This window comes from Oncorhynchus kisutch, linkage group LG22, assembly GCF_002021735.2.
Source record: "Oncorhynchus kisutch isolate 150728-3 linkage group LG22, Okis_V2, whole genome shotgun sequence".
Taxonomy (NCBI): domain Eukaryota; kingdom Metazoa; phylum Chordata; class Actinopteri; order Salmoniformes; family Salmonidae; genus Oncorhynchus; species Oncorhynchus kisutch.
The window spans coordinates 11,366,317-11,510,495 of NC_034195.2; the positions used below are offsets into that span (position 1 = coordinate 11,366,317).

The 144,179-nt window shown below is 41.1% G+C and overlaps 5 protein-coding genes and 1 long non-coding RNA gene across 21 annotated transcripts; 3 read left to right on the plus strand and 3 right to left on the minus strand.

The window, feature by feature from the left end:
- The first annotated feature begins 9,369 nt into the window (after positions 1–9,369).
- Positions 9,370–14,435, plus strand: LOC109867706 (pituitary homeobox 1-like). The gene is made up of 3 exons (XM_031801879.1): positions 9,370–9,695; positions 10,649–10,851; positions 12,884–14,435. Exons 1-3 carry the CDS (start codon positions 9,551–9,553, stop codon positions 13,433–13,435), a joined length of 900 nt encoding a protein of 299 aa, XP_031657739.1. The 5' UTR covers positions 9,370–9,550; the 3' UTR covers positions 13,436–14,435.
- Positions 14,436–45,386: 30,951 nt separating this feature from the next.
- On the minus strand, positions 45,387–56,340 carry LOC109867260 (calcium signal-modulating cyclophilin ligand-like). The gene is made up of 4 exons (XM_020456317.2): positions 56,019–56,340; positions 50,466–50,929; positions 50,240–50,305; positions 45,387–46,744 (listed from the first exon to the last, which is right to left on the minus strand). Exons 1-4 carry the CDS (start codon positions 56,179–56,181, stop codon positions 46,547–46,549), a joined length of 891 nt encoding a protein of 296 aa, XP_020311906.1. The 5' UTR covers positions 56,182–56,340; the 3' UTR covers positions 45,387–46,546.
- Positions 56,341–67,746: 11,406 nt separating this feature from the next.
- On the minus strand, positions 67,747–83,755 carry LOC109867244 (G protein pathway suppressor 2). 14 transcript variants are annotated; one of them, XM_031801780.1, is made up of 13 exons: positions 83,610–83,755; positions 81,880–81,997; positions 81,539–81,648; positions 81,333–81,445; positions 80,965–81,044; positions 80,750–80,829; positions 80,281–80,458; positions 79,902–79,985; positions 79,627–79,703; positions 79,312–79,407; positions 78,954–79,037; positions 75,144–75,214; positions 67,747–68,096 (listed from the first exon to the last, which is right to left on the minus strand). In XM_031801780.1, the coding sequence occupies exons 2-12, from the start codon at positions 81,971–81,973 to the stop codon at positions 75,185–75,187; spliced, it is 1,026 nt and encodes a 341-aa protein (XP_031657640.1). In that variant the 5' UTR covers positions 81,974–81,997; positions 83,610–83,755; the 3' UTR covers positions 67,747–68,096; positions 75,144–75,184. The 14 variants fall into 14 exon arrangements, with proteins under 14 accessions (XP_031657640.1, XP_031657639.1, XP_020311887.1 ...); XM_031801779.1 differs by having other exon boundaries at positions 80,750–80,826; positions 83,556–83,753; XM_020456298.2 differs by having other exon boundaries at positions 78,954–79,003; positions 83,556–83,753.
- Positions 83,756–105,654: 21,899 nt separating this feature from the next.
- Positions 105,655–114,512, minus strand: LOC109867483 (CTD nuclear envelope phosphatase 1A-like). Its single transcript, XM_020456664.2, has 8 exons — positions 113,627–114,512; positions 111,465–111,531; positions 110,372–110,490; positions 110,120–110,191; positions 109,497–109,613; positions 108,815–108,926; positions 106,582–106,666; positions 105,655–106,465 (listed from the first exon to the last, which is right to left on the minus strand). The coding sequence occupies exons 1-8, from the start codon at positions 113,729–113,731 to the stop codon at positions 106,405–106,407; spliced, it is 738 nt and encodes a 245-aa protein (XP_020312253.1). The 5' UTR covers positions 113,732–114,512; the 3' UTR covers positions 105,655–106,404.
- Positions 114,513–124,938: 10,426 nt separating this feature from the next.
- LOC109867484 (uncharacterized) lies at positions 124,939–126,644 on the plus strand. The gene is made up of 3 exons (XR_004204877.1): positions 124,939–124,976; positions 125,463–125,537; positions 125,657–126,644. It is a non-coding gene; the product is annotated as an uncharacterized LOC109867484 (long non-coding RNA).
- Positions 126,645–129,327: 2,683 nt separating this feature from the next.
- On the plus strand, positions 129,328–135,701 carry plscr3a (phospholipid scramblase 3a). Of its 3 annotated transcripts, none has more exons than XM_031802195.1 (8): positions 129,328–129,470; positions 129,698–130,433; positions 130,872–130,951; positions 131,117–131,159; positions 131,261–131,481; positions 133,692–133,853; positions 134,083–134,244; positions 135,189–135,701. In XM_031802195.1, exons 3-8 carry the CDS (start codon positions 130,895–130,897, stop codon positions 135,246–135,248), a joined length of 705 nt encoding a protein of 234 aa, XP_031658055.1. In that variant the 5' UTR covers positions 129,328–129,470; positions 129,698–130,433; positions 130,872–130,894; the 3' UTR covers positions 135,249–135,701. The 3 variants fall into 3 exon arrangements, with proteins under 3 accessions (XP_031658055.1, XP_031658054.1, XP_031658056.1); XM_031802194.1 differs by having other exon boundaries at positions 129,340–129,470; positions 130,298–130,433; XM_031802196.1 differs by lacking the exon at positions 129,328–129,470 and adding an exon at positions 129,492–129,605 and having other exon boundaries at positions 130,298–130,433.
- The last annotated feature ends 8,478 nt before the right edge of the window (positions 135,702–144,179 follow it).

The window sequence follows — 144,179 nt, forward strand, 5'->3', positions numbered from 1 at the left end:
ACAGCTGAAACGAAGCAGATGGAATGGCATCAAACACATGGAAACCATATGTTTGAAATATTTGATACCAGTCCACTGATTCCGCTCCAGCTATTACCATGAGCCCGTCCTCCCCAATTAAGGTTCCACCAACCTCCTGTGTTTTGAGTATTACGCATGGGCATGCATTGACTTTTGTAGGAGAAGATTACACACCTTGCCAGGGAATATAGCTGGGGTGTTGGAGTATTGCGATAAAATGTTGAATTGAGTAATGTTTTTCTGAATGAGTGCATGGAGGACAATAGGCTCCGACTAGAAGACGTTTGAGAATTAACAATATTACATGAGAGGTGAGTTGTCAGAAGAAATACAACCTCGTATCATAAGAGGATGTAATAAAAATACCTCTTAATGAGTGAATGTACTATTATGTTACTAATCTGACTGTGTGTGTGTGTGTGTGTGTGTGTGTGTGTGTGTGTGTGTGTGTGTGTGTGTGTGTGTGTGTGTGTGTGTGTGTGTGTGTGTGTGTGTGTGTGTGTGTGTGTGTGTGTGTGTGTGTGTGTGTGTGTGTGTGTGTGTGTGTGTGTGTGTGTGTGTGTGTGTGTGTGTGTGCAGATATAAGAGGTTATGTGTTGACATCACGATAAAGATCAAGTTTTGCAACGGCAACTCTGAATCTTTTAAAACTAAAGGTCAGCATTATTCCAATTGATGAATAAGTGTAGCCAAAAAGGACTCTATTACTGAGCGTTTTTCACAAGTTGTGCACGAATTTGTGTCGTTATATTTTCATTTCTACTAAGCAAAAGGAAACGTGCGTAAACGCTAATCAGTGGAGCCAATGCTATAGGCCAATATTATCCCTGATTAAAATGGATTTGTCATTAGGCTATAGATTAGAAGGTTACAATGACCACCCTGTATAAATAATATGATGGTGAATGTACATTGTTATTTTGTTTTTCAGGCATCTAAATGGAATTTATTTTGTCGAAGAATGTAATTCCTTGCGGAAAGACAGGTATTACGGCATGCTTGACCGTTACTTCTTTTAGACTTTTGTAGCATTTTACTGGTTATTATGCATTCATAAAGTCTGGACAAATACTATAATATATGCTACCACAACGCATTGTCAGTTAACAAGCAGCTTATAAACGAACATGGTGTTGAGAAAAAAAAATGGTGCTCCATTGACAGCCTATGAATGCATAATAAAGCCTTCATCATACCCATAGGCTAATATTCTCGGGCTATATGCATCTGGCATCTGGAATTCTTCAAGGTTAATGCTTCGTTATGAGGGATTTGTTTCATGACAGACATATTTTGTCTGTATGCTACCTTACTGCGGCAAAAGGGGCTACTTCAATGGTTTGACTAGGCTACATCCATTCAATTATAAAATAACTAGTTGATTGCGTAAATGTAAATTACACTGGTAATTAAATATCAGGGCAAGGGTGGCCTTGTAGATAGAATATAGCCCTTATGCGCAAACATTAGCGAAGATACCCGTTCAATTTATTATTGTGGTTTGAATAGCCTACAGATTTCTGGTAGGTATTTGCCAAGAATATATGAAATAAATCAGGTCTAGACGATTAGTTAAAACCATTTGTTTGCATACACTTTTATTCTGCCTAATAACGCAGTATCACAGAAATAAATGTGGACGGAAATCATTGATGGATCATAGAGCTCTATAAGTTATTGTCGTGTTTTCGCATGTTTTCCCATTCAATTTAAGCAATAGACATACGCCGTGGCGACCAGTAATCTAGGGCAGCTTGTTTTCAGTCCGACATTTTTAGGTAAAATAAATAAATAATATTTTTTTTATTTTTTATATATATATATATATAATTTGTTTTTACCTAAAAGTGTGGGGCTATATATATATGTTTTGGCAAATCGGTTAGGACATCTACTTTGTGTAATTTTTCCAACAATTGTTTACAGACAGATTATTTCACTTATAATTCACTGCATCACATTTCCAGTGGGTCAGACGTTTACATACACTAAGTTGATAGTGCCTTTAAACAGCTTGGAAAATACCAGAAAATGATGGCATGGCTTTAGAAGCTTCTGATAGGCTAATTGACATCATTTGAGTCAATTGGAGGTGTACCTGTGGATGTATTTCAAGGCCTACCTTCAAACTCAGTGCCTCTTTGCTTGACATCATGGGAGAACCAAAAGAAATCAGCCAAGACCTCAGAAAAAAAATTGTAGACCGCCACATGTCTGGTTCAGCCTTAGGAGCAATTTCCAAACACCTGAAGGTACCATGTTCATCTGTAGTATGCGAGTATAAACACCAAGGGACCACGCAGCCGTCATACCACTCAGGAAGGAGTGTCTCCTAGAGATGAACGTACTTTGGTACGAAAAGTGCAAATCAATCCCAGAATAGCAAAGGAACTTGTGAAGATGCTGGAAGAAACAGGTACAAAACTATCTGTATCCACAGTAAAATGAGTCCTATATCGACATAACCTGAAAGGCTGCTCAGCAAGGCTACGGTTTGCAACTGCACATGGGGACAAAGATTGTACTTTTTGGAGAAACATCGTCTGGTCTGATGAAATAGAACTGTTTGGCCATAATGACCATTGTTATGTTTGGTGGAAAAAGGGGAGGCTTGCAAGCCGAAGAACACCATCCCAACCGTGAAGCACGGGGTGGCAGCATCATGTTCTGGGGGTGCTTTGCTGCAGGAGGGACTGGTGTACTTATAGATGGCATCATGAGGCACGAAAATTATGTGGATATATTGAAGCAACATCTCAATGCATCAGTCGGGAAGTTAAAGCTTGGTCGATAAATGGGTCTTCCAAATGGACAATGACCCCAAGCACACTTCCAAAGTTGTGGCAAAATGGCTCAAGGACAACAAAGTTAAGGTATTGGAGGGGCCATCACAAAGCCCTGACCTAAATCACCTAGGAAATGTATGGGCAGAACTGAAAAAGCGTATGCGGGCAATGAGGCCTACAAACCTCACTCAGTTACACCAGCTCTGTTAGGAGGAATGGGCCTATATTCACCCAACTTATTGTGGGAAGCTTGTGGAAGGCTACCCGAAATGTTTTACCCAAGTCAGGCAATGCTACCACATAATAATTGAGTGCATGTAAACCTCTGACCCACTGGGAATGTGATAAAATAAATAAAATATTAAATAAACCATTTTCTCTACTATTATTATGACATATCACATTATTAAAATAAAGTGGTGATCCTAATTGACCTAAGACAGGGTATTTTTACTAGGATTATATGTCAGGAATTGTGAAATACTGAGTTTAAATATGTTTGGCTAAGGTGTATGTAAACTTCCGACTTCAACTGTATCTATTGCATATATATTTATTGGGGATGCTTGCCTGTTTTGCATGTTATTTTGGCATTAATACGTGTCACATATCAGTTTGCAAACAATGTAAAAACTAATAATAATAATAATAGAGTTAATAAAGCTGCATACAAACATCAACTCTGTTTTGCTTTCAGCTCCAAAATGCAGGTGTTTCAGCCTAACTCAGTGCTTTCTGTGGTGGTGGGGCAGCCAGCGTAGGGGATTGGTAATGTTCTCTAGTTGTGCCATGATTGTCTCAGTGTTCTGTCACTCATGGGGACACTACATCACAGCCAAGTCTAAGGGTAGAGCTAGAAAATGTGAGGCCCTTGGGTGCTGCCATAGAGTTACATTAGAAGTGCCCATCCAAGAAGGCTCAAGGCCACAGATAAAATGACGCCAAATCACGTTATATCTATAGTAGCTTTGATTAGACTGACATCATACTTTCAAGTCGACATTCCACTGGCAAATCCTTTTTAATCGTTGTCATATGAATAGAAATAATGAAGAGAAATTATAGATAAAACATATCGGCGCTCATCGGCCATTGGACATAAACATTACACAACAAGTTGAAAATCGCAAATTCGACAATGAGTATTTTGGAAGTAATTAGTGGCTAACTGCATGCATTGCAAAGCAATCACTAGCATGCTATTCAGATGAGTGCCTGTGTGGTCCCAAATCTGCGATTAAGGGTCTCTTTTCCAAGCTTAAAATGATAAACATTCAACATTCAACATCAATGAAGCATGATTGGTGCCACACTCAAAACAACTGTTAACTTGGAACTGGGAAATCTGATTTCAGTGACTTCAGGACAACTAGGAGCTTGAAAAAAAAACACCACCTTCATGTGATCACAGCACAAGAAGCTGAGTCCAAAAATGTATTGTGTGCTGCTGCATAAATGCGTAGCTAAGAAAGTAATACTAAGTGTATGTTGTGTAGCAAGATGTTAGTAACCCATGTGCCTAATTTTGTGTATTTTCCCCACTTAATTTCGCCTACCGTTCTGACTTGGTTGTGCACATGTAGCCTATAACCTGTGTTAGAGAAATGTAATCATCAAATATTGTAAGAGCTTTCATTGTCTGATTATATGTCCCCTTTATTTATCCTATGGTTCTACTTGGTGTAGAGGGAGAACACTGTAAGAACGGCCCGGCCCATGTTCTGAATTATGTGGTTGTACATTTCAAAAGGGCTGAACAAATAGTTATATTGACTACATCTGTCCTAGCTCGCTCATTAATGTCTTAATCGAAATGACATATTTCCTCGTATCCACTTTTGTCCCCTTATAGTTTGTACATCTCAATTGTCAGTAGAAACCACATGTGTTTTAAGCAATTCAGCCATATCAGCTATTTTTTTAAAGGCAGTAAATTAGGCTGGATGAACTGTTTCGCTGCCAGACAAGGCTTCACTGATAGCAGTGGTAAGATGTTAGGACTGCTGTTGAGACAGCTTTTAAGTAGGCCCTAACAGTTTGTGGGCACCGTTTGTCACCGTCATATTGCAATTTATGTATTGTTTAGTGTTTTGTTGTGGCTTTGCTGGCATGCATCCCACTTTCTTTTTTTTTTTGCCCCACCAAGATTTACATGCTAAAATCGCCACTCAGCATACGTAAAATATTGACGAGGACGTAACATAACGTTTTATTGCATGGCCTATAGGCTATTGAAGAGAACACGAGGCAAGAGTGATATAACGTCAATGAATCTAAAGCAGACTGAAGCAATAAAGGTACAAAGTAATACCCATTCATTCGTGAGTGGGATGATGGAGCCATTTCGAATGAAACATTTGTTCAAATGTCAGGGTGGTTATCGGGAATGGGTCACACAGCACACAGCCTTGGACCAAGTATCCACTCAAGATTGCGGAGATGTAAAGATCGCTAAGTCAATAATGTCATTAAATCCATAGCCTTTACCAGTTACGCACGGTGTCCGATTATATTCGAGCCCCAGTGTTTTCGTAGCCCCTTCAGTGTTTTTTTGTGTGTGACTATGACATAAAGGACACGATAAAAAAAAAACGTTTTGGTTTGGCTTGTGATTAATGACGATCGTTGCGTACATTTTCAGTCCTCCGAAAAAAAGATGACTGTTTATCTTGCTACTGCCCTTTAACCTGTCTTGGTGGATGAAAAGGGTTTTTGTAAACCCTCCCAAGTGCCAAACAATTGAAAATGCATTATCAGACGAGCCAACAATACGCGCATGAAGGCCAATAAGAACGTTCAGCACCAATGTATATGCAAGAATATCAACAGGTTAGGCCTATGATATAGATTGTCAATAAAATAACACTAACAGTCCTGCCTCTAATGTGGGCTAGGAGCCAAAGCCCAAAAGGATGCCGACTACATCTCTGTTGGTAATTATTTATGATGGGCATCTCTAACACACAGAGGCAAACATTAATTTGATTGTGCATAACCTTTTACCTTGTCAGCTCGGGGATTCGACTTGCAACCTTTCGGTTACGAGTCCAACGCTGTAGCCACTAGGCTACCTACCCTCTCTTCAAATCACGTCACCGCGAGCACCCCTACTGAGACGTTTGAGGCGCCCTCGAACATGTTAGATTTAACTTCAACTCACATTTGACTTGTTTTTAACGGTTAGAGATTGGTTTCTGAATAGTTTAGACCTCTTAATTCGCTGAGATGTTTGTGTTACATGGATGTTCCTCTTGGTTTTATGTTGCTGGCTCAGTTCTTCCCTATACCAGGGTTGAATACTTACCATTAACATTTCAATCAATTTGACAGTTGAAAGGCAATAGCTACATTCATTGAAAATGTTTTGTTTCCAGATTATGTGAACATTAACTTCAATTGACCCCAATTCACAGCCTTGAGAGTGGACGCACCAATAAGGCCCTATACTTGGTTGATGTATATGATTCCGTTTTTTTATTGATAAGGTATGAGCGTAGACCGACTTCCGGATGAAAGCATGGCGTGCATTCAATGCTCAAGAAAAATCGTTTTCCAAAGAGGTTCAATAGCCTACAGAAAAACAATATTGCATTAAGCATGGCGAGGAACCTGAACAAATTAATGAAAAGTAAGTGATTGTTGAACAATTGCACAATTGCATTTTGAAAGACCCTTAAGGGATTCTTTCCAGTTCGACAGGGTCTCATGACAAAAGTAAATGTCATGAACTGAATCGGAACGTCAAAGGTTCACGCTGCTGCCCAGTCACTATGGAAGGGGAACGGAAAGGTCATGGCTAGATGGGATCCAGTTTTTGCCAAATTAACGTCAGATTTGAATTTTAGTAGCTGGTTATGAGAACTTATTTAGCAGGTTAGGATAATTAACGTGGCAGGTTAGGATAATTGGGTTAAGATTAGGAAAGGTGTTTGGGTTTGGGTTAAGGTTAGCTAAAAATGCAACATAAAATGCAAAAGCTGGAAATCTTCTAGCCATGACCCTATGGGTGGGGGAAGCTCTAGTCTAGAAGGCACATTCCATTTTGCTTAGGAGGATATTAAAACTCTCTCCATATAGTCAAAAGTAGATGTCATTGATGTAAAAACTGTGAGCGTGCTTCATTTACTATCATTCTAAATGATAATACTGATTTGTTTTGTCATGTTTACGCCAATTTCCCCAATGAGGACAGTTTGTGTTACTACATTACACACGATCGCAATTTCACCACATACACTTGAGTGGGATTTCACATCCTTTTTACTTCAGATTGGTGATGTTAATATACAAGTTTACAATCATCACGATTACATTACATCGATTGCTTTAAGCAGATTAATAATTGAATAATAATAATAATTTTAATGAACTATATTTGGTTTGGGCCCGTTGACTGTGTTAAACATGACTCTCCATTGTAGGATTTTGAACGCCGTTATAATGTTTAAACTAAATTGCACAGAACATTCGGGGAGCTATTTTTATAACAGTCGATGGCAGCACACCAATAGGCCTACACTGGTTTGAGAGTCAAACTATCACTTAAAACAGCCAAACCTTGTCAGGGGTCGTGATTCGATTAAGTTCGATGAAGTTAAAGCAACTGTTTTGTTTCTGTCCCGTTTCGGCAGCCTCCTCGAATCTCCATCTGACATGTCTTCAACAAATTCTCTCCTAACCGGTCATGTGAAAAGTATTCTCAGATTCCATGTGGCATTTGAATAAGTGTTAATTTAACAGCGCATACATCCCAAACGTTGCCCCCTGTTCCATTTATTTCAAGATGATATCGATGCAAGTGACTAACAAAAATAAACGTGTACACACTGCGTTGGTGACCCATTTGAATCCAAATGCAACAATTTAAAAAGTAGCTAGGTATCTTTCCACGTTGTACTCTATCCTCGAATGTTAACATTATTCCTCTATTTTTGGTGCGTGTGCAGTTTATACGGTGCTCATTAAACAAACAAACAAAAAAGTTATCTGACACGTGATAACAGTGTTTTGAAATTGGACTATTTATCAGCGACAGCCTCATCCTCATTTTCAACCAACATTTCAGGAATATGCCTATAAATTTAGATTTCAACATTCATTTCCAATGGAATTGTATTTAATCAGGTAAAAATGGCAGAATAATTCCAAAAACGTGCTGTGATTTATTTATTTTGATGCCTACAATCATCTAAAACGCGAAGCACTTGGCTTGCAGCAATACTTGGAGATCGTGCGCAATAGAAGCTGCCTAAAACAAAATACCTGGCCAATGTAATTGTAATACTGCATGTTATTGAGACCATAAAATCATCCAAAACCAAATAATAGTTGCAGATATGTTTATGCAAATCCAGGATTTTGACACTGTGCGCGCCTTCTTCGTTGTCATTCACATGGTTATCAACTTAAAACGAGTTTGCATTGTGTTTGCATATAGTTTTTATTGTTTAAATTGTATTTTTTATTTATTTATTTAGTTCACCTTTATTTAACCAGGTAGGCAAGTGATTGATAATAAGTGATTGATAATGGTGTTGATTTCCTAGCATGGTTTACTATTTTCCATTTATTTTAAAACTATAATGAGTGACAGACATTTCACTTAAATTACGGGAAAATATGCTACTGTCAATAGGTCTAGAATATAATATAGAGCCTTTCTCCTTTAAAACAAAACAAGGCCAACATAGGGAACATTGAGGTCGAAATGTAATATTTAAATATATTTAAATGAATCACAAAAAATCTGTGAATTTAATGTTCAAGATTGGATTCAAGTGGCCGGGTTCATAACTATGTGATGTGACTTCTTATCTCAGTCTCAGTCCATCTCTGACCAACCAGCAGGCGCCACTTATTTCACACACACACACACACACACACACACACACACACACACACACACACACACACACACACACACACACACACACACACACACACACACACACACACACACACACACACACACGCGCGCGCGGCGGCGGCGCACGCACGCGCACACACACCACTTCCTTCTTTTGAGACAAGGTCTGCCTCACCTTTTTTTAGGTGAATGTTTAGAAGGCCTGAAAATATACCTAATCAAATCGTCCCCACACATGAACTGATAGACTAGAGCTACGGCAGATTTTGTGGCAGTGTCATTGTTTCATGTACATAGGCTACTAAATTATAAATTAGGTAGCCTACTTTCCATATATGTTTGACCTTGAAAATAACAAGGCAGGCCTATATACAAATGTTTATTGAGCTCAGTTCATATACGAGATATAAATTACGTGTGCGTGTGTAGGCTCTAAGTTAACTAAGGGCACTCAGCTGCAGGGCCGTTCCATTGCGCTTGAGCATATTTCAAACATGCCAAAATAAAGGGCCCATTTTCTTCCTAACTTTCTAAGACAACGCAGCTTGCGCTGGCCTCATGCGCTCGGCTGGGATACCCCCCCCCCCCCCATCCACGCCCCAATACCCCCCCCCCCCCCCCCCGCCCCCTTGACCCCCCCACACCGGTCATATCCCCACCAGCGGAATCTGAAAGCATTAGGCTGTCCCTGCTGCTAGGAAAAGAGTCTGTTTATCTGGAGAACAAATTCATGAAAAGCTTTTTTGTATTTATTCTTGCAATGGCAAGTGTTTGGCTACAGATGGAAACCTAAACACTCTTGTTGAAGTTTGAGAAAGCTCGTATATACAGGATTTCATACATATATTTAATACGGCATCATTATTTTCAAGGTGGAATGAATTTGGACAGAATCGCAGAGACGGTGAGACCCCCACCGACGCGCGACATGGCCTCTACGTTTCACTTGCCGAGAACTGCAAACAACACTCGAGAAACGTTGGAGAACTCAAGCAGCGAGTCATCAGATACTGAAATAACAGGTACATTAACGGTGTAATGACATTGTATTACATACTCTCATAATTGCTAGGTAAGCTATACAACAGACTTTTTTTTTGTGTGTTAAACATTAAAGGCTAAAAAGCTACGTATGTGTAAAAGGTATTCGATATTAAGAGAAACTCATACGTAGCTTACAACTTTGTTCATAACATTGAGCACTAACAAATACATTCGAAAACACAAAGCACCTTCTGTGAATGAAATAAATAACTTCAATTGTCGTGTTTCAGTAAGGCCTACTTTGATAACAATAACCTTACAGTTTGATCAAATCGAATATTTTCTGCATATTTAAGTAGTTATAATAATTGTTTTAAGTTATATTTTGTGCTCCTGCGGAATGTTAGCTCTTTTATATTCCACTCCTTCTCATCAGTTATACGATATCAATATATACACCTAATACTAAAGAGATAATAAAACGTAAAACGTACGAAGAATAGGGCTAGCCAATGCATTCAAGCAGCTACAATATGGCTAGTTTGTTTTAAACGGATCTTTAATTGAAAAAAATATATTGCCCTTCTTTACGTCTAGGTATGAAATGAAGGCGTTCTTGTAAAGACAAGATAATGGACTCTAGATAAGACTGGACAAACGTTGCAACAAAAGCAACGTTCTAAATTTACGCCGATGATTTCCTCGCAGAGCGTCTAAAATAATCAATTTTGAACCCGGAGCAAATCTGTTCATGTTTTGACGACCGTGATAGCCTACTGGTTGGTGGTCTTTGTAGGCCTTACAGACTTTTGAAAGTTGACATTTACTTTAGTGATTTACGGACACTTCAAACAAGGTCAGGATCACCCTGCCAGGTATATTATGTTTTTCTGCTGCAGAACTAAAATCAAAGTAGTGTAAAAATCAAAGAAGTCTGACTCAGTATAAGCTACAGTACAATAACCAGAATGTATATGTTTGTTTTTCACAGAAAAGGAGAGGAGTGTAGAACACAGAAGTGACGATGGAAACGCGGATGACCCCAAAAAGAAGAAAGCGAGGCGGCAGAGGACTCATTTCACCAGCCAGCAGCTGCAGGAGCTCGAGGCCACCTTTCAGCGGAACCGCTACCCCGACATGAGCACGAGAGAGGAAATAGCTGTGTGGACCAACCTCACCGAGGCCAGAGTCAGGGTAAGTGAGTCGAGATGCGTTTTGGCCCGTGCTTAAAATGTGTGTATATTCAAAGGAAAACCGTAAAGACGTGAATGAATGACAGTAAAACTCTTTCCATTTAAACTTGTTCTGGGTGTATTGCTTGACTTTAAGCCAACACCGGCATACCACTTGGATGAAATTGTTGCAATAATTAACGACGATCACAAACTTTATGAGGTAGATCTTACGCTATAATTTCCCTCCATCATTGGGGGGAGGGGGGGGGGGTGCATTACACAGCTGTATCTATCGACTTTTGATGACATTGTATTAACTATGTTTTTATATATACTGACAGTATCTGCGCCAATTCATTTAGAATATTTAGTTCGGCAACAGTTAATTTTACATAGGTCTTATTATTGCTATAATGGGTATTGTTCACTACACATCCACTGTAACGTGTTCCTCTAGAAACATTTTACAGCAAAAATGTTTAGTGTAGTGCAATTAGTAATATCATATTACCATGCATACACATGTTCTTGCGAGTAATTGCACATTAGGCCTATGGAAAACCCTTTTTGAAAAATTCAACCTAAACCACCTAAACAAATCGGGTGTTTTAATTACAACATAGGCAAGAAACAACATAAGCTTGAGTTTTTTTGTGTGTCCTGGGCCTGCAATTAACGTATGTCCCATGTGTAAAATACCAATACGTTTAAGCCTACATATCAAAACAACAATGCACTAGTCAGTTGGCAAGAAGTCGACAATAAGGCCAATAAGCCCTAATATAATTTTAATTCATATTTTTTGATGGCTAATATATTATGATTATCCATACATCTATAGAATACTTCCAACATTTCGAAGAGGATCACACACTCTTAAAATAGATGTCCAAGCAGGAGGACATCATAACATTTACCTTATATTATGCAACAGAAGTGAATTACACACACTCTTAAAATAGACGCCCAAGCAGGAGGACATCATAACATTTACCTTATATTATCCAACAGAAGTGAATTACACACACTCTTAAAATAGACGCCCAAGCAGGAGGACATCATAACATTTACCTTATATTATCCAACAGAAGTGAATTACACTCACTCTTAAAATAGATGCCCAAGCAGGAGGACATCATAACATTTACCTTATATTATCCAACAGAAGTGAATTACACACACTCTTAAAATAGACGCCCAAGCAAGAGGACATCATAACATTTACCTTATATTATCCAACAGAAGTGAATTACACTCACTCTTAAAATAGATGCCCAAGCAGGAGGACATCATAACATTTACCTTATATTATGCAACAGAAGTGAATTACACACACTCTTAAAATAGACGCCCAAGCAGGAGGACATCATAACATTTACCTTATATTATGCAACAGAAGTGAATTACACTCACTCTTAAAATAGACCCCAAGAGGAATACCTTTTTATCTGGAACATTTTGTTCAGCGGTCTTGCAAGGGGCCGTGCAAACACTTCACAGTTATTGATAATACAACTATTGCTAATCATTTTGATGAATTTGATAGTCCATAGTGCCTATGCAGACATGAGAGCGGCGAGATATAGGCCACAGCTAAAACACAATGATGAGGAGGCTTTTCTAGCTAAATATAACCCACCACTGTGCAGCTCTAAGCTTATGGTGTCACATCGTTCATGTCTTTGTGGACAATTGATCTTTAGGCCACAACCGTGTGCCCCGGAAGACTATACATAGCCCCACTTCCAATTATATACCCTAAGACTCCCGATTTGTTTCCATTATAAAGTACAAACAAAGTGTTCTTTTAATAAAAACATAAGAGAGACAATTTTGTGAAGTTGTGACAAAAATATATTCTAGGTTTTTTTATCATTCATAGGCCTTGTTAGGCCTAGCCTAGGCTATATGTTCTCTAGTTGACTGTTATGAATTGTATTATAAATGTTGCAAGTAATAACATAACACAACTACTGTTCTTCTTATTACATTATATTACTGTTATAGATCGCATGTTGAATACATGTATTCTTTGTGTCTCTGATCTTAAGGTGTGGTTCAAAAATCGCAGGGCCAAATGGAGGAAGCGTGAACGCAACCAGCAAATGGACCTGTGCAAGAACAGCTACCTGCCCCAGTTCAGTGGCCTCATGCAGCCCTATGACGAGATGTATCCCACCTACACCTACAACAACTGGACGAACAAAGGACTGACCCCGGCTAATCTGTCCACAAAGAACTTCACTTTTTTCAACTCAATGAGCCCACTCACATCCCAGTCAATGTTCTCAGCTCCTAACTCCATCTCCTCTATGACTATGGCCGGAAGTATGGGCGGGCACTCGGCTGTACCGGGGATGCCAACTGCGGGCCTGAACAACATCAGCAATTTTAACGGCATCGGCACCGCTACAATCAACTCAGCCATGTCCTCGTCGTCCTGTCCGTATGGGCCTCCTGGTTCCCCTTACAGCGTATACAGAGACACATGTAACTCTAGCCTGGCGACCCTGAGACTGAAATCGAAACAGCACCCAACCTTTGGATACAGCGGGTTGCAAAGTCCCGGGTCTAGCCTTAACGCCTGCCAATACAACAGCTGACGTATCAGCCGTGATGAAAATAATTTGCGGACAGCTCTAAACCTAGTAGCCTAGCCTACCTGCGAATGGAGCGAAAGACAACTAAACTGGATTAGTTGCAATCATTTATTTTTCAAATGAATTATGCGGGTTGTAGCCTATGTGTTTACCAATGAACTTGTAGGCTACAACAATTTTAATGTCCATGTTTTTTGGATTTAAAAGTGATGATGAAGATGTGTTACATTGCAACGTTGTACATTAGCCTACATAAGAAACAGACAAAGGATCTCCTATGCATGTTCGCTTACTTGCTTTGAGGGCTCAAACCCATTTGAATTGACTTGTATTGGTCTAAGCCAGCGTTTCTCAAACTCGGTCCTGGGGACCCCAAGGAGTGCGCGTTTTGTTTTTTTGCCCTAGCACTACATAGCTGATTCAAATATTCAACCAAAACCCCCCTGGGGTCCCGAGGACCGAGTTTGGTAAACGCTGGCTTAGGCCCTGTACTCTTGGTCTTGGATTAGAAACAGTTTGGTAAACTTGGATTAGAAACCAAGAAGTGGAACACATATAACTAGACATATCCGGACTCTGTAGAAGAACAATTGTATTGTACATAGCTCAGACTTTTATGTTGCTCATGTGTTTTACCGTTTATGCAGGGGGTGCCACTGGCCCACCCAATTGTGTCCTGTTTCTGTAGCATGACTTTACCTTTAAATGCTCTGTCTGGAGTATTTTCGTTTTATTTGTTTGCTAAAAATAGAATTTCTGCATTTTTAACATGGGTGCAAAGTGTTTTGTACGAGTTGATAATAACGTAAGATAAAGCAAAATCCATTATACTGTATTCAAAAGGTGATTGAAAAGTAACTTCATGTGTTTTTGGTAATATGTTTGAATAAACTACAGCAGAAAGAAGTGCATTTCAGATATTAAATGACAGAAAAGGTATACATGACAAAACATAATATGTTCCAAGTTTATGGAATAAAAGATAGTAGTGCAAAGTAAACAGCCTATAATTAATTATTTCAGTGATGACAACTCAAACCAATCTTCACCTGCACACATTTAAACCCCCCGAGAGCACGGCTTCCCAAACCTGACCATGTAAAAAAAAAAAAAAAAATGATATAATTACAAATTATAGGGCTATGAAACTTTTTTAATTAGGGCTATGAAAGTCTTTTACAAATCAGTCTGACAGGACCTTTGACAGTATTTCAGTCTGAAGTATGGTGATTTGAAGTGACTGAAATCAGAATCAGAAAGGTATTGGCAATCATTTTGTATGATATTCTGTGTAGAAAATAACATCCCCTCTGGGCACAGACATCAGTTCAACGTCTAGTTTTTGATTTACATTTGGTTGAGTTGTCAACTAACGTGAATTCAACGTGAAATTAACCAAACATTTCACCATGTCATTGAATTTATGCTAAAGGTTGGGTAAAACAAATACGAAATTCCCTTAGTTGATGGCTTTTTGAAAATCCAATCAGTTTTTCCAGGTTGATTGAACATCATTACATATATTTTTTGGTTGAAATGACGTGGAAACAATGCTGATTCAACCCGTTTTTGCCTAGTGGTCGGTCATCTTTAACCAGGTATCCATGCAAAGTAGGCTACATGTCAGATAAAAAAACGTCACAGCATATTTGTCGATAAACTTTCCATATGTTGACAAAACTAAATAAACCTACCTTTAACAAGATGGGACCTTTTTGTGTAGTTAAAATTATTTGTGTGAGAAATTGCGGTGGTAAGCCTTTATGCAGAAATATTGATATAATAACCATCATATCAAAGTAGACTTGGAGTCAGGAGATGATGTGTAATGTGATTCTCCCACTATGACTCGGGAAAGCATGCAGTTTATTAGGCTACATATTAAATAAATGATAATACATTTCACAGGATGGTGAAAGTGCACGGTGATGAGCTTGTGGCACTTTTCCAATAAATATTGAGGTTTTTATTTTGGTGACATGATGGTAGATGGTTGCGTGTTTGTCATGTACAAATAATCTCACTCTTTTGTCCATAATAATCTCATAATGTGCTATAATATATTTGCGCAATGTATCGACGAGCGTGCACATTCGCTTTAAAACTAATTTTACCAGTAGAGTTGAAAAAGCAATGGAAACCCATTTCAATTGTATTTTTTATTCGGTATATTTGAATTTAACCGCAAATGTTATTTTTATGTCCACAAATTCAGCACACACAGCCTTTTATCCACAACAAGTCGTTTTGATAGAAACACATCTCTAGTGAATACATGCGCATATTGTTTCCATATAAAATGAACCCAAATATGTATATTTTCATTTAAAATTATATTTATCCATGAAATAAATAACAACAGCACATCCAATAATGTTATTGTAGACTAGGCTACTCCCATATCATATAAACAGAGTAATTAATAGAAGGCGACTTTACCGTTAGGCTACTAACACAGTAAAAGAAGAACCGTTATCGACACGAGGCTAAGTATGAAATGTTTTCAAACAAACCAAATAGCCAATGCGTATCACACAGTAAATGTTCCCAAATAATATCACAATCATAAACTAGCCATACTTACGAATCCTCCACAATGACTTCCATCCAGCTCATCATAATAAGAAAACGGTCTGGACCAGATCATCTCCTTCATCCTCACTGCTCTTCAATGTGGCGTCTAACCCATGTGTCGTGGTAAAGCATGTAGTTTCCATATTTCTTTATGCACAAAACGAACAAATAAACAATATTTCTGCCTCACGGACGCAGTGGCGGTTCTAGCTTGTATGGCTCCCTGGGTGAACCCCTCCCTTCAGCCCCCCCCCCCCCCAATAACATTTAAAACTATATAAATATTTAAAAAAAATATATAATATATATATATATATATACAACAACAAATATCAAAAAGAAGTAACAAAGACAAATAGAACCAAATTTGTGTTGATTTGGCACTCCAGCATCGATAAATTACCCATCCCCCAACACTGCCAACCAAGAGTCAAGACTAAACCAATTCACCTTGGTGGTGTGCAGACTGGTTTTATATTATTCTTAACCGATTTCGCACAAACCAGAAAAAAATAAAACAATATGTCTGTGAACTATATTTTCACAGTATTATGAATGAATTGTGGTTTATTTAGTAGCATTTTGTAGTGTGACTGATTTTACTAATTGCAAAGTACTGTACAAAGGTGCGCTATTTGATAGATTCCCCCGCTCCCCCTACCTCGGGCTTCCAGTGAGGAGACCTGAGGTCAACCTACCCCCGCCCCCCTCCCCATCTCCTACTTCTGAGTGGGAGACCTTCCCAGGCAGTAGCCCGCCTAGCTCACAAACTAGAGTCAGGGAGCCCACTCCGACAAGGTTGATTGACCCACAGTCCCACGCGGTGACATGATATCATTGACGTTACGTGCAAATGAGCGATAGAAAACCGATCGCGCTAATGTCACCATTCCAAATGTTTTTGTGCGGGCGCCTTGTAGATGTAGTCAATATAACAATTTGTTCAGCACTTTTGAAATGTAAAGCTACAGAACAGATAATCCGTGCTTTGGTATACAAATGAACAGTGCCGATTTTGGCATGTTCTTACAGTATTCTCCTTGTATACCAAGTCAGAACTGTAGAATAAACCGTAGAATAAATAAAGTGGGTATATGAGAAGACAATGAAAACTCTTACAATATTCAATTATTACATTTCTCTAAAACAAGCAATAGGCTACATGTGCACCACCAAGTCAGAACAGTAGGCTAAATTAGGAGGGGGAAATGGACCAAATTATTAGGGTGAGGCACATGGGCCACTAACAGCTTACTACACAACATACACTTAGTATTGCTTTCTTAGCTATAGTATGGCATATTACATCATTTATGCAGTAGCATACAATACATTTATGGACTCAACTTGTTGTGCTGTGCTCACTTGAACAAGAAGGTGGCGCGGTAGTCCTTCATGGGCAAATTTTATCATCAAACTTTGCCATCAAAGTCTGGCATTCTCTGGATTTATGGTGCTTTCAAGACAACTGGGAATGCGGAAATTAACAAGGTTGAATCATGAGGACATCAGTGATCTTCAGGTCGTAGCTCCAGAAAGAGGCCCGAGTTCGTGACTTGCAATTCCGAGTTGGATGACCATTCATAACGTATTTTCCCAGTCGGAGCTCATTATTTTCTAAGTTCCCAGTGGTCCTGAACTCACCGAAGTCTGACATTTCCCAGTTCTGAGTTATCAGTTGTTTTGAGCGTGGCAGAAGTCATGCTGGATGGAGAGCAAGGCCAACGTTGAATGTTTATCCTTTTAAGTGTAGAAAATACACCCTTAAACCCAGAATTGAACCACACACTCCACTGAATAGCAGGCTAGTGATTGCTTTGCAATACCTGCAGTTAGTCACTGATTCCTTCCAAACCACTCATTGCTGAATTTGCGATTTCCAATATGTTGTGTAATGTTTGTGTCCAATGGCCGATGAGCGCCGATATGTTTTGTCTATAATATCTCTTCATTATTTTGCTTCATATGACAAGGATTGAAAAGGATTTGCCAGTGGATTGTCAACTTGATTCATGATGATGACTGATAGCTTCTTAACAAAAATTTTGAAAGTATGATGTTGACATAATCAGTCCAATCAAAGATACTGTAGATGTTTTATATTGATTTATTTTTAATTTCACCTTTATTTAACCATTTAGGCTAGTTGAGAACAAGTTCTCACTTACAACTGCGACCTGGCCAAGATAATGCAAAGCAGAGTGACAAAAACAACAACACAGAGTTACACATAAACAAACATACAGTCAATAACACAATAGAAAAATCTATGTACAGTGTGTGCAAATGTAGAAGAGTAGGGAGATAAGGCAATAAATAGGCCATAGAGGTGAAACAATGACAATTTAGCATTAACACTGGAGTGATAGATGTGCAGATGATGATGTGCAAGTAGAGATACTGGGGTGCAAAAGAGAAAGAGGATAAATAACAATATGGGGATGAGGTAGTTGGGTGTGCTATTTACAGATTGGCTGTGTACAGGTACAGTGATCGGTAAGCTGCTCTGACAGCTGATGCTTAAAGTTAGAGAGGGAGATATAAGACTCCAGCTTCAGTGATTTTTGCTATTTGTTCCAGTCATTGGCAGCAGAGAACAGGAAGGAAAGGCGGCCAAAGGAAGTGTTGGCGTTGGGGGTGACCAGTGAAATATACCTGCTGGAGCGCATGCTACATTAGGGTGTTGCTATGGTGACCAGTGAGCTGAGATAAGGCGGGGATTTAGCTAGCAAAGACTTATAGATGACCTGGAGCCAGTGGGTTTGGCGACGAATATGTAGCGAGGATCAGCCAACGAGAGCATACAGGTTGCAGTGGTGGGTAGTATATGGGGCTTTGGTGACAGTACACAATGCAATGCAGGTTCACCTTTCGACAATGCAAAAACAATTGAAAAAGTAGTAACTAAGTGAATAATGGAAATTGACTTTTTCTACACTACCGGTCAAAAGTTTGGGGTCACTTAGAAATGTTATTGTTATTTGAAAGATATATTTTTTTTGTCCATTAAAATTAAATAAAATTGATCAGAAATTCAGTGTAGACATTGTTAATGTTGTAAATGACTATTGTAGGTGGAAATGGCTGATTTAAAAAAAAAATGAATATCTACGCAGGCGTACAGAGGCCCGTTATCAGCAACCATAACTCCTGTGTTCCAATGGCATGTTGTGTTAGCTAATCCAAGTTCATAATTTTAAAAGGCTAATTGATCATTAGAAAACATTTTGAAATTATGTTAGCGCAGCTGAAAACTGTTGTTCTGATGAAAGAAGCAATAAAACTGGCCTTCTTCAGACTAGTTGAGTATCTGGAGCATCAGCATTTGTGGGTTCAATTACAGGCTCAAAATGTCCAGAAACAAATAACTTTCTTCTGAAACTCGTAAATCTATTCTTGTTCTGAGAAATTAAGGCTATTCCTTGCGTGAAGAAACTGAAGATCTGGTACAACGCTGTATACTACTCCCTTCACAGAACAGCGTAAACTGTTTCTAACTAGAATAGAAAGAGGAGTGGGAGCACAACTGAGCAAGAGGACGAGTACATTAGAGTGTCTAGTTTGAATAACAGAAGCCTCACAAGTCCTCAACTGGCAGCTTCATTAAATAGTGTCTGCAAAACACCAGTCTCAACATCAACAGTGAAGAGGCATCTCCGGGATGCTGGCCTTTCTAAATGGAAATAACATATGCCAATCATGTTGACCTGTAGAATGGAATAGGTTATAAGACCTCTATGATACATTTCACTTTGTTAGTTCTACTACCTCAACATTGCCCATTTTAAACAGGGAGCCAGTAGCTAACAAAATGGCTAGCCAGTCAATCCTAGCTAAAGCAAATAACAAAACCACTTGCTGAAAATAAAACACTTTTCCTAATATCATTACTTATATCAACATCCTTAGCTTTCCCATTCACTAAATATACTGTTAAATAACTAAATATACTGTTAAAAAAAACAATAATTTATGGATGCTGAGCACCAATGCTAGCTTATTAGCTTATTAGCATTAGCTAACCCTTAGTCTCCCTCAGCATATCTACATATCTACTGTAGCAGGTTAGCTACCACCAACCCTGCACAAACCTGTGGCTAACCTGTGGCTAACTCTGCTGTTGCTGCTGCACTTTTACTTTCTGGATGCTTTTTTAGTCTCTCTTTCAGAAGAAGTTCAGAATATCCATATTTGCTCTGTGCAATGCTGCAGACTCTGACCGATTGACAGGCGTTTTGCTGAGTAGTGACTTGACATCTAACCGGTGCTGTAGTAGTGGGGTCAAGCCGACGTGAGCGGTTCACTGCATTGTGAAATCTCGACCGATCACCGCAGGCACAGGCGCGTCACTCCAGGGGCTTCTTGCTGTGCCTGCTACTGTATAGCGCAAATGATCCTCGGTTATATAAACATTTTGGGGCTTAGGCCCCAGAAGCCCAGGCCTAATGATGCCACATATTGTTTTGACGAAAGCAATGTCCCCCCCAAAAACATTGCAATATAAATTGCAGCCATAGTGGCAGCTAAAGATCGGCAACATTTGTATTCGTTCGACAGGGGTGAACTTTTCTTTTTACTGGGAAGAATTATGATGGAAACTATTATCAGCTAGCATCTCTCTCATGTCTCGTCATTGAGCAGCCCAAATGGGGCAGTTTCTATGGATACTCACAGATGCAGAGGAGCACATGGGCCACCAAAGGGAGCAAGGGACAGACAGAGAGGGATCAGATAGAGATGGATCGTCTATGGATATTAATGGAGGAAGTTACTGTATTTCTCATTTTGGGTTGAGTAATCAGGCCCGGGGAGAGTAGGGCTTGGACGTCACCGGCATAGCTTTTCTGGTTGTCTGAATGCAATTCACCATCCAATTATCTCAGATCTAGGCTACGGAAGTGCAAGTTTTACCATCCAATTATCTCAGATTTAGGCTACAGTAGTGCAAGTTTCTCCATCCAATTATCTCAGATCTAAGCTATAGGAGTGCAAGTTTCTACATCCAATTATCTCAGATCTAAGCTATGGGAGTGCAAGTTTCTCCATCCAATTATCTCAGATCTAGGCTACAGGAGTGCAAGTTTCTCCATCCAATTATCTCAGATCTAGGCTACATGAGTGCAAGTTTCACCATCCAATTATCTCAGATCTAGGCTACAGGAGTGCAAGTTTCTCCATCCAATTATCTCAGATCTAGGCTACAGGAGTGCAAGTTTCACCATCCAATTATCTCAGATCGAGGCTACAGGAGTGCAAGTTTCTCCATTGCACGGACAGTGGTGATGGGTTGGCACATGAGAACTAGATGGTCATTTTCTTTTAAATAACTTGCTCTTTAAAATTATTTTTGTGAGAGTTGAAAAAGTTTCAAGAAAAATGTTTTACTTCAGTGAAAAGCAGTGAAAAATAATCAAAGTAAAAAGTATTTCAAATTGATTTGATAGACTACTATATCAGCCTTATTACTTTGGTGTGTGGGGAAGATAGATCACATACACTCAGACGAAGACACTTTTATACCACAGTATTTGCAAACTGTTATAATAGAGGACAGAAGACAAAGAGACAAAGTTTAAAATCAAATACAAACGTTTATTTTATCACAACAGTCTAGATGGACAATAAAATATATGACCTACGTGGAAGATTAAACTACCAACGGGACATTCAAAACTGTAATATCTTATGCTTCACGGGGACGTGATTGAGTGACTACACTATCACCATACTGCTGGTTACACGCTGCACTGGAAGGATAGAACCTACCTAGAGAGTTTTCATCTGTATTTTTCGTAGCTGTTTTACATACCACCACAGTCAGAGGCTGGCACCGAGACAGAATTGAATGGCTGTATTCCGCCATAAGCAAACAAGAAAACGCTCACCCAGAGGTGGTGCTCCGAGCCGGGGACTTTAATGCAGGGAAACTTAAATCCATTTCACCAAATTTCTATCAGCATGTTAAATGTGCAACCAGAGAGAAAGAAAACTCTGGACGCAAAGCTCTCCCTCGCCCTCCATTTGGCAAATCTGACCATAATTCTATCCTCCTGATTCCTGCTTACAAGCAAAATTTAAAGCATGAAGCACCAGTGACTAGATCAATAAAAAAAGTGGTCAAATGAAGCAGATGCAAAACTACAGGACTGTTTTGCTAGCACAGACTGGAATATGTTCAGGGATTCCTCCCATGGCATTGAGGGGTACACCACATCAGTCGTTGGCTTCATCAATAAGTGCATCGATGACGTCGTACCCAGTCACCGTACATACATACCCCAACCAGAAGCCATGGATTACAGGCAACATCCGTACTGAGCGAAAGGCTAGAACTGTCACTATCAAGGAGCGGGACTCTAACCAGCAAGCTTCTAAGAAATCCCGCTATGCCCTCCGACGAACCATCAAACAGGCAAAGTGTCAATACAGGACTAAGATCGAATTGTACTACACTGGCTCTGACGCTCGTCGGATTTGGCAAGGCTTGCCAACCATTGCAGACTAAAAAGGGCAGCAGAGCCAAGAGCTGTCCAGTTGCATGAGCCTACCAGACGAGCTAAACTACTTCTATGCTCGCTTCTAGGTAAATAACACTGAAACATGCATGAGAGCACCAGCTGTTCTGGAAGACTGTGATCATGCTCTCCGCAGCCGACGTGAGTAAGACCTTTCAACAGGTCAACATTCATAAGGCCGCAGGGCCAGACAGATTACCAGGACTTGTACTGAAAGCATGCGCTGACCAACTGGCAGGTTTCTTCACTGACATTTTCAACGTCTTTCTGTTAGAGTCTGTAATACCAACATGTTTTAAGCAGACCACCATAGTGCCTGTGCCCAAGGACACTAAGGTAACCTGCCTAAATGACTACCGACACGTAGCACTCACGTCTGTAGCCATGAAGTGCTTCGAAAGGATGGTCATGGCTCACATCAACACCATTATCCCAGAAACCCTAGACCCACTCCAATTTGCATACCGCCCCAACAGACCCACAGATTATGCAATCTCTATTGCACTCCACACTGCTCTTTCCCACCTGGACAAAAGGAACACCTATGGGAGAATGCTATTCATTGACTACCGCTCAGCGTTCAACACCATAGTGCCCTCAAAACTCATCAATAAGCTAAGGGCCCTGGGACTAAACACCTTCATCTGCAACTGGATCCTAGACTACCTGACGGGCCACCCCCAGGTGGTAAGGGCAGGTGATCAACACATCTGCCACGCTGATCCTCAACACATGGTCCTTCAGGGGTGTGTGCTCAGTCCCCTCCTGTACTCCCTGTTCACTCATGACTGCACGGCCAGGCACGACTCCTACACCATCATTACGTTTGCCGATGACACAACAGTGGTAGCCTGATCACCGACAACGACAAGACAGCCTATAAGGAGGAGGTCAGAGACCTGGCCGTGTAGTGCCAGGGCAACAACCTCTCCCTCAATGTGATCAAAACAAAGGAGGTGATTGTGGACTACAGGAAAAAGAAGACGAGCACACCCCTATCCTCATCAACAGGGCTGCAGTGGAGCAGGTTGAGAGCTTCAAGTTCCTTGGTGTCCACATCATCAACAAACTAACATGGTCCAAGCACATCAAGACAGTTGTGAAGAGGGCATGATTAAACCTATTCCCAGTCAGGAGACTGAAAAGATTTGGCATAAGTCCTCAGATCCTCAAAAGTTTCTACAGTTGCACCATCGAGAGCATTCTGACTGGTCACATCACTGCCTGGTATGGCAACTGCTCGGCCTCCGACTGCAATGAACTACAGAGGGGAGTGCGAATGGCCAGGTGCATCACTGGGGCCAAGCTTCTTGCCATACAGGACCTCTATACCAGGCGGTGTCAGATGAAGGCCCTAACATTTTTCTGACTCAGCCACCCAGTCATAGACTGTTCTTTCTACCACCGCACGGCAAGAGGTATTGGAGTGCCAAATCTAGGTCTAAGAGGCTTCTAAACAGCTTCTACCCCCAAGCCATAAGACTCCTGAACACCTAATCAAATGGCTATCCAGACTATTTGCATTGCCCCCCCCCCCCTCTTTTACACCACTGCTACTCTCTGTTGTTAACATCTATGCATAGTCACTTTAATAACTCTACCTACATGTACATATTACCTCAACTAACCGGTGCCCCTGCACATTGACTCTGTACCAGTACCCCCTTGTATATAGTCTCGCTATTGTTATTTTACTGCGGCTCTTTAATTACTTGTTACTTTTATTTCTTATTCTTATCCATATTTTTTTTAACTGCATTGTTGGTCAGGGGTTCATAAGTAAGCATTTCACTCCAAGGCCTGTTGTATTCGGCGCATGTGACTAATAACATTTGATTTGATTTGATATGCCAGTGGGCTGTTCATAAAGTCCTCTCTGAGCCGGAGGGTGAACATGGGAAGAGGGACCCACTGGCCAGAGAAGGGGAAACACAAGTCAACAAGAGTCAACAGAGCATAGCATACATTTGAGTTCCAATATTTAAAATGCTAATTATATATATTTGTTTTACCATCATGTAGACTGGCAATTCTATTATTTAAAAAAAATCGTGCCTGGACTTTTTTACACTAACATAAAGAGGACGTTGAACTAATGCAAGCATTGAAATTTCATAAAATGTTAGGGTCAAGATTCATACCTGAGATCTGAAGTAAAAATGCATAGCTGTAGTAGGTCTGAATGCAGGCAACTTTGAGGTCGAGGAATTAACACTGAATCCAGCAGGGTATTATTTTCTGTGGTACCAGCTTGTATCAACTGCACATACCCTCTTTGGTGATACAACATCAAGATGGATTTAACTGGACAGCAGATCCTTTTTATTTTTAAAAATTTAACTAGGCACGTCAGTTAAGAACACATTCTTATTTTCAATGATGGCCTAGAACAACAGATTTTTACCTTGTCAGCTCGGGGATTCAATCTTGCAACCTTTCGGTTACTAGTCCAACACTCTAACCACCAGGCTACCTGTTGAAGTTGCCACAGATGATGATCGGTTCAGTGCCTTTAAACTATGGACTTGGAATGAGTGTGTGTGTGTGTGTACTGGTTTAAATTGGTTTGTGACTTCTGACCTGTAGAAAACTACAATTGTGGCACTTCAAACAGACTGTGTTAACATGGCTATTAATGCATATTTTGCTATGGTAACCAGGGAAGTGTCACCAGCAAAGTTAGTTTAATGAAAGCAGTTGATGGGGTTACTAAATCAGCTCTACTTTTTCATTGGTAGAAGCCATTCCTGTTATGATTTCAGATTTGAGAAGCAGTTGGTGTCCAGGTGTCGCAGGAAGGCCAAGAAGATCATTAAGGAATTTAGTCACACGAGCCACTACCTTCTCTCCCCACTTCCATCACTCAGATGCCGGCAATATGGAAGAATCATGGCAAAAACTGTCACACTGGCTCAAAGCATCCTTTCAAAAACCATTAGGCTGCAAAATATCCACTAGGCATTTTCCTGCTCCTGCTGTCCACCTCATGCCCCCCAGACATTCTACCCCTCCCCCTTGCTGCTCGCTCTATGGATATTCCTACAAATACAATTTGTATTTGTATTTATTACGGACAACTTGGAATTTTCCAAGCTGTTTAAAGGCACAGTCAACTCAGTGTATGTAAATGTCTGACCCACTGGAATTGTCATACAGTGAATTGTAAGTGAAATAATCTATCTGTAAACAATTGTTGATAAAATGACTTGTATCATGCACAAAGTATATGGCCTAACTGACTTGCCAAATCTATAGTTTGTTAACAAGAAATTTGTGGAGTGGTTGAAAAACAAGTTTGACTCCAACCTAAGTGTGTGTAACCTTCCGACTTCAACTGTATCTACAGTACAAAATCCACATGTTATCGTGTGTTTGTATGCATGTGTCTGTGCCTGTTTGTGTTGCTTCACAGTCCCCGCTGTGTATTATTATCTGTTTCTTAAAACAAATGTTATTGATTGCTTCAGTTACTTCATGTGGAATGGAGTTCCATGTTGTCAAGGCTGTATGTAGTACTGTGCGCCTCCCATAGTCTGTTCTGGACTTGGGGACTGTGAAGAGACCTCTGGTGGCATGTCTTGTGGGGTATAATCGATTTCCATGATGTGTCGGTTCTCAATATATGTAGTCAGTATCCTATAATGATTTTTATCATCAGCGCTGTTTGGCGCGTTGGCAACACATTTACCTTTAGATTAGAGGACCCGAGTTCCAATCGCAGACAGTATCATGATTCATTAAATCTCATTCTAACCAATAATGGGGGGGGGTGCTCATTATAAATACATTGTGATTTAGTTTGGGTATCAAACTAACTTTTCCTATGATTTGGTTTGCAGAGCACACAGGCTGGCAGCTTATCGCCAGTTCACCCTGTGGTCACAAGGGAGAATTAGACAAGGTGTACATCGTCTCATCCTTGCGTGTGCCGTCTCGTCCCTAATGCGCCCATAGCCAGAAGCAAAGGCATTGAATAAAAGTCTGAATAAAACTTAAAATTTCTTTAAATCTAGCCTAGCCTAAGACATAGACCTAATGCCTGCGCCTTATGTAAAAAATAGTTTTAGCTTGTCCACTATAACAACAGGTTCAAGCGCAACCAGATTAAATTGCTTTGAAGATAAAACTACTTTCAACGCCCACTAATCCTGCGTGCCTGTTGCTAGAGTAGTGACTTCAACTAGCTTTGGCTGCCATCTATTGGAAAGGAATGGTAACTACACTGGGCAGCTAGTTTGCCGAGTCAAAGTCGACTTTAATAATACATGCCATTTAGCAGATGCCTTTATCCAATGCGAACTGGGTACATGGTAGTGGAAACAGATCACAGAAACAGGATTATAGTTTTGATACCATGGATGGTCAGTCCTTGCATCTATAGCTCTGTCTATGAATTTGAGAGTGGTTACATTTCTCCAGCACCATCGCTCAGCTTTTTACCAAAAGAAGAACAGGGAGTCACTGTGTTATTGTTTCTGCTGCTGATTGGCACTTTAAATTAAGAAGTTAAGATGCAGATTAAATACACACCAGAATATGTTAGATAGATACTATAAAATGTCCCATCACTCAGACAGTTAGTGAATACACAGCATCCAGCACAGCAAACAATCAATCAATCAAATATATTTTTACAAAAGCCCTTTTTATATCAAAATTAATAACCACAGTGGTTATAGAGGGTGCAACAGTTCAACACCTCAGTAGCAAATGTCAGTTGGTTTTTCATAGCTGAGCATTAATAGGTTGAGAGAGAGAGTCGAAACAGCAGAACCGGGACAAGGAAGCACATCCATTGAAAAGGGTAAAAAAAAAATCTACAGTAACTAACGTTACCTAATAACAGGGGTAATGTATGCTAACCCCATTCCGTACAAATGTGCACAACCGCGACATTCAAACTAGGCTGCAAAGAAACTAATGGGACTGTAGCGACTGTGGGGTGTGAACTACGTTTCTGTTCAAGAATTGATTGACATGGTAATGGCTCTATAGTATTGGAGAAAAGTTGAAAGAACTGACTGAACTGTTTTATTTACATTTTAGAGGCGGTAAGGTGATAAGTTGGACAGATCGAGTGAAAAACGCCATTTCCCCACACGACATCTCTCACTATCACGCAATAGGTTTAGCTTCCCCACACGCGATTTTTAAAAAGACCCGACGGAGCTCATTGCCTTCTTGAATCATGCAGAAACGGGCAGCGTGAAGGTCTCGTCATTGATTTTGTTGGAAAGGGAAGAAATTGTGCTTTACATTGGTATTGATATTACAGTTGATCTGGAAGTATTACGTTTTTTGGGTGCTAAAATAAGGTCAATTGTACGGACCAGCGCGATGTACGAAAGTGAGTTAGTTCACCTTACGCAGATAAACTGTGTTGCAATTGTAGTTGCAGTTGAGTTGCTTGCTAATGTTATTTGCTGGAGGGTGTTACACAAAACACTTCAGACGCAATTAGCTAGTTACCTTCAACTTGTCCAGTGTCTAACGCTGGACTAGTCAACAACAGTCATGACTGGTTAACGTTACCTCAGGCTCCATTGCATGACTCGCGTCATCTCCTCCGTTCAGTTGTTTTTGCTTGACTCCAAAGTCAGCGATGTTGATGATGGTCAGTCAGTAACTCCTACACCATAACCCTCGAAATGTCAAATTGAGGCGCAAGCAGAGGGCTTCAACATAGGCCTATGAATCCTTTCCATTTGGAAACTCCCGGTTGCCGCATGGAAGTGCCCTTCATCACGAAGTCTGCCTCTGCAAAATGGTGTCTGCAGATCCTGCTAGCTTGAGCTGGCACGTCCTTCAAAAGTTGGAGGACCTTGGGCAGCCGATGGTAGTTTACCAAGGGATGTTTTGGAGCCAATTCATACAGCCTGGCACTATACAGTTCGTGTTTGAATTGAATTACTACTTGCTGTTTCCATCTTCGTTGACCTCACTCTCTGCGATTCACTCTCCGCACGAAAACTCAATACCACAGACAATTTGCTGATTCCTGCCAGTGACACACTGGCGTCAGTCATTACTATGGCAACTTAAAATGGCGCTGACAAGAGCTAAAATAAACCTTATCGGTGATCAAAATACTAAATATATAAATGTTTTTACGTTAAATGCACGTTTAGTATTAGTGGATTGAATACATCTCTTTGCTTAGATTTACTTCCTAAAGTGTTTCCATCCCCTTTAAGGAGTGTGAAACTGAGAAGATAACCCTGTATAAACAAGCAGTAACTGACCTAGGGTTTGGTGTTCAGGAGTCTTATGGCTTGGGGCTAGAAGCTGTTTAGAAGCCTCTTGGACCTAGACTTGGCACTCTGGTATCGCTTGCCATGCGGTAGCAGAGAGAACAGTCTATGACTAGGGTGGCTGGAGTCTTTGACAATTTTTAGGGCTTTCCTCTGACACTGCCTGGTACAGAGGTCCTGGATGGCAGGGAGCTTGGCCCCAGTGATGTACTGGGCCATTCGCCCTACCCTCTGCAGTGCCTTGTGGTCAGAAGCCTTGCAGTTGCTATGCCAGGCAGTGATGTAACCAGGATGCTCTCGATGGGGCAGCTGTAGAACCTTCTGAGGATCTGAGGACCCATGCCGAATCTCTTCAGTCTCCTGAGAGGGAATAGGTTTTGTTGTGCCTTTTCACGACTGTCTTGCTGTGTTTGGACCATGTTAGCTTGTTGGTGATGTGGACACCAAGGAACTTGAAGCTCTCAACCTGCTCCTCTGCAGCCCTGCCATTGATGAGAATGGTGCTCGGTCCTCTTTTTCCTGTAGTCCACAATCATCTCCTTTGTCTTGATCTCATTGAGGGAGAGGTTGTTGTCCTGGCACTACACGTCCAGGTCTCTGACCTCCTCCCTATAGGCTGTCTCGTCGTTGTCGGTGATCAGGCCTTCCACTGTTGTGTCATCAGCAAACTTAATGATGGTGTTGGAGTTGTGCCTGGCCGTGCAGTCATGAGTGAACAAGGAGTACAGGAGCGGACTGAGCACGCACTCCTGACGGGCCCCTGTGTTGAGGATAAGCGTTGCGGATGGGTTGTTACCTACCCTTACCACCTGGGGGCAGCCCGTCAGGAAGTCAAGGATCCTGTTGCAGAGTGAGGTGTTTAGTCCCAGGGTCCTTAGCTTATTGATGAGCTTTGAGGGAACTATGGTGTTGAAGGCTGAGCTGTAGTCAAAGAATAGAATTCTCACATAGGTGTTCCTTTTGTCCATGTGGGAAAGGTCAGTGTAGAGCACAATAGAGATTGCATCATCTGTGGATTTTTTGGGGCGGTATGCAAATTGGGGTGAATCTACGGTTTCTGGGATAATGGTGTTGATGTGAGCCATGACCAGCGAAGCACTTCGAAGCACTTCATGGCTACAGACGTGAGTGCTATGGGTCGGTAGTCATTTAGGCAGATTACATTAGTGTTCTTGGGCACAAGCGCTATGGTAGTCTACTTAAAACATGTTGGTATTACAGACTCGGACAGAGAGAGGTTAAAAATGTTAGTGAAGACACTTGCCAGTTGGTCAGCGCATACTCACAGCACAAGTTCTGGTAATCCGTCTTGCCCTGCGGCCTTGTGAATGTTGACCTGTTTAAAGGTCTTATTCACATCGGCTGCGGAGAGCGTGATCACACTGTCTTCCAGAATAGCTGGTGCTCTCATGCATGTTTCAGTGTTATTTCCCTTGAAGCGAGCATAGAAGTAGTTTAGATCGTCTGGTAGCCTCGTGTCACTGGGCAACTCTCGGCGGTGCTGCCCTTTGTAGTCTGTAATGTTTTAAAAGCCCTGCCAAATCCGACGAGCGTCAGAGCCAGTGTAGTACAATTCGCTCAGTACAGATGTTGCCTGTAATCCATGGCTTCTGGTTGGGGTATGTATGTACGGTCACTGTGGGTATGACGTCATTGATGCACTTATTGATGAAGCCAATGACTGATACTCCTCAATGCCATATTCCAGTCTGTGCTAGCAAAACAGTCCTGTAGCTTAAGCATCTGCTTCATCTGACCACTTCTTTATTGATCTAGTCACTGGTGCTTCCTGCTTTAATCTTTGCTTGTAAGCAGGAATCAGGAGGATAGAATTATGGTCACATTCGCCTAATTGAGGGCGAGAGAGAGATTTGTATGTGTCTCTGAGTGTGGATAAAGGTGGTCCAGAGTTTTTTCCCCTCTAGTTACACATTTAAGATGCTGATCGAAATGCTGATTGAAATTTGGTCAAATGGATTTAAGTTTCCCTGCATTAACCTTTCTAGGGCAGGCGTTCCGCTAGCGGAACCCTTCGACAACATTCGCTGAAAAGGCAGTGCGCGAAATTCAAAAATATTATTTAGAAATATGTAACTTTCACACATTAACAAGTCCAATACAGCAGATGAAAGATGAACATCTTGTTAATCTACCCATCATGTCCGATTTGAAAAATGCTTTATAGCTAAAGCACAAGATATGATTATGTTAGGTCAGAGCCAAGTCACAAAAACACACAGCCATTTTTCCAGCCGAAGGTAAGAGTCACAAAAAAAGCAAAAATATAGATAAAATTAATCACCAACCTTTGATGATCTTCATCAGATGACACTCATAGGACATCATGTTACACAATTGTTCGATAATGTTCATATTTATATCCAGAAATCTCAGTTTACATTGGCGCGTTACGTGCAGTAATGTTTTGATTCCAAAACATCTGGTGATTTTGCGGAAATACTCATAATAAACATTGATAAAAGATACAACTGTTATTCACAGAATTAAAGATAGACTTCTCCTTAATGTAACCGCTGTGTCAGATTTTTTTTTTAATTTACGGAAAAAGCATCATCTGAGAACGGCGCTCAGACCCCAAAACAGCCAGAGGAATATCCGCCATTTTGGAGTCAACAGAATCTGGAAATAACAACATAAATATTCACTTACCTTTGATGATCTTCATCAGAAGGCACTCCCAGGAATCCCAGTTTGACAATAAATGACTGATTTGTTCCATAAAGTTCCATAAAGTCCATGATTTATGTCCAAATAGCCACTTGTTGTTAGCGTGTTCAGCCCAGTAATCCATCTTCATGAGGCGCAGGAACTTCGTCCAGACAAAAACTCACAAAGTTCTGTTACAGTCCTTTAGAAACATGTCAAACGAGGTATGGAATCAATCTTTAGGATGTTTTTAACATAAAACATCAATAATGTTCCAACCGGAGAATTCCTATGTCAGAAGAAAAGCACTGGAACGAGAGGTAACTCTGTCCGGAGCGCGCGTCATGAGACCAATGCACTCTGCCAGACCACTGACTCAAAGAGCTCTCATGAGCCCCTCCTTTATAGTAGAATCCTCAAACCAGTGTCTAAAGACGGTTGACATCTAGTGGAAGCCGTAGGAAGTGCAACTTTATCCATATCTCAATGTGTATTCGGTAGGCCAAGCTTTAAAAAACTACAAACCTCAGAAGACCCACTTCCTGGTGGATTTTTCTCAGGTTTTCGCCTGCCATATGAGTTCTGTTATACTCACAGACATCATTCAAACCGTTTTAGAAACTTCAGAGTGTTTTCTATCCAATACTAATAATGCATATATTAGCATCTGGGACAGAGTAGGAGGCAGTTCACTCTGGGCACGCTATTCATCCAAAAGTGAAAATGCTGCCCCCTATCCCCAAAAAGTTTTAAAGTCCCCGGCTACTAGGAGTGCCGCCTCTGGATGAACATTTTCTTTTTTGCTTATGGCGAAATACAGCTCATTCAATGCTGCCTTAGTTCCAGCCTCTGATTGTGGTGGTATGTAAACAGCTATGAAAAATACAGATGGAAACTCTTTAGGTAGGTAGTGTGGTCTACAGTTTATCATGAGATACTCTACCTCAGGCGAGCAATAGCTTGAGATTTCCTTAGATATCGTACACCAGCTGTTATTTACAAAAATACATTGTCTGCCGCCCCTTGTCTTACCAGACGCCACTGTTCTATCCTGCCAGTACAGCGTATAACAAGCCAGCTGTATGTTGATAGTGTCGTTGTTCAGCCACGTCTCCGTGAAGCATAAGATATTACAGTTTTGAATGTCCCATTGGTAGTTTAATCTTTACCTTAGGTAATCAATTTTATTGTCCAAAGATTTCACATTTGCTAGCAGAATGGAAGGTAGTGGGGGGTTATTCGATCGCCTACGAATTTTCAGAAGGCAGCCTGCCCCCTTTTTCTCCGCTTTCTCTTCACTCAAATCACAGGGATCTGGGCCTATTCCCGAGAAAGCAGTATGTCGTTCGTGTCGGCCTCATCACACCCGTTAAAGGAAAAAAAGGATTCTGCCAGTCCGTGGTGAGCAATCGCAGTCCTGATATCCAGAAGTTATTTTCAGTCATAAAAGACGATAGCGGCAACATTATGACAAAATAAGTTTAAAAATAAGTTACAAACAACGCAAATAAACAAACCAAAAAACACAATCGGTTGGGGGTACCAGGTAAAACGTCTGCATTCTTCTCCGGCGCCATCTTAGCAGTTGAATTAAAAACACTACATCTTGATCTATATCAGAATTTCTGAAATAAACCATTACAGTTGAAGTCGGAAGTTTACATACACTTAGGTTGGAGTCAAGCTTGTTTTTCAACCACTCCTCAAATCTCTTGTTAACAAACTATAGATTTGGCAAGTCAGTTAGGACATCTACTTTGTGCATGACACAAGTAATTTTTTCCAACAATTGTTTACAGAAAGGTTATTTCACTTATCACAATTCCAGTGGGTCAGAAGTTTACATACACTAAGGTGACTGTGCATTTTAACAGCTTGGAAAATGCAAAAAATTTATGTCATGGCTTTAGAAGCTTCTGATAGGATAATTGACATCATTTGAGTCAATTGGAGGTGTACCTGTGGATGTATTTCAAGGCCTACCTTCAAACTCAGTGCCTATTTGCTTGACATCATGGGAAAATCAAAAGAAATCAGACCTCAGAAAGAAAATTGTAGACCTCCACAAGTCTGATTCATCCTTGGGAGCAATTTCCAAACGCCTGAAGGTACCACGTTCATCTGTACAAACAATAGTACGCAAGTATAAACACCATGGGACCATGCAGCCGTCATACCGGGGCGGCAGCGTAGCCTAGTGGTTAGAGCGTTGGACTAGTAACCGGAAGGTTGCGAGTTCAAACCCCCGAGCTGAGAAGGTACAAATCTGTCGTTCTGCCCCTGAACAGGCAGTTAACCCACTGTTCCCAGGCTGTCATTGAAAATAAGAATGTGTTCTTAACTGACTTGCCTGGTTAAATAAAGGTAAAATTTAAATACCGCTCAGGAATGTCTCCTAGAGATTAATGTACTTTGGTGCGAAAAGTGCAAATCATTCCCAGAACAACAGCAAAGGACCTTGTGAAGATGCTGGAGGAAACAGGTACAAAAGTACCTATATCCACAGTAAAACGAGTCCTATATCGACATCACCTGAAAGGCCCCTCAGCAAGGAAGAAGCCACTGCTCCAAAACCGCCATAAAAAAGCCAGACTACGGTTTGCAACTGCACATGGGGTCAAAGATTGTACTTTTTGGAGAAATGTCCTCTGGTCTGATCAAATGTATTTATATAGCCCTTCGTATATCAGCTGATGTCTCAATGTGCTGTACAGAAACACAGCCTAAAACCCCAAACCTCAAGCAATGCAGGTGTAGAAGCACGATGGCTAGGAAAAACTCCCTAGAAAGGCCAGAACCTAGGAAGAAACCTAGAGAGGAACCAGGCTATGAGGGGTGGCCAGTCCTCTTTTGGCTGTGGCCGGTGGAGATTATAACAGAAGATGTTCATAAATGACCAGCATGGTCAAATAATAATAATCACAGTAGTTGTCGAGGGTGGGGCAAGTCAGCACCTCAGGAGTAAATGTCAGTTGGCTTTTCATAGCTGGTCATTAAGAGTATCTCTACCACTCCTGCTGTCCCTAGAGAGTTGAAAACAGCAGGTCTGGGACAGGTAGCACGTCCGGTGTACAGGTCAGGATTCCATAGCCACAGGCAGAACAGTTGAAACTGGAGCAGCAGCACGGCCAGGTGGACTGGGGACAGCAAGTAGTCATCATGCCAGGTAGTCCTGAGGCATGGTCCTGGGGCTCAGGTCCTCAGAGAGAAAAAGAGAATTAGAGAGAGCATACTGAAATTCACACAGGACACCGGATAAGACAGTTGAAGTACTCCAGATATAACAAACTGACCCTAGCCCCCAGACACATAAACTACTGCAGCATAAATACTGGAGGCTGAGACAGGAGGGGTCAGGAGACACTGTGGCCCCATCCGATGATACCCCCGGACAGGGCCAAACAGGAAGGATATAATATAACCCCACCCATTTTGCCAAAGCAGAGCCCCCACACCACTAGAGGGATATCTTCAACCACCATCTTACCATCCTGAGACAAGGCCGAGTATAGCCCACAAAGATCTCCGCCACGGCACAACCCAAGGGGGGGCGTCAACCCAGACAGGAAGATCACGTCAGTGACTCAACCCACTCAAGTGACGCACCCCTCCTAGGGACGGCATGGAAGAGCACCAGTAAGCCAGTGTTTCAGTCCCTGTAATAGGGTTAGAGGCAGAGAATCCCAGTGGAGAGAGGGGAACCGGCCAGGCAGAGACAGCAAGGGCGGTTCATTGCTCCAGAGCCTTTCCGTTCACCTCCACACTCCTGGGCCAGACTACACTCAATCATAGGACCCACTGAAGAGATGAGTCTTCAGTAAAGACTTAAAGTTTGAGACTGAGTCTGTGTCTCTCACATGGGTAGGCAGACCATTCCATAAAAATTGAGATCTATAGGAGAAAGCCTTGCCTCCAGCTGTTTGCTTAGAAATTCTTGGGACAATTAGGAGACCTGCGTCTTGTGACCGTAGCGTACGTGTAGGTATGTACGGCAGGACCAAATCAGAAAGATAGGTAGGAGCAAGCCCATGTAATGCTTTGTAGGTTAGATGTCAGGAATTGTGAACAACTGAGTTTAAATGTATTTGGCTAAGGTGTATGTAAACTTCCGACTTCAACTGTATATCAAAACCATTACATTGTACACCCAGTCCTGTTTCTTTGTAACAAAGTTCTGTATGTCAATTAAAACATTCTGCTATAAATAAGGAAATGATACTGTAAATACAGGTAAAAAAAACAAATGCTAAATGGTCTCCTTCTACATTCCACAGAAATCACAGTTATATTCAATATTCAGCTTGAATCTTTCCAAAATATGTTTCACAGGATAAATTCTATGTAACATTTTAAATGAAACGACATTTACCTCGTTACTGATGCAATATTTGTTAGCAATTGTCCGTGCCTTCCCCCATTGTAAATCACCATAGATATTTGACCAAAAAAACCATCACCATAGATATTCGACCATCTTGCTGATTGAAATGTAGTATCACAAACAATATTCCTAATCTGTTCATTACTACATTTACCTTGGAGGATGTTAATATATTTAATCTAAATATATGTTACTTACATAAACCACAGAATAAAAAATAAAAATACAACCTCCCTTGGAATCGCATCAAAAACAATTGCATATTCTTTCTGTGTTATTGGAATTCTTAACTTAACAAGAAATTCCCCATATGAGAGTAAATATACATCTTCATTCAGTAACTGACCAACCAAAATAATTATATTCTCAAACCAGTTACGAAAAAAAGAGACTTTTTAAAAATCGTATATCTTTGTTGTTCCATAGAAATTATCTGTGAGGGGAAAATTCCTGTTTATGGAATTTGGCCAATTTTACTGGGATTTTTATCAACATCAAAATTACACAGAAGCAGAAATTCTAAGCCACCAACAGAGTCAAATAAATACTTAGGGAAAAGACATTCCAAATACTGTTCTGGTTCTTATCATACTTCAGGACCCAAATTATTAAAAAATTTTAGAGTATTGAAATCTAAAACATTAAGACCTCCTTGTTCTTGGGTATTACTGAGAACATCTTTCCGTAGATAGTGAGGCTTGTTCCTCCAAATAAAATGATAAAGAATCTTATCTAAGTCCTTTACAATTTTAGGGGCAAGTCAAGTGATGATGATAGATAAACCGATCTGGATAACCCTTCAGCTTTGGACAATAAAACCCGACCATATAATGAAATATCTCTCAGTAACCAGAGGTTCAATTTCGTCTTTGTTTTCTCAATAAGGGGGTTAAAGTTTAATTCACTCCTTTGTTTTTCGTCCTTGCATATACCAATTCCAAGATAAGTTACCTTCTCTTTAATTGGGATACCATATACTTCCTATAAAACACAGACCTGAAACTAAGGAAAGGTCTTCAATACAGGAAACTGCTTTAGAAACCTCATTCCTGTCTCTCAACAAATATGGTGGTATCATCAGCCAGTTGACATAGTTTAAATTCCTTGCCAAGTGCTGAAACACCTTGAAAATTCCCTTTCTTGAAATGATGAGCCATAATGTGAGTAACCAATAAAAATATAAATGGACTAATTGGGCAGCCCTGGCTAATGCCACGCCCAATATCAAATCTTTGGGATGTCCCATGAGCTAATTTCACAGAGCTAGTACAACCACTATATAAAGTTTGGACCGCTTTCAAAGAAAGTCACCAAACCCAAAAACTGTATTGCTTTGAATATAAATTCATGTTCTACAGTGTCAAAAGCTTTATAAAAATCAAGAAACATAAGAATATATATATATCTAAGATCAACCTGATGTCATTACTAATGTGTCGACCATGCACAAAACCAGATTGTTCTTCATCAATTATATGATGTAATCCTTGTTTCAAACTCTATTCAACAGGCTAATGGGCCTCCAGTTGTCTATATAAAGACTATCCTTATTAGGTATGGGAATCAAAGTAATTACACCTTGCTTTAAGGAAGTGGTAACTACCCTTTTTCTATTGATTCTTGGAACATAGCAAGAATGAAAGGAATCAAATGATCATTGAATGTTTTATAGAACTCGCTTATTAAACCATCATTTCCAGGGGACCTATTGTCCTTAAGGATTTTAATACAATATTTTATCTCAATTTCGGGTTAACTCATCACAAAAATCCTGAAATCATTATCTATCTTCTTAGCAATGTTTGCTACATTGTCTAAGAATGGATCCATATTGGAAGTTGCATTTGCAGTGATGATAGCTCCAGTAATTCCTGATTAGTTAGATCTTTTTTTTTGTATAATCCATTATTCCATTTATGATGTCATATTCTTTCTCTCTCTTGGCACAAGAAATTTCTTTCCCCATTGAAAAAGACAAAAGCCTTATATCAAATTTCAGTAGCTCCCAGTAACTTCCAGACGTATTCATAACACAGGCACGATTCCAATATTTATCAATAATTCCTGCTACTTCCTTCTTAAATACTTAATTCTCTAGTAAAGTTCCAGTAACCTTAACTAACTTTTTTGTTGACAAACCATGCATATTTATCTTTATTGAAATCCCTTTGTGGTCTGTTAAAAATCGATGGTTCAATTGAGACTGTATCAACCTTGTCAGCCAAATCTTCAGATATCAGCCAGCAATCAATATGGGATTGTATAGATACATCTTTGGTACTCGATGTAAACATCATCTTATCTGGGTTCTTATGTCTCCAAATATCCAGAACACCTAACCTTAGACATATATTCCTTATCTCACAAACAGAATTACTATCCTTAGGAGGCCATCTAGATTATTATGTAATACTGTATTAAATCTCCACCCCATATTACTTTGGCCAATGGAAAATTAAGACATAATTTTACTTATTTTCCCCTCAATGTCTCTAAATAAAATACAGTTACTTGACTTGTTATCGGTAGCATAAGTATTCACAACAATGAATTGATTGTGGTTGACATCTACCAATAGTATAATCCATCTCCCTGTATTATCTGCTTCATCACTCAATATGTGACCCTTAAAGTTGCCTTTTAAAATAGCGACACCTGCTGACCGATTAGTACCAAATATCATTCCCCCATTGACACTCCCAAAACGCTGTATCTGTGGAACAGGCATTCTTGAAGTAAATAAAAGTCAGCACTCTTACCCTTCCAATACAAAAATAAAGATTTCCTTCTCAAAATATTACAGATTCCCCTGGCATTTATAGAAAAAACTGAAATTGACATTTACAAATAAAAATCAGTCCAGCACCACTCACTTGGGAAATCCAGTAGTCATCAAGCTAGGCGTCAGCGCAAATTTCTCTTCCATTAACAAAAGCCTTGGCTCCCCCAAAGTATGCACTTCTCCCTCTCCTTCTTTGCTCTCTCAATCATCGGCCACAGATGATTCAGATCTTCTTTATCAAATGCTGTCATGTCCTCCTTGAACCTCAGGTGGTTGTTCTTTAAATAGTCATTTTTCTTTGCACTTTTCCATGTCAGATTATTCTCTGTCCTGGAGATGAATCTCATGATCACTGGTCGAGGTGGCTGGTTGTTCTCCCCATCTCTCAGCCTACCCTGGCGGTGCACTACATCCAGAGAACCTGCAACAACATTTCGCTCCTCCTCCGGGACTATTGCCCTGCAAATGTCGTTCACTCTGTTCACTTTGATGTTCTCGTCAGATCTTTCCATAAATTTGAAGATTCCATCTCCGACAATACCGGTCATTCTCATTTACCTTTGACTCCATTTCAGTGAGTTTCTTCTCCTGCTTTGCAACCTGAATGTTCAATGTTGCGTTCTGCTGCTTCAGAGTTTTTACTTCCTCAGCAATGAAATCAATCGATTTCTTCAGGTTAACGATACTGATAGTGTGCTTTTTCAACAAAACCATGATGTCATCTGCGCTCTCTTTGATTTTGGCCGTGAGGATGCGGACAATGTTGTCCTGTAGCTGGCTCAGTGATGGTTCACTTCTCAGCTTCTTTGGATGTTGCTCCTTGGTTGGGGTATTTGGGTATGAATCACATTCACCCCCCTTTTTTACACTGCAAGCCGATGAGTGAGTTTCAGTAATGCCACTTTTCTCCTTGGAAGTTTCAATATCCATGAACTCAGCAACAGTTTGGTCATGTCCTGACTCTATGCTGCTAGCTATGAAGATGTTAGCTAGCTAATTTTAGCTAAACACGCTGAAACTTTTCGATAGCTAGCTTGGAAATCATCCACGAAAATATTTAAATGACTAATCAATTACAAAATTATTCAAAATAGATTGTATGGCTCAATATCATCTTGTTGTTTAATTTTTTTAAAACTGCAGCCTTAAATTATAAACATTTGTGAGAAAACCCTAAAATTGTTCCACAGCTAGAAATGTTATGTCCTCTCATGCCACCATCTTGAGCGCCCCCCTTGAGATTGCTAAGTTAACTTGTTACCCAGGGAAATATTAAGTGTTATTACATACAGCCGGGAAGAACTATTGGATATAAGAGCAACGTCAACTTACCAACATTACGACCAGGAATACGACTTTCCCGAAGCAGATCCTCTCTTCGGTCCACCACCCAGGACAATGGATCTAATCCCAGCAGCTGACCGTGGTAACAACCTCAGGAGGGTGAAGAAATTTGGCTTGTCACCCAAAGTCCTGACAAACTTTTACAGATGCACAATCGAGAGCATCCTGTCAGGCTGTATCACCGCATGGTATGGCAACTGCACCGCCCTCAACCGCAAGGCTCTCCAGAGGGTGGTGCGGTCTGCACAACACATCACCGGGGGCAAACAACCTGCCCTTCAGGACACCTACAGCACCCGATGTCAAAAAAAGGCCAAACAGATCATCAAGGAGAACAACCACCGAGCCACTGCCTGTTCACCCCGCTATCATCCAGAAGGCAAGGTCAGGACAGGTGCATCAAAGCTGGGACCGAGAGATTGCGAAACAGCTTCTATCTCAAGGCCATCAGACTGCTAAACAGCAATCACTAACTCAGAGAGGCTGTTGCCTACATTGAGACCCAATCACTGGACACTTTAATAAATGGATCACTAGAAACTTTAAACAATGGCACTTTAAATAATGGCACTTTAATAATGTTTATATATCTTACATTACTCATATCACATGTATATACTGTATTTTATACCACCTACTGCACCTTGCCTATGCCACTTGGCCATCACTCATCCATATACTTATATGTACATATTCTCATTCACCCCTTTAGATTTGTGTGTATTAGTTAGTTGTTGGGGATTGTTAGATGACTTGTTAGATATTACTGCACTGTCGGAACTAGAAGCACAAGCATTTCACTACACCCGCATTAACATCTGCTAAACATGTGTATGTGATCAATAACATTTGATTTGATTTGTCGATCCACATTGCTGACGTAGCTGAAAACGGAGCAGGGAGGGGGATATGAGTGTGTGTATGTGGGTGTGTTAGCTTACCAAATGCTGCCCCGGCCAGGAACGGAATTCTCCATCACAAAGTTTTTGAGCAATAATGTATCAATATCTATCATTAACAAATTAGCTATGACATAGGCAATGAATATACAGCAATTTTTTTTTATTTCATCCCCATCTCTATATCAAATGGTTTTGACCGCTTGGATGTTTTAGTGAGCTTCTTTTTTCCTCCCGCTTTAGTCACGCAGTGCTTTTCATAAATGTTATTCTTCGTTAAGAAATTATCAACTTTACCCAGTATATCTAAACATGACTATATGTAACCAATGTGAAATGGGTAGCTAGTTAGCTTTGGTGCGCGCTAACAGCGTTGTGTTGTGGGGCGATGGGTAACGGTGTCTGTTTGTTATTTGTGCGGAGGGTCTCTGGTTCGAGCCTGGGTAGGGGCGAAGGGACGGACTAAAGTTAAACTGTTACATTGATGCTGTTGACCTGGATCACTGGTTGCTGCGGAAGGGGGGTGAGTGTAACGGATGTGAAATGCCTAGCTAGTTAGCGGGGCGCGCGCTAATAGTGTTTCAATCGGTGACGTCACTCGCTCTGAGACCTTGAAGTAGTTGTTCCCGTGGCTTTTGTGGCGCGATGGGTAATGATGCTTCGTGGGTGTCAGTTGTTTATGTGTGCAGAGGGTACCTGATTCGGGTGAGGGAACGGACGAAAGTTAAACTGTTAAACTTTAAACTGATTGTTTAAAGCAAAACTACCAAAACGATTGCTGATGGTGAACCTGAACAATTAAAAATAAAATCTATTGTAAACCCCACTCAACAGTTATAGCTAGATGTGTTGCGTCTCCGGTAGCTTAATTTTATTCCGGTAAAACACCATTTTCAACAGCACATAGATAACAATAACCTAGCAAATTACATAGGTTGTCACTAAACTAATATAGCCTAATATCATGCAAGCCATATCAGGAACATAGTGTGGGTCAATGCGTGAAGCTGGGCACAGTGGGCAGTTTGACAAGGCTACGGATATTCCCTAGTGTTGTTCAGAATGCAAAATTACTTGTAGATCAATGACTGTCAACACAGTTACATGCTTAGTTCCACACTGAAGGAGAGAACGCATCAGTTGTCACAAAAGATGACTGTTTTTCTGAAGGTAGAAAGTAATATTTGCAAATTGTTTTGGTGAATTTGTGATTCTAAATGTTTGAATCGATTTTATGAACAATGCTACATTTGGATTGGTTTGGGGTCTGCAGACCTATGCGGTCTATTTTACACATTATAATTTTGGATTGATGTGTATTGTCGTTGTTGCATCCCTAAGGACATAGGAAGTCCATACCTCCTGAACATCGTTGACTACAACCTACCTGTCACTCACAGGCTGCAGATTAGTTCTGGTTAGCACAGGGTGGGAAATGTTTAGATAACAGGTGAAATGGCAGCAGGCCTAATTTAATAATCTCTATTATTGCCAAGGAGAGTTGAGAAAAAGCAGACTGACTGCAAACCCAAATTGGTGCCAAGGGTTCAAGTTTCAGGAATATGCCAATTACTTAAATTGATTATGACATGATTTCCTTGATAACCAACTTGATCAAGTTCGCCGATTGTGTTACATCATGCGAGGGAGAAAAAGTAGGTCTCCAAATTGGTTACAACACACTAAAGGCTAAACGCAATTTCCTCTCCTGAGTAATTCTGTTTCGTCCGGTCTGTCTCAAATGGTACCCTATTCCCTATAGTCCACTACTTTTGGCCAGGGCCCATAGGGTTCTGGTCAAATGTAGTGCACTATGTAGGGAATCTGGTGCCATTTGGGGGATACATCATGTCAGAAGGTGGATATAGCTGCAGCCAATAAATAATGGCATTTCATTTGATTTAATTAGCTGAGGAGGAAGTATTTATGGGCTTAATTGAGATTGCAGTGGGCAATTGCTCTGAAATAGCTGTTCCTGTTTTTTTTCACAGTGGGCTCCGGGGCGGAGCGAGGAATTTCACTCTTCTTTTTAGATAATTAGAATAACCATAATCACTCCCTGGATGCCTAGACTCTAATTTGAGTGCACACATGCCACCAGAAATATGGTGAGAGAAAGAGGGAGAGAGTGTGTGTGTGCTTGCGTGTCAGGTGGCAGTGTTACATACACTCAATTAGTAACAAATACTAATTGAGTGTATGTACACTACTGACCCACTGGGAATGTGATGAAAGAAATAAAATATGAAATATATCATTCTCTCTACTATTATTCTGACATTTCACATTCTTAAAATAAAGTGGTGATCCTAACTGACCTAAAATAGGGACTTTTTACTAGGATTAAATGTCAGGAATTGTGAAAAACAAAGTTTAAATGTATTTGGCTAAGGTGTATGTAAACTTCAGACTTCAACTGTATGTACTTTATTTTAAGAATGTGAAAGGTTCATTCTGACATCACGTGCATAAAACAACTCACGCTGGGACGACCGTTAATTGGAACTCGTGTGAAAAGTTTAAGTATGCAGAATAGCAAGAGTGTTCTTGCTTTCAGCAAGCACACTCGTGCAAGACAGCACACTTATTTTAATACATCTATGAGATAACCTAATTTCCTTTCTGCATAAATGCAGCTCAGCCAATCAGGCAGTCTACACAGACAGAACAGTTCTGCCAAAATTGAATCATGAATAAATGCGTTTGCGTACCTAGGCCAGGCCCTTTTGTGATGTGAAATTACACATTCATGACTAGCTGAGTTCATGTCGCATACACAGAGTCACATTTGCCTAATTTGAAAAAACCAAAATACTCAGGAAGACTTTCTTAATCCCCGTCTGAGGAATGATTTAACCGCTAGTAAGGTTTTAGAGACACAGCTGTAGAGTCTAACTTGTAGCTATCATCATCTTAATTACTATCATTGTATGTGAAAGTTCTCTGTCCCTTACTTTAAAATAAAACTTTAAAGATGCCTTTAAACAATGCAAATAAACCTACCAACAGAAGAGGCAGGAGTTGGTCCTAGGGAGAGAGTCTGACCCCCTTGTCCTACATTCAGGCTAATGTCAGCCAACAGATGATTGGTTACAGTCATCATCAGTGACTGTCTGTGATATAAGCCACCTCGTCTTCTTTAATGACAAATTGGGTTGACTTGACAGCAATTATGTGGGCAAAAACTAAGACAGATATGGAAACAGACTGGCTCCAGGTCAGGTATAAGTCTATGCTAGGTAAAGCTCTGCCTTACCTCAGCTCACTGGTCACGATAACAACACCCACCCGTAGCACGTGCTCCAGCAGGTATATCTCACTGATCAGATGGCTACAGCGTCTGCTATACAGATATAGACAGAGGCTAATTCATACATTTTCGATCAGTATATTTTGTATAATGAGAAGCATTATGTTGGTAGATTATAGGAGTAACTTCTGGTAGGCCTGAAACAAACATCCTCACCTCAACTGATGGAGAGAGTTGGAGTGCCGGGATGCAATGCCTTCATATCATAGGCCTGCAGTAGCTAAAGCTTAATAATAGACACCATACCAAACCTTCACAAACTATTCTAAACTTTATTAGGGTAATATCAAAAGTCAAGCCAAGCCATTGTTTATAAGGAAAATAAGAGCAAAAGAAAACAGAGCAAATGTAAACCAGGGGAAAAACGACACTACCCTCCCGTGCCCAATAAAAAAACACCCAATCCTCCACAAAGCAAAAAACATTGTTTCGGACCACCTCCACCCGGTAAATATCGATCTGTCCCTTAAACAGTGCTAGCTACGCAACTAGAGATCCTGGTTTGAGTCCAGGCTCTGTCGCAACCGGGAGACCCATGGGGCGGCGCAAAATGGGTTAGGGGGAGGGTTTGGCCGGCAGGTATGTTCTTGTCCCATCGCGCTCTAGCGACTCCTGTGGAGGGCTGGGCACAATGCACACTGACACGGTCGCCAGGCGTATGGTGTTTCCTCTGACACATTGGTGCGGCTGGGTTAAGCGGGCGTTGTGTCAAGAAGCAGTGTTTCTGAGGACGCATGGCTCTCGACCTTCGCCTCTCCCAAGTCCGTACGGGAGTTGCAGTGATGAGACAAGACTGTAAATACCAATTGGATACTATGAAATTGGGGATAAAAAAAGGATTCAAAAAAAGAATTAAATGCAATGAATAAAATTACATGCAGTGAATGCCGAAATGATTCAGCAATCATGATTTATTTGAAAAACACTGTTTCCATCGTAATTTGTCACAATAAAGGAAGTTCTACATATGAAAAATCCACCCGTCTAACAGATAAAAACTTATAAAAAATGTCTCCTATATTTGCTGTTTCAATACACGTCGCAATTTGTTATTGCATCATTGCTTTTGTCAAATAAACCTGGGTCAAGGGAAACCTGCCTACTGATATCAACCCAAATGAACAAGGTCACATATGTACACTTAGCCTACATCTCAGGTCGAATGAAGCAGCACCATTGAGATAGGAGTTTGATGACTGACTGATCTAAAAATCAACCAGAGACAATTGTGAAATGCTCCAAGGTTTTATTGGTTTAATACAACATATTAATTCCAGTATGTTATTACCAGAAGCAACATTAGCTTCTCTATATCTTTGTGTTGATATCGATTTCAATATTTCACATGAAATAAATTATGAATACAGCATTTACACAAAAGTATAAATAATTGCAAAACATTATGTAAAGCAAGCAAGTAAATCTGACAAACAAGATATCACACTAATGAAGTTACATAGAAAACCTGTCTCAAACTGAATACATTAATTTGGGTGCAATGAGGGATTAACAGATGATGTAACATGCCACAGAGAGTTTGAGTGAGGCTGGGATAGCAATACATGACATTTCCACAATCAGAGTTATCCAGCACAGATATACAAGCTTATAAGATCCCACTGCTCCCACATTGAATAGCAGTGACAACACACACTTTCCAAAAAGACACTCCTAAACCATCCTTTTAATTTTTAAATGTAACCTTTATTTAACTAGGCAAGTCAGTTAAGAACAAATTCTTATTCACAATGACGACCTACCCCGGCTAAACCCTAACCCGGACGACGCTGGGCCAATTGTGCGCCGCCCTTTGAGACTCCCAATCACAATCACGGCCGGTTGTGATACAGCCCAGGATCGAACCAGGGTTTGTAGTGACGCCTCTAGCACTGAGATGCAGTGCCTTAGACTGCTGAGCCACTCGGGAGCCCTATCCTTTTCCTAGCCCAGATTAAAAGGTAAATGTAATAAGAGTTTAGACTCTAAGCATACAAGGGTGAAAAAAATCATAGGCAATATTCAGAAAACCCTGAATGACAAATGCATCTCCTGTCTTCCAAATGAGATAAATCAATTCACCAGAAACAAAACAAAAATTGCAAAGTAACTGGACCCCTTATATAAACACTGTAGAAAGCAAAATAAAAGGGAACTTAAAGCAGCTCCTATCGACAAGATGTCGTAGAGGGTCAGAACCCAAATTAATGTTATGTTCCCTGTCTTCCCTTATCTACCTGCGGACATTGCACCTCGACCCTCTCTCCCCTATGGGATCTACTGACTCAGGAAGGGAAATGGTATAGAGAAGGAGGTAGGGTAAAGGATCAGTATCAGGGGTCAGCATAATGTCCACCTCTGTGACACCGCCATAGCACAGGGACTTCCTGTCCATCACGGAGTCTCAGCCTCTGGACCAACCAACAGCAGGATCTCGTGACTGAGGATGAATGTAAAGAAGTAGACACAGAGGTCAGCGAAGACGTCGCCCATCTTCTTGTAGGTGTCCATGGAGCGGTTGATGACCTCAGCAGGGATACCAGACAACAGGAGCGCGGCAGTCAGCACTGTAGTTTGCATCTTCTTCTCAACCTGGTGGATGACGGAAAGTTTACACGTGTATGTATGCACAATACACAGGTTATGACCATATATGCCTAACCCATTTGGTATACACTATATATACAAAAGTATGTAAAAACCCCTTTCAAAATGTGTGAATTCTGCTATTTCAGCACACCCGTTGCTGACAGGTGTATAAATCGAGCACACAGCAATAGAATCTCCAAAGACAAACATTGGCAGTAGAATGGCCTTACTGAGGAGCTCAGTGACTTTCTATGTGGCACCGCCATAGGATGCCACCTTTCCAACAAAGCAGTTCGTCAAATTTCTGCCCTGCAAAAGCTGCCCCGGCTAACTATAAGTGCTGTTATTGTGAAGTGGAAACGCCTAGGAGCAACAATGGCTCAGCCGCGAAGTGGTAGGCCACACAAGCTCACAGAAAGGAACTGCTGAGTGCTGAAGCTCGTAAGAATCGTCTGTCCTGGGTTGCAAAACTTACTACTGAGTTCCAAACTGCCTCTGGAAGCAACGTCAGCACACTAACTGTTCGTTGGGAGCGTCATGAGATGTGTTTCCATGGCCGAGCAGCCTACAAGCCTAAAATCACCATGCGCAATGCCAAGTGGTGTAAAGCTTGCTGCCATTGGATTGATGAATCACGTTTCACCATCTGCCAGTCCAACAGATGAATCTGGGTTTGGCGGAGAACGCTACCTGCCCCAATGCATAGTCACAACTGTAAAGTTTGGTGGAGGAGGAATAATGGTTTGGGGCTGTTTTTCATGGTTCGGACTAGGGAAGGCCTTTTCCTGTTCAGCATGACAATGCCCCCATGCACGAAGCGAGGTCCACTGTCAAGATCGGTGTGGAAGAACTTGACCGGCCTGCACAGAGGTGCGGGATGAATTTGGACCCGGATTGTGAGCAAGGCCTAATCGCCCAACATTAGTGCCGACCTCACTAATGCTCATGGCTGAATGGAAGCAAGTCCTTGCAGCAATGTCCCAACTAGAGGTTGACCGATTAATAGGTATGGCCGAGTAATTAGGGACGACTTCAAGTTTTCATAACAAATCGGTATTCAGCATTTTTGGACGCCATTTATGGCCGATTACATTGCAATCCACGAGGAGACTGCGTGGCAGGCTGACTACCTGTTTTGCGAGTTCAGCAAGGAGCCAAGGTAAGTTGCTAGCTAGCATTAAACTTATCTTATAAAAAAACAATGAATCTTAACATAATCACAAGTTAACTACACATGGTTGATGATATTACTAGGCTAACTAGCTTGTCCTGCGTTGCATATAATCAATGCAGTGCCTGTTAATTTATCGAATCACAGCCTACTTCGCCAAACGGGTGATGATTTAACAAAAGCACATTTGCGTCAGGGTATTCGCAGCAGTTTGGGCTGCCTGGCTCGTTGCGAACTGTATGAAGACCATTTCTTCCTAACAAAGACCGTCATTCATTTGCAAGAATTTTACATCATTATGACATGACATTGAAGGTTGTGCAATGTAACAGCAACATTTAGACTTAGGGTTGCTACCCGTTCGATAAAATATGAAGCGGTTCCGTATTTCACTGAAAGAATAAACGTTTTGTTTTCGAAATTATAGTTTCCGTATTTGACCATATTAATGACCTAAGGCTCATATTTCTGTGTGTTTATTACATTACAATTAAGTCTATGATTTGATATTTGATAGAGCAGTCTGACTGAGCGATGGTAGGCAGCAGCAGGCTCGTAAGCATTCATTCAAACAGCACTTTCCTGCATTTGCCAGCAGCTCTTCGCAATGCCTGAAGCACAGCGCTGTTTATGACTTCAAGCCTACCAACTCCCAAGATTAGGCTGGCAATCATATAGTGCCTATAAGAACATCCAATAGTCAAAGGTATATGAAATACAAATGGTAGAGAGAGAAATAGTCCTATAATTACTATAATAACTACAACCTAAAACTTCTAACTGGGAAATTGAAGACTCACGTTAAAAGGAACCACCAGCTTTCATATGTTCTCATGTTCTGAGCAAGGAACTTAAACTTTAGCTTTCTTACATGGCACATATTGCACTTTTACTTTCTTCTCCAACACTTAGTTTTTGCATTATTTAAACCAAATAGAACATGTTTCATTATTTATTCGAGACTAAATAGATTTTATTTATGTTTTATATTAAGTTAAAATAAAAGTGTTCATTCAGTATTTTTGTAATTGTCATTATTACAAATATATACATATAAAAATTATCGGCTTTTCTTGGCCGTCCAATAATCGGTATCGGTGTTGAAAAATCATAATCGGTCGACCTCTAGTCCCAATGTAGTGGAAAGCCTTCCCAGAAGAGTGCAGGATATTATAGCAGGAAAGGGAGGACCAACTCCATATTAATGCCCATGATATTGGAATTAGATGTTAGAAGAGCACATCAATGCGAGCTGTGGCAAGAAGGTTTGCCGTGTCTGTCAGCGGTGTCCAGAGCATGGAGGTGCTACCAGGAGACAGGCCAGTACATCAGGAGACGTGGAGGAGGCCGTAGGAGGGCAACAACCCAGCAGCAGGACTGCTACCTCCGCCTTTGTGCAAGGAGGAGCAGGAGGAGCACTGCCAGAGCCCTGCAAAATGACCTCCAGCAGGCCACAAATGTGCATGTGTCTGCTCAAACGGTCAGAAACAGACTCCATGGGGGTGGTATGAGGGCCCGATGTCCACAGGTGGGGGTTGTGCTTACAGCCCAACACCGTACAGGACATTTGGCATTTGTCAGAGAACACCAAGATTGGCGAATTCGCCACTGGCGCCCTGTGCTCTTCACAGATGAAAGCAGGTTCACACTGAGCACATGTGACAGACGTGACAGAGTCTGGAGACGCCGTGGAGAACATTCTGCTGCCTGCAACATCCTCCAGCATGACCGGTTTGGCGGTGGGTCAGTCATGGTGTGGGGTGGCATTTCTTTGGGGGGCCGCACAGCCCTCCATGTGCTCGCCAGAGGTAGCCTGACTGCCATTAGGTACCGAGATGAGATCCTCAGACCCCTTGTGAGACCATATGCTGGTGCGGTTGGCCCTGGGTTCCTCCTAATGCAAGACAATGCTAGACCTCAAGTGGCTGGAGTGTGTCAGCAGTTCCTGCAAGAGGAAGGCATTGATGCTATGGACTGGCCCGCCCGTTCCCCAGACCTGAATCCAATTGAGCACATCTGGGACATCATGTCTCGCTCCATCCACCAACGCCACGTTACACCACAGACTGTCCAGGGGTTGGCGGATGCTTTAGTCCAGGTCTGGGAGGAGATCCCTCAGTAGACCATCCGCCACCTCATCAGGAGCATGCCCAGGCGTTGTAGGGAGGTCATACAGACACGTGGAGGCCACACACACTACTGAGCCTCATTTTGACTTGTTTTAAGGACAAATTGGATCAGCCTGTAGTGTGGTTTTCCAATTTAATTTTGAGTGTGACTTTTTTGAGCAGTGTATTAATGCCAAAAGGTGAAGCGGTATCTCTTACCTTTGGAAAATATTTGTACAACCCCATGTATGCCAGTTCGAGGGTGAGGAATGGTGCGAATATGGACTGCAAAAGGGAAGAGTAGCCTAGTTAATGAACTGCTTCAACAAATCCTTACTCTCATATTACCATACATATTGCATAATCTAAAACAGAGTAAGTCAGTGGTATTAAACTAAATCAAAGCTCTCAAGGGAAGAGACAACACTTTTCTGATCAGACTCACCAGATACTTGCAGACAAAAACCCTGACAAAGATAGCAAGGAGGACACTGCCAACAAGCCTGAAGAGCCTGAAGGAGTCCAACTCATCTGGGTCAGAGCTAGCTGCCTCCTGGGCTTGTTTCTCATTGGCCAGTTGGCCTCTGAGCTTCATGGCATCATCAAAGCGGGACAGGTACTTCTGCAACCCTCTGCGTGGGGAGCCGGAGTGGCTGGGCTCATCAGCTGCCAGCTGGGCCTCTCCGCGTGGCCTCTGACGGACGCCCGGTGTCACATCCTTGTCCACACCGCCACCCAGCACCTCGCTGGTGTCTGGCAGGGGATACCCTGGGAGATCACTGTGGGGGTGGCTGCTGCCTACTGCCTCTGGGAGGAATGGAGACAGTCTGGGGGAGGGGTATGTTGACCACGAGTCGCTCCTGTCCAAGTCCAGATGGAACACGGGTGCCGTAACACTTCTGGATGATCCTGTTGGGACAAGGTCGGATTAGGCTAACATGATTCATCTGTGATATCCATATATAGAATCTCTATGGTCATATATTGAATGCAAATCGGTAAGCTAGTTAGATAATAAAGAAGAGCGCTGAATTGTCATGACTACATGACTGCAGCACATTTCACACTGATGTTTATTTTCTAGCGCACTGCATCATGGTCCAATAGCGGTGTGTGGGTAAAATCAACGGGGAAGCCAAGCCAGGAAAAAAGCCTTAATACAACCTGGTTTGTGATAATTGCTCTAGAACAATAAGAAGAAAGTGGCAGAATAAATTTAACCATAGCTTCATTTAAATCTCAAAACCAGAGAGCAACACTGCCCTATAAAAAGGCAGTAACTGCTCATAGCGTGGAATTGAGAAAAATTGCTTTTATTTACCTTGGTTTCATAGTAACCTTATGCAGTTACTGCTAACATGACCCCCATTTTCTCCAAAACACAATAGAGGCAGAATACTTGTCCACATGATTAAGCATGTATTCAATGTAGCAAAAATGACATTAACTCATTTTTGACCAAATGAGCAGTTACTGCCTTTTTGCTTGGTAGGGCAGAACATGTTTCTGGTGAAGTCCACAAAACATATTGCTTGTAACAAACAGTTACATTACCTACAGCATGGTCAAGCAAGCTTGGAGTTTTTGTTGTCCTAGGTTATCTTGCTAAAATGCTTGCTTGCTAGCCTAACTTCTTTTCATGGACAACGATGAGCCAGGCGAGCTAGTTAACATTAGCCTATTAAACCTAGCTACATATTGAACTTCCATCCTCTCAGGCCAGGGGCACAACATTGTATGAATTTATGGTTTGATCAGAATCTCCGTTATAACCATTGGCCAGTATGGAGAACTAAGTAAAACCCCAAGTCCAAATCTACATCATGGCTAATTTAGGAAAAATACAATAAAAGCTAGCTACCCACTGGAGGACAATGACACAACGAGACGCAACAATTCACATTTTCTGTCAATGAGGTTTGGCTTCTGATGTGATGTGATTGGTGTGAATCCAAATCCAAACTGGCTTCCCTTGACACGTGTTTTTGGTGCACCAGGAACATTCACAGTTGAGCTCATTGATTGGCTACTATTTTACACTTTTTTTTTATCAAGGGAGGCCAAATGCTTGCTGGCTTCCCTTGCATTCCATGCTATGGGCAGGAACAATGTCATACTCTTTTTGACCAGACAGCATCAGATAGCTGGGCTACACATACAGAACCAGTCAAAAGTTTGGACATACCTTCCCATTCAATGTTTTTATTTAATTTAATTTAAATTTGTACTATTTCTACTTTGTTTTGATGTCTTCACTATTATTCTACTATGAAATAACACATATGGAATCATGTAGTAACCAAAAAAAGTGTTCAACAAATCAAAATATTATACATTTGAGATTCTTCAAAGTAGCCACCGTTTGCCTTGATGACAGCTTTGCACACTCTTTGCATTCTCCACCGTCTTCATGAGGTAGTCACCTGGAATGCATTTCAATTAACAGGTGTGCCTTGTTTAAAAGTTAATTTGTGAAATGTCTTAATGAATTTGAGCCAATAAGTTGTGACAAGGTAGAGGTTGTATACAGAAGATAGCCCTCTTTGGTAAAAGACCAAGTCCATAGTTTGGCAAGAACAGCTCAGATAAGCAAAGAGAAGCGACAGTCCATCATTTCTTTAAGGCATGAAGGTTAGTCAATACAGAAAATTGCAAGAACTGTAAAAGTTTAAAAGTACAACTGATTGGCACAAATGCAATAAATTCCACAAATTAACTTTTAACAAGGCACACCTGTTAATTGAAATGCATTCCAAGTGACTACCTTATGAAGCTGGTTGAGAGAATGCCAAGAGTGTGCAAAGCTGTCATCAAGGCAAAGCGTGGCTACTTTGAAGAATCTCAAATATAAAATATATTTTGATTTGTTTAACACTTTTTTGGTTACTACATGATTCCATGTGTTATTTCATAGTTTTGATGTCTTCACTATTGTTCTACAATGTAGAAAATAGTAAAAATAAAGAAAAACCCTTGAATGAGTAGGTGTGTCCAAACTTTTGACTGGTACTGTTCTGAGACGAGAGAGGTGCCGTTTCGTTCGCTCGGATGCTTTCTATGGTGAGATACATTCAGCCTCTTGTGAATTGAGAGACAATTAACATTGGAAGCCTGGCTTCCCTTGGCATCCATGAATACATGCCACTGGTTCATAGTAGCTAGTAGACTGTAGAAGGGTAATGTGAATTTTTGACCAACCTTCTCAATGAGAGAAGATTTGAAATTGTCAAGATGGCGGTGTAAACATTGTTTGATTACTTCATGGAGCAAAACATTTTAATTTAATAACAGAGCATTTTCTAATTTTTTTCTTTTTACCAAAAGAGGAGGTATTGAGAACGCAGGTCCGGGTGCCTTGTAAGGATCTGTTGCCAAAAGAGGGTAATCTACCTTTACCATCGGCCCTATTAGCCAACGTACAATCAATCGATAATAAAATAGCCAAACTACAATCACGTATATCCTACCAACGGGACATTAAACTGTAATATCTTATGTTTCACCGAGTAGTGGCTGAACGACGACACGAAAAACATACAGCTGGTGGGTTTTAAAGCTTTTCAGCAGGATAGAACAGCAGCCTCTGGTAAGACAAGGGGTGGCGGTCTATGTATATTTGAAAACAACAGCTGGTGCACGAAATCTAAGGAAGTCTCGAGGTTTTGCTCGCCTGAGGTAAAGTATCTCATGACAAGCTGTAGACCACACTATTTATCAAGAAAGTTCTGTATTTTTTGTAGTTGTCTAAATACCACCACAAAGCGGTGCTGGCACTAAGACTGCACTCAATGAGCTGTATACGGCCATAAGCAAACAGGAAAACAGTTAGCCTGTGACGGCGCTCCTAGTGGCCGGGGACTTTAATGCAGGGAAACTCTAAATCCGTTTCACCTCATTTCTACCAGCATGTTAAATGTGCAACCAGAGGGAAAAATAAAACTCTAGACCTCACCCTCTTCTATACCAGGCGGTGTCAGAGGAAGGCCCTAAGACTCCAGCCACCCTAGACGTGGACTGTCCCCAAGCCATACGACTCTTGAACAGCTTACCGGAACAGGTTACCCAGACCACTCTTTTATGCTGCTGCTACTCTCTGTTAATTATCTATGCATAGTCACTTGAATAACTCTACCTACATGTACATATTACCTCAATTGCCTCGACTAACCGGTGCCCCCACACTTTGACTCTGTACTGTATTTTTTTAACTTAACTTCTTAAAGTATTGTTGGTTAAGGGCTTGTAAGCATTTCACTGTAAGGTCTACACCTGTTGTATTCGGAGCAAGTGACAAATAAAATGTGATTTATTCGTCAGTTACTGCATTCTATCCATGCTGGCTTTGGCAGGCTACCAGAGACATGAAACAGAGAGGTGGGAGGGCTGTCGCCAATTTACCTATATTGGTAATGGAAGCACTTCAACCACTACATTTTTATTAGACAATATATTACAAAAAAAATGTAAAGGTGTGACTTCATTACATCCAGGTGTTTTTATAGACACAAGATAGGGTGCATATCCATTTTAACTATATATTTTCTATGCAAACTTTATAAATGGTCCAACTCAATGAGTTATTAAAACATTTAAATGCACCCCCCTCCCCAATGTAAAAAATATTTTCACACAAGCCTCAACTTGTATTGTAAAATAAATTAAATTAACAATACCTGCTGTAGTGACCCTGTGTTAATAAACATGCCACTCCAGCATGCTTTTGTGGCACAGTCGAAGCCACGCAGGGCTACAGGCAAGAAGGTTGAGGTTTCGCCCACCAACACGGACAAGGTCACTCTCCTGTTTCATTACACTACAATCAGAGCTGGCTGCAGACAATGATCAGCTTGGAGGAAATCAGATCTCGACAAACAGAAAACACATCCCTCCCTACCTTGTAGGCTTGCCCAGTATCGAAGGCTTGGTTTGACAATCTCCGAATGTCATTAAACGTTTTGGTGTTTTGTCTCTTTCCATTCATCAATTGGCCACTGCACAGTTCAGATTGATTTTATTTGTCAGCTTAAAAAATATACATATATTCACAAAGATTTTTTCAAGTGAACGGGATTGCACAATACAAATCGGGGGTCTAATTTGTGTTCCCCATTTTTTTACGTAAATATATATACAATTACATAGATACAGACACATTGCAGACATAGACAAAAAAATGCCCAACCTCCAGATGAGTATGGGGGGGGGGGGGGGGGGGGGGGGGTGTTCAAGTACAATTCTTACAAGCTTGTTTGGCTGGTAGCGTATTCTTTAAATGTTTGGGGCTGCTGGTGAACCATGATGTGCAGACATAAGCAACGTGACACTGGCCTATAGGCTTAGGTGTCCACTGTATGATATGAATAGTTAATACATATACTGCCTATATAAAAGGAATAGAAGTTTAGGCCTAACCCCAGATATATAGAGATATGTAAAGGAAGAGACGTTTAGGCCTAACCCCAGAGATAGAGATATGTAAAGGAAGAGAAAAGGAAACAGAAATGGAATAGAAGTTTAGGCCTAACCCCAGAGATAGAGATATGTAAAGGAAGAGAAAAGGAAACAGAAATGGAATAGAAGTTTAGGCCTAACCCCAGATATATAGAGATATGTAAAGGAAGAGACGTTTAGGCCTAACCCCAGAGATATAGAGATATGCTGGTGGCATGTTACGACACTCACGGTAAATTTCGATCTGTCCCTTAGGTTTCTGGCTTTCAAGGGGGGGTTCTAAGCCACTGTGTTTCTGCATTGCTTGTTCTTTTGGGTTTTAGGATGTGTTACTGTATAAGCACTTTGTGACAACTACCAATGTAAAAAAGGCTTTATAAAAAAACGTTGATTGATCGATCTAAAAACGCCTATCAGCCAGCTGGAAAAGAGTAACGATCTGACTGTCCATTGAAGCTAGCTGCAAGCTGATATAAGCCATCAAGCTAAACAATTCGCTTGTCTCATCAGCGAGCAAACCATTGACCACCACTTAGGTTTTCCTTACCATTGTTTTCAGCTTCAGCTTTGGTGAAACCCACAATTCTGTTCATTCTGTCTTCAGAATTCATGAGCAATTTTCGTCTCCGAATTTCTGCTCTTCTTTGCGCAGAAGAAAGACAGGTTTTCTCTTCTGGTGTATTTAGACTAGTGTCATCTGGACACTGCATGGTTTCAGAAATATTACGATTATTTCATATACAAGACACAATATTCTGATCGTGTAGACAAATTCTTAGATTATTGCATTTTACTGCAGCCGGATACAACAGAATGGGGCCTGCCTGTATTGTCTGTGCAGCGCGCACGTTGATGATCTCATCATCTACGTAAAGCCAAAAGGTTCAAATCGTTTTACACGGAACACGTCTTAACATTTGTAATGATCTTTTTTTTTTCACTTGCTTTTTTTTCAAGTGTCAAAAGTCATTTTTACACCTGTTCTTTACACCTGTCAGTGCGTATTTACAGGTGATTAAAACGCTTTTTATAGTCATTTTTACATATATTCATACACCTGTCCAGTGTGTATTTAAAGGTGATTAGAACGCTCGTTATGGTCATTTTTACATATATTCATTACACCTGTCCAGTGTGTATTTACAGGTGATTAGAATGCTTGTTATGGTCATTTTTATATACTGTATATTCATTACACCTGTCCAGTGTGTATTTAAAGGTGATTAGAACGCTCCTTATGGACATTTTTACATATATGCATTACACCTGTCCAGTGTGTATTTACAGGTGATTAGAACGCTCCTTATGGACATTTTTACATATATGCATTACACCTGTCCAGTGTGTATTTACAGGTGATTAGAACGCTCCTTATGGTCATTTTTACATTTTCATTACACATGTCCTGACACCTGGAGATGGGGGCTTAAACCCTGAAACCCTGAAGGGGTGGGGGCAACCCCCCCAGAGCTGACCAAGGCCACCAGGGGACCCCACTACATCCAGCCAGCTCCCTGTGCCATGGAGATGGGGGGGGGGGGCTAAGTTCGACCGGGGGGCAGCCCCCATCTATGGCAACCGGGGGCTCCAACACATCCACCCAGCTCCCTTCCCCAGGGGTATCGCGGGAGAGGGTCAGAGAGAGCAGAGGCCGACCCAGGGAGATGGGCCGGAGATGGGCCACGCCCATGGCCACCAGGGGGCACCACTACATCCACCTAGCTCCCTGCACTAGTGAGATCGGAAGAGAAGGCCAGAGAGGGGGGCCAACACCTGGAGAGTGGGGCCAACACCAGGAGAGTGGGGCCGACCCCCACCCACAACCACCAGGGGGCACCAATACATCCACCCAGCTACAGAGAGAAATAGTAATGGCGTCTTTTTGTAGGGACTCCACCACCATGGTTCGACAGCCTGGTGTAATGAATGACGTTTTTGTAGGGTTTTTTGATTATGTCCAAAAACTACTTATTTGGTAAATACAGGCTTAGGAAATGTTATACATTTTGTTCTATGAGATCATCTTCATCAGTTAATTTTAAGCATTTATGTATTGAAAAAAGCACATAAAGGCTTCATAATTCATAAAGGTCATGTTAAATGACTGATCTTATATCATGGAAGAAAACGTAAAATATCTCCTAAGGCCATCTTAACCTCGTCTCAAGGCCGTCTTAACCTTTTTTTCTGCCTTTTTTGTCATATGTCATATTTCCACCATTATTACATTTACATTTTTGTAATTTATCAGCTGCCTTGGTAATATTTAGCTAAATACATATAACTCACATCTCTGGGCCATCTTTTAGCATTTTCCTCATAGTGACACACATTTTTTTGCCTTTGTTGGTCTAATTACACCAATATCTATTCCTTTATGACATTGAAAAATCTATTCAGTTCCTCCACATTAAAATAAATTGTGGCCAACTTGAAAATAGGCTGCTGTGACTGATTGCACACTAAATCTATAATGACTCTATTAAACGTTTCCAATGGGTATCCTTGTTCTGCGGGAAAATTGGTGTAGTTATCATCTAAAGTACCATGTGATAATAAAGCACATCCTTATACTGACTGTTTTGTCTCTATATACCCATAAAATGCATACAGGTATGACCCCCCCCCCCATGTCATTAACATTTCAATTATTTCATTTTAGCAAATATTTGTATTTGTTTTTAACTTTGCCTTGGTGGGAAATGAGCTCGTAAGTAAGCATTTCACAGTAAAGTCTAAACCTGTCATACTCTGTGTATTTGACCAATAATCTTTCATTTTGCAACGATTGTTCCCTGATCTTACAAAATTACATTTCATTCCCTCTATCCTCTTGACCCAAACAACCAATGCCAGTGACCACATTTAGATATGTCACGTGCACAGGGTCTCAGAGGTGTAGTTGCAGGGTACAGTGAAATACTTCAGCTCTGAGCTTCAACAGTGCATCTGAGTGAAACAATAAAACATTTAATGATAATCATTTAGCTACCTCCCATAAGTGGTTATCATACCAGAATATGACCCTCATAATGATTTTCACCAAGGTCCATGTATAAAACTTTGCCACCCCAAAGTGGACAAATCAGTCAAACTAATTTGAGGTGTTTACAGTGACTCAAATTAAGAAGAAAATGTTTAACCACGTTTGTCCTTGTCCTGCATTGTGTAGTCCATATTTCGCTTTAAGTGTGTTTTATATGCATTTTCTGCTGTTAATTCAGAATCCATTCCGTTTCTGTATAATGTGTTAAGTGTGTTTTATATGCATTTTCTGCTGCTCATTCAGAATCCATTCCGTTTCTGTTTAATGTGAGCCATACAATCAAAGTCTATTGCTATTGATATCATAAAAGTGTCCCAGTGGTTAGCTGACTAATTGAATGACTGACTGACTGACTTAATAGACTCCCGGTGATGACAACAATACAATTCTAAGATTATAGTTTATCGTTTTTCACGTTAATTAGCTATCCATCATTTCTCATTGTCTGAAGATTCAAGCTGCACGTGTGAACACATTTTAATGACACTTTCTATCCACCAGATGGGGTTGTTTGTGAGAAAAGTACCTACTTTTCCAAAACCCCATCTGTTAGATAAATAAATTAAAGCAATTGTCACGACTTTCCAAACCACAAATGCTGGATTAAAATATGTATTCTAAAAAGGAATTTATAAACTGTGAAGAAGGCAGCGGAGGAAGGACCAGGATGCACAACATTTGAGAGAAATAAGCTTTTTGTGCGTATGGAAAATGTCTGGGATCTTTTATTTCAGCTCATGAAACATGAGTGCAACACTTTACATGTTGTATGTTTTTGTTCAGTGTATATACATCCATGTGAAAACGTGCTACCAACTGAGACGTCATCGCTCAAGTTGATAATCCAATGTTTTGCGAATAGCTGGCTAGCAAATATCTAATGTAATCTTAAGGCTCCCTCTGCACTGTTTCTTTTGTCACTGATAGGCTGTACATTTACCTGCTTATTCCCTGACATTGTCCAAGTTCTGATTTCTCATCATTCTCCCTTCCTCCTCTGATGTATTCCACATTTCCCACTTCCTCACCAGACAGTAGAAACAAACTATTAAAAATGTTGCTAATTTCATTCATCAACAACTTCTTTTAAAGGGTAGTAGACATTTACAGTATATATTTACAAATCATAGTCTAGCCCAAAACTAATGAGACCGTTTCAGCATGTAAAAGGTAACAGTAAAAAACAAATATCATTTTAGCAAACATTGAAAAAGACAACATAAAATAACAAGAGTTGTGACAGAATAGATGTTTAATAAGCATTTCAAAACGAATACATTATACTATAGACCTGCTAAATTACTCATATCCAACATAAAAAAAACATTTGAAACAGAATGAACTAAAATAGTTCAGTATTTATTTCAAAAGATGTAACAATTGTTTTTGAAGCAACTATTGTATGACTTGGTATCCTGTGGGGTCCCAGTTCTGGTCACATGTTTTGGGAATATCCCATGGTGTCCCAGTTCTGGTCACATGTTTTGGGAATATCCTGTGGTGTCCCAGTTCTGGTCACATGTTTTGGGAATGTCCTGTGGTGTCCCAGTTCTGGTCACATGTTTTGGGAATGGCCTGTGGTGTCCCAGTTCTGGTCACATGTTTTGGGAATGTTCTGAGGTGCCCTGTGGTGTCCCAGTTCTGGTCACATTTTTTGGGAATGTTCTGTGGTGTCCCAGTTCTGGTCACATGTTTTGGGAATGTCCCGTGGTGTCCCAGTTCTGGTCACATTACAGTGCCCGCACTACCTAATCCTACTGGTAGTATTTACAGTGGGCCTTCTAAATAAACTCAGGCTTTTCTAGGTCCGTATTCTATAATTGGTTCAGCCTATGACTCTCATATCCCCAAGATGTTAGAATGAGTGATAACAGGTGTAGGAACGGTGCCTACCTTGTTTTTGGTGCCGGCTGCTTATTCACTGAATCGGAAATCCCTAGTTCGACTGTAAATTGTGGTGAACCCTGCTCGCAGCGCCAACTGTAGGTTCTAAATAACAGGGTAAAAACTGACGGACAACTATGAAAAGCTCAAACCCATTCACCCAATGGGTCGGACAGCTGAACATGTTTCCCCTAGCACAAGTAAACATACCCCAATTTAGGTGAAGTCTCCTCCTTTTCTCTAAACATTACATCTTCATTTCTAGGTAGGAAGTTAAGCGATGCAGGTAATAAACTGTTCCTTCTCCCTTAATGTGGCCTGACCTCAGCCCCCATTCCTCACTAAAACACATCTCTACACCCTTATCAGTGCCTGCCAACATGTGATTGTCTTTCTTTTACCCAATACATTCCAAGCTTAATTGCATCCACCATATACATCCCTCCTATGGCACTCCTCATTTCCATAGGATACCTGATCATTTACAATATTTCAATATTTCCTGAAGGATCCCTTTAAGCTACAAAGTAATTTGATAGTGGTAATGAGCTGTCCATTGTTTTGCACAGCAATTGAGAAAACAGGACCATGTTACAAAAACAAGTGGTTCTGAACTTGTGTCAATATTACACAGGTAAGCTAACAGTTACAGAGATCAGGAATGCAAACAGGCTCTATAGACCTTGATATCTATATCCTCTATACCACCCCCTGTTGTTATGTTGGGTACCTACTGACCAAAAACGATGACAATGACATGTATTATAAAGGTTTAAGGAAATACAGGCAGACAAAACAGCTCACTCAATCAAGCCTGATGGTGTTTAATATACTTTTTAAAAAGCTTGAAAAAGGTAGTGGAATAAGGGAATTTCTTAGTGTGGGGTGGGAAGAATGAAATTCATGACCTTGTATGTGGTACAAATCACATTATTGTGGGAGCACCTCCTCTAGGAGTATAAATTAGGCTGTTTGAGGAGGTTTAAATCCTATGCAACCTGCCTACACATTGTTGGAAGTACAATAGACCAACATAGTTACTGTAGGAGGTCAAAGCTGTGTGCTGGAAAATCTTGGTAGAGCCTGGGTGAAGCACGCATTGTGGTGCTCATGTGAATTCTCTTTTTGGGCAACAGACCAATGCCTACTTCTCACTTAAAATGTAGTTTTTTTAATTTAAAATATAATTTAGCTAAATGTTTATCCGATTTTCATTCATTGACCATTTATGAATTTAATTACTTTTTTTGTTGTTGAATTGTCGAGAAGCGAACCTGCAAGTGAGCATTTCATGGCACTTCATTCGTATATACAGTGCCTTGCGAAAGTATTCGCCCCCCTTGAACTTTGCGACCTTTTGCCACATTTCAGGCTTCAAACATAAAGATATAAAACTGTATTTTTTGTGAAGAATCAACAACGAGTGGGACACAATCATGAAGTGGAATGACATTTATTGGATATTTCAAACTTTTTTAACAAATCAAAAACTGAAAATTTGGGCGTGCAAAATTATTCAGCCCCTTTACTTTCAGTGCAGCAAACTCTCTCCAGAAGTTCAGTGAGGATCTCTGAATGATCCAATGTTGACCTAAATGACTAATGATGATAAATACAATCCACCTGTGTGTAATCAAGTCTCCGTATAAATGCACCTGCACTGTGATAGTCTCAGAGGTCCGTTAAAAGCGCAGAGAGCATCATGAAGAACAAGGAACACACCAGGCAGGTCCGAGATACTGTTTTGAAGAAGTTTAAAGCCGGATTTGGATACAAAAAGATTTCCCAAGCTTTAAACATCCCAAGGAGCACTGTGCAAGTGATAATATTGAAATGGAAGGAGTATCAGACCACTGCAAATCTACCAAGACCTGGCCGTCCCTCTAAACTTTCAGCTCATACAAGGAGAAGACTGATCAGAGATGCAGCCAAGAGGCCCATGTTCACTCTGGATGAACTGCAGAGATCTACAGCTGTGGTGGGAGACTCTGTCCATAGGACAACAATCAGTCGTATATTGCACAAATCTGGCCTTTATGGAAGAGTGGCAAGAAGAAAGCCATTTCTTAAAGATATCCATAAAAAGTATAGTTTAAAGTTTGCCACAAGCCACCTGGGAGACACACCAAACATGTGGAAGAAGGTGCTCTGGTCAGATGAAACCAAAATTGAACATTTTGGCAACAATGCAAAACGTTATGTTTGGCGTAAAAGCAACACAGCTCATCACCCTGAACACACCATCCCCACTGTCAAACATGGTGGTGGCAGCATCATGGTTTGGGCCTGCTTTTCTTCAGCAGGGACAGGGAAGATGGTTAAAATTGATGGGAAGATGGATGGAGCCAAATACAGGACCATTCTGGAAGAAAACCTGATGGAGTCTGCAAAAGACTTGAGACTGGGACAGAGATTTGTCTTCCAACAAGACAATGATCCAAAACATAAAGCAAAATCTACAATGGAATGGTTCAAAAATAAACATATCCAGGTGTTAGAATGGCCAAGTCAAAGTCCAGACCTGAATCCAATCGAGAATCTGTGGAAAGAACTGAAAACTGCTGTTCACAAATGCTCTCCATCCAACCTCACTGAGCTCGAGCTGTTTTGCAAGGAGGAATGGGAAAAATGTCAGTCTCTGGATGTGCAAAACTGATAGAGACATACCCCAAGCGACTTACAGCTGTAATCGCAGCAAAAGGTGGCGCTACAAAGTATTAACTTGGCACCACACGTCCCGCTAGGGCACCTCCCCCCACTGCTCAACTGACACAGTAGCACACAGAACGCAAAAAATATTCTTAGAAATATTTAACCTCCACACATTAACAAGTCCAATAGCTCAAATGAAAGATAAACACCTTGTTCATCTAGCCACCAAGTCAGATTTCTAAAATGTTTTACGGCGAAAACATAGCACATATTTATGTCAAACCACCACCAAAGATAGGCAAATTTACATAGCCATTTTGTAGAACAATAGATGCAATCACAAAAGCAGGATTAAAAGTAAAATAATTCACTAACCTTTTGAAAATCTTCATCAGATGACAGGAATAGGACATGTTATACAGTACATTTATGTTTTTTTCAATAATATGCTAATTATATCCATAAATCACGGTTTACATAGAAGGTCATGGCTAAAAAAATGCTACAACAATGCCTGGAGAAATTATGGTAACTCTGCCAGATAACAGAAATACACATCATAAACGTTGACTAAATATACATGTTCTACATATACTTAGAAAGATACACTTCTTCTTAATAAAACAGCTGTGTTACATTTATTTTTAACTTTACAGATTTCGTTCACTAGGCTATAATGTGAGTCGGCGCTCAGGAATTAGCATTTTGGCTCCTCCACAGAAACCCAAATTTAACACATAAATGTTCCCTTACCTTTGCTGTTCTTCCATCAGAAGACCTGGAAGGGTTTATACTTACCAAAAACAGCTTTAGTTTTGAAGTCTGTGTCTTTCGGTTATCAAACACGACATATTTCGGTTGAAATGCAGCCAAAAAGTAAAGTTAGTTCGCACCAAAACGTCGAAATTACATATTATATGTCGACTAAACTTGTCAAACTTGGTTCAGAACACAGCGTTAGCATGCTATATAGCTTCACCGCAATTCTCAGGACAAAGAGAAACACACGCATCGTTTAATCAATCTTGAAAGAATGACACCACAGGCGCAGAATGCGCGTGAGATCTCGCGCGACCGAAAGGATTCGGCCCATCATTAATCTCGTGAGCGCGCGATTCACACAATGAGAAGCCCCATTGAAAGCAGACACCGCGCTGAAGGCATAGGAACTGTTCCCAGGACCGTAGGTGCTTGGGAAGGGTGGGGGCGATGACGTCAAAGTTGGGCCAACTTTTTGGATGACAAGAGAGAGTTTGGGAGAATGAGTGCCCTGAGAGTTCTGCTTTACTTACAGACATAATTTAAACGGTTTTAGAAGCTTTAGAGTGTTTTCTATTCAATAATATTTATTATATGCATATATTAGCAATTTTTTACAGATTTGTTTTCTGTTTACTATGGGCATACATTTCACCAACGGGGGCAGTATTCTGCCCTAGCCTTAACAGGTTTTAAGGGGGCTGAATAATTTTGCACGCCCAATTTTTCTGTTTTTGATTTGTTAAAAAAGTTTGAAATATCCAATAAATGTCATTCCACTTCATGATTGTGTCCCACTTGTTGTTGATTCTTCACAAAAAAAAAGTTTTATATCTTTATGTTTGAAGCCTGAAATGTGGCAAAAGGTCGCAAAGTTCAAGGGGGCCGAATACTTTCGCAAGGCACTGTATATGACTAATAAACAAACTTGAACTTGATCATTGGTAACCAATTGTATTGTTTAAAAAATCAGAAGTAGAAAGCAACCGTTTTTTGTAAATCTAATGGAACGTCCTCAAAGACCACGTTATCTGTGAGGAAAATGTATAAAGAACATTAGCCAATAGCCACATGATGGAATGACAAATACAGTGAAAAAGAAAAGACAGTTGACTTAAAAAGGAAGAATCGATCCACCCTGGTCAACAGCCCTGCACCCCCCACAGAAACCTGCCCAAGCCTCCCCTATTTCTCCTTCACCCAAATCCAGATAGCTGGTGTTCTGAAAGAGCTGCAAAATCTGGACCCCTACAAATCAGCCACGCTAGACAATCTGGACCCTCTCTTTCTAAAATGATCCGCCGAAATTGTTGCAACCCCTATTACTAGCGAGTTCAACCTCTCTTTCATCGTCTGAGATCCCCAAAGATTGGAAAGCTGCCGCGGTCATCCCCCTCTTCAAAGGGGGAGACACAATAGTCCCCAACTGTGACAGACCTACATCTATCCTACCCTGCCTAAGGTCTTCGAAAGCCAAGTTAACAAACAGATCACCGACCATTTCGAATCCCACCGTACCTTCTCGGCTATGCAATCTGGTTTCTGAGCTGGTCATGGGTGCACCTCAGCCACGCTCAAGGTCCTAAACGATATCATAACCGCCATCAATAAGAGGCAATACCGTGCAGCTGTATTCATCGACCTGGCCAAGGCTTTCGACTCTGTTAATCCCCACTTTCTTATCGGCAGACTCAACAGCCTTGGTTTCTCAAATGACTGCCTCGCCTGTTTCACCAACTACTTCTCAGACAGAGTTCAATGTGTCAAATCGGAGGGCCTGTTGTCCGGACCTCTGGCAGTCTATGGGGGTGCCACAGGGTTCAATTCTCGGGCCAACTCTCTTCTCTGTATACATCAATGATGTTGCTCTTGCTGCTGGTGATTCTCTGGTACACCTCTACGCAGACGACACCATTCTGTATACTTCTGGCCCTTCTTTGGACACTGTTAACTAACCTCCAGACAAGCTTCGATGCAATACAACTCCTTCTGTGGCCTGCAACTGCTCTTAAATGCAAGTAAAACTAAATGCATGCTCTTCAACCGATCGCTGCCCACACCTGCCCGCCTGTCCAGCATCACTACTCTGGACGGTTCTGACTTAAAATATGTGGACAATTACCTAGGCGTCTGGTTAGACTGTAAACTCTCCCTTCACACTCACATTAAGCATCTCCAATCCAAAATGAAATCTAGAATCGGCTCCTTATTTCGCAACAAAGCATCCTTCACTCATGCTGCCGAACATACCCTCGTAAAACTGACTATCCTACCGATCCTTGACTTCGGCGATGTCATTTACAAAATAGCCTCCAACACTCTACTCAGCAAATTGGGGGAGAATGGGAGTATGGTCTATCACAGTGTCATCCGTTTTGTCACCGAGCCCCATATACTAGCCACCACTGCGACCTGTATGCTCTCATTGGCTGGCCCTCGCTTCATATTCGTCGCCAAACCCACTGGCTCCAGGTCATATATAAGTCTTTGCTAGGTAAAGCCTCGCCTTACCTCAGCTCACTGGTCACCATAGCAGCACCACTTAGTGGCGCAGCACGCGATCCAGCAGGTATATTTCCCCGGTCACTGGTTCCTTCCAGTTCTTTGCTGCCAATGACTGGAACAAACTACACAAATCACTGAAACTGGAGACTCATATCTCCCTCAATAACTTTAAGCACTAGCTGTCAGAGCAGGTCACAGATCACTGCACCTGTACATAGCCCATCTGTAAATAGCCCATCCAACTACCTCATCCCCATACTGTTATTAATTTTGCTCCTTTGCACTCCAGTATCTCTACTTGCATATTCATCTCTGCACATCTATCACTCGTGTTTATTATACTGCAATTATTTTGCCACTATGGCCTATTTATTGCCTTACCTCCCTCATCCACACACACTGTATATAGACTTTGTTGTATTATTGTATGTTTGTTTATTCCATGTGTAACTCTGTGTTGTTTGTGTCGCACTGCTTTGCTTTATCTTGGCCTGGTCGCAGTTGTAAATGAGAACTTGTTCTCAACTTGCCTACCTGGTTAAATAAAGGGGAAATAAAAATAAATACAAGTAGGCTTGGGTGGTATACCGTATACCGGGATATTTGGAAAAAGCCATGGGATTGTTTTTCAATACTGTTGAAAATATCTTTGAAGTTTTTAATAAATCTGAATATTTGTAGCTACTTTAAGTATATAACTGCAATCAACTTGTGCAATACGTTAAATAAATAACATTGTGTTCTTAATTTCACCTGTCACATTATTATGAAGCTTATCGTAGTTTCCATAAACGTGTCACACAGTGTTTGTTTACAAGCACACCACGAGAGACCGGATTCTTGAGTCACTCACTATTGTGCAGTATGCGTCAGGTGATCTAATTACAGTATGGAATTCACAACTAAATGTTTGCCAGCTAGATATTTTATAACAATTAAGTTAACTGTCTAAAATGTGCATTTGATTTTCTAATTTAGTAGCGTGGCACAAACGGACTAGCATTTTTGATTTACTTGTATAGTTTAGGTCAGAAACTGAACAACATTCTTGCAATGCGCTCGTTAGCATTTAGTTCGCATTCACTTCCCTCCCACAGGTATCTTGTCACATGTTCCCTTGTAACACATCATACGCTTCCGCATTTAAAAAAATATTTAAAAAATAAGCCATTCCATGTTTAGTTTTCAAGTACAATTTAATAAAATTCAGTTGTAAACTTTTTTTAATTTAAAAAGTTTAAGAAAATATGGCTTCCACAAATATGTTCATGTGAATGGAAGAGGAATGTTCTTCCTTGCAAATGATCATTTTCTCCATGGACCTTGAGAAGGGTTTACATTGAATCATTTAAAATGAGTTAAATAAGATTAATATTAAATAAGAGTATTTTATGAGGCTTTTATTATCAGTAAAAAAGTGAGGAGCACAGAGCTTTAAAGATTGGTTTAATTTGGTAATACATCAACAATGTAAACAGCACCATTGTTCTGAATATACAAATTCTCTCATGTGTTGTCATGATTGATTCTACTGAAATACTGATACAGGGGGAAAAAACATGCTTATATATACTGACAGTACAGTCTTTTGGCAGAAGAAACTACATTGATGTACTATGTCAGCAGTTGAAGACAAACTGTGTGGAGAATGATGCCCTTCAGTAATTGCTGGTGGTGGGTGTGGCTAGTTTACTTGTTGTGGTAGAACCTCTGTCCCGATTGGCTGTGGGAGAGGTAGGCATGCCGAGGGGTAGGTTGAGGAGAGCTCTGAAACGTTGTCTGTAAAATTGAAACAAAAGAGCATGAACAGATCATTTGGAAACATCATACTATATAAGTAGAATCTAGTTTTCTAAGTATCACTTCCAACTAAACATGAGAATATATAATATGAGAATATACTTGAGTCAGTCAAATCAAAACTAGGGTGCATCTAGCCCAGGGTTATTCAATTACTGCAGGGGGTACACGAAAATATATAAAATAAGTGGAAAAATTTTGTTTACTTCAATATTTTAATGAATATCGCTAGCAACAGTTGACTAAACCAATTTTGATTTACATACCATACAGTAGAAAAGGGGAATATCTTCATATTTATTTACCAACTCCTAATATTGAACTAATTACAGTAATTGGAGCTAATTACACTCCCTGGAGTATCTGACATAGGCTTTGAAAAAGCACCCACGAGTACCAGTCGTGGCAAGTGACACTGGCTACTGGCAAGTTTTATTGACTTGGACATTCAGTTTTGCAAAACCATTGTTAACCTCTTGAAACTAGGGGGCACTATTTTTATTTTTGGAAAAATAACATTCCCAAAGTTAACCGCCTATTTCTCAGGACCAGATGCTAGAATATGGATATAATTGACAGCTTAGGATAGAAAACACTCTAAAGTTTCCAAAACTGTCAAAACATTGTGAGTATAACAGAACTGATATTGCAGGCAAAACCCAGAGGAAAATCCAATCAGGAAGTGCCTCTTATTTTGAAACCGTTGTGTTCCTATGCACCCCTATTGGCCATTGAAAGGGATATCAAACAGACTCCTTTTTCTACGTATTCCCTAAGGTGTCTACAGCATTTAGACGTCGTTTCAGGCCTTTATTTTGAAGAATGAGCGTAAATGACTACATTGCATCAGTGGCCAGCTGAGGGCTCTCAGAGTGATTCTTGCGTAAAAGACAGTCATTTTTCCTCTCGCTCCTACTGAAAAGCCAATTGTCCCGGTTGATATATTATCGAATAGATATTTGAAAAACACCTTGAGGATTGATTATAAAAAAACATTTGCCATGTTTCTGTCGATATTATGGACATAATTTTGAATTTTTTTCCGGCGTCGTCGTGACCGCTATTTCCGGTGGATTTCTCAACATAACGTGACCAACAAAAGGAGGTATTTTGGGTATAAAAACTGGGAGTCTCGTCAGTGAAAACATCCGAAGATCAAACGGTAAACGGTTTAATTTGGTTGCTTTTCTGATTTTTGTGACCAAGCTTCCTGCTGCTAGCTGGACATAATGCTATGCTAGGCTATCGATAAACTTACACAAATGCTTGTCTTGCTTTGGCTGTAAAGCATCATTTCAAAATCTAAAATGACAGGGTGATTAACAAAAGGCTAAGCTGTGTTTTCTCTATATTTCACGAATATGAATATTTTCTAGTAATATTTTTTGACCGTTGCGCTATGCTAATTAGTGTAGTTGATGACAATTCTCCTGGATCCAGGATGGGTAGTTCCAAGAGGTTAACCTTTGTTTAACCAGCTGCTATTAGCAAACATGTTTGGAGTAGGGCTGGCACAATTATCGTATAATAGTCACCATAATCGCTTATTTGAAAAGGGGGGATTAAACTTTATATTCAAGTAGCTATAGTTTACGCAATATCAGTTTTGACATGAAGTGGGTAAAGTTAGCAATACTTAAATGAGCAGAATGGCAGTTTGGAGTGGAAGCTTCATTTCCAGAAGATCTAAGCGGTCAAAACCATCTGTTTTTAAGACAGGGGTGTGAATGCTGTGTTCTATTCATTAGGTATGTCGTAGTTTGTTGTGGGCGAAATTACAAGATTATGTAATAATACTGTTATTGCATCCAATGGTTGTTTTATGAAGTAGAATAGGGATTTTAGAACACTCCTCTGTGCGTGGTCTTCCAAGTTGGGCCTCTGGGGGCTTAATGCGGACAGTGGATTTACCATGCCTTTGGTGATAAAGCCTAAAAACCGCATTCCATAGCAAGAGTTGGTGTTTGTGTGCCGGGCGGTACCAGGGTGGAGGTGGCTCGGGTATGGATATGCCGTTTGCAGGCAACCAAAAGTCCTGATCCATGTTACTGGGTTGATCACAGTAGGACTGGTGAGGTTAATGTATTGAACAAGGAACTAGAGTGCAGGTGATGCGTTGCGAGGGCATCTGGCTTGGTGAAGTTCAAATTATAACATGTAATGTTTTGATTAAATGTTTTGATAAATGAGGTAAACAGGTAGGCCCTAGGGTTACTATTGTTAGAGGCTATTGTGAGTGTTTTGTTTTGGAAACACTAATTAGGCTATATTTTGATAATGGTATGGGTTTCCCTGTTCACATAGGGATTGAAATCTAAAAAAACAGCGCTAACTGGTTTTCCTTGTCCGTCACATTCACCTCTGTCATTTATTTGTGTTCTGTGAATGTGATAGGGTAGAAATAAGTGTTAATCTTACATTTGGATAATAAGATATAGAAATTTGCTAAATAAGATGATTGAAATTTGGATAATAAGTCTTGATATAACGTTATCTTGGGGTTCCGTCCATCACTGCCATCATAGAGGGATGTTATTTTAGATAGTAGCAGCAAGTCTATAGTTTCTGGGAGGCTAGACTTTTCCTTGATTTCTGGGAAGCTAGAGAACCATCTAGGATTCCATGACCGGGCAGGGCAGTGTCCGGGAAACTTCAGGGTTTTTTTTCCACTGGGAGAATGTTTGCTGAGCCAATGGATTGGTTGATGCGAGTACCTAAGAATTTCTAAGGTTCTATATTGATTCTGTGACGAATGCTATGCGTGCATAATGGATTACTAGAGATTTGATGAAGTAATGATGGAACTAAACGATAATAATATACTAACTTGCGCACCCAGACGTAGACGTACGTCAGGGTTGGGAAAATAATAGATAGGGTTTCTGAGTTGGTCCCTTTTATGGATCATTTGATGAAGATGAGGTTTAAGCATTATTAAACTGTCTACAAAGTCAGGGCAATTGTCTCAGAAACTGGATTGGAGTGTGTCCACTTTTGGTTAACTTACCCTAACGATGTTGCTATGAAACGCTTATGGGATTGTCTCAGTCCAGGTACTACATTTAAAATAAAACTGCACATATTGCCTGAAAATGTGTTTATTTTTTTTGTAGTCTAAGAGGAGTTAATTATCGTATAAACCCTTTTCACACAGAGTTAGAGCGAATTAATGTGGAAAATCAACATAACTTACAACGTAGCACAAAGCCTAACTTAGGGTTTTCCGTCAAACTAATTATCATTACAGAGCGAATGTAATGTAATGAAGTAATTTAAATATGTCGCATGAGAAAATGTAATCCACTTTTATTACAAGGCGCAAGATCTGGCTTTACATCAGTGGATGCCGATTTCATTTGTTTGAGTGCTATGATGGTGAATAAATCCCTTTTGCGCATGTGAAAATCTCTACGGAGAAACACTTGGAGGACCTTTCATGCCATTTCTGGTAATTGTGTCTTTATTATGTGCCAAGATGTTAACTTCTTCGGGCTAGGGGGCAGTATTCGGAAGTGGAATGAGGTGCCTAAAGTAAACTGCCTGTTACTTAGGCCTAGAAGCTAGGATATGCATATAATTGGTAGTATTGGATAGGAAACACTAAAGTTTCCAAAACTGTTAAAATAATGTCTGTGAGTATAACAGAACTGATATGGCAGGCGAAAACCCGAGGACAATCCATCTAGAAATTTGTTTTTTTCAGCTCACCCCTGATTACTATGGCTGTCAATGGGAATATAAAAGGAAGACCTCCCAGATTGCAGTTCCTAGGGCTTCCACTAAATGTCAACAGTCTTTAGAAAGAGTTTCAGGCTTGTTTTTTGAAAAATGAGCTAGAATTTGTAGTTTTAGAAAGTGGCTCCCATTTTGGCTGTAGTGTTTGTAGCGCGTTCCGGTGAGTGAGCGTACTTCGCTATTTATCTCCGGTAATGGTCTCCGGTATTCTCCATCTTAAATTGCATAGTTCATTTACATATTAGGGTACCTGAGGATTGATTAGGATTGATGTTTGGAAGACGTTAATTGGTAACTTACGGGATTCATTTGTATGCATTTTGAACGAGGGAAACCGGTGGATTACGGAGTCATTTGATTTTCGCGCTCTGCAATTTCACCGGATGTTGTCGAGGTGAGACGCTAGCGTCCCAATGATCCGTAAGAAGTTAAGACTACTTTAATTGGATTATTTGCAGGATTTACTTAATCATTTCAATAGCATTAGGCTAACAAACCTGACTCAGTTACACCAGCTCTGTCAGGAGGAATGGGCCAAAATTCACCCAACTTATTGTGGGAAGCTTGTGGAAGGCTACCCAAAATGCTTGACCCAAGTTAACCTCTTATGCAAGGGGGCAGTATTTTCACGTCCGAATGAAAAGTGCCCCCAACGTAAACTGCCCAGAAGCTAGAATATGCATATAATTAGTAGATTTGGATAGACAACAATAAAGTTTCCAAAACTGTTAAAATAATGTCTGTGAGTATAACAGAACTCATATGGCAGGCAAAACCCCGAAAAAATCCAACCAGGAAGTGGGAAATCAGAGGTTTGTAGTTTTTCAAGTGATTTCCTATCCAATATCCAGTTTAAATGGGGTCAGATTGCAATTCCTAAGGCTTCCAGTAGATGTCAACAGTCTTTAGAAAGTTGTTTCTGGCTTCTATTGTGAAAGGGGAGTGAATAAGAGCTGTTTCAACAATTGGTCAGGCTGAAAGCCTTTAGTTTAGTCTTGCACACGGCCGTGAGCGCAAGCTCCGTTCCCTTTCCTTTCTAATGACAACGGAATTGTCCGGTTGGAATATTATTGAAGATTCATGATAAAAACATCCTAAAGATCGATTAAATACATTGTTTGAGATGTTTCTACGAACTTCAATGGAACTTTTTTGACTTTTCGGCTGGACTTAGTGCCTGCGCTTTGTGCATTTGGATTAGTGAACTAAACGCGCGAACAAAAAGGAGGTATTAGGACATAAAGTCCATAATTTATTGTGGAACTGGGATTGCTGGGAGTGCATTCCAATGAAGATCATCAAAGGTAAGTGAATATTTATAACGCTATTTCTGACTTTTGTTGACACCACAACTTGGCGGGTATCTGTATGGCTTGTTTTGGTGGCTGAGCGCTGTACTCAGATTATCGCATGGTGTGCTTTCGCCGTAAATCTTTTTTGAAATCTGACAGTGGTTGCATTAACTTCATATGGCTGCAGGGGCAGTATTGAGCAGCTTGGATGAAAAGGTGCCCATTGTAAACGGCCAGCTCCTCAGTCTCAGTTGCTAATATATGCATATTATCATTAGTATTGGATAGAAAACACTAAAGTTTCCAAAACTGTCAAAATACTGTCAAAATATTGTCGGTGAGTATAATAGAACTGATATTGCAGGCGAAACCCTGAGGAAAATCAAAACAGAAAGTGGCTTCTATTTTGAAAACTCCATGTTCCATAGCCTCCCTTTGCTGGATTTAAAGGGATATGGACCAGATTCCTTTTCCTATTGCTTCCTCAAGGTGTCAACAGTCTTCATACATAGTTTCAGGCTTTTATTTTGAAAAATGAGCCAGAACGATAACATCGTGTCAATTGGTCACATGAGTTTTGCTCGCGCAACAGAGTTTGGTATTGCTTTTCCCTCTCCTACTGTGAAAGACATTTGCGGTTGATATATTATCGATTATATATTTTAAAAACAACCTGAGGATTGATTATAAAAAAACGTTTTACATGATTCTGTGGATTTTAGGGAAACTATTTTGAATTTTCGTCTGCGTTGTCGTGACCGCTCTTTCCTGTAGATTTCTGAACATAACGCGACAAACAAACGGAGGTATTTTGGATATAAAATAATCTTTATGGAACAAAAGGAACATTTGTTGTGTAAATGGGAGTCTCGTGAGTGAAAACATCCGAAGATCATCAAAGGTAAACTTGATTGCTTTTCTGATTTTCGTGACCAAGCTTAGTGATGCTAAGCGTACTTAATGTTTTGTTGTGCGATCGATAAACTTACACAAACGCTTGGATTGCTTTCGCTGTAAAGCATAATTTCAAAATCTGACTCGACAGGTGGATTAACAAAAGGCTAAGCTGTAGTATATTTGTAGTAATATTTATTGAATGTAGCGCTATGCTATTTAGCGGTTGTTGATGACACTTATCCCGATAGGGGGATTGCAGCCATAACAAGTTGAGAAGTTTCTCTATTCCTATGTATAACACTTGTATCTTTCATCAAAGTTTATGATGAGTATTTCTGTAAATTAACGTGGCTCTCTGCAAATTCACTAGATGTTTTGGAGGCAAAACATTACTGAACATAACACGCCAATGTAAACTGAGATTTTTGGATATAAATATGAACTTTACCGAACAAAACATACATGTATTGTGTAACATGAAGTCCTATGAGTGCCATCTGATGAAGATCAAAGGTTAGTGATTCATTTTCACTATTTCTGCTTTCTGTGACTCCTCTCTTTGGCTGGAAAATTTAGTTTTTTGTGACTAGGCGCTGACCTAACATAATCGCATGGTATGCTTTCGCCGTAAAGCCTTTCTGAAATCGGGCACAGTGGTTGGAATAACAAGAAGTTTATTTTTAAAATGGTGTATAATACTTGCATGTTAGAGGAATTTTAATTATGAGATTTCTGTTGTTTGAATTTGGCACACTGCAATTTCACTGGTTGTTGTCAAAATAAGTAACACATGTAAAGGCAATGCTACCAAATACTAATTGAGTGAATGTATGTAAACTTCTGACCCAATGGGAATGTGATGAAAGAAATAAGCTGAAATAAATCATTCACTCTACTATTATTCTGACATTTCATATTCTTAAAATAAAGTGGTGATCCTAACTGACCTAAAACAGGGAATTGTTACTAGGATTAAATGTCAGGAATTGTTAAAATCTGAGTTTAAATGCATTTGACTATGGTGTATGTAAACGTCCGACTTCAACTGTATATGAAGGAGTGTATTGTCGTGTTGTTTGTTCTGTTTTGATACAAATCTCACCAGATTGGGTCTGCTGGATTGTTGGGATTTCTCCCGATGGGTTAGAGGTCTAACTTCCCGATCCTGTGGCTCTGCGATGAGGGGAGCATAAGCCAATTTGAAAAAATGGTTTCAACAGAATGTGTTATTCTCTGACAAGTTTCTAGAAATTTTTCTTAAGAATAATTGGTGAAAGTAATAGTTTGTCATATAATCAATGCTTGTCTGGATTTCCTGAATCAGAAATTAACTGAACTAAACTGTTGTTCTGATCTGTCCTCTCTTGATGCATGGCAGGGATAATTTGGCAGAGAACGGTGTGAACCCCCTCTAACTGGCTGAAGAAGAGCGACAAAGGCGTTCAATACGGCCCTGTCTACACCATTTCTACCGAGAGACCTGAGTCCGAGCCAGCAAACGGTGGACAGCATTCAATCGACGCTATCAACTGTTTTTTCTCTCTCTCATGCCTTCTCTCAGGAGTGTGACAGGAGTCCACATGAAGTGAGTATGGGGAGAGATCTGTTCCGAAGCTAATCTTATGTTGCTGGTATACTGGTTGACAAATGGACAAGACATAATGGGTGGTGAAGGTGGTGGCGGCGGCCCAGGTGAGATATTGAAATTGGGACATTATCATGGGCCATCCACTTTGAACTGTAAAGCTATCTGAAGAATGTGAAGAGATGCCGGAAGGGGGGGGGGGGGGGGGGGGGGGGGGGGGAGTCAACAGTGCCCATAATTGATTGACTTGTCTTAAAATGGTTATTTTGGGGAATCAGGTTGATTGAGTTCAACACACTGCTAAATGTATAGTCATTTAGATTAACAATGCATTAAGATACTGATCTGTAATAATAATCATGATAACTTAATACTAGAATTACAGGGTAATTGTACTGCATGTTAATATATGTACATTCTGCCAATGTTGATGTGTGTTAAATTGAGGGTTTTAAGTTTGAGTGATAGGAAAAATGTCAATCAATGAGCAATCTCATTCTAAAAATGGGTCGGATAATTGGGTTTTGATTACGATTTGGAAACTGAATGATTTTTTAAAACTGACTGAGTTTAGTATGTTAATAACTATGAGTGAAGAAATGTATGTATTATGGATTGATTGTTTTTGATTGTTGTTGTTGTGTACTAGCATGCCCAGATCCTGAGACTGAAAGTGTCCCTAATCTATTTGATCTATAGGTATTGCCTTATAAATAGTGGAATCATGTTGCTTGTCCTGGGTCATGTTCATTATAGGCACCAACGCAATACATTTTACTTAAACCAGGATTCACTACCTGGATTTGTCTAACAAAATATGCTTATTTTAGTTTCTGGGATGGAAATAGTTATTTCCACTATGCTGACCAAGGTAAGTATGCTCAGTATCAACATGTTTTGTTTCGTACTCATGAAAAATTTACTGTGATTTAGATTGCTGATCATTTCTTAACAACATTAATGGTTTATATCATTCCCAATGAAGGATAATTTTATGTCAAGGTTAAAAGGCTCAACGAATCAATTTACAATAGTAGTATTTTTTGTATTTATTTTATTTGACCTTTATTTAACTAGGCAGTTAGTAAAGAACAAATTCTTATTTTCAATGACGGCCTAGGAACAGTGGGTTAACTGCCTTGGTCAGGAGCAGTATACTAGTGCAAGGAGGTGTTTTTCTAACCAGTTAAGTTGTTTGATGACCTATTTGTTTTCTACATGTGAATTAATGTTTTAAAACCTTGTAATTTACTTTTAGGTTGAGAAAAATTACAAGATTATGTTATAATACTGTTATTGCATCAAATGGTTGTTTTATGGAGTAGAATAGGGATTTTAGAACACTCATCTGTGCATGGTCTTCTGAATTGGGCCTCTGGGGGATTAATGCTGACAGTGGATTTACCATGCCTTTGGTGATAAAGCCCATAGCATGAGTTGGTGTTTGTGTGCCAGGAGGTACCAGGGTGAGGATGGCTCGGGTATGGATAATGAGGGGAACCTTCTTTTGGGAGCCAGACCCTGGTTTCCACACACTGAAAACGGTCTTTACAGCAGATACTGTCTGCTGTGAATTATTAGTATCTTTCATACAAATCCTAACCTTGTGACCCATTCCATGCATCTGCTGTTTGTCATGAACATTTAGAAGGATTGACTTTGCTATAAAATGCTGTGGCTCAAATCCGCTCGTTGGGCTCTCAACGAATCATCTAGGTTGGTTCGTTGACCAGCTTCATTATTTCAATAACGAATCGATGTTAAGAAGTTTTGAATAAAGTAATATCCTGATTGGTGATTGTGATCGTCTCTTCTCATTATTGATTAGTATTTCCACGACAAGTTGTATTCATTAGGTATGTCTTTCAAAGATGCAATACAATTTAAACATTTTGTTTTACAAAAATGACAATAGCTGTGTTCGAATACTCATACTAACCGCACTAACCATACTAATCATGACGTGACTTGAGTATAAGGTATGCTTATTGGTCATAGTATAGATATAGTTAGTAGGCCAAAAGTTCTAGGATGTCGTACTACATTTGCCAAAATATGAAGTACACACGCAGAAGACACTATTTCCATACTTTCAGGCCTATAATGCAATTCTTTAGGAAATGGGCATGGCTTCACATCGTTTCCAGATTTCCACGTTTACTGACTTCATTATTCCTGTCATTCTTAGCTTACTAAATGGTATAGTGGTTGCGCGTGTCGTTGCGCGTTTACAATTGACATCCGGGTGCTTTCGTAAATTCGCTCTGGCCATCTACTCTAATTTCAGAGCACTCCCATCTGAGTGTACTAGACAGTGCAGAATAATGAATTTACAAACGCTCAAAACCCCTTGAATATGGCCGGTGTCAGTAAACGTTGACAAAAAAGCGTAATTAAATTGTTGACAGCAGCACAGTCACAGCCACAAACGCTCTGGATAACATGAAAACTGCCTAACCAGCTCTGCTAGGGCAAGTGAAATTGTCAGAATGGTCTCATTTGTGTCTGGAAGTAGCTAGCCAACGTTAGCTTGGGTGCTTGACTGCCTTTGTAATGTCAGAACAGTCAAATCAACCCGACTCCTCAGCCCGAGCAAACCGCTCTGAATTTACAAAAGGAGAACGTTCTGAATTTACGAGCGCACTCTGGAACTCCAGATTGAATTTAAGAACACACCCGAAGTCGTAAAATGTCTAACTAGTCATTTGTTATGCTAACTAGCAACAGCATCAACTTCCGGTAGACATGCAAAGAGCTAGTACGCTCAACTGAAAGCATACTGTTCTTTTACAGTATACTAAAATGAACTAATAGTATGTAGTATATACTCACTAAGTATGTAGTATACAGTATGTTAGTATGGGTATTCGAACACAGCTAGCATCTGTGGTCATTTGCATGACAATCGTTACACTAAATTGCATAATCGTCCGAGCCCTAGCTTAGAGTTAACTTTCTAACTAATAGGCTATATTAGAGATCACACTTCTCCAATTATAATGTGGGGAGGTCAAAATAATGAAACGCTATCGACCAAATCTATTCATTTTAACATGTTGATTACATGTCCTTGCCATTATTCACAAGACAAGCAATGGGTCACCGGTTTGCCTGGGCAAGAAAAGGTTGAAGACCCCTGCTTTAGTCTAAAATAGTGATGAATACGCTAAACCATGTCACTACATGACTGGTGTTGATTTTCATGACGTATTCATTGTATTTTGTCGAGGCCATTATCATTGGCCATTTGATTTATCCGGCAGCACCAAGGCTGTATATAAGGGGTTGTGCTGCTCAGATGTGGGTGATGTCTGATAGGATACTCACTGGGTGAGCCTGCTGTGGAGGTGTTCCATGGGTAAAGCTTCCCGGAGAGGCTGGACGGGGGGGATGGGCATACGGTAAGCCAGACTATTCACAAAGAACAGGAGGCGCAGGAAAAGATGAGGTTATGAATTAACAAAGCTGACTGACTTCGTAACCCTGTGGTGTTTCATACCATAGAAGGAAGAGAGCAATGCATAAAGCAGGGTTGTGTTCATTAGGCACAAAACTGAAAAAAGTGGAGTGAAATGGAGAGGTACTAACTGAATGCTTCCAATAAGAAACACTTGTTTTGGTTTTTCATTGCAAAACGTTTTGCTGCGTGCCCTAATGAACATGACCCAGGGTAGGTGGGCTTTACCTTGGCAGCGGGGATCTGCACAGCGAGGGAGGGGGTAGGCAGCAGGCCTGCAGCACAGGCATGAAGTGTCTGAGAGTGCATGGGCCGTAGAGTACTCTGAAGCCACCACAAAAACACAGCAGAAAAAGATTAAGGGCCAGTTACGTGCAAGATAACCACAGATGACCCGCTCACAAACTGAAATACAGTACACTGCTTGTGATCAACCTCTTAAATGCATTGTTTAAACACTAATGGTTATATAACAGTTTTATATAACCATATCATCCTGTGTCATGCCATTTTGACAGTCGATATGGGGCCCAATGAACTTACAGAGTCAGTGAAACCAGATTGTTGATTAGCATGTTCAAGCTGCTTCTGTAGAGGGATCCCAGCACTGGGGATTAATCCTGGGGACAAAAATATATAAAATGGTGAACAGAGAAAAATTGAGTGAAGCAAGAGAGTAGTAAGTGAGTAGTAAAGTCAGCACACCCATCCCAGTGTCATTACGCATAAACCTTATATGAAATGTGCCACAATCCCAAGTGTGAGGCCTACAACAACCTATAGACATTATTAGACACAGACACACAGGTGTAAGGTACCTGGCTGAGAGGTAAAGTGGCTGTGTACAGCGTAGCCCTGCTGCTGGTGAGGCAGGTACTGCATGGCCTGGAACGCCGAGGCACCTGGACGGGGACGGCATTAAGGAGCGGTTTATGAGTGAAGCACGCACACAAACAGCATACACAATAAACTTCTCATTCTCATAATGACCACAACATGGTCACCTTGAAAAACAACACAAACCCGACTGCTCCCATATCTGTTTGTCAAACATGTTTGGCTTAACAATGACCATAGGAATTGGCAAAACAGAACAAAAAGATCTGGGACCAAGCTACCAGATACACATTATATTAGGCTTTCAATGTCACATAGACAACACGTCTCTCAAATAACAATTAAACTGAAAGTGGTTACCTCTGAGCTGCGAGCTGCTGGCGTAGCTGACAGGGACATGCTGGCTGGTGGCGAAGGGAGAGGAGTGCTGTGCCTGGGTGAGCTGGCCGTAGGGGCCATGGGCTGCCTGGCTGGCTGAATACTGCCCATGCTCGGATCCCACGGAGCTCATCCCTGGCTGGCTCTGGTAGTGACGCCCCTGTCAAGTAACATACAGGACACGTTTTCACACACATTCAATGTACTATAAGTCGCCTTGGATAAAAGGGTCTACTAAATTCCATATACTATTAGTAGATTACATTCAGGCCAGACCTAAATTAAGTAGAGAACACTTTATAAAATCAGGGCATATTGGGTCCCCATTCGTCAGTCCTCAAGCCACTGAAGTCCTAATTATAATCAACAGGAACAAGTGCCTGCTACATACACTGAGGGGCTTGAGGCCAAATACTGGAAACCCTAGTATTTTTGAAATCTGCTCACTCACAGGAAGGACAGGGGACTGGAAGAGCTGTTTACTGCGTTCTCCAAGCAGAGCAGCAGAGCGGCCATGGCTCACTTGACCTGCTGATCATTGATATAGAGAGGAGGGTAACATGGAGAGAAAGATACACAGAGGGAGACTGGTAATGTGCATAGTACAACTAACAGTATGTGTGTATAGACAATTACGCTTGTATTATATCAATCAGTGTGAATTACCTTGCATGCTGAGCAGATGTTGTCCTGAGTGGATAGCCATGCTGGGCTGGTACGTAGCAGATGTCAGGGTTGTCATGTCACTACAAGAAAACATTGGGGAAAGAAAGTAAGATCTTGTCCATAGTCACAATGTGTGAGTATAGTAACAATGTTAATGCTAGTTTATCAGCAAATAGGACTGACTTTCATATCAAACACCAATAACATACGTAGGTTGCTGGGGAATGTGTTAGCCTGGTGGTGCCAGATCTGTATGTGCTGTATGTATGTGCTTTCAACAACAACCATAGATGTTTGCAAAACAGCCCCTGCAGATCTGGGACCACCAGGCTAGGGATGTGATTTTTCAAGACCTCCAGAGCCTTTACCTCTGTTCTTTCCTCCGTCTCTTCTCCTCCTCATGGAGCACTTTCTTCAACTGGAGGAAGAGCTGGTGTTTCTCTTCTTGTAGCCCCTGTAGCTTCTCCCCCATCTTCATGATCTAAGGGAGAGAAAGAGGGACAAAAATAAAGAGTAGTTAAGTAAGAGGAACCCCGAAAGAGAGAGTGAGGCACTAAAGAGCTCAATAACTCACCTGCTCTTTCGTCTCATCTAAAGACATTCTCTCTTCCACCTCTTTCTTTCTCTTCCTTTCCTCCTCCTCCTTCTGCTTCTGCTCCATCATTTTGTCTACTTCTTCCTCCTCTGTGACACAAGGTTGGGTGAGAGGGTTACAGAACAGGAAAGGGGGATACCTAGTCAGTTGTAGAACTGAATGCATTCAACTGAAATGTGGATTCTGCATTTAACCCAACCCCTCTGAATACGGGGAACAGTGGGTTAACTGCCTTGCTCAGGCAGTTAACCCAGTTACCTGCAACTTTGTTGGAGTTTGCAAACTACCAGTGTCATTGGGTAGAGAGGGTTCTTTCTTACCTTGTCTCTTGCGGTCTCGCTCTCGCATGATGTGTTTGTGCAGGGCGCGTGCCATGGAATTGGACAGTTTGGGCCTCTCTAGTAGAGCAGGCATGATGGTAGGAATTGGTGGGGCCAGCTAAGAACAGACAGATTGACACAGGATGAAAGTGAGCACAATAATCACCACTGACATATTGTATGTTTACATCCATTTACCTACCACAGTCCTTCATTAATCAAACAACAATAGAATGCTCAATCAGGCTGTTATGATAAAGTCCCTAATAATTAGATCACAACAGCAGAAATGGAGCGAGAGCTTAGGACTACAAGGTTCTATCTGCAAAAACATGATTGAGATAACTGGCTTTAACGTTCCGATCCATCTTTGGTTTCAACAGTTTATGCAATTTTTTATACTGTATTAATTTGACCTTAACATTAATTAGGGGTATTTAGAGTACTATATAGGTCAAACATTGAACAGAATGAGGCATGTCAATAACTCAATTTTGACAAAAATGCTGATATAACTATAAAGTCCCGAACTCTCTAAACTTTAACCTACATTATAATAATATATTCAGTTAGCTAGCCATGTCCAGAGCCAGCTAAAATATGTCTGACTAGCTCAACTGTCAGTAGCTACACTTTGAAAAAGCGGTGATACGTGAACACTTCCATAGAGCAGGTACACAGTAGTATAAATAATAGTGCTGAGAATTTGAGACCAACCTTTACGTGGCGATACTTCAATTCCCAACTTGGAAGACAACACATCTTCTATATTTCCATGTCTAGTAACAGGGGGTTTGTTTGAATTTAGAAAATGCTTGGTTATTAAATAAAATAACTGTTTTGCTCCATGAAGTAATCCAACAATGCATACGCCACCATCTTGTCTATTTAAAATCTTCTGTCATCGATTGAGACAGGTGGGTGTCCCACCCCAAAGTGCTGCATGTCATGACACTAACCTGTCTCGATCAACGATCAGATTTGACATAGAAAAGATGGCTGCGTAAACATTGTTGGACTACGAAATGGAGCAACATATTTAATAATAAGAGTATTTTCTCAATTCAAACGAACTCCCTGAAACTAGACATGAAAGCCTAGAAGACGTGTTGCGTCTTCCAAGTCAGGAATTTAAGCAGCTGAGGAACGCTCAACTCTGTTCTCTTATATCGACACAGTTGAGTTGAGTATTGATGACTGGACGTGTTTATTAAAAGTATGAATTTCATCTCCCCACGGAAGGACTGCAGTTGTACCGGACAAACGGGAAACTCTTAGGCCTACCTGTACCGCTATCAAAAAATCATAATCACATCCTCGATCTACCCTATTTAAGTCTAATAATTACCAATTATAACGTTTGTCAATAATACATTAGTCTAAATTGTATCGCTAGTTAGCTGCCACTGGCTAACAACCCGTTAGAAATATTACGCGTTAGCTAGCTTGTATTACTTACAAGCTGGCTATGTTACCCTGTAGGTAATCTCACACTAGCAGTTTAGCAGTAACTAGCGATATTGATTTGAAAAGTCAGTGATCTGTCTACTTTTAAATAACATACGCCAAGGCTGACTCTATAGTGAGCTAGCTAGCTAAACACATTTGCAAAGCAAATCCCGATTTAGCATCAATAATTCAACGACAGTTTAGCTAGCTAGCTAAACTGCACATACTCGCATATCTAGCAGTCTTGCAATACAATTGCGTGGAATCCCCTCAAAACGCACTTTTTCCTTGTCAGAAAATATGTCTTTGTTTGGCTGGTTTGCAGGTAAAATGTTAAAAAGCCCAATGTTGACACAAGTTGGGTGTATTCACTAGGAACCCAAACTGAACAAAACGGAAGAGGTCTTCTTCTATGGTGTTGTAGCGGTCCGCAAACACACGTTAAAGGTGCATGACCCCGTCTTCTTCTTCTTTGAGGTTTAACGGCGGTTGGCATCCAAATTGTTGCATGACCGCCACCTACTAGACTGGAGTACCTTTATACTTTGCTATAAAAAATACAAATAAACAAATGCCCTATCATCTCTAACACTACACTCACAAAAAAAAAAAATAGAATAAATAAATACAGTTAAAATTGCACCACATTACTCTACTATTTAAATATATTTAGTCCTACCACATGCCAACAACTTGAAAGGATGGGACATCACCACAAAAGCTCGTACAGGATAACTTTACATATCCTAACATCACTTTGTCTGGCAAAGGCTCGACATCAAAACTCACCCTGCCACCCCGTCTGCGTCGCACCAAACAACAAGCATCATAAATACTGCTGGATTCTTCCACTTCAGTTGGTTAACTTTTACATTTACTGCTACCCCAGTTATCTCTCCTTTCAATGGCGCCCTATTCTTGCCCCCATTAGTTTATTTCGGAGCGCATTCTCCCTCTGACCAGCAGAAACACAAACAATTGTCACTTGTCCACTTCTGGTTACCCTCAATGATTCCACAGCGCTCAACTCTGTTTTCACCCACCCTGAAACCACAAATGGATCAGCCAAAAGGCAAGGGTCCACTTTTTCCTAAAACTTTACTCCTACTGTCAGACTCATCTTTATCCTGACCCTCGGTACAAGTCTCCACTACACCTAGAACCTCTGATAATTCACCCTCATTCACTTCCTCTTCAGCTCACTCTGCTTACACTTTCTACCATTCTTCTTTAACAAACCAGCTCTCTTTTTCCCGCCATTTTTAACCAACTCAAGCTCACCCTCTTCCTCCCTCTCTCTCTTAGACCTCCTCTGCCTCTCTTTTTCCCCTCCATTCCTCCTCCGTATTCCAAGTAAACGTCTCCTTATGATAATACTGCACTTCTCCTGACATACATCTTGTTCTTGCTTTCTCAAGGGACGCCATTTAAACGGCTGTCACAGTCTCCGTACAATCAGCATGAACACCTCGGGATGTAGCACTCAACAGTTCATCCCACTTAAAATGCAGCTGCTTCGTCTTGATGTTCTTCTTTATCAAAAGCTACCTAGGCGCTTTTCAATTTCAAACAAACGCTCTCTCCGTCTTTCTTCTCCAATGTGCTCCTTCAACGTCCAAAACACTCCTGGCTTGGTGTATGACGCCAATTACTGTATGGGGTGAAAACTGTAACTTTAACGCAGAAAAAAAACATACTCATATTATCCCCATCAAAATGAAGAAAAAACACTGTCAGTTTCAAATGTCTTCTCAGATCCCTACACAGGCTCTGGGGCCTGAGACGGGGGGGGCATCTCCCGACAGTATTCCCTGCAATGTTTCAGAAGTGAAGTCCTGAAGATCCAATAACCTTTTGGCCACTTTCACAATCCAGTTTCTCCAATGTTTTTATTAGTTTGTCCTGTACAATTAATCACCTGTGCAATAAACGCAACAAAATCCACCTTCTTCACCATTAGTATTTCAGGATATTTTATCTGATGAACGATATCAATAGGCTGCTGGTCATCCACTGCCAGAGATTCATCATCTCTACTCTCTCCAACAATTTTCACTGCCTCCGCATAGGAAACCTGCTCGACAGCCCTGGATCCTCGCTACTTTGACCTCCTACACCCTGACAGGGCATTTAGGGAATTCTGGAACATGATTCCCATCACAGTTGAAGCATCCTCAGACTCTTCAACACCGAGGTCTCCCAAATCAACATCTCTACTCATGAATTGTACCAATCAGAAACTGCTATTTGTTTCCAGATTTTTCTTTATTACCGTCATCCAGTCATTCTTACCAACTTCATTCGCACTAAACACAATCAAACATTGCATATGAATATTAAATATCACAGTACCATAAAGCTCACAAAACCATAAAGCCCACCAATATGGAGCCACCATGGAGGGACCTTCCTGAGATTATCCAATAGAAACTCTAGTTTTCTGTTTGGGAGTAAACGGCTTCCGTTATAAAACGTTTTGCAACTGTTGGCTGTGGTCGTCCTCTAATGAATACACCCCTGATACTGTTGGGTGTGAGGTTGGCGAGCTTATGAATGTTGCCAAATTTAACAAAAAAGCAGAGCAAATTTGACAATTCCAGAGCCAGAAATCAGCATGTTGTAATCCTTTGTAGCTAAGCCAGATATACTTTTGAGGAGATGGCAATAAATTGTCACTTGGAATCGTATTAACGTCCATTGTGTACATTGCCCGTGCGTTAACAAGTTAACAATTGGCTATGCAGTGCATTCTCTGTAGAATCCCACAAGAAGTGAATGGGAGTCAATTGGGCACTAGCTCAAAAACCCAGCAGGAATTACATTAAACAAAACTCAACATTACAAATATTTTCAAAGAATATAGATAATTAACTTGTTCTTAATATCGTACAGCTTTTAAATTGTGTCATTACAAAATAGGCATGTTTCTCAACTCATACCCAGGGGTGTAGTGCTGTCGGAGTGCGGAAGAGCAGTGCTCCCTCACCCTTTTCAATTTGAGAATGCACAGAGCTGGTAAAACTATTTCTGGGAAAGGTATTATCAAAAATTTGAAATAAATGATATTTAATTACCACAAAAATTCCATGAAAAACAATAGAATGACAAACCAAATAAATTTGTACATTTGCAATCTAGAGATAGTTAAATGGTTGCTTGTTTCCTGTCTTCTCTCTGGCGGTGGTGAGAATTATGAACTAAAGGCTATGTGTACTACTGGGCTACTGCGTAAACCCATCGGAGGCTTGATCACTTTGGCCAAACAGAACGTGGGGGAAAAAAAATCCTAATTCACTGTGTGTCTGCCTGGATGTTCATAAAACTCCACGGACCCTCTTGTACAGTGGAACCCAGAACTTGGTTATGGCGAGACCATTCTGCTGAGGACTCCCAAACCAGAATGGCCACCGCAAAGCCCAAGGAGCCTCTCTGAACGTCGCTGTAGCCCTGATTGTTTAGTTTAGTTTAGTTTATTAATTCAACCATTTTAATAAACAAGCACACATAAAAGTTAAAAGCCATACATGCACATTAATAAAATCATTGAGGATAACACACAATAAAGTCCGGGACTTATTGCCATTGTGGTCCTCTTGAGACAAGTTGGCTAGACAAGATCGAACACAGTATTGCAGTAAAATAATACAACAAGAACAGAGAAGAAGAACATCTATCTCATCATTCCAGTTACATCATAGGGGTTATTCATATGGGCACAGAAGACATCAAACATTTTTTAAAGCTGCCCAGAGAGGACGTTGTTTTTATAGGCAGAGGCAACTCATTCCATTCTGAGGCTCCAGTATACAAGAAAGTACCTTTCCCAACATTACTACTGAACCTGTATAAGCACACATCAGCAACACCTGATCTGGTGCTGTGATTGTGTGCATCCCTAACACGAGGAAAGTAATCACTTAGATATCTGGGCGCAGGACCATAAATACTCCTGTAAACCAAACCTAGTCTAATCTGGGACACCCTAGCCTCAACAGGCAGCCAGTTTACTTCCTGAAAGCAGCTCCTCCCTATGTGAGTACGTGGACTCACCTTCAATACTACCCCGATCAACTTATTCTGGGCTATCTGGAGCTTACCCTTCATAAATTTAGATAAGCCCCAAACCAGGAAGTACTAGCATAGTCAAGATGGCATTGAATGAGGGCTGTGACTAACACATTCATGGAGTCCTTATCAAGCAGCTTGGACTTTCTAGCCAAAAACTTAATCCTGGCATTAACCTTCCCTAGCACATTTTTGGCCATGCTCACACCTCCAAAGCTTCCATCAAGGATACATCCCAAGTAGCTAACAGAGGTTTTAGTAGTCAGCACCTCACCCCCTAACTCCACTCTGATTTCAGACCACCTACACAATTTAGGTCTGGATCCAAAAATAATTGCTTCAGTTTTCCCTAAGTGCAGAGATAGCTTATTATCTCCAAGCCATTTGTTAGTAAGCTCTGTGCTAAGTATGCTCTCCAACATAGTTTTACTTTTGTGAGACACCAGAAGTGTAGAGTCGTCCACATAAAGAAAAGACGGCAAGAACAAGCATTTTTCATATCGTTAATATACAATAAAAACAGTAGGGTCCCAAGCACGCTCCCCTGCGGAACGCCACAACTCATTGTTTTTTCCTGAGATAGTGAACCATTAACCTCTACTACTTGCTCCCTTTCTGATACATAGGACTTTACCCAACCTAGAGGGATACTGCTTAACCCCAGTGCCTCCAGTCTGGAGATTAGGAGACAGTGGTTAACTGTATCAAAGGCCTTCTGTAGGTCAAGCAGTACCATTCCACAGATATTTCCCTCATCAATCTCTTTCCTGATGAAGTCAGTCAAGTAAAGTAGACATGAATCAGTGGAGTATGTTTTTCTAAAACCCGACTGAAAATCATACATTAGACCCTGTTTGTTAACATATTCATACATTTGCTCATGAACAATTCTCTCCAGGATCTTCGATATTACACAGAGCATAGATACTGGCCTATAATTCCCAGGGTCAGACTTTGTGCCTTGTTCAAGAGAGAGATTAACAATATGCATAATACAAGGGCCAATGTGCTCAGCAGAATCTATTAGCAACCTTGCAGGAATATTACCCAGGCCTGTGGCTTTGGAGCATTTAAGCTCTGTCAGCATACTGACTATTTTGGCTGTTGCTACCTTTGCAAAATAAAAATATATTGGGATATTGGGATATTTAGTCTACATTGGCAATTGGTTGAGACACAGGGCCCATTCTATCTTGGTATTGTATGTCAGGGTGGGCAATTGGAAATGTGAATTGCACCAAGTTGGAGGTAATAATGCATTTAGGTTATAGTTTATTGAGATGCATGAATACACCTCACCAAAAGCTTGATTTTATGGTTGTTTTAAATTCAATTTCCTACAATTCTACATAGTAATGATTTAAGTTCACTACTTGGTCAATTCATTTGATAGCATGTTTAATCTATGCAAATCAATTATATGAATTGATCTCTCGTTTTTATTTTATTCTATAATAGGGTATATCGGAACCATCTGTTCAAGCTAGTCAAATCAACGTTTTATTTATGATACAGCATAAGCTTAGCTACACAATACAATTAAATGCCTACTTGCAATAAAGCTGTCCTTGCAAACAGTGCAATGATATTAACAGGGGCACACCTTTCCCTGGGGACAGGAGGGACAAGACCTACAGACTTGATACCACTTTAATAAATGGAAAACTAGTCACTTTAATAATGCCACTTTAAGAATGTTTACATATCTCACATGACTTATCTAATATGTATATACTGTACACTGTATCCTTCACTATCCGTTCTTTACTGTCACTGCTCATCCATATATTTTATACTTATATATTCTCATCCCATTCCTTTACTTGATTGTGTGTATTAGGTCTTGTTGTGGAATTTGTTAGATATTAGGTTTTGTTGTTGAATTCTTATATATTACCTGTTACATACTGCTACACTGTCAGATCTAGAAGCATAAGCATTTCGCTTCACTCGCGATAACATCTGCTAACCATGTGTATGTGACCAATAACATTTGATTTGATTTGAATTTCCCGCTGGCCCTGATTGGTTGTTTTTTCATGGGGGGGAGGAGTGTGGCGAAATCCTACACAGAGCCTTCACCGTGTGTTGTCACTTTAAGAGCGCATCAGCAGTAAGGAAGGAGGATATAAAAATAACTTTATGGAACAAAAGGAACATTTGTTGTGTAACTGGGAGTCTCGTGAGTGAAAACATCCGAAGATCATCAAAGGTAAACGATTAATATGATTGCTTTTCTGATTTGTGACCAAGCTACCTGATGCTAAGTGTACATAATGTTTTGTCGAGCGATCGATAAACTTAGACAAACGCTTGGATTGCTTTTGCTGTAAAGCATATTTTCAAAATATGAGATGACAGGTGGATTAACAAAAGGCTAAGCTGTGTTTTGCAATATTGCACTTGTGATTTCATGAATATAAATATTTTTAGTAATATTATTTGAATGTGGCGCTATGCAATTCAGCGGTTTTGATGACGATTATCCCGCTACAGGGATGGGTAGCGTCAAGAAGTTAACGGTTATGTGTATGGCAACAAGATACCCTGAGGCCACTCCTCTGCGAAGGATTACAGCTCTGGTAGTGAGTAAAGCCTTAATTAAATGATTCACGACATTCGGGTTACCTAAGGTGGTACAAAGTGATCAAGGTACCAATGTCCTATCAAAGCTCTTCAAGCAGGTGTTAAATTCCTTGTCAATTACGCACCGTGTTTCAAGCGCATATCACATTAATGATGTTGATGGAGATGGATTGGAGTTGCGCAATACTCAGCAGCAGTGCGTTAGATTGCCCAACTCAGAAATGCTGCTGTCTCTCCAGTCAGGTCTGGTTCATTTAATGGATGGACAGGCCGACGTCGTAGTGAGGCTGCTACACTGTTTTCCATGTATCTTTAATGACGTTCCTACTCGCACAAACGTGTTGGAACATGACGTTAATGTTGGAAATGCTGCCCCTATCAAGCAACACCCATATCGTGTCAACGCTTCTAAGAGGAAGATAATGAGGGATGAAGTGAGACATTTGTTGAAGAATGACCAGGCTACGCCAAGTTCAAGCCCTTGGAGTTTTCCTTGCATTTTGGTTCCTAAACCTGATGGTACGTCCAGGTTATGTACGGATTATCGAAAGGTAAATTCTGTCACAATGCCAGATTCGTTCCCGTTACCCAGACTAGATGACTGTATCGACACTGTTGGTGCTGCTAATTATGTAACTAAGTTGGACCTCTTAAAAGGTTTCTGGCAGGTTCCTTTAACCTCACATGCTTCCGAGATTTCTGCCTTTGTGACCCCAGACAACTTCCTACAATAATCTGTCATGGCTTTTGGGATGTGGAATGCACCAACCACTGTCCAACGACTGGTTAACTCCGTATTAGCTGGCATTCCCAATTGTAGTGCCTATCTTGATGATCTAGTGATTTATTTGTCTGAGTGGTCAGATCATGTTAACTCTAAGGGTGGTATGTGAACGTTTGGCAGCTGCATCTCTAACCCTGAACTTGGCAAAGTGCGAGTTTGGAAAGGCTACTGTTACCTATCTCGGCAAAGAGGTCGGCCATGGACAGGTGCGCCCTGTTGATGCCAAGGTCTTGGCATCTACCACCAGACGAGAGCTACGCCGCTTTTTAGGGATGATTGGCTATCACAGTAGTTTCTCTAAAAATGTATCTGCGGTAGTTGCTCCATTGACCGATTTGCTCAGCCCGGCAAGATCATTTGAGTGGTCCCCTGATTGTAAGGTATCTTTTGAATCTGCTAAAACACTCTTATGTAATACCCCTGTACTTGCTGCTCCGGATTTTTAACAACCATTTAAACTTGAGGTAGATGCTAGTGCCAGAGGTGCTGTTCTACTCCATTAGGACAAGAGTGAAGTGGATCATCCTGTTTTGTTATTTTTCACGAAAATTTAACAAATGTCAGACAAATTATGCAACCATTTGTTATTTATTTTATTTAACCTTTATTTAACCAGGTAGGCTAGTTGAGAACAAGCCTGGCCAAGATAAAGCATAGCAGTGTGAACAGACAACAACACAGAGTTACACATGGAGTAAACAATAAACAAGTCAATAACACAGTAGAAAAAAAAGAAAAAGAAAAAAAGAGTCTATATACATTGTGTGCAAAAGGCATGAGGAGGTAGGCGAATAATTACAATTTTGCAGATTAACACTGGACTGATAAATTATCAGATGGTCATGTGCAGGTAGAGATACTGGTGTGCAAAAGAGCAGAAAAGTAAATAAATACAGTATGGGGATGAGGTAGGTAAATTGGGTGGGCTATTTACCGATGGACTATGTACAGCTGCAGCGATCGGTTAGCTGCTCAGATAGCAGATGTTTAAAGTTGGTGAGGGAGCTTTACCTAGCATGGACTTGTAGATGACCTGGAGCCAGTGGGTCTGGCGACGAATATGTAGCGAGGGCCAGCCGACTAGAGCATACAAGTCGCAGTGGTGGGTGGTATAAGGTGCTTTAGTAACAAAACGGTTGGCACTGTGATAAACTGCATCCAGTTTGCTGAGTAGAGTATTGGAAGCTATTTTGTAGATGACGTCGCCGAAGTCGAGGATCGGTAGGATAGTCAGTTTTACTAGGGTAAGTTTGGCGGCATGAGTGAAGGAGGCTTTGTTGCGAAATAGAAAGCCGATTCTAGATTTGATTTTGGATTGGAGATGTTTGATATGAGTCTGGAAGGAGAGTTTACAGTCTAGCCAGACACCTAGGTACTTATAGGTCCACATATTCTAGGTCGGAACCATCCAGGGTGGTGATGCTAGTCGGGCGTGCGGGTGCAGGCAGCGAACGGTTGAAAAGAATGCATTTGGTTTTACTAGAGTTTAAGAGCAGTTGGAGGCCACGGAAGGAGTGTTGTATGGCATTGAAGCTCGTTTGGAGGTTAGATAGCACAGTGTCCAAGGAAGGGCCAGAAGTATACAGAATGGTGTGTCTGCGTAGAGGTGGATCAGGGAATCGCCCGCAGCAAGAGCAACATCATTGATATATATACAGAGACAAGAGTCGGCCCGAGAATTGAACCCTGTGGCACCCCCATAGAGACTGCCAGAGGACCGGACAACACGCCCTCTATTGAACAAGAAGCTCTAGCTTTGTTGTTAGCTCTGCAATATTTTGAAGTATATATTGGTTCCAGTGCCCTACCAGTGATCGTATACCCCACTCTTCCACCAAGGTACCTGCAAGTTCCCGGACATTTCTGCGGGGAATTTAAAAAACAAATATTTCACCTTTATTTAACCAGGTAGGCCAGTTGAGAACAAGTTCTCATTTACAACTGCGACCTGGCCAAGATAAAGCAAAGCAGTGCAACAAAAACACATTTACACATGGGATAAACAAACGTACAGTCAATAATACAATAGAAAGATCTATATACAGGGTGTGCAAATGTAGTAAGATTAGGGAGGTAAGGCAATAAAGAGGCCATAGTGGCGAAATAATTACAATTTAGCATTAACACTGGAGTGATGGATGTGCAGAAGATGAATGTGCAAGTAGAGATACTGGTAGTTGGGTGGGCTATTTACAGCTGGGCTGTGTACAGGTGGGCTGTGTACAGTGAAATATACCTGCTGGAGAACGTGCTACGGGTGGGTGCTGCTATGGTGACCAGTCAGCTGAGAAAAGGCGGGGCTTTACCGAGCAAAGACTTATATATGACCTGGAGCCAGTGGGTTTGGCGATGAATTTGAAGCGAGGGCCAGCCAACGAGTGCGTACAGGTCGCAGTGGTGGGTGGATGGCGCTGTGATAGACTACATCCAGTTCGCTGAGTAGTGTTGGAGGCTAATTTGTAAACGACATCGCCGAAGTGAAGGATCGGTAGAATAGTCAGTTTTACGAGGGTATATTTGACAGCATGCTTTGTTGTGAAATAGGAAGCCAATTCTAGATTTCTAGGTCTGATGAAACAAAAATAGAACTGTTTGGCCATAATGACTATCGTTATGTTTGGAGGAAAAAGGGAGAGGCTTGCAAGCCAAAGAACACCATCCCAACCGTGAAGCACGGGGGTCGCAGAATCATGTTGTGGGGGTGTTTTGCTGCAGGAGGGACTGGTGCACTTCACAAAATAGATTGGTCACAAATGGGTCTTCCAAATGGACAATCACCCCAAGCAAACTTTCAAAGTTGTGGAAAAATGGCTTAAGAACCACAAAGTCAAGGTATTGGAGTGGCCATCACAAAGCCCTGACCTCCATCTTATAGAAAATTTGTGGGCAGAACTGAAAAAGCATGTGCGAGCAAGGAGGCCTACAAACCTGACTCAGTTACACCAGCTCTGTCAGGAGGAATGGGTCAAAATTCACCCAACGTATTGTGGGAAGCTTGTGGAAGGCTACCCGAAACATTTGATCCAAGATAAACAATTTAAAGGCAATGCTACCAAATACTAATTGAGTGTATGTAAACTTCTGACCCACCGGGGATGTGATAAAAGAAGTAAAATCAGAAATAAATCATTCTCTTTACTATTATTCTGACATTTCACATACTTAAAATAAAGTGGTGATCTTAATTAGTACGACAACATCCGGTGAAATCGGAGTGCGCCAAATTCAAAACACAAAATCGTAATATTAAACATTCATGAAAATACAATTGTCCTACATCATTTAAAAGCATAACTTCTTGTTAATCCAGCTGTGTTGTTAGATTTCAAAAAGGCTTTACGGTGAAAGCATACCATGCGATTATCTGAGGACACCGCCCCACACACAAAAGCATTAAAAACATTTTCCAAACAGCACAGGCATTACAAAAGTCAGAAATAGCGATAAAATAAGTCACCTTTGAATATCTTCCTCTGTTTGCAATCCCAAGGGTCCCAGCAACACATCAAATGGTCGTTTTGTTCGATAAAGTCCTTTTTTATATCCCAAAAAAGTCAGTTTAGTTGGCGTATTTTATTCAGAAATCCACCCGTTCCACTAGTTCAACATGCATACAAAGGAATCCCAAAAGTTACCAATAAACTTCATCCAAACAAGTCAAACATTGTTTCCAATCAATTCTCAGTTCCCAGATATGTAACTAAAGGATAACATTTAAGACGGAGAATAGTATGTTCATTACCGGAGATAAATAACGAAATGCGCGCCGTCATCCACGCGCGTAACTAGAGTCAAAATGAGAGCCACCTAGAAAAACAAAAAATTCTAGCTATTTTTTCAAAAAACAAGCCTGAAACACTTTTGAAAGCCTGTTGACATCTAGTGGAAGCCATAGGAACTGCAATCTGGGAGGTATCCCTTTTTCCAAAGAAAGGCATTTTAAATGGTGGTCACCTCAACAAAAAAACTATTCCGGATGGAATTTAGTTTTCGCCTACCATATCAGTGCTGTTATACTCACAGACATTATGTTAACAGTGTTGGAAACTTCAGAGTGGTTTCTATCCAATACTACCAATTATATGCATATTCTAGCTTCTGGGCCTGAGTAACAGGCAGTTTACTTTGGAAACGTCAGTCATCCGAATTTCCAAACACTGCCCCCGGCCCTCAAGAAGCTAACTGACCTAAGACAGGGAATTTTTACTAGGATTAAATGTCAAGAATTGTGAAAAACTGAGTATTTATGGTGCTTTCAAGACAACTGGGAACAAGGTTGAATCATGAAGTCAGTGATCTTCTAGTCGGAGCTCTAGAAAGAGGCCCTACTTCCCGACTTGGAATCCCTAGTTGTATGACCGTTCAAAACGTATGTTCCTAGTCGGAGCTAGTTTTTTTCAGAGTTCGCCGTTGTCTTGAATGCGTCAGAAGTCATGCTGTATTGACAACATGGCCAATGTATTCAACCTTTTCTTGCCCATGGTGTTGACTGTTTATCCTTTTAAGCTTGGAAAAGCGACCCTTAAACACAGACTTGGACCACACACCCACTCCATTGAATAGCAGGCCAAACCACTCATTGTTGAATTTGCGATTTCCAACTTGTTGTGTAATGTTTATGTCCAATGGCCGATGAGCACTGATACATTTTATCTTTAATGTATTGTCATATGACAAGGATTGAAAAGGATTTGCCAGTAGATTATCGACTTGATGCATGATGATGACTGCTTGTCTAGCTAAGATTTTGAAAGTATGATGTTGACATGATCAGTCCAACAAAGCTACTGTAAATATAATGTGATTTGACATCATTTTATCTGTGGCCAATGACCGTAAGCCTTCTTGGATGGGCGCTTCTAATGTAACTCTATGGCAGCACCCAAAGGGCTTGAATTTTCGAGCTCTACCTATATATTTTGCGGTGATGTACAGTGGTGCCCCTATGAGTGACACAACACTGAGCCAATCACAGCGCAGCTAGAGAACATTACCAACCCCTAGACCATGTTTGTATTCCGCATTATTAACTGAATTTTTTTCTTTTTGTTTACATTGTTTGCAAACTGATATGTGACACGTATTAATGCCAAAATATCATGCAAAAGAGGCAACCCCCCCCCCCCCGCAGGTGCTCCACCTGCCCTGAATGACGGGTTGCCACTGAATAAGATATATTATTAGAACTAAGTGAATGATATCTGTCAGGGGACTGGCCCTGGGGGTGAGAGAGGTGCATGTCTGAATGAATTCTGTGTGAGCTGAGTTTTTCTATCAATAACTTTATCTAGGGGTTCTGTCCACAACCGCCCGTCGAGCTACAGGCACTGACAGGAGAAGCCCTTGAAAAGTTTGAGAGTGTAACAGATGGGGCGGCAGGGTAGCCTAGTGGTTAGAGTGTTAGAGTGTTGGACTAGTAACCAAAAGGTTGCAAGTTCAAATCCCCAAGGTACAAATCTGTCATTCTGCCCCTGAACAGGCAGTTAACCCACTGTTCCTAGGCCATCATTGAAAATAATAATTTGTTCTTAACTGACTTGCCAAGTTAAATAAAGGTCAAATATATATTTTTTAAATGGCTAAGGGCTGTTCATTGATGCCCCGGGACACTGAGATTTCCTCAAACATGATATGTGTACCTCTCGTGCTGGCTGCGCTGTGATCGTTGCTGGTGGTGTGGATGTAAATACCTAGATTGATTTATAATGTTTTGTAGGGATTCTGTGTGATGTGAAGATATGAAAAGGAGAGAGTACTATTACCAAATATGCTGTATGAATAGTAGAGATTTGATCAAGTGACAATGGAAAGAAATATATAATAATATACAACTTGTATACCCACACCACATAGTAAGTGGTGTAGAAAGTATTCTGAGAAATGTCCAGTCCCTTCATGGACCATTTGATAAAAGATAGTGTTAACGCATTGTATGAAAATGAATGAAAATCTAAATGGTCTGTGAAATAAAGTCTCAGACAAAGATTGGCACATATCCACTTTTGGTAAAAGTACAGGACCTGACTTACCCCAAACCAATAACACCATAAATGCTTATGGGATTTCCTTCACCCCACCACATTTTGAAACAAAACCCATGCCCTGTTAATTAAATAGAACCAATGAATGTTGAACATGTAGAGACTTGTTAACTAAACTTAAAGATGGTGGTGGCTTAGGTGAGAGATAAAAAAAACATTATTACATTAACATAAGTATTCAGACCCTTTACTCAGTACTTTGTTGAAGCACCTTTGGCAGAAATTACAGCCTCGAGCTTGGCACACCTGTATTTGGAGAGTTTATCCCATTCTTCACTGCAGAACCTTTCGAGCTCTGTCAGCTTAGATGGGGAGCGTTGCTGCACAGCTATTTTCAGGTCCCTTCAGAGATGTTCGATCAGGTTCAAGTCTGGGCTCCGACTCAAGGACATTCAGAGACTTGTCCCGAAGCCACTCCTGGATTGTCTTGGCTGTGTGCTTAGGGTTGTTGTCCTGTTGGAAGGTGAACCGTCACACCAGTCTGAGATCCTAAGCACTGGAGTTTTCATCAAGGATCTCTCTGTACTTTGCTCCATTCATCTTTGCCTCAAACCTGACTAGTCTCCCTGCCACTGAAAAACATATCCCAAGCAGGAAGCTGCCACCACCATGCTTCATCGTAGGAATGGTGCTAGGTTTCCTCCAGATGTGACGCTTGGCATTCAGGCCAAAGAGTTCAATTTTGGATTAATCTGTTAATCTTGTTTCTCATGGTCTGAGAGTCTGGCCACTCCACCATAAAGGCCCGATTGGTGGAGTCCTGCAGAGATTGTGGTCCTTCTGGAAGATCCTCCCATCTCCACAGAGTAACTTTAGCGCTCTTTCAGAGTGACCATCGGGTTCTTGGTCACCTCCCTGACCAATGCCCTTCTCCCCAGATCTAGGAAGAGCCTTGGTGGTTCCAAACTTCTTCCATTTAAGAATGATAGAGGCCACTGTGTTCTTGGGGACCTTCAATACTGCAGAAATGTTTTGGTACCCTTCCTCAGATCCGTGCCTCAACACAATCCTGTCTCGTAGCTCTACGGACAATTCCTTCGACCTCATAGCTTGGTTTTTGCTCAGACATGCACAGTCAAATGCGGGACCTTATATAGACAGGTATTTGCCTTTCCAAATCATGTCCAGTATTTGGAAAGGCACACACCCGAAACATCTCAAGAATGATCAATGAAAGAATGATCAATGGACACAGGATGCACCTGAGCTCAATTTCGAGTCTCAATCAGTAATTTTTTCTTTATCTAAAAACCTGATTTCTCTTTGTCATTATGGGGTATTGTGTGTAGATTGCTGAATTATAATTTGTTTAATCCATTTTAGAATAAGGCTGTAACATAACAAAATGTGGAAAAAGTCAAAGGGTCTGAATACTTTCCGACTGTCCGTGTAACTGTATGAAGCGAGGGTCTTAAGTAAAAAAATTCTACTGCAATGGTTTTCTAGGTAAAAGCTATAGAAACAATGTGAGTCTACAGATCCCTTGTGTGTATTTTAGATTGTCCAACCCAGAGTAAAGGGTTTGAAAGGATGAAATGTCTGGTTTTATGTGTTGATTTCACAAACTTTAATAGAAGTATAGAACCCCCTTTTAATAGAAGCTATAATCGCATGCTTACCTTAAAATTGTATGACAACTATCAGATTGATAAGAGGAGGGTATGTCAAGTAAAATTGTATATTTGTGCTTTTCTATTAACCAATTCGACTGGGTTCATGCAAGTGACTGATTGATTGTGCCTGGGAGGAATCCTCACTATCAGTATAAGCAATTTGGCAGTATGCACAGAATATTACTCTGAGAAGTGAAAGGGGTATCTCAGTTTCAAGGTTTCAGCTTGGAGAGAAGAAGACTCGTAAGGTATTGGTCAGTCAAATGCATTAACCAAACGTTAATGATGAATAAATTATGAATAATGTAAATCATGCAAATATAACTTGTCTGTGTAAGCAGTATGTAAGAGAACTAACGGGACTGCCCTGGTAGAGCTCCAGACCGACGTGCACTATGGTGCATTGAGTTTGTTGGAACCTCTCCAGTTAACAGAAAATAATGATTAATTTAATATTGACTTCAGCTGTCCCTGGTGGTAATTTCCACGACAAGCATTATTGAGGTCGGGCACTGATGTTGGGCGATTAGGCCTGGCTCGCAGTTGGCGTTGCGCATGGTGATCTTAGGCTTGTGTATGGCTGCTTGGTCATGGAAACGCATTTCATGAAGCTCCCGACGATGTTGTTGTGCTGACGTTGCTTTCAGAGGAAGTTTGGAACTCGGTAGTGAGTATTGCAACCGAGGACAGACAATTTTTACACGCTACTCGCTTCAGCACTCGGCGGTCCCGTTCTGTGAGCATGTGTGGCCTACCACTTTGACATTTTCACTTCACAATAACAGCACTTACAATTGACCGGTGCAGCTCTAGTAGGGCAGACATTTGAGGAACTCACTTGTTGGAAAGGTGGCATCCTATGACAATGACACGTTGAAAGTAACTGAGGTCTTCAGTAAGGCCATTCTACTGCCAATGTTTGTCTATGGAGATTGCATGGCTGTGTGCCCGATTTTATACACCTGTCAGCAACCGGTGTGCTGAAATAGCCGAATCTACATATTTGAATGGGTGTTCACATACTTTTGGAAATATAGTGTATATTTGTACAGTAGAGATCATGTTTTAAGATTCACACAGTCTAATTTGTTTAATTTTGTAAAGTTTTTAACTTTTAATGGTCTTCAATAAACTTTAATGTTAACTGTGTAACTGACCCTTTTTACAGTTTGTTTGTTGAAGGCTATGCGAAGTGGATAGCGGATGACGCTGAATTGCTCTGGGTGAAAAATGGTGGACGGAAGACAGGGTGGTGCGGCAGGTGCCGCTTCTCATACGAATGCTGTTATTTTGTCGAAAACATCAGGTGTACGCTGACCCCAGCGAAGTAAATCATGCAAAGAGTTAAAGCACAATGATGTGTTTAATCTCCAGTACTTTGCCATGATTGTCAGTTATGTAGCTGCTCTACTGATAATCTCAGTGCGTCCTTGCTGGGATGACACAATCAATCTACTGTTGGGGAATGCCAACACCAAACACATTGGTTCACTGTTCCACGGGAGAGGACAGCACACAGCATACCATAATGTTCTGAATAATGGCCAAGTCTACCTCGCTCCCTATTCCACTGAACCGCTTAGGCTTAACAAACACAAGTCCAATATATATCGGAAACTGTTAAACTACCTGTTCACTACCCTCCTGCCTAACATCACCGAGCCAGCCTCAACCCTGGGTCTAACATCACCGAGCCAGCCTCAACCCTGGGCCTAACATCACCGAGCCAGTCTCAAACCTGGGCCTAACATCACCGAGCCAGCCTCAACCTTGGGCCTAACATCAAAGAGCCAGCCTCAACCCTGGGCCTAACATCACTGAGCCAGCCTCAACCCTGGGCCTAACATCACCGAGCCAGCCTCAACCCTGGGCCTAACATCACCGAGCCAGCCTCAACCCTGGGCCTAACATCACCGAGCCAGCCTCAACCCTGGGCCTAACATCACCGAGCCAGCGATACTCACCGGAGTGGAAAACAGTGGGTGGCCTCGTCCACTGATCGTCGCCGCTGTGTAAGTGGGTGAGTGCTGTGGTCCCATGGTTTCTCTCGACTCACCCGGCTCCAGGATAGATTTTGACTCTTCAAACACACCCAAGTCGCTATATGTGACTTGGTACGCAAGCTCCCTGACTCTGCTTCTGGTACGCAAGCTGTTTTAATTAGTTCCCCGCATCCAGTGCAGGCGGGAGGGATTGTTAATTGCGCTACCGAACTGCCCCTATTCAAAACAAAACAAAACGTCCTAAACCCAGCCGTCAGAAAACACAGAAAATGTAACTTTTCTCAATGTGTCAATCAGTCTCGAGTCATCTGGTACCCACGAGCTAAGCCCAAGGGACTACTAGGGGGGCACTTGAACATTCGTAGTGTCATTCCAAAAAGTGATCAAATTCAACATCTACTCACAGACTCCAACCTTGACTTCCTCTGCCTCTCAGAGACATGGCTCCATAAAAACTCTCCATCTGCTGCTTTGATTGTGCCTGGCTACAATGTTCTCAGGAGAGACAGGCTGGAAGGAAGAGGAGGGGGTGTGATGATTTACATTAAAGAACATATCCGATGTAAACAAATTGAGTGGTCATGTGATAATGAACTAGAATGTATTGGCCTGAACGTTACACTGTCTCCCCAAATGTCTTTTACCCTTATTGGAATGTATGGGCCACCTTCCACCAAAAGTGCGTTTTTTGATCAGTTTAACATGCTTAGGGAATGTGACTTTGGGAAAAAGGTCATCTTAATGGGAGATTTTAATATTAATTATGAAGACAAGTGTTGTCGGAAAACCCTCAAATGGATCACTAATACCTTTGACCTTACACAGCTAGTTAAAGGACCAATCAGGGTGACTTGTTGCTCTAAAACACAGATTGATTTGGTGTTCAGTAATAAACCAGAGAGATTGACTAAATCACTAAATCATTGTATATAGACTTGTTTATACTGCATTATTGACTGTATGTTTGTTTTTACTCCATGTGTAACTCTGGGTCGTTTTATCTGTCGAACTGCTTTGCTTTATCTTGGCCAGGTCGCAATTGTAAATGAGAACTTGTTCTCAACTTGCCTACCTGGTTAAATAAAGGTAAAATAAATAAATAAATAAAAATTCAATATGGTTACTGGGCTATCTGATCATAATCTGACACTTATAGCCAGAAAGCTGTCTAAGAGCAGGTTTAACCTCTCTACTGTTAGAAAGCCAGATCAACTAAGAATACCTAAGAGTGAATTAAACTATTTTGAAAACGCAACTAAGGGAATTAACTGGAATGACCTCTTGTCCTATACAGACGTGGAAGCTGATAGTCAGGTTTTTCTATCCACAATCCAGACTACAATAAATGGTTTCCTAAAGAAAATCAAATCCAAACCAGGCCAAAAAAGCACTCTTCCTTGGCTGAATGGAGAAATCTGGAAATGGATGAAAGAACGAGATTATGCTCTAAAAATAGCCCTAACATCCAAATTAGAGCATGACAGACGTAGGTTTACCATGTTGAGAAATAAGGTGATGAAAGAAATCAGAGGCCATGGTAAACATTTTTATTAACATAAATTGATCTGGGAGAATCTAAAAAAGTTAACAGGGAAAGACCATAGTAACACTGCAAAAAGACTAGAAATCATGGTGAATAACAATCTAACACAGGATGCAGTCGAAATAGCAATAACCTTCAATTCCTACTTTATTGACTCTGTCAGGGTACTGACACAGAACCCCTCCACTGGTTTCTTGGCCTCAGTGCTAGTGAATGACACTCAACCAGTCTTCATCATAAGGGAGGTTTCTGAGTCAAAGGTGATTAGCTCACTAAAGAACTCTAAAGCCAAAGATGTGTTTGGGCTGGACTCTACCTTTCTTAAAAACTACAAAGAGTCACTCATTGCCCCCATTACTAAGGTCACCCACACATCTATTGGTCTCGGGGTGTTTCCAAGGGTATGGAAATTGGCCATAATAACGGCCATCTTTAAATCGGGCGACCCTGCTGACGTGAGTAACTACAGGCCCATTAGTATACTACCTGTGGTGTCAAAGGTTGTTGAAAAGTGTGTAGCAGAACAACTGATTGCCCACCTCAACAACAGCCCCTTCACATTACACTCCATGCAGTTTGGCTTCAGAGCGAAACACTCCACAGAAACGGCCAACTGCTTTCTTCTGGAAAATGTGAAGTCCAAGATGGACAAAGGACAACAGATGCTACTGAGCCAGATGTCTATGTGTCAGGGGAGAAGCTCCAGGTGGTATCTGATTTTAAGTGCCTTGGCATCATACTTGATTCCAATCTCTCTTTTAAAAAGCACGTGAAAAAGGTCATTCAAATAACCAAATTCAACCTAGATAATTTCCGATTTATACGACATTGTTTGACTACAGAGGTTATAAAACTGTACTTCAAATCTATGATACTCCCCCACTTAACATACTGCTTGACTAGTTGGGCCTAAGCTTGCTGTACAACATTAAAACCTATTCAGTCTCTACAAATAGGCTCTCAAAGTGCTTGATAGGAAGCCCAATAGCCATCATCACTGTTACATCCTCAGAAAGCATGATCTCCTGAGTTGGGGAAATCTTGTGCAATACACCGACGCATGTCTTGTATTCAAGATCCTAAATGGCCTGGCTCCCCCTCCACTGAGCATTTTTGTTAAACAGAAAACCCAAACATATGGCAACAGATCCACAAGGTCTGCCATGAGAGGTGACTGTATAGTTCCCTTAGGGAAAAGCACCTTTAGTAAATCCTCTTTCTCTATGAGAGCTTCCCATGTCTGGAATACACTGCCATCAGACACACATAACTGCACCACATATCACACTTCCACAAAATGCATGAAGACATGGCTAAAGGTCATTCAGATTTGTGAACATAATCCCTAGCTGTGTATTGCCGCTTTCCATGTTGTCTGTAGCTTGTGAGGTGTGGAAACACTTGCTTTTATGAATTTTGTCTTGCTGCTTTTTGTTCTTTGCTGCTCTGTCTGTATGCAACGTCTTGCTTGTCCTATGTTGCACTGCGTGTGCTCACTGCTCAATGAGTATCTACAGTGGGGCAAAAAAGTATTTAGTCAGCCACCAATTGTGCAAGTTCTCCCACTTAAAAAGATGAGAGAGGCCTGTAATTTTCATCTATGACAGAAAATCCAGAAAAATCCAGAAAATCACATTGTAGGATTTTTAATGAATTTATTTGCAAATGATGGTGGAAAATAAGTATTTGGTCAATAACAAAAGTTTATCTCAATACTTTGTTATATACCCTTTGTTGGCAATGACAGAGGTCAAACGTTTTCTGTAAGTCTTCACAAGGTTTTCACACACTGTTGCTGGTATTTTGGCCCATTCCTCCATGCAGATCTCCTCTAGAGCAGTGATGTTTTGGGGCTGTTGCTGGGCAACACGGACTTTCAACTCCCTCCAAAGATTTTCTATGGGGTTGAGATCTGGAGACTGGCTAGGCCACTCCAGGACCTTGAAATGCTTCTTACAAAGCCACTCCTTCGTTGCTCGGGCGGTGTGTTTGGGATCATTGTCATGCTGAAAGACCCAGCCACGTTTCAGCTTCAATGCCCTTGCTGATGGAAGGAGGTTTTCACTCAAAATCTCACGATACATGGCCCCATTCATTCTTTCCTTTACACGGATCAGTCGTCCTGGTCTCTTTGCAGAAAAACAGCCCGAAAGCATGATGTTTCCACCCCCATGCTTCACAGTAGGTATGGTGTTCTTTGGATGCAACTCAGCATTCTTTGTTCTCCAAACACAACGAGTTGAGTTTTTACCAAAAAGTTATATTTTGGTGTCATCTGACTATATGACATTCTACCAATCTTCTTCTGGATCATCCAAATGCTCTCTAGCAAACTTAAGACAGCCTGGACATGTACTGGCTTAAGCAGGGGGAAACGTCTGGCACTGCAGGATGAGTCCCTGGCGGCGTAGTGTGTTACTGATGGTAGGCTTTGTTACTTTGGTCCCAGCTCTCTGCAGGTCATTCACTAGGTCCCCCCGTGTGGTTCTGGGATTTTTGCTCACCGGACCGCTTTTGATCATTTTGACCCACGGGGTGAGACCTTGCGTGGAGCCCCAGATCGAGGGAGAATATCAGTGGTCTTGTATGTCTTCCATTTCCTAATAATTGTTCCCACAGTTGATTTCTTCAAACCAAGCTGCTTACCTATTAAAGATTCAGTCTTCCCAGCCTGGTGCAGGTCTACAATTTTGTTTATGGTCTTGGCCATAGTGGAGTTTGGAGTGTGACTGTTTGAGGTTGTGGACAGGTGTCTTTTATACTGATAACAAGTTCAAACAGGTGCCATTAATAGAGGTAACGAGTGGAGGACAGAGGAGCCTCTTAAAGAAGAAGTTACAGGTCTGTGAGATCCAAAAATCTTGCTTGTTTGTAGGTGACCATATACTTTCTTTCCACCATAATTTGCAAATAAATTCATAAAAAGTCCTACAATGTGATTTTCTGGATTTTTTCCTTCTCATTTTGTCTGTCATAGTTGTGGGAGAACTTGCACAATTGGTGGCTGACTAAATACTTTTTTGCCCCACTGTATATTGTAATTATTTTTAATAACCTGCCCAGGGACTGCGGTTGAAAATTAGCCGGCTGGCTAAAACCGGCACTTTTACTGAAACGTTGATTCATGTGCACTGTCCCTGTAAAAAAATTTAAAACTCAAACTCAAGTAAAAAAAGACGTTTCCTCGATTATAAACAGTTTGTGGACAGTGTGGGAACTGACCAATGGCAGGTACAAATGGGCGTTGAAATCGAGAAACGCCCCAATTAACAGTCTGCAATTACACCTTATTGCAATATCATGGTCAATATCACAGTTTTTGGCAAGTTCACAGGACTAAATGAGAAGGGGTCCCTTTTCAGGAAACACCCCCTGGACATTTGCCCCATTCAAACCCTTCTGTCCTGCTCCAGGTTGGATGAAAGACCTGTACGTCAGAAAATATATTTCCACTGACAGCAAAAGTCTATCAATTCAATAATTAATAAATGCAGAATAATCACAAGTCAAACACAGCTGTGTGTGATCCATGCATTGACCGTATGGATCCATGTCAGCCAATATGGTTTAAAAAAATATTGCTCAGAAATGTATGTTTCAGAGATTCACCATGGAATGCAGCGAACAAAGATCACAAAATATAAGCAGTAACATTACATGAGACAACAATCATGAATTAAGGTCAGTAAAATAGTATGATGCCAAGCAATTTATTGGACACTGATCGATTTGATGTCTGACCGACAGAAACCCACCAAAGGCCTTAGCTTACATTTTTCAATGGGCCAGGATGTTGGAGTTACATTGAAGGAAATGGGATAATGTGTACATGGTACATGGTTTAAAGAGAACGGGAGTAAATCAGGCTTGAAAAAGTCCAAGGAAGAAAACATGCTCATGAATAGAAAGATTGATGAAAATAAAACTTAACTTTGCTCTGTGGATGGAGAAGAAGGGTCAAAATCTTACATCTGTATTAACTACACAACATTCAAGTCATTTTTCTGAAATAAGGACTGGTTTCTTCATCGTCTCATAATCAGTATTTCCATAGTCAATAGTTTAAAAGATTTCATATTTCATCAACAACAACAAAAAAGTGACTAATGCAAGCATACTCTCACATGTTTACACAAACACACTCAACATGCACTCCCAGAATCCAAGGACTTTAAGGCAAGAGTTTCCATTCAGGAAAAATACAAATAAAAAGTTTGCCCTCTCCACTTTGTTTTCCTTCCTTATACATAGCTCCCTCCTCGGTATTTGTGGCCCCCAGTCTTTGTCCTCACCCTTCTTAAAAAGGCTCACACAGGGGAGATGTGAGCTGAGCAGAGAGGGGGGGGGGGGGGGGGGGGGGGGGGGGGGTGGAGCAACAACCAGCAGAGAAGGCATTCTAAAAAGAGGAGGTGGAGCTGCTGAGGCTGGCGCCGATGGCGAATCACCATAGCCGATGCTGATGGAGGTTTCGACTGAGGACGGACCGGACATCTGAGGTGAACCTGAGATTGAGATGAAGAGGGAAGAGAAACTGGAGAATTACTATGGAAAACAACAGACTAATGAGTTATCACTAGTCTTGGCCGCTCATCACAGGTGTAATATCTTTGAGACATACCTCAGGGCGTCTAGCATGGGTAGCAGGTTAAGAAGAGCTGTGTCGCTTGGGTCGCTGAACCACGATTTGATGGGTATTGCGTTGTCTGTGAGGTGAACACACAGATGTTTGACAAGAGGATAAGGAGACAGGACAGATTCATGATGACAGAAGAAAAGCCCCTTTTGAAACTTATTTTGGAATAATAGTGTGGTAGATAGGAATATATCTAAAGTGTATTTGGCTGTTTTAGCACAGAGCCTTGTATTCACACACCTTGACTTTTTACACATTGTTATGTTACAAAGTGGGATGTCAACTTATGTCAAAGTGAAAGAAATTATAGGATTTTTTAAAACATTTATTAAAAATAAAACAAAAATATACAATACATATACAAAGGTATGTGGACACCCCTTCAAATGAGTGGATTTGGCTATTTCTGACATCTGTTTCTGACAGTTCTATAAAATCGAGCACACAGCCATACAATCTCCATAGACAAGCATTGGCAGTAGAATGGCCTTACTGAAGAACTCAGTGCCTTTCAACGTGGCACCATGATGGATTCCAACAAGTCAGTTCGTCAAATGTCAGCCCTTCTAGAGCTGCCCCGGTCAACTGTAAGTGGTAGGCAACACAAGCTCACAGAACAGGACTATTGAGTGCAGAAGCGTGTAGCGTGTAAAAATCGTCTGTCCTCGGTTGCAACACTCACTACAGAGTTCCAAACTGCTTCTGGAAGCAACGTCAGCACAATAACTGTTCGTCAGGAGCTTCATGAAATGGGTTTCCATGGCCGAGCAGCCGCACACAAGCCTAAGATCACCATGTGCAATGCCAAGTGTCACCTGGACTGGTGTAAAGCTCGTCGCCATTGGACTCTGGAGAAGTGGAAACACGTTCTCTGGAGTGATGAATCACGCTTCACCATCTGGCAGTCCGACAGGAGAACACTACCTGCCAAGATACATAGTGCCAACTGTAAAGTTTGGTGGAGGAATAATGGTCTGAGGCTGTTTTTCATGGTTCAGGCTAGGCCCCTTACTTCCATTGAAGGGAAATCTTAACGATACCACATACAATGATATTCTAGATGATTCTGTGCGTCCAACTTTTGAGGCAACAGTTTGGGGAAACCCTTTCCTGTTTCAGCATGACAACATCCCTGTGCACAAAGCGAGGTCCATGCAGAAATGGTTTGTCGAGATGGGTGTGGAAGAACTTGACTGGCCTGCACAGCGAACCTGACCTCAATCATATCGAACACCTTTTTTGGGGATGAATTGGAATGCCAGACCTAATCACCCAAAATCACTTTTGGCAGCAATTACAGCTGTGATTGTTTTGGGGTAAGTTTCTAAGAGCTTTGCATACCTGGATTGTACAATATTTGCACATGATTATTTGTTCAATTCTTCAAGCTCTGTCAAGTTGGTTGATAATCATTGCTAGACAGCCATTTTCAAGTCTTGCCATAGATTTTCAAGACGATTTAAGTCAAAACTGTAACTAGACCACTAAGGAACGTTGGATTTCGTCTTTTTGATCCATCCTCACTTTTCCCCGATCACAGCCATTAAACTCGGTTTTAAAATCACCATTGGCCTCATGGTGAAATCCCTGAGCGGTTTCCTCCCTCTCTTGTCAACTGAGTTAAGAAGGACGCCTGTATCTTTGTAGTGACTGGGTGTATTGATACACCATCCAAAGCGCAATTGATCACTTCACCATGCTCAAAGGGATATTCAATATTTTTGTAGTTTAACCCATCTACCAATAGGAGCCATTCTTTGTGAGGCATTGGAAACCCTCCCTGATCTTTGTGGTTGAATCTGTGCTTGAAATGTACTTCTTGACTGAGGGACCTTACAGATAATTGTATGTGTGGGATACCGAGATGAGGTAGTCATTCAAAAATAATGTTAAACACTATTATTATACAGAGTCCATACAACTTGTTAATCAAATGTTTACTCCTGAACTTATGTAGGCTTGCCATAACAAATGGGTTGAATACTTACTGCCTCAAGACATTTCAGCTTTTCATTTGTTATTCATGTGTAAACATAAAAAAAACACACAATTCCACTTTGAGATTAAGTGGTACTTTGTCTAGATCATTGACACAAAATCTAAATGTAATCTATTTCAAATTCAGGCTGTAACAACAATGTGGGAAAGGTCAAGGGGTTTGAATACTTTCTGAAGGCACTGTACATGTAGTAAATATAACATCAAGGCAGTTGCTTACCAGGGTGGCTGCGGTAGGCCCCAGGCGAGTTGTCCAGGATGACTACACTAGATAGATCGTTGTGCACCACAGAAAGATCTTTAATATAACTACCCAGATCCAATGTACAGTGCTAGACAGAGAAAAGAGGAATAAACGGGAGTTGTATATGTTGCAAATGAGTGACAAGTCTAACTGTACATCCTTTCTAGAGAGAACCTCTAAATCAGGTGTGTCAAACAAATGTTGAAATGTTGCCCCGCGGACCACATTCGGTCTTCATAGTCCTCTATCCATTGCTTTTGAAATTTTCGATACTGCCTGACTGATGACTGTTATCAAGCTGGACAGAGTGAAGAGACTATAAATGTAGGTCCAATATCATTTCTACAGTTTCGATTTGGTTTTAGTCATTTCAATGTTGATTGACTGAGTTTTTTTATCAAACCACCCACAGGTCGGATTGAATGGGCTTGCGGGCCGGATCCGGCGCGTGCCGTATATTTTACATCCCTGCTCTAAATAATGACAAATAGACATCCAGGGCCAGTTCCCTGGACACAGAATTAAAAGTGAATTGAAAGTGCTTAGTCTAGGACTAAGCTTAACCTGTGTCCAGGAAACTAGCCTTTAGAGTAGAAGACTGAGCAGGGTGCATAACTGTACAGAGATGAAGTGAACCTGTGTCAGTAGGTTTGTTTACCTGTCTGTAGTATCTTCGTTTCAGGATGTCCCTGTCCTTGTCTAGCTTGTCAGACACAGCTGAGCCATAGATTTCCATACTAGCCGTGAAAACCACCAGCTCATACCACTGACTTACCTAAGAGAGAAACAAACAGGCACACAAACAAACAGGCGAGAGAACCACCAGACAAATGTGTTCAAAATAAGTACAAGTGATTAATCAATTGCAAATTAATGAACTGTAGGCTACAACCCCAGTTGATAATTGATGCTCGCTCAATGCACTTTTCACACATTTATCCTCATCCCCAAGAGCTACGGTAGAGAGAATAAACAACACAAGACTTAGAATTTCCTTAGCCTCTTGAAAACCTACAAACACATGGAACTAATTTACATAGACAATTAATCCTCAATTAAAAAAAAAAAATATATATATATATATATATATATATATTTATATTAACTAGGCAAGTCGTTTAAGACCAAATTCTTATTTACAATGACGGCCTACACTGGCCAAACCCAGACGACGCTGGGCCAATTGTGCGTCGCCCTATGAGACTCCCAATCACGGTCGATTGTGATACAGTATATAAGAATAATTGTTTGGATATTGACACAAAAGGCACTATCACTCACCACTTCTAAGAAGAAGTCCACATGCGGTCTTTTATGTACAAAAAACCTGACAGGATGTTTGTCGATTACCACCTTCACAAGAGAGAGAAATAAATAAATAATGAGGGAGAAAGAGAATAAGAGCAGGAAAGGTTAGGAAACATATTCCTGGAGTTAATGAGTCAACGATGAATATTAGTCAGTCTGGTGTGTGTGTGTGTTGACAAGGTGATGTTAATAAATCAGTCAGACAGTAAACGTATAGGCCATTACCTTTAGAATGAAGTCTGGGGGAGTGCCTGGTCTCACTGTGGGTCTCATCACCCCGTCATGGTGGGAGTGAATTAGGGTCTCGTCAAGGTCTAGCACCAGAATCTTCCTCTTAACGGCATCTGATGAGCAAGAGCGCAATCACATTCAACACCAGAGAGAAAAACTAAACAAGTAACCTCAAATGTATCAGTTTCTGCCTAAGCCATAAATCCCTGGTTTCATAGCCTGGTCCCAGATCTGTTTCTTCCCTCACACCAACTCTTACTGTCAATGTCATGACAATCACGATAGCGACATTAACAGTTGTCAAGACAGCACAAAAAGATCTGGGACAAGGCTAAGAACCTTTGACCTTCTTATGAGACATTATTAGTTTGTGGTTGCCATGGCACCATGAAGTAGACTAGGCAGAGAGCTCCTCTAAAGATGTTTTATATTTTATTGTTTGTGTTTTCTTTATTTGATTTTATATTGGATTTTGTTAGCCTAATAAGTTTTGATTATTTATATACTGATTCAACGGTGTTATGACACCGGCAAGAGTTTTGTTTTGTTTTGCCCAGAGGCTAACTAGCTTTCATTTGATTTGAAACTGAAGATAGCATAGGCTTGGACATCACAGAGGCTTGTTGTAGTGGATCTCTCACTCCAAGGAGGACTATCCCAATAATTGGCGCCCTATAGAAATCTAGAGGATGCCGGCTTCACACAGGTGGGTGCAACATGTTGTTTGAGGAGTATCTATCCACTGAGTCTGCAGAGAAGCTGGGGATTGCAAGGGCTGGCCTGATGATCCGGACCTTTCTTACTTACTTACTTTTTTCATCCAAACTACATTAAAAAATATTTGTATTTCACCTTTATTTAACTAGGCAAGTCGGTTAAGAACAAATTCTTATTTACAATGACGGCCTACCCCGGCCAAACCCGGATGACGCTGGGCCAATTGTGTGCCGCCCTATGGAACTCCCAGTCACAGCCGGATGTGACTTTTGTTTTTAAGCATCTTTGAGATTATCTGTATAATGAAAAGCTCTATATAAAATAAATATATTATTATTATAGCGTTGTTGAAAATAAACAGGATACTTACTGAGTCGGTTTATGAACACAGGCGACAGAGGTAATGTGTCATAACGCACTGTTTGGTACTGGATTACCTGCACAGGAAGAGATGAGCAACTGTCAAAATTGAGAACCTGAAGAATGACAAATTCCAAAAAGTTGTTCTTATAAACACAATAAGGTTAGGCCATTTGTTAGATACATTGTAGAGCAATAGCAGTGTGCTGGAGTTGTCAAATATAGTTTTTTTTTACTATGCACCTGGAATTACATAACACTTCAATGGGTTCCAGACATATGTGAAATTACGTTCCAATGACACCAACACAGTTTGGCACTGCTCTATTCCTTTCAAATACTCCTCCAACATAGATACATACAGTGGTTCTCCTCCAGGAATCACACTTCAATTTGCCCTCTGCACCAGGGCTATATTTAACACACATACGCAAGCACACATGTACACACATCCTCAGCTGTCCAGGACTGTCAAACAGACGCAACAGGGTAGTTTCAAGGCAGGCAGCCTTGTGAGACCTTTGTGCACACACACAGATAGAGTAGGATACTTTCGCTTGTACTGTAGAGCTGATAAAAACAAAAACCTGCTCAGTCACCACGCTTTATTGACAGAATGTCCAGCGTACCATGCTGTGTGAATACGGTGTGAAGTCAGTAGTATGCAAGCTATTGCCTTCTCCTTTTCCTACTACAGTGGATTGGTTCGGTTCTGCAGCAAAAAGTTGTTATAGGACCAGCTGAACAATGAGTGAGTGGCTAATAGGGATTACCATGCTGATTATAGTTGGCTGGTTGAAGAAAATACCCCACTTAGTCAAGTGGTTACATAAAACAGGGAAAGGTCATCCAAATGGGTTGTTTGTCTGAAGAGCCATTATCCCATCTGAACAGATGGGAAGCTCTAGGTTACACTACAGAGAGTCAACAGAGAGGGGTTGATTGTCTGAAGAGCCATTATCCCATCTGAACAGATGGGAAGCTCTAGGTTACACTACAGAGTCAACAGAGAGGGGTTGTTTGTCTGAAGAGCCATTATCCCATCTGAACAGATGGGAAGCTCTAGGTTACACTACAGAGAGTCAACAGAGAGGGGTTGTTTGTCTGAAGAGCCATTATCCCATCTGAACAGATGGGAAGCTCTAGGTTCCCCCTAGAGCTCTAGGTTACACTACAGAGAGTCAACAGAGAGGGGTTGATTGTCTGAAGAGCCATTATCCCATCTGAACAGATGGGAAGCTCTAGGTTACACTACAGTGAGTCAACAGAGAGGAAATATACAACCATCTATCCAGCAAGGATTTCTACTAGGCAATTTTTTATTTTACCTTTATTTAACTAGGCAAGTCAGTTAAGAACAAATTCTTATTCTCAATGACGGCCTAGGAACAGTGGTTTAACTGCCTGTTCAGGGGCAGAACGACAGATTTGCACCATGTCAGCTCGGGGGTTTGAACTTGCAACCTTCCGGTTACTAGTCCAACGCTCTAACCACTAGGCTACCCTGCCACCCCCGAACCTGCAATACACTGTCAGCTAAACTGGTAATAAAATATTTGAAGAAAAATGATAATCATATTTTGAGAGAACTTGGTTTAGGTCTTGTAAAAGACAGCATTTGTACTTTTTTGTAAAAAGTGTAGTCAGATTCAGATGTTTTGGTTTATCCACTGCTCTTCCCTTTCTTATTTTCAAGTATGAAGAAATGGTACTATTTCAGAGTGTGTATAGAGTTCCCAGCTCTGCTTAGTTACACCTGAAACATCTAATCCGTATCCAAAGTCCCGAGTCCAATCATCACCATGTGCATACAGTGTCATAAACACTGTCCACAACAGGCGATAGAGTACAGCTTCTTCCTGTGCAATGCATTCTCTCTCTCTCTCATATATATATATATATATATATATATATATATATATATATATATATATATATATATATATATATATATATATATATATATATATATATATAGTAGTATATAGTAGTATACATATATATATATATATGTGTGAGCTTCAGATGGACCGTCTCAAGAGCATTGGCAAGTCCAAATGGGCCAAGTGTGTGCTATTAGTTTATCCAACTATCATTATCCGAGTGATATTGATTAGGGAAATCCCATAGTAGGAGGCCAATGTATTACATATACATTTCTAGAATACTCACCGTCCTTAAATGTTTCCTGAGTATGTACAGAATAAACCCCCATATTCTAGACGTCACTCCGAGGAAAGTGCGAATGCCAAGTAAACACTGACGGGTCTTCAGCATTTCGACAGTCACTCAAACAGTATTCTCGGCACAAATAGCGGTACAGCCCGAGAGACTCCGGTTGAGTCGGGTCCCCAGCCTCTTCCCTCCAGAACCTGCAGCTGCAGGTCAAGTAGACACCGACCAATAGCAATCGTGTGCTCAGTTCAAATCCTACTTTCGCCACACTCGATTGAAAATGAATGAAGAAAAAAACCTTTTAAAAAGTAGCTAAACCGTCATTAAAAATGAAAGCGATGAATCCAGGCGAGTAGCAACTAGCATTCGCTGGTTCTCGGTCGCTAGTTTAGCTAGCCCTGGTAAGCTAGAAAAGTGTATAAAAGGAAACGTCCTTGTAAAATACCAACGATACAATTCTAACTTTGCTTAGTTAGGTTGACAAATTGAAGTTGGTTGACGAAATATGCCAAAGTCCCAACTAGACGCCGTCAACACATACTTCAAACAAATCCGGAACTGGACAGCACGCCGCCATAACTACGTGGTTTCGACTAGGCGGTATACATGCCACGTTTACGTGCTATTCAGAACTAGGAAACTAGAGAATGCCAACTTGCTAACTGAGTGAATGCGGCACGTGTATAACTATAAACTATTAGCAAGTCGGACATTTCAGAGTTCCCTAGTTCCAACCAGAAAATGAATGCAGCAACAGTTACGACCGGAAGTGACCTTTTCGTAGCCGGTTGAGAGAAGCTCGTGGGGCATATAAGCCCTGAACATCGCCTGACAGGCAGCCATGTATCCCTGGCTGCGTACAGCCCCAAGACCAGAGTCAATCGCATGCAACGAACAACGAGCCATCGAGCCACATTCAAACAGAGCCAGAAAGCTGAAGCCTAGGGGATGGATCGAAATGTACACAATGGGTACCTGGAGGAAAATGGGGTGGGTCATACTTTTTCAATTTCAGTTTAAGGGAGTATTTGTTATTAATCTAGTCCAGGGGAGGGTCATGCAATTTGTAATTTATGAAATGTCAATATTTCTTAGTGTTTTAGAATTAGTTCTCATCTCTGATTCTCTGCTGGGCACACAATATCAAGTAGAATTATAGGCTATTAATTAAGTGTGGTCTCAATCTAATGATCCATAGCCTAAAGTCTACAAAGCGCATGCTTTGTGAAGCAGAGAATAAACTTTATATATATATATATATATATATATATATATATATATTTTTTTTTTTAGCTAGCTGCTGGGATGGTGTTAATTAAACTAGGCTGCATTTAACACGGCAATGGATATTCCAACCCTGAACCCCGGCCTGCTCTGCTCTTGCTGATCAAAATCTTATATTTTTGATTAGGCCGTAGTCTAATCTTGTGCATGGCCTAGCCTATAATCTATGTTGTGTTCAGTTTGAAAAGGAGAGTGTGAAGATGAGGAGGAGGACAGGCGGTCAAGTTTGATAACTTGCATCTACTATAATTGATTTGATTACAAACAATATGTTTCTTGCCCATGATGTCAGTTTATTTATCAGAGTTATTGACCTCAGAATAAGCCAGATTCGACTGATTTACATTGTGGTGCTGAAATTTGAAGCAGTGGCACAATCAATCGGAAATGGACAGCTCATGGTGCTGAAAGTAGGCAAATTTGAGTAGGCATAATTAATTTGAACTGTATTCAATTTAATGAGACTTTACTAACAACAAGAGGGCTTTGTGTTGGACCCTATTTCTTCCTATTTAAGAAATAAGAACTAGGCATACCTGTTTGACAGATGAAATTGGGCTATAGGCTGCTATATCCATAGATTTGTCAGCCAATTCCTCCATCCACCATGCACTCTTTAAATAGCCTACCGCCGTGTCAGTGAAGGACTGTTAAGTTAAAACCAAGACTCGAATTGAGTAGGTATGAGAGGGTATGCCATAAGTCTAATTTGTATTAAAGAAAATAGCAAAAAGCACAGGCCTACCCCTTGTTAGCTTAAGATTTACAAGAAAATAAAACATATCTGATTATATAATGTGATCTATAACAGTGCTTTGGTCTGCAATGCTTTATGCTAGAAACAAGCTGTAAAATCCTCTAAAGGTTCTACAGCTGCACCATCGAGAGCATCCTGACTGGTTGCATCACTGCCTGGTGTGGCAACTGCTCGGCCTCTGACCACAAGGCACTACAGAGGGTAGTGCGTACGGCCCAGTACATCACTGGGACCAAGCTTCCTGCCATCCAGGACCTCTATACCAGGTGGTGTCAGAGGAAGGCCCTAAAAATTGTCAAAGACTCCAGCCACCCTAGTCATAGACGGTTCTCTCTGCTACCGCATGGCAAGCAGTACCAGAGCGCCAAGTCTAGGTTCAAGAGGCTTCTAAACAGCTTCTACCCCCAAGCCATAAGACTCCTGAACATCTAATCAAATGGTTACCCAGACTATTTGCATTAAACCCCTCCCCCCTTTTACGCTGCTGCTACTCTCTGTTATCTATGCATATTCACTTTAATAACTGTCAGCTTCATTAAATAGTACCTGGGAAACACCAGTCTCAACGTCAACAGTGAAGAGGCGACTCTGGGATGCTGGCCTTCTAGGCAGAGTTCCTCTGTCTGTGTTCTTTTGCCCATCTTAATCTTTTATTTTTATTGGCCAGTCTGAGATGCGGCTTTTTCTTTGCAACTTTGCCTAGAAGGCCAGTCGCCTCTTCACTGTTGACGTTGAGACTGGTGTTTTGAGGGTACTATTTAAATGAAGCTGCCAGGTGTGGACTTGTGAGGCATCTGTTTCTCAAACTAGACACTCTAATGTACTTGTTCTCTTGCTCACTTGTGCACCGGGGCCTCTCACTCCTCGTTCTATTCTGGTTAGAGCCAGTTTGCGCTGTTCTGTGAAGGGAGTAGTACACAGCGTTGTACGAGATCTTCAGTTTCTTGGCACTTTCTCGTTAGGATTAGCCTTCATTTCTCAGAACAAGAATAGACTGACGAGTTTCAGAAGAAAGGTCTTTGTTTCTAGCCATTTTGAGCCTGTAACCGAACCCATAAATGCTGATGCTCCAGACTCAACTAGTCTAAAGAAGGCCAGTTTTATTGCTTCTTTAGTCAGAACAACAGTTTTAACATAATTGCAAAAGGGTTTTATAATAATCAATTGGCCTTTTAAAATTATAAACTTGGATTAGCTAACACATTGTGCTATTGGAACACAGGAGAGATGGTTGCTGATAAAGGGCCTCTGTATGCCTAAGTAGATATTCCATAAAAAATCTGTCGCTTCCAGCTACAATAGTCATTTACAACATTAACAATGTCTACATTGTATTTCTGATCAATTTGATGTTATTTTAATGGACAAAATAAATATAAATGTCCTTGTTTGTGAAAGAAAAGCTAAGTGATCGCAAACATTTGAACGGTAATGTGCATATTACCTCAATTACCTCGACTAACCGGTGCCCCCCGCACATCGACTCTGTACCGGTACCCCCTGAATATAGCCTCGCTATTGTTATTTTACTGCTGCTCTTGAATTATTTGTTACTTTTATGTCTTATTATTGTTTTGGGATATTATAATTTTTTCACTACATTGTTGGTTAAGGGCTTGTAAGGATTTCACTGTAAGTTCTACAACTGTTGTATTCAGCACATGTGACTAATAATATTTGATTTGATTTAAAAAATACAGTGGGAAAGATGGGACTCTGATGCATATGAGGAGATCATTGTTTTGTTTCTTTGACATTCAGATGCTGAACTACAACCTGCTGTAGCCGAGAGGACAAAACATTTACTTTGTTTGGGAAGTAATCTAATTCTGTCACTACCAATTTATTAAGCTAGTCACTTTCTGTAGAATAAAATATGTTTAAACCCAGACAGCTTTTAGGGAAACACTTGTGGCCTTCTTTCGTTGGAGTAAGCCATGGAAGAAGAGTAGCCAGCAGTTAAAGCTTACATTTTTCTGAATCAGTAGGCCTACTCTGTTTGGTGTAGAAAGTTAGGCCTAACTTTTTAAAGTACCATGCTCAGATTTCTAATGATGGCTCAGATTTCATTATTAGCAAAAATGGACAGTTTTGTTAGAAACAAAACACACTAATTTGGCATAAGAAAATATAATAAAATGAACACAGGCCTATTTTTCTGTCCATTCTTAGCTTGTAATTTGCCATATTCTTTAATAAAAAGTAGACCTCTCATACCCCCTCAATTCGAGTGTTGGTTGTAACTTAACAGCCCTTCACTGACACGGCAGTACGCTATTTAAAGAGTGCATGGTGGATGGGGGTGACATAGAATTGCATGAAATGTTTATAAAGGGCTTTTTTTTTCAGACCTGCAAATACAATGATAGAGTCATGCAATGCTTTTACTATATATGAGATCTTTCTACCCCTACACTTGTCCATGGTGGTCTGCAACCCCACAACCTTCTGGCCCGCAACCCTGTGCGCTATCAAAATTCCTGCGTTGCCATGTAATAGTTAGAGGATGAAGAACAGTTTCTAAAAATGTTCTGTCCAAGAAGTGATGGTATAGATTAGAACTGTAGACATGTTCTCTGCTATCCACTTTATATTTGAATTAATATTTTGGGTATAGGTAAAGGTTGCTTGTTTTTTTAAGCGTTCAGGGAGGGTTTAGGTAAATATATTTTGCTGAAGGGAGGGCCATCCGTTTTCATTTCAGAGAGGTCTGATTTTCTCCATGTAAGACTTATTACGTTCACTCCCTGAAGGAAAAACATATAATATAGCTAGCATCTTTTAAAATTAAGGCAACTTAGCTAGCTAGTCTAGCTAAGTTGGGCCGTCTTGTGAGCTAGCTAGCAAACTGGCTAGTTATTTATGCTGGTTGTTAGCTTGCAAAACTAATATTTATATAATTCTAACACTTAATGTTTTGTGGATAATATTTACATTTACAGAGCTCCATTCCTGACAGGCTGAATAGATTAGCTTTCAGATTCAATAGAAGCCTCAGAGGCTGATAAGGCAGGATGCTGCCTTGTAGGCTGTTTAATGTGCAAAGCTCCTTGCAGGCATATTAGCTAGCAAAGTGCCTTATAGGCTGATGCTTATGATCCAGTGGGTGAGCTCTATTCCAAACGGTTTATTGTCACACACTAAATAGGTACAGTGAAATGTATTGTTTTGCCCCTCAAACAAATTAGAGTTGAAGGAGAATTTCACAATGGCTCTGTCATAATCATATCTAATGTTAACAACATTACATTTTAGTCATAAATAAATAAATTAAAACTCCTCAGCGATCTCAAACGGGTGTCTTTTAATTTCACTGTTAGAATCCGAAAGTTCCTACTTCCAGTCTATTTGTCTGCTCATAGTTTACCACAAACTCCTGCATTCATAGCGAATGTACAGGGAAAGTACTCAGACCCCTTGACTTTTTTCACATTTTGTTACATTACAGCCTTATTCTAAAATCTATTTTTTTTTAAATGTCCCTCGTCAATCTACATACAATAACCAAAAATGACAAAGCGAAAACAGGTTTTTAGAAATGTTTGCAAATGTATTAAAAAGGAAAAACAGAAATACCTAAGTATTCTATGAGACACGAAATAAAACTCAGGTGCATCGGGTTTCCGTTCATCATCCTTGAGATGTTTCGACAACTTGATTGATTCTTCTAGAGAAGTTCTGAGGTCACAGACTTGCTTGCTACTAGCTACTTGGTGTATTGTTCATTCCGTTTCTATAACTAGCCCAAGGTTTTGGAAAGCCCCATCTACCTAGGGGGCGGAATCTACTGTATATATATTTTTTTACAATACGAAACATACACATACAAATGACAGTATACAAACACACACAAACATCAACAACATTAGCCTGTCCAGACTCACCTGCTCACACCCCCATCTCCAGCACCTGCATCACTCTCTGCCACATGGCCTCAAACTGCATCATTTTGGTTCTCTCCGTCACCCACACTCTTTCAGCATTTAGATAATAAAGCATTTGACCTTTCCATTGTGTCAACAATGGAGCATTGGCTGATTTCCAGTATTTTAAGTATACATTTTTTCAGGATCATTGATGAGAAGTATTGTCCAACCCATCTGGTATCTAACTGCACCCTCAATGGCCATGTCTTGAAATATGCAGACAGTCAAATTATTAGTAGATTTACATTGTAATACTTCTGACAGCCAACTTTATAACTCTGCCCATAACTTTTGGACTTCATAGCGTTCCCAGAAGACATAGATTATTGCGTCATTGTTAGTTTTACATTTAAGACATGACTCTACCGTTATGCTATAGATTTAGGGAATTTTGTATAATACAGTTGAAGTCGGAAGTTTACATACACTTAGGTTGGAGTCATTAAAACTCGTTTTTCAACCACTCTACACATTTCTTGTTAACAAACTATAGTTTTGGCAAGTCGGTTAGGACATCTACTTTGTGCATGACACAAGTCATTTTTCCAACAATTGTTTACAGACAAATTATTTCACTTATAATTCACTGTATCACAATTCCAGTGGGTCGGAAGTTTACATGCACTTTGCACTTTGCATACAACTGCACATGGGGACAAAGATTGTACTTTTGGAGAAATGTCCTCTGGTCTGATGAAACAAAAATAGAACTGTTTGGCCATAAAATCGTTATGTTTGGAGGAAAAGGGGGGAAACTTCCAAGCCGAAAAACCCCATCCTAACCGTGAAGCACGGGGGTGGCAGCATCATGTTGTGGGGGTGCTTTGCTGCAGGAGGGACTGGTGCACTTCACAAAATAGATGGCATCATGAGGTAGGAAAATGATGTGGATATATTGAAGCAACATAAAGCCTGGTCACAAATGGGTTAAAGCTTGGTCGCAAATGGGTCTGCCAAATGGACAATGACACCAAGCATACTTCCAAAGTTGTGGCAAAACAGCTTAAAGATCACAAACCGATATCAGTTATTTTTATGTCTTGGTTACAGCAGCAAAAAAAAATTCTAAGAGATTGTCAGTTGGATAGGCTCACTGCAAGGTTTTGTATATCTTACCTATCATATTAATATAATTTTCAGACTCAAATAGGATTCCCTTAAGATTGCTATCATGTTCAAAAGATTTCAAAATGACATTTTGTGATATGAAACTCTTAAGTTTCAAGGGTTTGAAAATAGCTACATTGGTCAGTCCAAAATTGTTTTTTAATTCTGTCAATGGAGAATTTTTTTTATTTCTTATTACCAAGTCATTTAGAGTTCCTATGCCTTTAGTTTTCCATGTGGACCAATTTATCGGTGAATTCTAAAAAGCTATCCATAGGGTTGTGTTTTTTGGGAGTGATATTGATTCTTGTAGAACACGTTTAATTGTCTTCCATATTGTTATACTGTTCTTAACTATGAAGTTGTTCATGTTCTTAACTTTATCATTTAGACATGTGAACAAGATTCTGGGTATGAGTATTCACCCATTGTTCTTCTTAAGTGCATTTAACTGTACAGTAACTTCGGAAAGTATTCAGACCCCTTTACTTTTCCCACGTTGTTACGTTATAGCCTTATTCTAAAATATATATAAAAAAATCTCAGCAATCTACACACAATACCTAATAATGACAAAGCGGGAAAAAAAACGTTTTTTACATTTTATTTTTGCAAATGTATTAAATATAAACAGAAATACCTTTTTTTTTACATAAGTATTCAAGCCCATTGCTATGTGGCTTACAGTTGAACTCTGGTGTATCCTGTTTCTACAACTTGATTGGAGTCCATCTGTGGTAAATTCAACTGATTGGACATGATTTGGAATGGCACACTCCTGTCTATATAAGCAAAAACCAAGCCATGAGGTCTACGAGATTGTCCATGGAGCTCAGAGACAGGATTGTGTCGTGGCACAGATCTGGGGAAGGGAACCAAAAACATTTCTGCAGCATTGAAGGTCCCCAAGATCACAGTGGCCTCCATCATTCTTAAGTGGAGGAAGTTTGGAACCACCAAGGGTCTTCCTGGAGCTTGCCACCCGGCCAAACTGAGCAATCAGGGGAGAAGGGCCTTGATCAGGGAAGCAAGAACCTGATGGTCACTCTGAAAGAGCTCTAGAGTTCCTCTGTGGTGATGGGAGAAACTTCCAGAAGGACAACCATCTCTGCAGCACTCCACCAATCAGGCCTTTATGGTAGAGGGGCCAGATGGAAGCCACTCCTCAGTAAAAGGCACATGACAGCCTGCTTGGAGTTTGCCAACAGGCACCTAAAGACTCTCAGACCATGAGAAACAAGATTTACTGATCTAATGAAACCAAGATTGAACTCTTTGGCTTGATTTCCAAGCATCACATCTGGAGGAAACCTGGTGGCATCATCATGCTGTGGGGATGTTTTTCAGCGGTAGGGACTGGGAGACTAGTCAGGATCGAGGCAAAGATGAACAGAGCAAAGTTTAGATAGATCCTTGATGAAAACCTGCACCGGAGCGCTCAGGACCTCAGACAGGGGTGAAGGTTCACATTCCAACAGGACAACGACCCTAAAAATTCAGCCAAGACAATGCAGGAGTGGTTTTGGGACAAGTCTCTGAAGGTCCTTGAGTGGCCCAGCCAAAGTCCGGACTTGAACCCGATCGAACATCTCTGAAGAGACGTGAAAATAGCTGCAACAATGATCCCCATCCAACATGCCAGTTCTTCAAAGGATCTGCAGAGAACAATGGGAGAAACTCCCTATATACAGGTGTGCCAAGCTTACAGCATCATATCCAAGAAGACTTGATGCTGTAATCGCTGCCAAAGTCTTTCAATAAAGTACTGAGTAAATGGCGACAGAGAGGATGGCTGACGCTTTACGTGCTCCTAACCAACTGTTACTTAGTTTGTTTTTTTAACGTTGTTTCGAACTTATTTTTTTACATAATGCTGCTGTTACCGTCTCTTATGACCAAAAATAGCTTCTGGACATCAGAACAGCGATTACTCACAACGAACTGGTAGAAGCTTTTTCCTTTAACGAGTCCAACGTGAAGGATATACAGCTTCCCGGGAACAAGCCCAAATCCATAATTAGCGTGAAGAGAAGAGGTTGCGGAGGTCGGGCTGCCTTCTGAGAGATCAGGGTGAGTGAGTAAACCCCCACTGCCATCCGTTCTATTGGCAAACATGCAATCATTGTAAAATAAAATTGGTGTCCTACGAGCAAGATTAAACTACCAACGGGACATTGAAAACTGTAATATCTTATGTTTCACTGAGTCGTGGCTGAACGATGACATGAACAACATACATCTAGCGGGTTTTACACTGTATTGGCAGGATAGAACTGCAGCCTATGGTAAGACAAGGGGTGGTGGTCTATGTGTATTTGTAAACAACAGCTGGTGCATGATATCTAAGGAAGTCGAGGTTTTGCTCACCTGAGGTAGAGTATCTCATGATAAGCTGTAGAGCACACTATCTACCTAAAGAGTTTCTGTATTTTTAGTAGCTGTCTACATACCACCACAGACCGATGCTGGCACTAAGACTGCACTCAATGAGCTTTATACTGCAATAAGCAAACAGGAAACCGCTAATCCAGAGGCGGCGCTCCTAGTGGCCGGGGACTTTAATGCGGGGAACTTAAATCAATTTTAACACATTTCCACCAGCATGTTAAATGTGCAACCATTCAGGTGACCAGTCGGTGATTCTCATCCTCGACCATGAGATGGTAGGGTTATGCTGTTGAAGCCAAGGTAGACCGAGGATGATCTTCTGAACTGGTGCACTGGTGATGGAGAAGGGGATGTTTTCCTGGTGATTGGGCTCCACGGTGAGGGTGAGTGGTTGAGTCAGGTTCCAGATAATAATGGCCAATAGACAAGACCTTGAACCGGAAAAGGGGAGAGCAGGTTGATGGTAATGTTGAGAGAGGAGGCAAGGGTCTGATCCATAAAGTTCCCTGCGGCGCCGGAATCCACTAAAGCTGTAGACACAGGGCATGAGGGACAGTCAGCCACAGTGATGGGTACTAAAAAGAGTCTAACAGGAAGAGCAGTAGCTGGAATACTCACTCCTGGTCCAGGGGATGGAACATCACGTGACGGTCCCTCTGCCCTAGTGGATCCCGGATTCTGAAGTACTGGACACCACTGGAGCTGGTGCCCTATTTGCCCACAGTACAGACATTGCCCCAGCTGTATCCGTCTGCGTCATTCCGCCGCGGGAAGGTGTGTGACCTCTATCTCCATGGGTTCAGGCTCTGATCCTGAACACTCGCCGAAGGAGGGAGAGAAGCAATGGAGATGCCGGGGCATTGTTTTCAATATTGGTCAGGTATATCAGGAGATAATTTTAAAATAAGTTCATTTTATATTCATGTTTACCAATACGAGTTACGTTACGTTTGGGTCCTGTCTATATTTTCCTACAAGCGGTTAAATTGCAAATGGGTGGAAAGTTGAAAGCTTCTAAAGTTTTGAAGGGTAGCCTAGTGGTTAGAGCATTGGGCTGGTAACTGAAAGGTTGCAAGGTTGCTCCGTGTAACACATTTTTAACACAGGGTTTTTCTTTATTTTTACTATTTTCTACAATGTAGACATCAAAACTATGAAATAATACACATGGAATCATGTAGTAACCCAAAAAGTGTTAAACAAATCAAAATATATTTTATATTTGAGTTTCTTCAAAGTAGCAACCCTTTGCCTTGACAGCTTTGCTGAGCATGGATATAGGAAGCACTGAATGGAGTGATGTGTGTTATCATTTGTGTAAATACACAGTGAAATCACCAGTGTTAAATTCACTGTTAAAAGCGATTGACTCCCATAGTTGTTTTAGCAACAGGCAGTGCCAAATGACCCCTAGCATCAGTGCTGATAACTGGTGCTAATTGCTAAGGTATACAATTTTACTCTATTAGTGTAGATCTTTACTCAGTAAATGTAAACCTCATCACAACCCCGCCCCATACATTCAGTTTCCGCATGAAAATGTCCTCTTTTCTCAACGCCATTGTTGAATAAACAAAATCCCAATTTGTTCCACACAAAGGTGAGTTTTAAACAATTATTTTGCTGATATTATTTAGCTATTTTAATTTAAATACTTGATACTTTCAGTGTAACATAAAAAGCAACAGTTTTGATTGTGTGCAGCTAATGTTAGAGTTACTTGCGTTTCACTTTTTGCACGTCTTTGCTAGATGCAGTTAGCCTGCTCAACGTGGTGGTTCGAAGCGCGCGCGTGTCATTTCAGCACCAAGCTTTTTTAGCCTCATGCTAGTTTGTTCTCTTTATTTCAGCTGCTTACTATATATTGAGGACTAATCTGATTAAGGTGAGTTGTTTATTTAGCCAAATTATAACTACATTTTTGACTTTAGGGTGATGCTTATAGATACATATTGTGACCATTGCATCGGCAGCTAGCTAGTCTAGCTATCTTCGTTTCCCACTCACGTTATCACCAGTTGATTTTGGCGGGCTTGTAAGACTGCTCCTAGAACATGACAATATAATATAGTGACCAGCTGGAATTACGAGGGTATTTTACTGGCCTAATTAGGCTGTCCATATTTCAGGACAGTGAATATGAATTGAATAGTCTATTTGCTGTAGTTTGGGACCTGCTTCAAGTAATATCAGTTGTGGTCATGAATATTAAGTTGTGGTCATGATCCAATATTTTCAGAATATACATTGAAATTAGCTTTGCTAAGTAAAGGGTTATTGGTGAAAACGTTTGTAGTCGTCGTGATTGAAATACAACTGTAATGCCTTTTCATCCATTTTGGTCTTATCTCGTACCATTAACTGCTTTCAGACCTAGTCATGCTGATCAGGGTGAAATTCAATGGTGAACAAAAATATGTCAAGATCATTGACCTGATACTTGGAGGTAAACTTTTCATTTGTGATTGGAAATAAATGTATTGTGGTCATACATTTACAAGTCAGTCTGATTACTCTTACCATTACGATTGTAATTGTAGGTTGTTTTAATGTTTGTCATTTGAGATCCCACTTACTAGTTTATCAGAGGCAAAGCTATATGATGGGTCCAGAACTGAAGTTGATGGGGATGTTTGAGGAGGTGGTGAAATGGCCAGATCTTGGTGTTCTCAAGCTCACACTGAACAATGATGCTAAAGGTATGTCTTGGTTACTTGTGGCATCACTTTCAATATAACCATACACGTGACATGCCTGTATTGTCATCTTTGTGCATTTCAGAATCTTCCCTGATGAGACATGTCTCTGCCAGTTCTGTGATGGGTGGTTCAGACCATTGCATCGGAATCCTACCGCAAGCTCTGAACCTTTTCACCAGATCATCGCAGCTAGCTAGCTGTAATCCGAGTGGCTACTCCCGGCTAATGTCCCGGTCCCAAAGCAAGCACCAGGTAGCCTGGAACTAGGCCCATCTCCCGGCTAGCCAAAGAGGTACACCAGCCAATTCTTGGGCTACAATACCTCTTTTGCCAATTGGCCTGGACCATTTACTGCCGACCCGGAGCCCCTCCGATCCATCACGACTGGTCTGCCAACGTAACCGTCTGAGGGGGTTTCAACAGGCTCTTCCATTGCGATGTCGCCGGAGGCCCATCTGCTTGCCTCGGTCCGTTAGCTGTCTGAATCGCTGTGTCTCCAGCTCGCCTAGTGTATTAGCGACTACTCAATCAGGTCTATTGCTACTCATTGGACCCTATGATCACTCGGCTACACATGCTGCTCCACAATGTCAATATGCCTTGTCTATTGCTTCTCTGGTTAGTTTTTTCTTATTTCACTGTAGAGCCCCCAGCCCTGCCCAATATGCCTTAGATAGGCCTTTTGTTCCACCCTCCACACATGCGGTGACATCACCTGGCTTAACTGGTGCCTCTAGAGACATAACCCCTCTCATCATCAATCAATGCCTAGGTTTACCTCCACTTTACTCACATTCTACCATACCCTTGTCTATACATTATGCCTTGAATCTATTCTTCCACGCCCAGAAATCTTCTCCTTTTACTCTCTGTTCCGAACGCACTAGACGACCAGTTCTTATAGCCTTTAGCTGTACCCTTATCCTACTCCTCCTCTGTTCCACTGGTGATGTAGAGGTTAACCCAGGCCCTGCAGCCCCCAGCACCACTTCCATTCCCCATACGCTCTCATTTGTTGACTTCTGTAACTGCAAAAACCTTGGTTTCATGCATGTGTCAGGGATTTCCTCTTCTTCTTCCGAAGAGGAGAGGCGAAAAGGATCAGAGGACCAATATGCGGCGTGGTAAGTGTCCATGGTTCTTTTAATACGTAAATGTACACATGAACAACTGACAACAAAAACAAGAAATGTGAAAACCCAAAACAGCCCTATCTGGTGCAAAACACAGAGACAGGAACAATCACCCACAAACACACTGTGAAACCCAGGCTACCTAAGTATGATTCTCAATCAGAGACAACTAATGACACCTGCCTCTGATTGAGAACCATACTAGGCTGAAACATAGAAATACCCAAATCATAGAAAAAACAAACATAGACTGCCCACCCCAACTCACGCCCCGACCATACTAAATAATGACAAAACAAAGGAAATAAAGGTCAGAACGTGACAACATGTTAAAATTAGAAGCCTCCTCGCTAAGTTTGTTTTATTCACTGCTTTAGTACACCTCAACAACCCTGATGTCTTAGCTGTGTCTGAATCCTGGCTTAGGAAGGCCACCAAAAATCCTGAAATTTCCATCCCAACTACAACATGCAGAGTTCTGCAGAGTTCTGTCATACTATCCAGGTCTGCTCAAACAGTTCGAGCTTCTACTTTTAAAAATCCACCTTCCCAAAAACAAGTCTCTCACCATTGCCGCTTGTTATAGACCCCCCTCAGCCCCCAGCTGTGCCATGGACACCATATGTGAATTGATTGCCCCCCATCTATCTTCAGAGTTCGTACTGTTAGGTGACCTAAACTTTGATATGCTTAAACCTAAACTCCGGACATCCTACAATCTAAGCTAGATGCCCTCAATCTCACAAATGATCAAGGAACCTACCAGGTACAACCCTAAATCCGTAACCATGGGCACCCTCTTAGATATCAACCTGACCAACTTCCCCTCTTAATACACCTCTGCTGTCTTCAACTAGGATCTCAGCGATCACTGCCTCATTGCCTGGGTCCGTAATGGGTGTGCGGTCAAATGACCACCCCTCATCACTGTCAAATGCTCCCTAAAACACTTCAGCCAGCAGGCCTTTCTAATCGACCTGGCCTGGGTGTCCTGCAAGGATACTGACCTCATCCTGTCATTAGAGGATGCCTGGTTACTCTTTAAACACACTTTCCTCACCATCTTAAATAAGCATGCCCCATTCAAAAAACGTAGAACTAAGAACAGCCTTTGGTGCACTGTATTAGCATGGAATATCGCCCCGCGATATGCAACTTTCAGTGAAGTCAGGAACCAACATACACAGTCAGTTAGGAAAGCTAAGGCTAGCTTTTTCAAACAGAAATTTGCATCCTGTAGCACTAATTCCAAAGGTTTTGGGACACTGTAAAGTCCATGGAGAATAAGAGTACCTCCTTCCAGCTGCCCACTGCACTGAGGATAGGAAACACTGTCACCACCAATAATTCTGCCATAATCGATCATTTCAAGAACCGTTTTTCTACGGCTGGCCATGCTTTCCACCTGGCTACCCCTACCGCGGCCAACAGCTCTGCACCCCAAAAACTTGCCCAAGCCCCCATCTCCCCGCTTCTGGGCCGAGGACACGCACAGGAAGCCTGGTGCGGAGAGCTGCCACCGGAGGGCTGGTGCGTGGAGGTGGTACTGGATAGACCGGACCGTGCAGGCGCACTGGAGCTCTTGAGCACCGAGCCTGCCCAACCTTACCTGGTTGAATGCTCCCGGTCACCCTGCCAGTGCGGCGAGGTGGAATAGCCCGCACTGGGCTATGCAGGCGAACCGGGGACACCGCGCGCAAGGCTGGTGCCATGTAAGCCGGCCCAAGGAGACGCACTGGAGACCAGATGCGTAGAGCCGGCTTCATGACACTTGGCTCGATGCCCACTCTAGCCCGGCCGATACGAGGAGCTGGTATCTGCGTCACCGTGCTGCCTCCTCATACCAGTGCCTCTCCGCCTTCGCCACCTCCAACTCTTCTTTGGGGCGGCGATATTCTCCTGGCTGTGCCCAGGATCCTTTCCCATCCAAGATTTCCTCCCATGTCCAGAAATCTGGATTTTGCTGCTCCTGCTGCCGCTGCCTGTCACCACGCCGCTTGGTCCTCTTGTGGTGGGTGATTCTGTTAAGGTTTTCTTCCGTCGAAGGAGAGGAGGACCAAAATGCCTGGAATGCAGAACCACTCCAGGCAACCATAGACTTTTCTAGACAACTCCACTAACCACAATCCCATAACCTACAAAAAAAACCTAGACAAAACCAACACATAATTCACCCATGTCACACCCTGGCCTGACCAAAATAGTAAAGAAAACACAAAATACTAAGACCAGGGCATGACATAGATTTGTTTAACACTTTTTTGGTTACTACATGATTCCATATGTGTTATTTCATAGTGTCCTTCACTATTATTTAAAAAATTAAGAAAAACCCTTGAATGAGTAGGTGTGTCCAAACTTTTGACTGGTAATGTATGTGTTATAAAAGCCAATTTAACGACTTGTTACGCTGTATTGCAAGTAGCCTAGTGTCTAAACGTTTCCCCGAAGCCCCGTCTCTTAATTAGCCTACTATTTAATTACATTTCAAACCAAAATGTTAGGCGTAACTGGCAGTAGTAGGCTATATGATCTGTGTCAGTTTGGGTGAGTATCTTTCTCTGTTTTCTTCCTACCTCGACTGCACTTCTGTCCTCTACTGCAGCGGCAGCAGCCGCTGACCTGTCATTTCTCACAGACATAGCACTCGGACCAGCAGAACCAGAACTTTTAGCAAATAAGGTGGTTAATATTTTCATACATTTAGCAGCGTCGGTCTAAAGAGCCCTTTTTTTGGTCTCTAAGTATCGACACTGTCTTTCTGTTTTTTTTAGTGATCCATGATCTTTTATTCTGACTGAGTGACTTGGGCAAATCTGCCCATGGAGTGCAACCAGTATGAGATATAGGTACTCTCCTCCGCAAATATTAAGAAGTCAAATGTGCCAGACATATTCTGTCAGAAGTGCATGGACTGTCGACATGACCGAAGATTTGAACAAAAGAAAGACACCTGAGGATAGTTCCTGGGTTTAAGACTGTATCCTTTTGCCCCTTGACAACGACAAAACAATTCTGTTTTTGTTTTGAAAGGGCTCTTTGTGTAATTTGAGCTATGCACTAAATCACATAAGCAAATCTGTGGCTTTTTGTGTGTGTGTCCCCCAAAGGGTGCATTCAGATTTAGAAATATAAGTTGTCACTTGTTGCGACAGAGGAAGGCTGGTGCTTTTCTTTCTTTCTTTTTATGTTTGTTGAGTTATACGTCAACTGTACTCTTTTACAAAATGTTCTAACCTATACGTATACTGTATATGCATTTCTCCTGAGCTCTTTCTGTAAATATATGTGTGTGTAAATCAAACAGGGAAAAAGAGCTTTTAATGTGGGTGCTATTGATCTTGGACTGAAAATACTTTTTCCATCTCTCACAGTCATGTCAATGAAACACACCTTACACGCATGAATCACTTCTGATTGCGTCGATTACTTAGCACATACAGAGAACAACACCAACACAGAGAGCAACACCTTCAGAAGCTCTGGCAACAAATAGCAAGGAATTTGGATGTAAGTTGATTCTCAGTACCTCACAGATATGTGTTCATTTGGTATTCTAAAATTGTTGTTCCATTGTAAGTTCTTACAATATATATATATAGTACTATTATATGCCGCATGTATTACTTTGAGCGGAGCTCTGTAAAATTGCCATGACACCAACAAAGTGGATGTAAGATCAGGGATATCTTAGCTCTAAGAGTCCATCTTTCAATATTGTTTGTTTTGGTATAGCATTTACGTAAAATATATGGAATAGTACTAAGGAATAGTACACATGAATTGGAAAGCAACTTTGAATGGTGCTATTGACTGAGTAGTGTAATGATTAACCAGGTAGCTCAGTCCTATGGTTGTAAACTGAGCTTGTAAACCACATTTCACCTAACTTTATTATCCATCCATCCACCATGGTCAATTTGTCTGATTTAATGTGGGTGTGCTCAGGCTGCTACTGATCCTACCACGCCATGGAAAATAACTTTCGATCAACAGGAGTGCCCCCTGGCCTGGAGTACCTAACACAGGTAAGACAGTGAAGTCAATCGTCTTATATTTTGTTTATGGAACTGTGACCTCAAAAAAGTCAAATGTTAACTTTTATGGGATAAGATAATTGGTTAGGAGACGGGAGAAGGCTGGCCACGGTAGGGAACTCTGTACCCAATCCCACCTTTATCTGTTTGCTACAGATCGATCAAATCTTGATCCATCAGAAAATGGAACTGCTTGAGGGTAAGTTATGTTATACACAGCATGCCATTAATTACTCCGACACGATCTCTCACCTCCACCCACATCCCCAGTGAACCCTTTCTTCCTATGCTCCTCTCTAGCCATCACTTCCTTTGAGACTAAAAACCGGTACGTAATCAAGAACAGTTTGGGGCAGGAAATCTACACGGCCAAGGAGGATAGTGACTGCTGCACCCGGAACTGCTGTGGTCCCAACCGCATGTTTGAGATGAAGATCAAAGACCACAGTGGCCAGGAGGTCATGCACCTGGTCAAGCCCTTCCGCTGCACCTCCTGCTTCTGGCCCTGCTGCCTGCAAGAGGTATTATAACTGTTCATAACACACATATTAACATCTTGTAAAACATCTTATAACACCCTTACAACAGACACCTCCTGCTACTTCCTCTGCTGTCTGTAAGATGTATTTGAACTGCTTATAATGCAGCTTATAACCTCAATCACATCACATGTATAACAGACACCTGCTATTTTCTTAGCTGCCAGAAATCGCTTACAATATACATATTATAACAGACACCTCCTGCTACTTCCCCTGTTGCTCGCAAGTGGCCACTTATAACACAGCTTCTAAATAACACTATTTTATTTTATTTATTTTATTTTACCTTTATTTAACCAGGTAGGCAAGTTGAGAACAAGTTCTCATTTACAATTGCGACCTGGCCAAGATAAAGCAAAGCAGTTCGACAGATACAACGACACAGAGTTACACATGGAGTAAAACAAACATACAGTCAATAATACAGTATAAACAAGTCTATATACAATGTGAGCAAATGAGGTGAGAAGGGAGGTAAAGGCAAAAAAGGCCATGGTGGCAAAGTAAATACAATATAGCAAGTAAAACACTGGAATGGTAGTTTTGCAATGGAAGAATGTGCAAAGTAGAAATAAAAATAATGGGGTGCAAAGGAGCAAAATAAATAAATAAATTAAATACAGTTGGGAAAGAGGTAGTTGTTTGGGCTAAATTATAGGTGGGCTATGTACAGGTGCAGTAATCTGTGAGCTGCTCTGACAGTTGGTGCTTAAAGCTAGTTAGGGAGATAAGTGTTTCCAGTTTCAGAGATTTTGTAGTTCGTTCCAGTCATTGGCAGCAGAGAACTGGAAGGAGAGGCGGCCAAAGAATGAATTGGTTTTGGGGGTGACTAGATAGATATACCTGCTGGAGCGTGTGCTACAGGTGGGAGATGCTATGGTGACCAGCGAGCTGAGATAAGGGGGGACTTTACCTAGCAGGGTCTTGTAGATGACATGGAGCCAGTGGGTTTGGCGACGAGTATGAAGCGAGGGCCAGCCAACGAGAGCGTACAGGTCGCAATGGTGGGTAGTATATGGGGCTTTGGTGATAAAACGGTTTGCACTGTGATAGACTGCATCCAATTTGTTGAGTAGGGTATTGGAGGCTATTTTGTAAATGACATCGCCAAAGTCGAGGATTGGTAGGATGGTCAGTTTTACAAGGGTATGTTTGGCAGCATGAGTGAAGGATGCTTTGTTGCGAAATAGGAAGCCAATTCTAGATTTAACTTTGGATTGGAGATGTTTGATATGGGTCTGGAAGGAGAGTTTACAGTCTAACCAGACACCTAAGTATTTGTAGTTGTCAGAGCCGTCCAGAGTAGTGATGTTGGACAGGCGGGTAGGTGCAGGTAGCGATCGGTTGAAGAGCATGCATTTAGTTTTACTTGTATTTAAGAGCAATTGGAGGCCACGGAAGGAGAGTTGTATGGCATTGAAGCTTGCCTGGAGGGTTGTTAACACAGTGTCCAAAGAAGGGCCGGAAGTATACAGAATGGTGTCGTCTGCGTAGAGGTGGATTAGGGACTCACCAGCAGCAAGAGCGACCTCATTGATGTATACAGAGAAGAGAGTCGGTCCAAGAATTGAACCCTGTGGCACCCCCATAGAGACTGCCAGAGGTCCGGACAGCAGACCCTCCGATTTGACACACTGAACTCTATCAGAGAAGTAGTTGGTGAACCAGGCGAGGCAATCATTTGAGAAACCAAGGCTGTCGAGTCTGCCGATGAGGATGTGGTGATTGACAGAGTCGAAAGCCTTGGCCAGATCAATGAATACGGCTGCACAGTAATGTTTCTTATCGATGGCGGTTAAGATATCGTTTAGGACCTTGAGCGTGGCTGAGGTGCACCCATGACCAGCTCTGAAACCAGATTGCATAGCAGAGAAGGTATGGTGAGATTCAAAATGGTCGGTAATCTGTTTGTTGACTTGGCTTTCGAAGACCTTAGAAAGGCACGGTAGGATAGATATAGGTCTGTAGCAGTTTGGGTCAAGAGTGTCCCCCCCTTTGAAGAGGGGGATGACCGCAGCTGCTTTCCAATCTTTGGGAATCTCAGACGACAATCATAACACACTTGTAACAGAGACTGGCTGCTCAATTTTATCATTGCAAGATACTGTTTCAAGGATACTCTAACGTCTGAATAATTTTTTCTCCCTTGACCATTTCCCTCTGTATCTGTGAATGCTTGTCTGTCATAGATGGAGGTCCAATCCCCTCCTAGCACCACCATAGGTTATGTGGTTCAGAACTGGCATCCCTTCAAGCCAAAACTGTCCATCCTAGGAGCTGCCAAAGAGACTCTCCTGACGATTGAAGGTCCTTTCTGTGCCTGTAGCTGCTGTGGAGATGTTGATTTTGAGGTGAGGCTGTTAGGGAGAGGACTGTGGTCTATCTCTATTTGTGAGTGTTCAAGTTGCCCTGAGTCTGTTAAACCCTAGGTTGTCCTCATTAGGCCACACTGTAGCAAAACGGGGGGGGGGGGGGGGGGGGGTGGAGTCCAGGTAACCCCTCACTATTTCAAGTTGTTTTCTTCCATTTGCTGCCTAATAAACATCACCCTGATTAGAGTCCTTTGTGTTTCTATAACAGGTGATGGGTAAGGACAGCGACCAGCCCATTGGGAGAATAAGTAAGCAGTGGAGTGGGCTGATAAAGGAGGCCTTCACTGACTCAGACAACTTTGGGATCCAGTTCCCCATGGACCTGGATGTCAAGATGAAGGCTGTGCTGATGGGGGCCTGCATCCTTATTGTAAGTGTTGTCACACGCTGCGACTTACCCAGGCAACCCAATTATGATCTGTGGCCCCATTATTGGCAAAAGATCTGAATTGGGCTGCCTGTGTAAACCCAGCCATATCTATAGAGCTAAGTCAGATTCAAGTTCATTTGGCATTTGTAGTTGTTGAGAAGACATAGCCTACATTGGAATTCTTTGTAGGAGCACTCTTATATAGTACATTACACACATATTGTCACGCCCTGGTCTAAGTATTTTGTGTTTTTCTTCATGTATTGGGTCAGGCCAGGGTGTGGCATGGAGTTTTTGTATTGTGGTGTGTTTTGTCTTGGGGTTTTGGTGTGTATGTATTTGGGATTGTAGCTAGTGGGGTTATCTAGCGAAGTCTATGGCTGTCTGGAGTGGTTCTCAATCAGAGGCAGGTGCTTATCGTTGTCTCTGATTGGGAACCATATTTAGGCAGCCATATTCTTTGAGTTTGTCGTGGGTGATTGTCCTTAGTGTCCTTAGTTCCTGTCGCTGTGTTAGTTGACAAATATAGGCTGTTTCGGTTTTCACATTACGTTTATTGTTTTGTAGTGTTTGTGTTATTTCGTGTTTACGTTTGTTTGATTAAAAATGGATCGCAATCTACACGCTGCGTTTTTGTCCGACTCTCCTTCACCACTAGAAAACCGTAACACATATACAGTACATAGGCTATAATCCATAAGCGAATTTCTCAATCATTGTGTCAGTGACCTAGTGAAGCAAGCATTGCTGAAAATTTACCGGCAAACCAATCAATTAGTCAGTACTGACACTCCTATTGTAGTGCATCAATATAAAGCCATTATAAATCCTGTCTATTAAGATGAATCAAACAAGTACGTATTTATGATAGTGTGTGATGATCTCCATCATGCCTATTCATTGTGTATCCATTTTCTCTTTCTTTATTCTTTGTCTCCAAACAGGATTTCATGTTCTTTGAAAGCAGTGGTGACGGTGATCAACGATGTTCTGTATTTGGATAAGAGAGAGTTTTTGATCATGTACAAATTACATGGTACTATAGTTGATAATGACATGGCTATTGGATGCATATGAATCACATAACATGACATTTAAGACAAAACAAATATGTGTTCTTTATTAATTCAATATATTAATCTGTATTTTGGTTGTCTGAATACAATTATTCAAACATTTGTAACACTGTGCTTTTTCTTTTGAAAATATTGAAATGTCATGTAATAATATTGGGTATCTCATGTAAAGGATGAAGGACATTCTCAAATATAGCTGCGAGCAGCAATGAATGGGGTTCACTGGATGACAGAAAGGACACAAGATCAGTTGAATAACAAAGCAAGCACTCTATCATGTATGAATTATCATTTATGTGCAATCAGTAAAACCATTACCATGTTTATCTCTCAATACCACAGGGATGATAACATAATAAAAATATTTTACATTTGTAAAAATCTGTTTCTGTAAATGATTTAAATCTCAGTTGGTACACTCCACATTAGCTTTCCAACGTACACTCTCACAGCAGTAATACACTGACAGCGCAAATGGCAGTTTCAAATGTTCCCGAATAAACACATTTTACCATCTTTTCACTATGTTTCTCAATGCCTTCAGAAGGTTGTCACTCCACTACTTTTTCCACATTTTGTTGTGCTACAAACTGTGATTAAAATGCATTTAATTGTCATTTTTGGTCAACAATTTACACAAAATACTAATGTTAATGTGGGAAAAAATGTGAATATTTGTAAAAAGAAATATCAAAAATAAAACATTAATATATTTTTATTAGATACACTGAACAAAAATATAAAGACAAAGATTTTACTGAGTTACAGTTCATATAAGGAAATCAGTCAACTGAAAAGAAATCTATGGATTTCACATGACTGGGAATACAGATATGCATCTGTCGATCACAGATACAGTGCATGACCAAAGGCATGTGGACACCTGCTTGTTGAACATCTCATTCCAAAATCATGGCCATTAGTATGAAGTTGGTTCACCCTTTGCTGCTATAACAGCCTCCAGTCTTATGGGAAGGTTTTCCATTAGATGTTGGAACATTGCTGTGGGAACTTTCTTCCATTCAGTCACAAGAGCATTCGTGAGGTCGGGCACTGATGTTGGGCTATTAGACTTGGCTCACTGTCGGTGTTCCAATTAATCCAAAAGGCGTTCAATGAGGTTGAGGTTAGGGCTCTGTGCAGGCCAGTCAAGTTCTTCCACACCAAACTTGACAAATGATTTCTGTATGGACTTCGCTTTGTGCTTGGGAGCATTGCCATGCTGAAATAGGAAAGGGCCTTCCCCAAACTGTTGTCACAGTTGGAAGAACAGAATAGTCTAGAATGGCTTTGCATGCTCTAGAGTTAAGATTTCCCTTCACTGGAACTAAGGGGCCAAGCCCGAACCACAACAAAAAAAATTACGAGCTATGCGCTTGCCGGTCCCGAGCTTGTGTGACCACTTTTCGGCTGAGCCGTTGTTGCTTCTAGACGTTTCCACTTCACAATGACAGCACTTGCAGTTGACCAGGGTAGCTCTAGCAGGGCAGAAATGTGACAAACTGAGGACTTGTAAAGGTGGCATCCTATGACGGTGCCCTGTTGAAAGTTACTGAGCTCTTCAGTAAAGCCATTCTACTGCCAATGTTTGTCTATGGGGATTGCATGGCTGTGTACTCAATTTTATACACCTGTCAGCAACGGGTGTAGCTGAAATAGCCAAATGCAAGTTTGAAATTTGAAGGGGTGTCAATATACTTTTTTCTTTATACTGTATATTGTACCTTAAAACCAAAAGGAAGGTGTGAATCAAAAAAGCAGTCAGAATCTGGTGTGACCACCATTTGCCTCATATAGTGCAACACATCACCTTCGCATAGAGTTGATGAGGCTGTTGATTGTGGCCTGTGGAATGATGTACCACTCCTCATCAATGTCTATAAGAAGTTGCTGGATCTTGGTGGGAACTGGAACACACTGTCGTACATGTCAATCCAGAACATCCCAAACATGCTCAATCGGTATTTGGTGTTTTATTAGTATCCCCCTTAGCTGTTGCGAAAGCAGAGGCTACTCTTCCTGGGGTCCACACAAAACATGAAACATGACATAATACAGAACAATAATAGACAAGAACAGAACTACATACATTTTTAAAAAGGCACATGTAGCCTACATGTCAATACATACACACAAACTATCAAATAGGGGAGAGGTATTGTGACATAAATTATTGCTTTATATGTTTTTTTAAACCAGGTTTGACATGTCTGATGAGTATGCAGGCCATGGAAGAACTGGGACATTTTCATCTTTGGCATTGTGCTGTGTGACAAAACTGCACATTTTAGAGTGGCCTTTTGTTGTCCCCCAGCACAAGGTGCACTTGTGTAATTATCATGATTTTAAAACAGGTTCTTGATATGTCAGGTAGATGGATTATCTTGGCAAAGGAGAAATGCTCACTAACAGGGATGTAAACAAATGTGCACAACATTTGAGAGATATAAGCTTTATGTCTAACAGAACAGTTCTTTAATGGAAACCTCTCAAACATAATCCAGGTAGAAGCAGGAATTCCCCAGGGTAGTTGTTTAGGCCCCTTGCTTTTTCAATCTTTACTAACGACATGCCACTGGCTTTGAGTAAGGCCAGTGTGTCCATGTATGCGGATGACTCAATACTATGCACATCAGCTACTACAGCGACTGAAATGACTGCAACACTTAACAAAGAGCTGCAGTTAGTTTCAGAATGGGTAGCAAGGAATAAGTTAGTTCTAAATATTTCCAAAACTTAAGAATTGTATTTGGGACAAATCATTCACTAAACCCTAAACCTCAACTACATCTCGCAATGAATAATGTGGACATTGAGCAAGTTGAGGTGACTAAACTGCTTAGAGTAACCCTGGATTGTATACCTCCATGGTCAAAACATATTGATACAACAGTAGCTAAGATGGGGAGAAATCTGTCCATAATAAAGCACTGCTCTGCCTTCGTCTTAACAACACTATCAACAAGGCAGGTCCTACAGACCCTGGTTTTGTCGAACCTGGACTACTGTTCAGGACTACTGTTCAGTCAAGTGCCACAAAGAGGAACTTGGGGAAATTGCAGGTGGCTCAGAACAGGGCAGCACGGCTAGCCCTTAAAAGTACACGGAGAGCTAACATTAATGAAGTGCATGTCAATCTCTCATGACTCAAAGTGGAAAAGAGATTGAGTTCCTCATTTTTTGTCTATGTAAAAGCTGACGGTACCGAGCTGTCTTTTTAAAATACTAGCACACAGCTTGGACACCCATGCATAGTCCCCAAGTCCAGACTTTGGGAGGTGCACAGTACTACATTGAGCCATGACTACATGTAAATCTATTTCACATCAGGTAACTGATGCACGCAGTAATACATCTGTTGTAATGTTTTCATAAATGTAATACATTTCTGCAAAGAAACCACTACAAAAGGACACAAATAATAATAAGAGACTTGCTTGGGCCAAGAAACATGCAATGGGCATTAGAAATCTGTCCTTTGGTCTGATGAGTCCAAATTAGAGATTTGTGGTTCCAACCGTCGTGTCTTTGTGAGACGCAGAGTAGGTGAATGGATGATCTCCAATGTGTGGTTCCCACCATGAAGCATGGAGGAGGAGGTGTGATGGTGTGGGGGTGCTTTTTGCTGGTAACAATGTCTGTGATTAATTTAGAAATCAAGGCACACAGCATTCTGCAGCGATACGCCATCCCATCTGGTTTGTGCTTAGTGGGGCTTTCATTTGTTTTTCAACGGGACAATGATCCAACACACCTAAATATTGTGGAATGGATATTTAACTAAGAAGGAGAGTGATGGAGTGCTGCATCAGATGATCTGGCCTCCACAATCACCCGACCTCAACCGAATTGAGATGGTTTGGGATGAGTTGGACCGTAGAGTGAAGGAAAAGCAGCCGACAAGTGCTCAGCATATGTGGGAACTCCTTCAAGACTTTTGGAAAAGCATTCCAGGTGAAGCTGGTTGAGAGAATCTTAAGAGTGTGCAAAGCTTACATCAAGGCAAAGGGTGGCTACTTTGAAGAATCTCAAATCTCAAATATATTTAGATTTGTTTAACACTTTTTTGGTTACTACATGATTCCATATGTGTAATTTCATAGTTTTGATGTCTTCACTATTATTCTACAATGTAGAAAATTGTGAAAATAAGAAAAACCCTTGAATGAGTAGGTGTTTTAAAACTTTGGACCAGTAGTGTATATATATATATATATATATATATATATACAGTGGGGAGAACAAGTATTTGATACACTGCCGATTTTGCAGGTTTTCCTACTTACAAAGCATGTAGAGGTCTGTCATTTTTATCATAGGTACACTTCAACTGTGAGAGATGGAATCTAAAACAAAAATCCAGAAAATCACATTGTATGATTTTTAAGTAATTAATTTGCATTTTATTGGGATCTGGAGAGTGAGCTGCGTTCAGGGGATCTATGTGTTTGAGAGTGTGAGTTGGAAGCAGACTTTACAGTTCTCACTGAGTGACTGACAGTCAGAGCATGATAATGCGCATTTGACTTGTGAATTGGCACCAAATTAGCTCAGCCAATCAGAAAACTGGACCGGCCCATGTCAGCTAAATGATCAATATATATTATTATGACAGAGAAATTGCGCAACAGTCATTAAAGTAACAGGCCCATGGACTGCCGGCTGTGTCCATTTCGACCAGATCATCCCAGTAGAAGATGGTCTGGTCCTTCTGGCATTTGGTCCTTCTGGCAATTGCCAGATGCCCAATCCGTCCATGTTTGGAAGACTCAATTGTTGTTGCGCAGATGGTGGGGGACGCATTGGGAAAGGTGGAGTCAGCCAGTTACCAGAAGTGGTATGGTGTTGATTTTGTGTATCAGATTAACAAAAGGAACATGCATTGTGGCTCTGAAAATTATGGGAGTACGAAGTGGAATGTTTTGACTTTCTGAGCAGGGCTCCGGTAAAAGGTGTCATCTATGGCGTCTCGATGGAAATTGAGGCTCAATGTCTTAAACGCGACGTACCAGGAGTAGTGGAGGCACGTCACTTGAATCGTATGGTGGATGGTAGGAAGAAGAAAAGCCTATCTATGTTATTGCTATTGGGTTATACAGGATATGTGGTGAGAGCTTTTGTGAACAGGCCGTTGCAATGTTGTAATTGCAAAACGTTTTGCCACGTGGCAAGTGTGTGCAAACGTAGTATATATATACTACACATATATATATATATTGTTGAAGGGTCAGTGCATACACAGTGCTGCAATTGTGGTGGGAAGTTAAGTACTTTACATAAGTAATCATAATTTAAAGTATTTGTACTTTACTATTTAGATTTGACAACTTTTTATTTAACTTCTCTACATTCCTAAAGCAAAGAATGTACTTTTTACTCCGTATATTTTCCCTGACATCCAAAAGTACTTGTTGCAGTTGAATGCTTAGCTGGACAGGAAAATAGTCCAATTCATTCAATTATCAAGAGAACAACCCTGGTCTCCCTCTGCCTGATCTGATCTGACAGACTTACTAACTTACTTGTAAATTATGTTTCAGTTTTGGATTGTTCCTCTGGCTACCCATAAAAAATACTGTCTAATAATTTATCCGTAGAGCTAAAATCCTCTGGTTACACAGAAATGAAATGAAAAGTTGTGTATCGTCTGTGTAGCAGTGAAAATCTATGCTGTGCTTTCTGATACACTGCCAAGGGGTAACATACAGTACCAGTCAAAGGTTTGGACACACCTACTCATTCAAGGATTTTCTTAATTTTTTTTACTACTTTCTACATTGTAGAATAATAGCAAAGACATCCAAACTCTGAATTAACACATATGGAATCATGTAGTAACCAAAGTGTTAAACAAATCAAAATATATTTTATATTTGAGATTCTTCAAAGTAGACACCCTTTGCCTTGATGACAGCTTTGCTCACTCTTGGCATTCTCTCAACCAGCTTCATGAGTTAGTCACCTGGAATGCTTTTCCAAAAGTCTCGAAGGAGTTCCCACATATGCTGAGTTCCCACATATTCTGTATGCACCTCCCCACCTTGCCACAACACAACTGATTAGCTCAAATGCATTAATAAATAAATAAATTCCACAAATTAACTTTTAACAAGGCACACCTGTTAATTGAAATGCCTTCCAGGTGACTACCTCATGAAGCTGGATGAGACAATGTCAAAAATGTGCAAAGCTGTCATGAAAGCCAAGGGTGGTTGATTTGTTAAACAACTTTTTTGGTTGACATTTTTTCACTATTATTCTACAATGTAGAAAATAGTAAATACAGTGCCTTGCAAAAGTATTCGGCCCCCTTGAACTTTGTGACCTTTTGCCACATTTCAGGCTTCAAACATAAAGATATAAAACTGTATTTTTTTGTGAAGAATCAACAACAAGTGGGACACAATCATGAAGTGGAACGACATTTATTGGATATTTCAGACTTTTTTAACAAATCAAAAACTGAAAAATTGGGCGTGCATATGCCTTTGCACAGGCTAGGGCACATATCATCAAACTTCTCATCAGGTCTTCCATGACTGATACCCAGCCTAATGTTTGTTATCTTATCTCTGAAATATGCCACAAACTTATCACATTTAGATGTGGAGGAAAGTTCACATAGGTTTGCTGGAGTAGGATTTATCAGGACATCATCAATGGTCGAGAAGAGCACCCTCAAATTATTCTGATTATTGGTGATCAAGTTAGAGAAATGAGCCCGTCTGGCATTTTTAATTGCCTTCTTTTATAAGCCAAGTTGCTCTCTCAGATATCATAATAGACCTACAACTTTTACTTTCTCCACTTCCGCTCTGCCTTTCTGTAATTTCTCTTTAATTAATTTGTTTCCTCACTCATCCGAGGGATTCTCCGTTTATATGTGTCCTTTTTCAATTTTACTGGAGCTATGGCATCAATGCTTGCCCTTAATTTGCTCCTAAAGTTATCAACTAAATCCTCACAAGCGGGAGGCAGAATAGGTGGTGAATAAAAATAAAATCTGTCAAATCTGTAGCAAATTCAGAGGTAACATAGCGATTCTTATATGTTCAGTATTACCCTGTGCTGTGGGCAGCAAGGTAGTATAACATCCACAGTGGTGATCAGATAAAGCAACATCATCAATAGAGGACAGAAAGCCCCTTGGTAATAACCAGGTCCAGAGTATGGCTGTGGGTGTGGGTGGGCCCAGTAGAAAGACCCTTGGTAATAACCAGGTCCAGAGTATGGCTGTGGGTATGGGTGGGCCCAGTAGAAAGCCCCTTGGTAATAACCAGGTCCAGAGTATGGCTGTGGGTATGGGTGGGCCCAGTAGAAAGCCCCTTGGTAATAACCAGGTCCAGAGCATGGCTGTGGGTATGGGTGGGCCCAGTAGAAAGCCCCTTGGTAATAACCAGGTCCAGAGTATGGCTGTGGGTATGGGTGGGCCCAGTAGAAAGCCCCTTGGTAATAACCAGGTCCAGAGTATGGCTGTGGTTATGGGTGGGCCCAGTAGAAAGCCCCTTGGTAATAACCAGGTCCAGAGTATGGCTGTGGTTATGGGTGGGCCCAGTAGAAAGTCCCTTGGTAATAACCAGGTCCAGAGTATGGCTGTGGTTATGGGTGGGCCCAGTAGAAAGCCCCTTGGTAATAACCAGGTCCAGAGTATGGCTGTGGTTATGGGTGGGCCCAGGAGAAAGACCCGTGGTAATAACCAGGTCCAGAGTATGGCTGTGGTTATGGGTGGTCCCAGTAGAAAGCCCCTTGGTAATAACCAGGTCCAGAGTATGGCTGTGGTTATGGGTGGTCCCAGTAGAAAGCCCCTTGGTAATAACCAGGTCCAGAGTATGGCTGTGGTTATGGGTGGTCCCAGTAGAAAGCCCCTTGGTAATAACCAGGTCCAGAGTATGGCTGTGGTTATGGGTGGGCCCAGGAGAAAGACCCTTGGTAATAACCAGGTCCAGAGTATGGCTGTGGTTATGGGTGGGCCCAGGAGAAAGACCCTTGGTAATAACCAGGTCCAGAGTATGGCTGTGGTTATGGGTGGGCCCAGGAGAAAGACCCTTGGTAATAACCAGGTCCAGAGTATGGCTGTGGTTATGGGTGGACCCAGATGAAAGCCCCTTGGTAATAACCAGGTCCAGAGTATGGCTGTGGTTATGGGTGGGCCCAGTAGAAAGCCCATTGGTAATAACCAGGTCCAGAGTATGGCTGTGGTTTTGGGTGGGCCCAGTAGAAAGCCCCTTGGTAATAACCAGGTCCAGAGTATGGCTGTGGTTATGGGTGGACCCAGATGAAAGCCCCTTGGTAATAACCAGGTCCAGAGTATGGCTGTGGTTGTGGGTGGGCCCAGTAGAAAGCCCCTTGGTAATAACCAGGTCCAGAGTATGGCTGTGGTTATGGGTGGGCCCAGTAGAATGCCCCTTGGTAATAACCATGTCCAGAGTATGGCTGTGGTTATTGGTGGGCCCAGGAGAAAGACCCTTGGTAATAACCAGGTCCAGAGTATGGCTGTGGTTATGGGTGGGCCCAGGAGAAAGACCCTTGGTAATAACCAGGTCCAGAGTATGGCTGTGGTTATGGGTGGGCCCAGGAGAAAGACCCTTGGTAATAACCAGGTCCAGAGTATGGCTGTGGTTATGGGTGGACCCAGATGAAAGCCCCTTGGTAATAACCAGGTCCAGAGTATGGCTGTGGTTATGGGTGGGCCCAGTAGAAAGCCCATTGGTAATAACCAGGTCCAGAGTATGGCTGTGGTTATGGGTGGGCCCAGTAGAAAGCCCCTTGGTAATAACCAGGTCCAGAGTATGGCTGTGGTTATGGGTGGACCCAGATGAAAGCCCCTTGGTAATAACCAGGTCCAGAGTATGGCTGTGG

What these genes read in the sequence shown, in the direction of transcription:
- plscr3a (XM_031802195.1), top strand. Translation starts at nt 130,895, where the DNA reads ATGGAAAATAACTTTCGATCAACAGGAGTGCCCCCTGGCCTGGAGTAC. An exon ending in GCCTGGAGTACCTAACACAG is followed by an intron (nt 130,952 to 131,116) that starts GTAAGACAGTGA and finishes TGTTTGCTACAG; the next exon opens with ATCGATCAAATCTTGATCCA. An exon ending in GGCCCTGCTGCCTGCAAGAG is followed by an intron (nt 131,482 to 133,691) that starts GTATTATAACTG and finishes TGTCTGTCATAG; the next exon opens with ATGGAGGTCCAATCCCCTCC.
- LOC109867244 (XM_020456291.2), bottom strand. An exon ending in GCGAGACCGCAAGAGACAAG is followed by an intron (nt 81,649 to 81,879) that starts GTAAGAAAGAAC and finishes CTTGTGTCACAG; the next exon opens with AGGAGGAAGAAGTAGACAAA. An exon ending in AATCTGGTTTCACTGACTCT is followed by an intron (nt 79,408 to 79,626) that starts GTAAGTTCATTG and finishes TGGTGGCTTCAG; the next exon opens with AGTACTCTACGGCCCATGCA.
- LOC109867706 (XM_031801879.1), top strand. Translation starts at nt 9,551, where the DNA reads ATGAATTTGGACAGAATCGCAGAGACGGTGAGACCCCCACCGACGCGC. An exon ending in ATCAGATACTGAAATAACAG is followed by an intron (nt 9,696 to 10,648) that starts GTACATTAACGG and finishes TGTTTTTCACAG; the next exon opens with AAAAGGAGAGGAGTGTAGAA. An exon ending in TCACCGAGGCCAGAGTCAGG is followed by an intron (nt 10,852 to 12,883) that starts GTAAGTGAGTCG and finishes TCTGATCTTAAG; the next exon opens with GTGTGGTTCAAAAATCGCAG.
- LOC109867260 (XM_020456317.2), bottom strand. Translation starts at nt 56,181, where the DNA reads ATGCAGTGTCCAGATGACACTAGTCTAAATACACCAGAAGAGAAAACC. An exon ending in AGCTGAAGCTGAAAACAATG is followed by an intron (nt 50,930 to 56,018) that starts GTAAGGAAAACC and finishes TTGTCCCAACAG; the next exon opens with GATCATCCAGAAGTGTTACG. An exon ending in TGTACAAATATTTTCCAAAG is followed by an intron (nt 46,745 to 50,239) that starts GTAAGAGATACC and finishes GTCATCCACCAG; the next exon opens with GTTGAGAAGAAGATGCAAAC.
- LOC109867483 (XM_020456664.2), bottom strand. Translation starts at nt 113,731, where the DNA reads ATGCTGAAGACCCGTCAGTGTTTACTTGGCATTCGCACTTTCCTCGGA. An exon ending in TCAGGAAACATTTAAGGACG is followed by an intron (nt 111,532 to 113,626) that starts GTGAGTATTCTA and finishes CTTCCTGTGCAG; the next exon opens with GTAATCCAGTACCAAACAGT. An exon ending in GGCCTACCGCAGCCACCCTG is followed by an intron (nt 106,667 to 108,814) that starts GTAAGCAACTGC and finishes TTCACCTCACAG; the next exon opens with ACAACGCAATACCCATCAAA.